Source organism: Lissotriton helveticus, chromosome 12 (assembly GCF_964261635.1).
Source record: "Lissotriton helveticus chromosome 12, aLisHel1.1, whole genome shotgun sequence".
NCBI lineage: Eukaryota > Metazoa > Chordata > Amphibia > Caudata > Salamandridae > Lissotriton > Lissotriton helveticus.
In genome coordinates this window covers 38,175,794-38,319,972 of record NC_136073.1, presented here as the reverse complement: position 1 = coordinate 38,319,972, position 144,179 = coordinate 38,175,794, and positions in this window count along the sequence as shown.

Below are 144,179 nucleotides of genomic sequence, written 5' to 3'. Positions count from 1 at the left end.
GGACTTCTAGCCCTAAATAAACTGAGTACCCTGTTCATTCAACCCTCACAGAGTCTACAGAAAAACAATACAAATTACACTTCTTAAAATGAGTGTTTTTTTTAACATGCTGGAGTCTGTAAAATATACTTGTCAGGTCCCATTCCAGTCTACATCAATCGTGACGTTTTATAACACACTGAAAAGTTTTTTTTTGCTTTGGCAATGTAACATGAAGGAAGGTCTGCAATTATTAAATGTAAGGCTTACAAGCAGCAGAAAACGTTGTGCCAGCAAAGAGAGCGCACCAATGCCTGTGTACCAGCTTCACACAACAATCAAACAACCAAGGTGTGTCACACCCAGGAGATCTCAACACCACAACTGAAATGTCTTTATTAGCACCAGGGAGTTGGATGGGCCTCATGCAGAGGATCATGCAGAAGTCAGAAAATACTTACACTAGAGTGCAAAGAAGACACATCACTTTATAGCCATGGAGACCCTCCAACAGAGCTTCATGGGTGATGGAAACAAGCAGGGGAGAGCCAGACCCCTCTGTGCCTGGGATGGCTCACAGCTGGCTTGGCATGGGGGAACAATATGTGCAAAGGACAAACCAGCAGGCAAGAGAGAAGTTAACTCATGATTAAATATTGTCCTGGCAGAAGCCTGTCAGGCCACACACTTTCCTGTAGTACACTGTTTAAAGTAGGAGGGTGCTGGTGGCCACAAATAAACCTCTCGTCTGCTGGCACACTGCCAGGGTTGGAAACAAGCCTGGGAAGTAACATTGTAAAACCTTCAACTGTGCTTTGGGCGTGACTCCATGGCAAACACAGAGCCCAGAGCAGTGTTGTGAAATAATGCACTTGATGTAGACAGCTCCATCAGCTATATTTCAGATAGATAATACAAACTTTGAATCCCTTGCTTCATAGTTACATTGAATATAAACTACCTCCCAACCTCCCTTAAAGCACATTACTATCACTCACAGTGCGCTGCCACAAGTCTCACCCAAAACACAAAGGGCAGATTTACAATAACTGGCGCATCCCTGCATATCAGCAGGGATGCGCCACATATTGTGCGCCATGCCTCTGCCACCATGGATGCGCTGCATTTACAACGCGGTGCATCATGGTGCAAAAACGGCACAGATGCATGACGCATCTGTGCCATAAAAGCGGCGCATTGCTGGAGTTGAGTCACATGCGCGACGCAGCTCCAGCAATGGGGGGCCCTATTCTCACAATGCTCCGTCAATCCTTACGCCTGCTTCAAGCAAGGGTTTTGATGCAGCGTGGGCCCAAAAGTGGCTGAGTGAAATCTTGGAAATTTCACTCATCCACTTTTAGGAGGCATTCCTGCGCCGGAACGCCCCCTCCCCCCCATCCCACCCGCTCAGGAACGCCTCCTTCTGGCGCAGGGCTTTATAACGTGACGCATCTCCCAGATACGTCATGTTGTAAGTACCCGCACCATGGCACATCTTTTGCGCCACTGCTGCGTCACAAAAGTGACGCAAGGGCGGCGTAAAAGGGGCGCAAGGGGCTTGTTAATCTGCTCCCAACACTTTTGTTCAAAACCTCCACATACTTCATGAATAGTCCCATTTATTGCACTCATCGTGTCATTTATCTGCTTGCATTCTTCTCACCCCACTTTGAAGCTGGGAATACGCCTGATCAGTGATGTCCCACCCATCCGAGACTAGTGCCTCAAAACTCCTTTACCCGCCAACAAGGAAAGCCCAAACTTGTTGCTTTTTGTCTCCCTCCCCATTTCGAACACAGGCCAGCAGAAAAATTCCACTCAAACAGCCTAGTGGATTAGATCAAACTATGACTTGACTGCAAACCTCTTAGCTAAGAACACTCTTATGTGTGACAAATAGCTTGTTCTCCACCTGCCCTAATAATATTAAAGTTTCCTTGCATTTGCTAGTGCTTCACACGGTCTACACCCTGCAATAAACATGTATCTCATGGCTAACCTGGCTCCTCGTTCTTTCTACAGCATTCGGTTTGAGGGTCCCTTGTCACACATGCTGCTGCACTAACCCCGTGCACACCAGAAACGTGTCATTCAATACCATTTGCAAATGCATTCGATCTGCCTTCATGGTTTTCAGGAGAACATGTTTGGATCATTGCACTAGATCATCCCCCCAGAAGGAGCCACACGCCTGGATGAACACTATTGTCCACCACTCAGCCAGCCACTGGAACAACAGCCCCCATCGCATTCCACTTTTGCCCCACCATCTCCTATCAAATGCATCTGCTCACATCTCTATACCTTTGGTATCGCTTTGTTCGCCCTAAGTTGGCAGGGTATGCCCAAACGTGGGTCCCTTGCTCATTTTGCCACTGTATTCAAGCTAGCCTGGCTGATGATGGCTGATTAGCCAGAAACCATCCCAGGATGCTTGTTTCTAGTCCAGGGAAGACATGGCTTGGCAGTTCGGACTGGACTGTTCCCATGAGGCACAGGGTCAAGACTGATTTGCATATGGCCATGTCTGAACTGGGGTGGTGGAGTGAGCTAAAGAATGATGATGGATTAAACCCAGATCAGTTGACTGGGGGTGAGTGTTTAATTTGCTCCAACGCTCCGTCCATCATCCCCTTTGGTATCACATCTCTAGCGACTTTCCAAATAGCCTCTTCTCCGCCCCTGCATGGCCGCCTATTTTACCCAAAAATGATAGATGAACCAGAGAATCTCCACTGCCAACCAAGGGCCCGAAACACAACCTGAAAAGCAACAAACACAAAACCACATTAAACCCCTGGTTACAAACCCACCGACTCAGGCCTAATATATGTCTCACAACACCTTCATGCTTATCTACACAACCTTCTGATCTGACCTACTCCAAAACCCCTTATGTCAGCCTCTGTAGCTACCCCAATAACGAAAGATTGCACACCATATCCACTAGACATAGCCTATACTGAGCCCAACTTAAAGTTGCCAACAGATGGTAAAGAGTCAACTTGCCCCCAACCTTTTCTACTGTCACCTCTCAGAACTTCATCCACACCTCTATCTGACACTCACTTAACAAAATACCCAAATTCCATGCTTTCTTTTCAAACCCGATAGTTCAGACTCCCTGAAGGCCCCCAAGAACAGCCAAACCATGCACATGCAAAACAGATACCATCCACACTTCCATAAGCATACCATGTGCAATATGACCAATATTCTATATAATAAGTCTGACATGATCAGCATTCTCGATGTTCTCACCTGACTCTTCTCTCTTGCCCAACCTGCAATTATTCTCTCACGCAACTCACCTGCTCAGGGCCCATGCAACCTTAAGTATTTTTCGTAAAATGCCTCGCCTGCTAATATTCCCAGTATTGTAACCACTGACACATTTCTTATAATTAAGCGAATAATCTTTACCACATCCTACCTCTACTCAACAATTCTGGGCTTTTATACCCCAGTCCTACCGCCTCACTAGTCAGAAATTCCCTCCATGTTCAGGTTGAAGAGCAATCCAAGGTTCATCAGGTCTTCTCATCACAGCATCAACGCCACCAATAGCAGAAAAAAAAAAAAAAAAGGAATACTTCTCTATTCGCCCATCCAATTCTGAGGCAACATCTCCGAATACCGCCTGCGAGCCCATTAGAGGCCAAAACTATTGCTTCTGCTGCATCAGAATAAATCTGTAACTGCCATCAACACTTCACATTGTCACACCACTGAAATTCTTCTATAAGTAGAGCAATTCAGAGCTCACACCTGCCAACTCCCTCACTCTCTGGGATGGAAAATGTGCTGATGCCATTTCTAAGCCCAATCTCTGGCAAAAGGACCTCATGCCCTCACTACTCTACAGGCAAAGTTCTGGTGCCCAACAAGACTTGCACAGGGCTCAGTGTCATTGTCCTTGACATCACAGCCTCCTCTGAGACCCAAACCCATGTGCCCTCATCCCAGAGTACTTCTTAGCACTGTTGCCCACTTCCCATGCAATTGTCTGCATGCTAGTGTGCTGTGGAAATACAAATACTGCTCCCCATATGTGTATATCGAAGGATGGAGCATGATGAGATTGAAGAGATCGATTCTTCATCTTACTAGGCTCTAATACGTGTTTCCTGCACTGAGGCAGGGAGGCCTGCTTGTTTATGTTTTGTTTTGTCTAATTACATTAACCCCTTAAGTGCTGGCGTCGGCCGTTGGACGTCGCGAGCACTACCTTCGTAGTGCTGCGCACGTCCAACGGCTGACGCGACCCACCCGTTTTGCAGACGTGCCGCATTGCCGCGAAAGAGGGCATTTACTGGTTCATAATAAACTTCATATGGGGTAAGGCATCCCGAAGAAAGCCCGGGATGCCTTGAGAGCCTTCATACTAGGGCTGAAACATGTCTACTGAATAGAGTAGGCTGTAGAGAAGAGAGGTACCATATCTAAGACACTAATAATGTATGGAAAGTGCGCATTCCTAAGGTATTTTTTGTAATCAGCACTGTCAGGCAATATCATTAAATGCTTCCTGGAATATGGTCAAGCCCACCCTGGTTTACATAGATTAGGATAAAACCTGAGCATGAAGCATGCCACTAATAGAGTGGGTGAAGGCCTTAAAAAGAAATGAACAAGGATTCCTGACAAAGAGTTTTCCTAACTCATGCTCAGTATGGAGAAAAGGGCTATAGGCTATACATGGTTCAGAATGTAAACAAAAGCATATCACGGCAAGCTAATAACACCTATTTTCAGTGGGAGACAGTGTTGCAAAAAGGCCTCTCCTAGCCATACCCACTCCAATGACTCTGGCAGGAGCTAGTTTTTCTAATTCCCATTTTGATCCTAAAGTGTCAATATTAGACAAATATGCCATTATGTAAAGAACACAATAACCCTGTTTTCGGGGGCGTAACTTAGTCACTAAGATTCAAGGGTGGAATCTCAAATTTCCCAATGAAAAAAGCAGTGGGACGTAGGGTGAATGAGTGAGAGGGCCAAGGTTCAGGATGGACTATTCCCATGATGAGCAGCAGGGTCAGTAGTGATTTGCATTAGGTAGGCCACTGGGACTGAATTAGACTTTGGCTGACAGGGTACACTAAGGTCCACCTGCCTGATTTTGTGTCATGCAGACGTTTTATGCCAGCGGAGTAAAATTTGCTCTGTTGGTGTAAAACTTCCTCTGACAGAGTAGGGGCCATCCGAGGTAAGCCATCTGAATAGTTGAAAAGCTTCTTAATAGGTGTCCATTACAGCCAGGTATTTCCTGGAAGTAAGGGACATTAAAACTGAAAATGACCCCCACAACATGGTAGATAACTCCATGTTGTAGAGGTCATAATGTCGTAATTTAGCAGCGATTAGATTAAGCATTAGCAGAAGACATCCTGTATTTAGAGACTATCTTGTCTTTTTATGGAATCCATTTTGTATTTGGCAGCCATTTTAGATGGCCATGTGCTCACCATGTACTCAGTCCTATCTTGCTGTTCTCTGCTCGGTATATTTAGCCTCTTCCTTTCTACTTTGCACATGCTCAGTTGTGCTTGCAGCTGCTAATATTCTGTAACTGTCAGGATGTGCTTGCTAGCATTGGCAAAACTGTTAGCTCCTCCTACTTGTCGACTGTGCATTTTCTGTATGACCATCTATGTGTGTAACTCTTCTTATGTGTACTTGTACTGCCCCTTTTTAGCCCCTGTGAGGGTATATAAGAGATACTGTGGCCTTCAGTCCTCAGACCACCTCATACAGAGTGCTGCGGCTTCTGTGTGACATGGCCTCACTTGTTGTAATTTAATAAATATGTTTCTCTTGATTACAGATTCTGTGCCAACTTTTTCATGCTGCTTTAAAGGATGGAGACAGACATTTACTGAGGAAGACAAGGCAGGATTCTACTAAAGGAGGTACCAATTCTGGGGGTTCTTAGTCTCTGTAGCCCAGTCTACTTCTGATCTTCCTGATTTTTGATCCTCCACATGATGGCACCCCTGACTGAGAACATTTCTGGCGTGAATATTTTAAAAGAAAAGACTGTTAGGTCATTCAAAACTTGGCAGATAGTATCTGGACGCTCGTGCTTGGTAAGAACCATTGTATGGTAATTACTGTGAGCGTATATGGTAACCAGCAGTTCGCAAGGCAGTTTTAGGATACGCTTGCTGTTACTGTGGTTTATGAGTTTGGTTATGAATATGTTTGGTAGATCGATCTTTTATGGATATGTTATGAATATATATGCGTTGCAACACATGTAGGCAGGTAATGTGGAGATGTTTCTCCATTTATGGTTATGAGCGGCGCAATGATTAAGTGCCATTTTAGATTATGATAATGCATATTTTGCATTATGTTTGTTTGCATGCCTGTTCCAAACTCACATGTAAAATGTGTAGTTTTATGAGAGGTACCATAGTGAGATATGAATTGAATTAGCCGGCTTCCCCTAGAGGGAAAACTTAAAATAGGTTTTAGGTATGAAAACATATTTCTTCCTTGGTGAAATTTTTCCCCAGGGAATTTAAATATGCCCATAATACACATGAGGATCCTTTGTTCTGTGCAATTTTTTGTATGAAGATATGCAGACCGGTTTTTGGTGTTCTGCCAGCCTAAATTAGTGAATTGAGAGTATTTCTACTTCAGTTTTTAGAATACTGTTGAGAATAGGTTTTCTCCTTGTAAATATGACTTACAACTGGTATTTACTTAGGTGGTTTGGGTGCAGTCTGTGGGCTGTGCTTTGTTTCTGGCTTTAGTGTTGACCCATGGGTTAGAAGGTGTGTTTAACTGTCTAGCTGGTTTGTGGGTTTTTCCCCATTCGTGTAACTTTTGCTTGTACATTGCGTCGTCGCTATTTACGAAACATGGCTAAAGCGCGCTCTATTGTGTGTCTTTTGTGTTTTACCCCTTTCTGTTTATGTCTGTACTGAGCTCAAATGCATTTTGTGGTTATTTTTGATGTTTTCAGTCTGTTAAACATAATGTTAGATTAATTAATATTAGGGAAAAATTCGATAGAAATTCAGGAATGACCTATGTGATGTGCTAAACATAACTATATGTTTCTCCTTAAAGTTATAGGGTAAGGAATAGCGCACATGTACAATTGTTAAATGTTTAAGGGATAAACTTAAAATTCTTATTCACTAGGAATATTAAAGGCCTACAGCAGAAAAATGAAATGGTGTGTTTTTGTAGACAACACACTCATAGCATGTTTACTTAATATACATTGCATTAAGATGCTTACAGGTAAAACAGTTTAGCTGGAGGGAGTTTTTTTTGCACTTAAAATGTGTATTCTTAAACACGCATTTCAAAGCTGGGAATGTCTGTTTTTAGTAAGGCTGCCTCCAGGAAATTTAACACTGGGTAGGGCCTGCCGTCAAGGGCACAGCTGTTATTTTCGCAGGCCTAGTTTATTTAGCCAGGACTTCTTCCTTAGTTAAACGTGCAACTTTGTATCTCAGAGTGTTATTTTGGAAACAAGGTTTACAAAAATAAGGTTAATTATTTGTATCACAGTCAGACATTTTAATTGCGGTTTCCCTTCTCTTTTAGCATTTCTGGCTCTGTTGCTAAAATCATTGTCCTTTTCAAACAAAAGTAGCACGAAGTTGACGTGTATTTAAAATTAAGCTTATGTACTTAGGCTTGTGAATAGTTGCTCTAAAAACATAAGCAAGGGGCAGATTTAGAATAGGGATGCAGCTTGGTTTTAAATATAGGATTATTACAAAAACGAAATATAGAGAGTAATTTTGAATTAAGACCTAAAAAAATATTTTGAAAAAAAATAAATAAGTGCTTTTTAAAATCGTTTTTTGATATTCATAAAGCTTAATACTCATACTGTGACCTCCTAGCATTATAATTTAATTTAAGTTGTGCAGTACTGCATAATGAGGACATTTATGTATGGGACCTTCACTTGGCGCAGGCGTAAGAACTCATTTTTTTTTTAAAGATTTACATGAGATATGTCTAAGTCCGATTTCTGCAATCTGTAAAGAACATTCTGAGGATGATTAATATGTAACACAATTATAGGTTATTTATTTCTAAGTGCCTCAGATTGTAAAGTCGATGTCGAGTTAAATAGACCATTTTAAAAGGCTTTCTTGCCATTTAAACTAGCTTTATAGTGCCTTAAGCTTCAGTGAATGCATACATTCAAGTATAATACAAATGTGCACGTTTGCTTTTTCATAGAATGTGCCCAGCGCAGAGGCTTATGTTTAATATCAGGGTTGAAGGTTTTGCCTTCAGCGGGGCCTACTGAGCCATTCATTTATTTAAGGTTGATAAAATATTGCATGGGATAGTGACACACATTTATTCTGAAGCTGGTATGGTGTGTTGTTATGTTCCATGAATTATTCACAGGCTCTGAGAATAAATAAATTGTAGTTCTCTAAAAGAAGTGATATATTTAAGATGTTATTTTTTTTTTTAAATAGGGCTGTTTTCACAGTGAGGGTCCCAGGGAAGTTACAAGAAAGCTTGGTGCTCCAGCCAAATTTTGACCTTTAAGTCAGTGTGGTGGGGTCTTAGGAGTATGTGACAACGGATGGTGAAATGATTGCTTGGAAAAGCGTCACGCAAAGGAGCCATTCACGTCGACATTTGAAGAGTGCATACCTGACATGGCTTTTTATAAACAGCAGGGCCTACACTGGGGGGTTGGTGTAAGGGACACGCAGAGGCTGTGAAAGAGTTTTTGCTTAAGATATTTTGTACATTTACAAAAGCTGGGTGGTTCCACTTGAGATTTTGCGTGTTATGTGAAGTATTGGCTGTATGATGAAACAAAGATGTGTTTTTATGACTTCTTTGAAATGAATTATCTGTGCATTTTCATGTTTTTTGCATTTCTTCTATGAATTTTCCCTGCTTTTCCTGTGTGTCTGACGCGACACAGTAAGTTATATTTGACAGCTGCTCTTCACTGACTGCTTGATCTGCTGTCAAAAGGGTGAGGATGGATTAAAAGAAGGTGTTATTTAGGTGTAAGTCTGACAAAATTAAAATGGGCCAGAATGTTTTTTTTATGTTATCGGAATGTTTATTGTGCAGAAAGTGCATGAAATGTTGTTGCATGCTATTGTGTTTTCTTTTTCTGTGCTTTGGTATACAGCAAAGTATATCTGATGGCTTGGCATGAAATGTCTTATATTATGCATGTTTGTGATCCATGTTGTTGCTTTTGTAAGTTTCGCTGTGTTGTGAAGGGATGACATGACGATGTATATCCTTTGAGCAACAGTGGTTAAAACTTGTTAAGTGGTTAAACTTGCTGATACTAAATTATACTAAATTTTTCATATATGATATCTGATATTGTTATATTGTGAGCAAGAACAGACAGCACTTCACCAGTGCATGTCTATGTGGTTATAATATATACAGCAAAATGTGTCACCTTTAGTCACGTTACGACTCTTTTTCCCTTAAGGAACAGGCAGCCTCACATTTATATTTCCTTGATTGGACCTAAGGATGCAATTATAGATATGTGACTCTTATGCAAGGTGACCTAATTCCTATATAGTATTAGTTAATGATGTTCTGTCTTAAAAGGAAACCAGGTTTCATTTTCCCCGAGAAAGGAAGGAATGGGATCACTAGCTGAGATTACCGTAGATGGGGTAGTGGCCAGCGGTAGAGTTACAATATGTGTACTATTTTTGACTTTTTTGTATCACCCATGCTCTTGGCATTATGTCACAAACTTGATTATCACCCAAGTCATTTTTTGTCCTTCCTATAGATTTTTTCTTTTGCTGCTTCTCCCCTGATAGATGTCACATTGTGCCTAGTTTTTGAGGATTTTAGCTGTGTCCTAGTCCTATTTCCCTTTTTCGTTTTTCTTTCACCATTTAGAGGTTTACATTTCCAGACTACAGTGATGTATCAGGTTCCTCTATAAAATGTGTAATTCCCTTTTTTATGACCAAATTGGTTTTCAAAAATTTCTTTAGGCCTACTCTGATGTTTTCTAGTCTGACTGTTAGGGTAGTCATAGACTGATTAACTGACTTAATATTATAGTAAGACAAGTTGTCCACAAGTTGTCCACCTCAATAGGAGATACTTTCACGTGTATTTAGTATGACAAATTTAAATGCCTATTCTAATTTGGTTTTCAGTTCTTTTTCCTGCTGCCTTAATTTTTGGTGGGATCAGATGTGTCCTAATCATGGAAATACCAGGACTCTAGTTCTTGTCTGTTGTTTCTACATTGCTATTAGCTTTTGTATTGTATAGTCCACCTGACGCACAATTAGTCTACATGTCCCTGATAATCTGTATTATGTGATTTCTCTTTTTGAGGTGTTCTAGATAAGGAATTTAGGAACACCTGCACTTAATAATTGAGGAAAGTTTGTTTACCCCCTTAGACAATGTCACTATGTGTGAAAACATCCACTCAAACAGAATTTTTTATGTAGTTGTCTACTTTTAGATGGTAGAGGGTATGCTCTCACATGGAAACCCAATTGAAGAGGCTAGAGGTGCTGTTTTACCTACTACCTTTTGTCTTTGTACTCTATGACAATGACAGTATTTTGTTTTAGATCACTATAGTCCCATGGTGTATGGCCACTCCTTTGAAGATTGCAGGCCACCTGCTTGCAAATCCCCTGCAATGAATTGTTTTTTGTATACTTGCCAATAGGTCCAGCCTGTGTTTTTCTTTACTCTCACATAGATAGATGGAAGTGGTTCTTGGGTGCCTTGCTAATATATGGGGCATCCCAAGACTAGGAAGTATTTTCTAACACTCTGTTGATAGACTGTTTCTGTGCCTTGTCTAAAGACAATTTATTCTGTCCACCAATAGATATTTGCTGCTGTACAAACCACTACCAGAGGGGCCCGGACATCAGATTCAGCCTGGGGAGTCAGCGTCAGCACCAGTGCAGCTTGAAACCAAAGTGAAGATAACCAGCACAAGCATTGCTGGCAACTAGGACCTCAGTGAAGGCGGAAGCCCTGTGATTAAGTGTGTACCCCTGCCACTGTTTTAAGCGAAAGACGGGGTCACAAATCAGAAAGGAGAAATCGTGGATAATGCCCAGCTGAGAGTCACAGACCGACCAGAATGGCAAGGAGGTTTTGCTTCAGGTGACACCTTCTGAAACAAGGGTTGCTTCAGAGATCCTAGAATGAGGCCTCTGATTTCTGGTCCTAAAGTGAATACAAGTTTGCACCTTTGTTTGTTGGTCAACAGATACCTGGGTACACTGGATGCAAATGTGTAGCCCCAACGAATGAGCAGTGCGCCAGCAGAGCAATATAGGAGACAGGGAAGGACTTGAGATTAGGGTTCAAGTTCTGTGTCTCTGGTGCCTGTTAGATTGAAGTGAAGTAAACTGGTGCACTGTTTGAGACACTGGGCAGGATCGCTAAGAGCATTTGCCTGTTGGGGGACTGCCCTATCCTGAAAGAAGAGACCTTTTTCCTTGAAACTGGATTGTGATTCTTGAGTTGCAAGTTGTGCAGCTCCACCGTGGAAGCAACAAGAGCCTGCCTGTGAGGCTCAAACGGACACAGGGAGAAGACTCCCCCTCTGGTTGGTTGTACAGCGGCTTCAATTTCCCCAAGGACTTCCTCTTTTTTGTCAATAATGTATCCCTTTAGTTGTCCCATTTTTGAAGAGCAGCCCTTTGCAGCTCTTGGTCCTAATTCCTATGGTCCTGTGTGGTCCTCCTGGTCCCAGATATGCTTGATGTTCTAGCCCTCCTAAAAGGAAAATGTAACAGTCAATTGGAAAATGTTTTTATTAGATATGAGCTGTTAGCTATTCTGAAATTTAAAATGAATAGTCACTGAAATGCATAGGAGCCCTGGAAATGTCTACTAGATAATTTTAGGATTTGCTTTAGGTTAGGCCAAGAAAAATGATAATTCTGTTTATAATAGTGGCCATTGCTTTCTCCTACTGTCTGTATGTTTATTATGATCCAATGCCCGTTTTTCTTGGATTCCTGCTGATACCCTTAGTGAAATGTTTAGACTGGAAAATGCTCCCCTAGCAATGAATTAGGATATTGATAAATTGTGAAAATGAATGTACAAATATTTTCTATGTTCTTACTGGATCATGGGAATGTCTTCAGCTAATGCTGAAAGGGTCGTCTGTCGTAATTTAGCAGCGATTAGATTAAGCATTAGCAGAAGACATCCTGTATTTAGAGACTATCTTGTCTTTTTATGGAATCCATTTTGTATTTGGTAGCCATTTTAGATGGCCATGTGCTCACCATGTACTCAGTCCTATCTTGCTGTTCTCTGCTCGGTATATTTAGCCTCTTCCTTTCTACTTTGCACATGCTCAGTTGTGCTTGCAGCTGCTAATATTCTGTAACTGTCAGGATGTGCTTGCTAGCATTGGCAAAACTGTTAGCTCCTCCTACTTGTCGACTGTGCATTTTCTGTATGACCATCTATGTGTGTAACTCTTCTTATGTGTACTTGTACTGCCCCTTTTTAGCCCCTGTGAGGGTATATAAGAGATACTGTGGCCTTCAGTCCTCAGACCACCTCATACAGAGTGCTGCGGCTTCTGTGTGACATGGCCTCACTTGTTGTAATTTAATAAATATGTTTCTCTTGATTACAGATTCTGTGCCAACTTTTTCATGCTGCTTTAAAGGATCAGGTGTTAGTGCAAACCCCTGAGATGGGATTTTTGATTTCCCTCAATAAGTTTTGTTTTCTTTTTAAAAAACAAAGTCCCAGCTTTAGGAGTTTGTTATCAAAAAATATAAAAACGTTGGAAAAGTTTGATGTCCAGCTGTCGTATTTGATGGAGCCTTCTATCAAACTATTTCTTTATTGACAGTAACTGCCATGATGTAGGTCTGGGCAAAGTACTACGCTACGCTCGCGTAGTTTGCGAAGTTTGCGCAACTTCGCACTAAGCGAACTGCACGTAGCACTAACCCTGGGTGAAGCACTACGCTACGCTCGCGGAGTTTGCGAAGTTTTTGCAATTTCGCACTACGCGAGCTGCACGTAGCACAGTGCGAACATGCGTAGTGCAGCGTAGCGTAGTGCAGCGGTCATTTTTTGCTTGTTCGCAGTCCTGAACGTCATGTTCGCGACCGCGAGCAAGCAAAATGACATCCCGGCGAGATTCTCAACACGAGGAGGTCAGGTTTCTCATTGTGAGTGGTTGCGCATGCTCGCGACCGCTCTCAATGAGAAACTACCTGTTCGCGTTGAGAAAGCTGCCGCTCGAGCAATAATCTACTCGAGCAGCAGAAAACTACAGCTCGCACTGTGCAAGATGCCGTTTTCAATACTTGCAGAGTGCTGGATGCTTGTCCGCACTGTGCAGTCATTGAAAACGCATCTTGCACAGTGCGAACATGCTACTATGCAGCTTGCGTAGTGCTACGTGAAGTTCGCGTAGTGCGAAGTGCACTTCGCGTCGCTTCGCGTAGAGCTACTTCGCGAACTACGCCCACCCATACGTAGCACAGTGCGAACACGCGTAGCGTAGTGCAGCGGTAATTTTTTGCTTGCTCGCGGTCCTCAACGCCAAGTAGGTGACCGCGAGCAATCAAAATGACATCCTGGCGAGACTTTTTCCTCGTTCGCAATCAGCAACATCAAGTTGCCGAATGCGAGCTTGGAAAATATACCTCCCTGTGAGATTCTCAACACGGGAGGTCTGGTTTCTCATTGCGAGTGGTCGTGTATACTCGCGACCGCTCAGGACCGCTCGTGATGAGAAACTACCAGTCCGCATTGAGAAAGCTACCGCTCGAGGAAAAATCTCCTCGACTGGCAGAAAACTACAACTCGCACTGTGCAAGATGCCGTTTTCAATGATTGCACAGTGCTGGATGCTTGTCCGCACTGTGCAATCTTTGAAAACGGCATCTTGCACAGTGTGAACATGCTACTACCCAGTTCGCATAGTGCTACGCGTAGCTCGCGTAGTGCAAAGTGCACTTTGCGTAGCTTCGCGAAGCGCTTCTTCGCGAACTACGCCCAGCCCTACCATGATGGCAGACATCTCTAAATTTTGTAGGTGGTATAAAGTCAGGGTGGCTGATGCAAAGTCCTCTACCACCCTGTCTGCCTTCACTCCATCCACCAAACCCTAAAACATCCACTGTTTAGAGTGGCACAGCGGGCGAAAAATGAATTTGGAAGTAAGTGAATGTGTGTGGTTAGCTTAATTGCAAGCATTCATCCCTTCCCCTTTTTTTTTTTTTTATTTGTTAGCTTTTTGCAATATAATAACAAGGCTTGCAGTACAGGCGCAATATTATTCATATTGCATTGAATACACAATACCAGAGACATTCATACAGCATTAAAGATCAATATTGAGTCTGCCCCTCCTGCCCCCTTTGCAAACATCACAGTAGTCATGAGAGTCCGAACGTTACTGTGATACATCAATGAGCGTAAATCCTCGCCCTCAGCTTCAGCTCTAAGGTGGGTTTGAAGGGTTGCTAAATGTCTGCTGGTCTAGCGCGCTCAGGCATGAGATACCCAGTATGTATTGAGCTGTTCCTGACAATATGTGGCATCTTGTAACCATGCAGGGGGCACGGGTGCTGGGCGCTGTCCCCAATGCATTGCTACTCTGCGCTTTGCTAGTAACAGTAGTATTGCCAACAGCCGGCGGCGCGCCACAGGTTCTTTCTCTACATACCCCAGCAGGCATGTCACGGGGTGTGGCACCAGATGAGCCCCCATAATGCCACAGATTGTCTCGCACACACCTTCCTCCAGAGTTCGGCCACCCTGGGACATTCCCAGGCTAAACGGAGGAACGAAACGTCCTCCGCAGCGCAGCGGGTACAGTTTGAGGTTTCTCGGAGCCCTATTTTGTGCAGTTGCAATGGTGTGCGATATAATTTGTTGAGGTACTTGAAATGGGTCAGTCACAGTCTTTAGTGGGGGGATAGCTTTTGTGTCTGCCCACAGCATTATTCCCATCTCTCTTTCAGGAGTTCATCACCCAGTTACCGCTCCCATGCCTCCCTGGCTCGGGAAACATCTTGTTGGGGGGTCCGTATTGTAATCGAGTAGAGTCTGGTGACTAATTTCCTCAGGGACGCAGTAGCATATAAGGTGCTCCAGGGCCTCCAGTGTCCGGGGGGTGGGTTCCGGGAAATTGTCATACGCCACCCAACAGGTCACTCACAATTAGTTATAAAGCAGTGTATCTAGCCCTGTGACCTCCCATGTTGCAGGACTGAGCAACGAGTCGAGGAACTTCTCCCCGGGGAACAAGTCTGCACTAGTTTTAAGTCCCATATCCATGGCCTGCCCGCCACCCCTTTATCCCGCAGTGGGGAATACAGTGAATTATCGGATAGCAAGCCTGATGGAGCGTGCAGGACCAGGAGGCCAGTCCGGCGTCAGAGTCCATCCCACGCCCACCTCACACATTCCACAGGGTCTATTTCGCTCTATGGCACATTGTATTTGCCAAGCACGGCCATCTTCAAAGCAATGGTGCCGCTCAATCTGTTTCCAACGCCATGTGAGGCTGAAAGGCGGCAGGATACAGCCTGTGATGAAGGTAGCTCATCTGTGTGCTGAGGTCATATGCCTTCAGGTCCATTCCTCCCATCCCACCTTTCGCTAATGGCTGCGTCAGCACCTCATACTGAACCCTGGGCTGATGGCCAACCCAGGCCAACGTCACCATGTTAGTCCATTGCATTTTAAAAAACCTCTCCGTGAGATGAATCAGGATGTTTATAAAGAGGTAAAGATATTTAGGGAGGACCATCATCTTCGCTATTGCGATGCAGCCAGCAAGGGACAGCGGTAGTCTATTCCAAATCTGTACGTGTAATTCGAGCCACTCAACAGCGCAACCAAAGTTTGCACTCCAGAGCACTTCCACATCTCGGCTCAGCCAGATTCCCAGGTATTTGGCTGGCCCAGTAGCCCACTTATAGGGATAATCTGTGAGGCAAGGGGCAGTCGACTCTGAGTGGAAAAAGTGTTGATTTGCTCCCATTGATTTGTATACCTTAGTACCCTCCAAAACGTATGACCTCCCGCATCATTGGAGAAATATTAGTGCAGGGGTCTCGAATATATAGTGTTATGTAGTCAGCATATAGCGACACCACCAGTCCTAAAGTAGTGAATCCGATCTCGCACTCCGTGTGGTGTTGCCACAGCCTGGCAATCAGAGGCTCCATGGCGGCAGTGAAAAAGAGATGGGGCAGCCTTGCCTGGCGCCCCTGGTGATCACAAATGTCTCAGATATTTGCCTGTTGAGACTCACCCGAGCCGCAGGTTGAGAATAAAGGAGCTGGATATTCTACATGAAGCCAGGGCTGAATCCCATTCTTGAGAAGAGAGTGAAAAGGAATGGCCACTCCAGCGTATCAAATGCCTTTGTGGCGTTGAGGAGAGCAGCTACCGCCGTCATATTGGGATGACGGTAGTGCATGACCAAGAAGATGGTTCGCAAGTTGCGCAAAGTCCCTCGTCTTGGCATGAAGCCCTACTGGTTCAAATGGGCTATGGCATAAGCGGTTTTAGACACTTAGCTAGTAGTTTTGAATATATTTTGGCATCAATATTTAGGAGGGACATGGGCCGCTATGAGTGGCACTGTTCTGGTGGTTTGCCCTAATTCAAGGTCGTTACCATTTAGGCCTCACGTAGTGACAGCGGGAGCAGCCCTACCTCCAGTGACTCGTGGTGCATCTCGATGAGGTGTAGGATAAGCAGGTCCACGTATTCTTTGTAAAAAGCGCCGGGAAGTCCGTCCAAGCCTTGAGACTTGCTAGCCGGTAGGGCAGCAACAAAGCAAGCAATCTATTCTAGGAATATTGGAGCATCTAAATATTCCCTGTGGCATGCATCAAACCACAATAGCTCTATAATGTCAAAGTATGCCTGTAATTCAGTTTTGTCAGCAGTTACACCCGCTGTATATAATTTGGCATAGAAGGAAGACATCACCTCAGGCAATGCACCCGGGGAGGTGACCATTAGGCCGTTGCAGACTTGTAAATCCGCAACGTAGGTCGCAGCATGCGGTTTGCGCAGTGACTCCGCCAGGGTCCTGCCGGGTCTGTCACACTCCCCATAGCGTCTCGCTGTCATTTCCTTCCACAGGTATTTTACCTCCCTCTCTGCTTACTCCCTGTACCCCGATATCTTCCTCCGGATATCTGCCAGAGTAGTTGGGCTAGGGTTGTCATCATGCGGAGGTTCCAATTACACAACATAGGGCTCTAACCTACTCAGCATGCCTCTTATTACTCGATAGTACCCCTGCCTGTTTCGCAATGCACTCCCCCGTATCACAACCTTAAAGGCCTCCAATAGTGTGGATGGCGATGTCACCGACCCTGTGTTGTTTGCAAAGTAGTAAGTGATAGCGGTGCGGACTTCCTCCTGAAACACAGTGTCGCATAGAGCATGCAGGGGCAGTTGCCAGTAGAACGCGCTTGGGGTGTCTGTAGTATTGTCAATGCCAGGTGGACTGGGGAATGATCAGAGAGTGTCCGGGGGAGGTGGTCTACCGATACCGTCCATGTGGCTACGTTTCTGATCACTAACCAGTAGTCAATGCGTGACCAGGTACCATAATGTGTAGAGCTACAAGTGCCTCCTCGATCCTGTGCTTGTGTGTGTCTTCATATATCCATTAGCATATTGTCCTCCACTATGGCCCTAAGAGCACCAGCTGCTTGTGGGTGATGCTGTCTGGCCCCGGAATGGTCCAATTGACTATCTGGTACAACATTGAAGTCTCCTTCCCACACCAAGGCCCCAGAGGCCATGTCCGCCACCAGCCTCCAGATCCACGGAAAATAATTTGGGTTGTCTTGGTTTGGGCCATATATGGCCCCCAGCATCAGCGGCTGCTGATACAGCCTCCCTGTTATGACCACATACCTCCCCTTCATGTCTATTAATGTTTGTGTAGTGGTCCACGGTAGCCTCTTCCTGAACAGGATGGCAACACCCCTACCATAATTGTAGAGTATATAGATGAACATGTCTCGCCACACCATCAAGCTCGGAGTCGGTGCTCGGTGATCCCTGTCAAATGCGTCTCTTGCATGAAGCACACACCCACCCTCTTTCTTGTGAGATAGGCGTGCACTAGTCAAGATTTCCAGTGGTCATTAAGACCACAGACATTCCATGTCAAGCAGGTGACTTTAGCCATACCGGCCTGTGCAGGCTATGGGCATGTAATATTCTGAGAAGGCGAAGAACTTTGCATTAACGGGGGGCGCAGGTGCACTCTCTAGTGTCTCGTGTGTCTCCAGGGATGACCCCACCTGGCAGTTCGGGCTGGACTGTTCCCATTGGCTGCAGGGTCAAGACTGATTTGCATATGGCGGGGTCCAAACTGGAATGGCATGATGAGCAAAAAAAACGATGGATTCAGGCCCAGATCTCTGTACTGGGGTGAATGTATGACATTGTTCTGCATTCTGTCCATCAATTGTTCTTTTTGCATTTGTCACCCTGAGTGGGACAGGTGTTCCCAGACATGTGTTCATGCTCTCCATGCCACTGGAGTCAAGCTACCTGGCTGATGAGGGGTGAAACCCCAAAACCGGTCCTAAGATGCTTGTATCCAGTCCAGAGAGGACCTGGCCTGGCAGTTCGGGCTGGACTGTTTCCCTTAAACGCAGGGTCAAGACTAATTTGCATACGGCTTGGTCCAAACTGGAATGGCATAGTGAGCAAAAAATCGATGGATTCAGGCCCAGATCTCTGTACTGGGGTGAATGTATGAAATTGTTCTGCATTCTGTCCATCAATTGTTCTTTTTGCATCCAACTTAATACCAAGCACATCTTTGTGGCCCTCAGGCTGCAAGCCCTGTGTACCACCCTGTGAACATTCCCCAACACCCCAACCCTTGCGCTCTTGAAATAGCACATTTCAAAACAAAACCCTGAACTCCCAAAACTTCCCTCCCCACATCAACCCTGCAATCAAGTTGTGATAGGCCTCCTATCCTCCTCCCTAGACCCAACTTATTAAAGTTAAGACTCCCTAAAGTCTTAGGGAATTATCCCATGGGGGACTGGCCTCTCCTAGCAGTCCCCCCCACCAACTGGGGCTGGGTGGGCAAGTCATTTTTGTTAGTGGACATGTTCTCTGTAGTTGTCATCCAGGATAATTAGTGCTCTTCCCCTGGGGGCTTCACCGTGTGGCTTTGCATACCAGTACACGTGTTGGCACAGTTCCAGTATGGACAGTTTCCAGTGTGGCACAGATCTGGTTTAAACATTGTCAGTAGCAGGGCCTTCTTTATTGCATTCATGGGTCTTAGAGGAATTGCGTTGTTGTTTTTCCAACTTTTTGGCGAACGCCAGTGAAGCCTTGGGGTCTGGGTCCCTCTTTTAATGCACAGTTTGGCAGGGTAAATTTAGGTGTACTGGATTTCCTGCTTCTGGAGAATTCACTTGGCTGGGAGAATTTCGCTACGAGCAGCCTGGACTGCAAGTGTGAAGTCCGGATAGAAGGACAGCACATTGCCCTGGTGTCTTACCTCCCCCATTTCTCGTGCTGTGCACAGCACAGAGTCTCGGGCGCAATAGTTTAATAGTTTAGCTACAATTGAGCGAGCTGGTGTGCCTAGGGGAGGCCTGGGCCCTAATGATCTGTGTGCTCGCTTCACGATGAAAACAACAAATAAGGACATTATCAAAGAGTTCACGCAGTAGGTCCTCAACGTAGTCTTCCATCCTTGTAATGTTGGTAGATTTTGGTATTCCTGTTATGCGGAGATTGTTCCTTCTGGAACGCGATTCCAGGTCTTCATTTTTGGCTTTAATTAAATCTAGCACCTTGTCCATCTATAACAGTTTTTTTTCTTGTCTTCCGCCATGGCATCATCATTGTCCGACACTCTTGCCTCCAGTTGTGCGATTGTTGTGTTGTGGGTGTCTACCCTGGTTTTCACGTGGTCCAGGCGGGCCGACAATTGATCCACCTCGAGTTGATTGTATTAAGGCTGGTCTTTACCTCCTGAAGCAATGGTCTCAGGAAGTCTTCATGGGCAGCATCATTGTCCGTTTGTGTGGATTGTTCTCCTGCCTCCAGGGGCGGTTCCTCTTATCGGGTTTGTCTCTGACTTTTGAAAGTCAATTTGGATTGTTTGGCATCTGCTATCCGCACGTTATGCACAGGAGAGGGCCTATAGGTAGGCCGCTATAGAGAGGGCCCCTAGATGGGCCGCTACATAAGAGAAACCTTGTGCGTTTTTTCCTTTTCAGAGGCCCCTGTTTGTAATCCTGTGTGCACAAGGAGCATTGGTGTCAGTTTGTGTGAGCCTCAGCTAGTGGATGCCCTCCTTTGCTCCCCAGGCTCCCTTCTGTAATCATTTTCCAGAGGGGTTGTCAGTCTGTCGCTGGTAGGTCCTGCCCTACTACCTAGTATATCAGCCAGTGATTTATGGGCTCCAGGTGGGAAATCTTAGCGCACTGAATGTGCAGCATCATGCAGGGGGTGTGCGAGATAAGCCACAGGTGGCTCAGTTCTGTCGCGGGAGCCAGGCCTTGCAAGTGATAAGGAGCGAAGTGGCCTGGGCGCCTCAAGCTAACCACCACCCCGCCCAGGCTTTAACTGGGTGGTACCGGGCAGTTATTTGCATGGCTAATGGTGCTGCTTGTCCCCTGTAGGATTTCCCCTCTTATGCTTAGTGCTCAGTACTGGGGGTGCAGTATGACATATCTGCATGATTTAGGCCTTAGTTGGGGGAGAGATGTTAGTGGGCCTCCATGATGCCTCAGGTCTGATGGCGCTACTCAGGGCCCCTACCCACCGTCCACGGGTCAACCCACCAAGGGGGGTTTAGCGGGAAGTCGAGTGAGCATGTCACTCCCACAGGGGAGGCTTTTCAGGGTCCCGGAAGAGGCAGTGGTCTGCTCCATCAAAGACAGGGAAAGGGACTGGTGCGCGTCGACTCCAGGCCCAGTCCTAACGCATGCCCAGGCCTCCGCAGGTTGAGCGGCCCACCCCAACGATGCCCGCACACACCAGCGGCATTCCCGACAAGCTTATCCAGGGGGTGGACTCGTGGCCATCCTCCGCCTCAGCTTGCGGCAGCTTCTCTTGGCCGCAGTGGTTCTTCCTCACCTGGCACGGTGTCACACATCAGCAGCCATCTCAGCGACAGTATCTGGGGTTTGTTCGGCTGATGCAGTCTTCCCGACCGCTATTTCACAACCTCAACAGTTTCAGGCTGCTGGCTGCATACCGCTGTTTCTTCCTCTGGGGTCATCTCAACTCCGGCATGACAGCAGCTTCAGTGCGGGCGAAAGCGGAGCGCGCAGGCCTGATGCGCAGCTGCACGCAAGTCGCTTCCCGCCGGCGTAGGTTTCCCCTCTCTCTGTGCCACACGGAGCCAGAGAAATCACGGTTTCTTGCTCCCCAGGTTTTTAGGCACTACAGCAGTTCATCAGGGGACTGAAGGGTGCCCCCCCGATCCGCAGAATTATTTCAGATGTTGGGCTTGGCCGGCAGAGCCCAATCAAGATGCGACCATCTTGCAGTCGGCGAAGCGGCACCCCTTCATCCCGTCACTTTTCAGTGTTTGATTGTCAGTAATGTTGCCTGGAAAGCTGAGACTGGCATAGCTTTCCAAGCCAAGCCAACTATTGCCAATGTTTGTGACTTCCAAAATGTAGTAATTTGCATCCATTCAATGAATACCTATATGGGTGCCGATTTACTACTCTTGGTAAACCAGTAACTATATATATTTAAGTTCCTGACCCAAAATGTTAACAAGTTAAAACTTCTTACAATTAGAAAAGCCACTACAGACATAGCAGACACGATTTTGAGCCCCCAGACGTAACTGACAAGCTAAGAATGCATGTATTTGGAGGTGTGACACCCACAAGCTACGTCCTGTCTGTCCTGTGTAAATAAGGCAATGTTCAAGCCCTTTGTAAAGTAGGCAATGCATTATTCAAAGCTGGAAATAGGTCTGCTGTATTTAACCACTTGGCTGCTAAGGGGTGTGCATGTAGGTCCATTGACTTTCCATTGAAATCAATGGGCCCTACATGACGAGTTACCCTTGTCATTAGCACTGAAGGGGTTAAAGTACACATTTCTACTCCATGCCACGTTTAGTGTAGTCCAAGACTGTGACTTTTAGGATACAAACAGATTGTAGTATCAAATTTGTAGCCTACATCTGTTGCAGTAAGGGAATTAAACCATTGTATCCTTCGTGGATGTAACGCTTTAGCATTTGGAATGCTTGACTTTGTAACAGACTCTAAGGCCGGTACTGGAGTTGCAACAATTATTAATTTCCCCAGAGCCAGTGCTCTTTCTCTCACTACGGCAGTCTGTACTGCTGTCAGATTGTTTTCTGTAGAAGAAAAACACATGTCAGTGTTTGTGTACAAGTGTGATTTGTATGCTATGGGTAAAGTTGTGCCTTAATTGAGGTTGGGTAAGTGTACCCTGATTGACCCGCAATTACAGGGATCACCAAATTTGTATGGTTAACACGTCTGTGTAAGTGTTTGGAAGGTATCATGTCAGCTTGAAAGGAATGAAGGATATCCATGTGTTCTTTTGTCCAATGTTGAACTGAAAATTCAGGTCTGATTAAATCGTGGAAAGGTTTCACTTTTTCTGCGTAATTCAAAATGTATGTTCTGCCAAAATTTAGAAATCCTAACAAGGATTGTAAGTTTTTCAGAGTTTTTGAAGGTTGAGCAGCGCACACTTTTCTTAAAAGTTAGCTGCTAGGCTGTTTCCTTCATTTGATAACTCATATCCCAAAAATAGCACATTGAGGTGGACTCTTTTCGATTTTTAAAGTTGAATTTGTAGCCCTCCGAGGCGAATCCCAAAATGATGTTGCTCAGCATGGTCAAATGATCCAATAAATCATCATCCATCAGATAAATATCATCAAACATAGGACAATGCCTCCTCATTAAAATGTTGAAGTAACTGTTACGCCAGCTGAGAACAACCCGGGGCTATTCTAATATCCTTTCGGCAGTCTACAAAATTGACGCTGGGAGCCTAAGGCTGAGAATGCTGTCAAATACCTGCTTTCAGGCGTTATATTTTGGCATAAAAAATCCATTTGAGAGATCTAGTGTTGTTTTGCATTTTTTTCCGCACAATGTTATTCATTAATGCAGCACTGTGTGCCTTCTGTACTGCAAATGTCTATGTACATGTATTCAAATGTCTGTAGTCTAAAACTAGACGGTATGAACTGACAGGCTTCATTATGGGAAACAAAGGATTATTCATTGGAGAAGTGCAATTTTCTATTACCCCCTGGTATTCAAGTTGGTGTCAGATCTCCCTGACTTGTTTGTTCGCATCTTATTTTATTGGGTACTGTCTCTGTTGAGTTGGAGTAGTTGTTATCGGGATTACATTGTGAGGTGACTCAGCAACCCAACCTACATGACGGTGATATAATGCTGGAGCAAGTGCTACCCTCCACTTCTGCGCGTATGAGTGTTTTAGTAATTGGGGAACGAGGTCAGAGAAAGCTGGTAAAATTACTGCTTGTCCCTTTGGGCAATCCATTAACGATCTCAGGCGGCCCATCTCTTTCACTCAAAAGGATGTTGTAGCCATAAGTTAGATTTACCCAAAAGATACATTTAACTTTTCTGGGTTTGTCCCCCTCCATTTGGAGTGTTACTTCCTATAACGGATGTGGGACACTTACCCTAGTATCAGGTGTTTCCACCGTGAGATATTCATTGAACGCCACTGTCACCAGAAAATCCATCAGGTTCTGGTGAGCTATTGTTACTTCTACTGCGCTGTCTAGCATCGTCAGAGCCCATTCCCCATTCCAAAGTTGTGTCCTTAGCAGCCTGGGCATTTCTTACTTTAAGGCCAGCTACTTTTTTCTTTTTAAATTGAGGTTTTGATTATTGTTTATCTTCTTTTTTGATATAAGAGGCCGAAGTACAATGTGCATCTCTGGACTTTGTTTGTTCTTCTGATCTGTGTTCTGACTGTCCTTCCCTCTCTTGATGAAGCCTGAAAGGAACAAGAGGAACGTGTATCAGTATCCTGATACCTGTCAGGTTTATTTATGTTATTACGATTCCTAAGGTTGTACCTCCTTTCAGAGGGTTCCAGTTGAGGAGACCCATCCCTTGTTTGTGATCTATTCACCCTATTCTTTTGTTTCTTCTTGGAAGAATCAGTTTCTTGCTTGACGTTATCATTTTCAGGTCCAACCATGAGTTGAGGTTTCGTTGTTCCAGCTCCCAAATTACCTCTACCTAATTTGTCATATGTATCTTCTATAATTGTAGGTAATTCACTCTCCTGTTGTATGGGAGTGTAATCCCTCAGGCATTGGCGCATAGCCACTGCTGCTGCCTCCTCTTTTATGTTTGCCAACATAATTGTGGGTACCTGGGGCAAATTTCCTAACAATTTCATCTCTAAGTTCAGAGCAGGGTCTGGTCCATACTCATTTGTATCTGTCTCAATACATCTGGTATCACTGCTTTTGAAGGGATACCAAGAGTTGTGGTATAGATGGCAGTGAAAACTGTACCCCAAGAGGTAAAATCCTCTATCGGGTGAGCTACCCCAGTGGCAAGCAGATTGTTAGAATTCTGTGTTTTTCTTGAGGGCCTGTGTGTGGGAACACAGTCTTGAACTGTGTGATTTTCTGAGCTATCCATAAGGGCATTTGCTCACACTTAGTGGGCATTTTCCCCATAACTGCGTTGAGCTTTTGTGGAGTTATTTTGGTTGCAGTGCCTTGTATTTGTCCTGCTGGTCTAACCCTTGTTGGTTGAAGTGTGAGTGTTCTCATCACAAACTGTGTTAAATTTCTGTAAAGTTTTATTACTTCTTTGTGTAGTGGATGTAAGTTTGCTACTGGCATTGTGTCAATGTCTGGATGCAGAATGTAAGCCGGCTAGGACCGGCCAAGTCACTCCGTCTCTGTTTAGCAGACCGAGTCTCACTTTATCTGTTGTGTTTGGGAGGGGCGCCTTCAAACCAGTGTATGTACTCCTGGTAGGTGAGCTGAACTTCAATGTCCTCCTATGGACAATATTCTTCCGGTTTCTTCATCCAGAGTGTAAGTATGAAATGTATTCGTGCAATCATCTGCTGGTGTAAATTTGACCCATGAATAGAATTCTTCTGTCCTGAATGATTTGTGTGCCTCAATCATGAAGGTAACAATCCCACCCAATGCTGGGACTCCATACTCTGATAATTGTAAAGTAAGTGCAGTTCTGACATGTTCTGAACTTTTTATAGCACCGTCTTGTTCCGCACGTAATGCTGCCACAGCGTCCTCTTCAACAGACATTGTTGAAAGAGTTTCAAAGAAACTGAGCAAAGGTTTATGCACAATAGGGAACTATGATCCTTCAAATTTGAATACACCCACAGCCAATACATAGGATATGCCTACTCAGCTCTGGTGAATTTTTCCCTTCCCACTCCAAACGTGTCTGAAATAATGTGAGCAGGTGTCTCTGAGAAAGCATGACTGAACTACTCAGATTTGATCATTATCCCCATCGCTGCTGCCGTCGTTCAACGGACGTTGCGTGCACTACCTCGGTAGTGCTGCGCACGTCCGTTGAACGTTGCGGCCCCGCCCATGCAATAGAACGTTCCGCACTAGCGCGGAACATTCAGCGCAGGCAAGGGGTTAACTAAGAACAAAACCAACGTTGGAGGCGCCATGTCATGTAGTTCTTATAAATCTACATAGGATCTGCACGTTTCGACAACATAAACTGTGGGACTGGTGTCCAGACTGATTCCAGACCCCCCCCACCGAATATGTTCACCTATATACCAGCTAGCTCACAGTGCCACTACGAATTCTCTTACCAAGGAGAGAATAGTTTCTGGTAACTATCGAACATGACTCCTCAGGGATCGTGGAGACAGTACAGTACCTTTTGCTCAGTCACTCATGCTCACTTTGTCTCAGAGGGATACACAGAATAAACATTGGGCATGTTTTCAATAAGAATCTATTGAGCCAGCATCATTCTAGTGTAAAATATGTGTGCTGCAACCATAAGACAGAAACAGATATAAACGGTTAAAAGCACTAAAAGAGTAAATGGATGGCAGATTTCAACCATAGTGCTAAAACAATAGATATATGCAGGTATATAGATACATGACAATAATAATGTGTACTCCCATGATGCTAATCCTAATTAGATGTACCTAAATGTATCTAGCATGTATGTAAGTGTATAGTCAAGAATCGCCCTAGGATGAAGCCAGCCCCATTACCTGAAGTGAGAAACTGTAGGAACCTGCCTTGGTCTCGAGATGGACACCCCGCGAGGGATGTCAGATCACTGCATGCTGGAGTGTCTGTGTGGAGGAGTTTCAGTGTCTTGCATCAGTGTGTCAGCATGGAAGTCTTTCTCCTCTGCCTGCCCCAGCAAAGATATGGTGTTTATATTCCCAAAAAGGTACCCTTAGGGGTTCTACTTTGATGTGTCAAGTCAGCCGAGGATGACGAAAGGGATGACCCTTATACATAGTTATTATGCAGAAGATGGTAGTCCTGCTGTGATTCTGAAAACCCTCATGCATGATAAATTAAGCTAGCTTTCGGAAAAAAACACATGACATTTATGCAGCACCTAACAGGGTAAAAGGTCATCACAAACCTGTTATGTAGGACAATGATACAGTAAATATATGTGAAAAGTTAGGTGACTACCCAAGTCTATATTGGGGTACATTACAAATCATAACATTTCTGAGGGGGCCTTCAACTGCCAGGCCAGGGACGGGAATCATGACTTATGGGGAGACCTAGATTTGCCTTTATCCTGGTGATGATGGAGTTGGAGATCCCGGTCCAAATCTCTATTCCAATTTAGTGCCTCCCCTCGTGGTATCTGTGTGGGAGCAAATAGAGCGGGATGGTGTCCATATTCTGATGTCAGTGGGTCTCAACGTCCTCTAGCCAAAGTCCAAATCTGTGGGACCCTGGAACTCCTTAACACTTCCATTAACAGTCACCAGCATGGTGGTCAGTTTCATCAGACCAAATTGGGATATAAGTTCCAAAGCATTGGCCCAGGGTTAGAAACATTTTCCCACAAAATGTGTCTTTCATATGAATAGCCTGCAGAGAAGGTGATCTTGTTGCTGTTGTATGAGTACAGACAATGTTTCAGAACTTCTGAAAGAATCATCCTGACCTACTGATGACAGAAAAGGCATGCATTGATCAGGCGTGGGCCCTGACGAGTTGTTGATGAACGGGAGATAATAATTCCAAAAGGAGTGGAAAAGACAAGCCCAGTAACTGTGGAGGAAAATACTGCAGAAACAGGGGAAATCCTTTATATCAGTGGACTCAGGGACTCCAAAGATGCAAATGTTATTTCTGCAATTATGATTTTACAAGTCATCAGTTTCTTCTGTGTCTTCCAGAGTTTGGTGCCCCATGTCATGGTTTTTGTCACCTTCATTTTGACGTCAACTACTTTGTGATCCATTGTACTCAAGCGTTCTCTCAGGTGGGTCAGGTCATGTCACCTTTCAGCAGTTTGAGTTCCCTATTTGTTTCTGTAGTAGCAAGTTCAGAAATCTCTGATACTGACATGGCAGGGGGTGTAGGCAACAACTTGGTGGCTTGAGTAGCCTCAGCAAAGGTGAGTTGACAGGTGTCCTTATTCAAAGCCATGATTGCAGGAAATGCGAGGAGGTAGGAGGGCCCGGATCCAATATAGCTAGAAGAGAAGACGGGCATTGCACTTTGTAGGAAGGAGGATATTAGTCAAGACCTGCAAGAACCCAGAAGGCAGAATATGATAAGCAATGCATTGAGTACCATTGTAACAATAAAAGGGCTAGGTCTCTCAGGGCCAGTGGGTGGGATCTGTCCACAGGAGGGAAAGCCAGGAACAAGTGTATGAAGACAACCAGCAGTGAAGGAGAGCCGTGAAAAAGTAAATCACCCCAAAGGCCAGACTCTGTAAAGCAACAGTATTAGTTAGGGAGGAATATCTGTGAGGTGGTTTACCAGTAAGGGGAGTCTGGTAGTACCAGAATCTCACAAGAATGTCCAAACTGAAAAACAGTGATGAATGCGGAAGGTGAGTGTCGTCAGAGCCCCATGATGCACAATGCCTCCCTCCAGGTTTGAGCAGGCAATAAACTGGATGAAGGTTGGTTTTGTTGTACAGGGTCCTATGCCGTGTTGGTCAGCAGTTGCATTGCAACAAGCAAGGTGGAGGCAATCCGGGGTGGCTGCTTGCCAGACAAACATCACCAGCAGCACCCTGGTCATTGAGTGTGTACTGTTGCCAGGCAGAAAGTCGCTGTCTATTGAGGCTTTGCACTGTAATCCCAGGTGGCGTCTTACCAGGTCGATATTAAGGGCAGCACCAGCACCGCCTGGGCCCTAAAGTGTAGGCCGTAATTGGGTTCGGGGTGGCCATTGATGTTTAAATATTTTTATTCTAATGTTGACTATATAACTTCTTAATCTTTCTGTCAGTACTCCTAGGCTTCAATAAATCATGTTTCCATTTCTGCAGCTAATAGATGTATAATGTGCTTAACCAGTGGTGAAAAGTAATACTAATGTTTCTTAGACTGGCGCAACAAAAATGAAAAATGTACCGCAGATGGCAGTCACATAAATTATTTTAACATTTCTGAAGGCTTAGAAGACAAACTAACAGAGACATGCAGAACATGCTCTCACCTCCCCCACCTCACCCATGGACATCTCCCATGAGCCATTCTATGTGAGTCTTGATACTAGAGTTAACGATCACATGCCTCCCCTTGCACAGATCTGTGCGTATCCTTGGTATGTCCTCATACCATGATATTGGTGCCTCCAACCCCTTGGGTCATCACCAACTTGAAGTGGTCCTGGGGCTTGTGTGTCTCAGTGATATAGAGACCAATGCGACGAGAGAGTAGTCTCTGGGCATGGTCTCCCGAATTAAACAGCTCAATGGGTGGAGCCCAGAGGAACTATGATCCACTGGTCCTCCAGGTTGGGGGTTGATCACAAGGCTGTCAACCTGGTCCCATAAAAAAGCATTTGTTACTGAAACAGGAGCAAGAACCACAGAAAGTTCATCATAATCATAAAGCTTTATTCGATTTTTACAATCATAAAAGCATGTGCGAAGACAACAATAGATCAGAGTCCCACTTTAAAACAGATGTCGGGCATAAATTCATATAAAACCCCATGAATAAAAACAACCATTAAAGCCAATAAAACCAGAGGTTAAAAGAATAAAACATTGGACATATTCACATTACAAATATACAATATAAAAATTATTAAGTCTAATCAAGGACAGTGTGCAATTTGGCGAGCCCTCAAGGTCCATGCCCAGCCTAAGAATTTCGCCATAGCTAGTACAATGGGAAAAGATGTATCTGTACGCAAAATTCGATCAGCCTCTGCCGCAACCCTGGTACCAAGAAGCCTGCAGATCAGTAACAGCCAGGCCCGGTCTTTCATTGCTGCCTTCTATGTGATTTGGCATAGCACTCAATAGTTGTAATGCCCCATTACTCAAGCCCTCCCAGTGTGTGGGCCTGTTTGACCAAGGACCTCTGCACTCGTGCCACAGGGCCCGCATTTGTAGGGGAGTCTCTGCACTCTTGGCGGAGGCTCCTCATTTGTGGGGGAGTCTCTGCACTTGTGCCAGAGAGCCTGCATTTGTGGGGGAGTCTCTGCACTCGTGCCGGAGGGCCCGCATTTGTGGGGGAGTCTCTGCACTCGTGCCAGAGGGCCCGCATTTGTGGGGGAGTCTCTGCACTCGTGCCGAAGGGCCCGCATTTGTGGGGGAGTCTCTGCACTCGTGCCAGAGGGCCCGCATTTGTGGGGGAGTCTCTGCACTCTTGGCGGAGGCCCCTCATTTGTGGGGGAGTCTCTGCACTCGTGCCGGAGGGCCCGCATTTGTGGGGGAGTCTCTGCACTCTTGGCGGAGGCCCCTCATTTGTGGGGGAGTCTCTGCACTCTTGGCGGAGCCCCCTCATTTGTGGGGGAGTCTCTGCACTCGTGCCGGAGGGCCCGCATTTGTGGGGGAGTCTCTGCACTCGTGCCAGAGGGCCTGCATTTGTGGGGGAGTCTCTGCACTCTTGGCGGAGGCCCCTCATTTGTGGGGGAGTCTCTGCACTCGTGCCAGAGGGCCCACATTTGTGGGGGAGTCTCTGCACTCTTGGTGGAGCCCCCTCATTTGTGGGGGAGTGTCTGCACTCATGCCGGAGGGCCCGCATTTGCGGGGGAGTCTCTGCACTCGGGCAGAATCTCTGCAATCACAATTCTCTTTCCGGTGATTCTGCCCCAAATGTGTAGACGCCCCCACGACTGCGGGGCCACCGCCATGAGTTCAGGGGCCATTTGTGAGTCAGGTCCTGTGTTTCTACACTCTAGCACAGGTGCTTGCCTCCACTGGTGAATGAATGACCTGGGCTGGACTTTCTCTGTTGGTTTCATCGGAAAGCCATTCAGTTTTGTAATAAGGGTTTTTAGCTTTTGCATACAATGGTCTGAGTCACTGAATGCCTAATAAAATGTGTTAAACGTGGGCCTTGGCCTGGGTGGCTTCCCTGCTAAGTCTCACTGCACTGGTGCACATGGCCCCGCCCAGCCTGCGGCTCATCTGAGCTGCTATTGAGCTGAATGACTGTTCGGGTCAGTGCCCACAGAGGTGCCAGTGTATGTTAGGAGTTGTTTCCTTGGCCTCAGCTATTCATGCCAGTTTCCTAATGCTTTTGTGTTCTTTCTCTTTGCTTTTAAATTTGGCCAGGCAAAGAAAATATTAGAGATGTTGCCAAAATGTACCACATTTTTGGAAACTTTGCAAGATGTGTAGATCTGCAGAGAAGTAAGAGGTCTGCAGCAAACTAAGGATTTGATTTCATTTGATTTATTATTAGCAGTTTGATATCATACCAAACAAGCATACACACATAACATGAAATAAACACACCACTTAAAACCACACTCCAATCATGCTGTAACGTATACATTTTACATTAAAAGAATCTATTACTATCGAGCCCTACTCACCCTCATAAAAGATATTTAAAAGTACTAGTTTTTACCTGCTATCTGATCAGTGTTTAAAACACTAAGGGGCATATTACCAACAAATAGCGATATTTATAGCTAAGTAGGGTTAGCGGCAATATTTTTATCGCCGCGCATCACCGGTTTTTATCGCTGAGATAACTTGCTATTAGCAAGGTTTATCTCAAAAGCGATAAAAATCAGGCGAAACCCGTGAATATCGCTGAGAATACAGCGATATTCACGCATTAGCGACAAAATGCTCTTAGCCATGTTATCCACCTCCCATTGGATAACATGGCTAAGAACTGGTCTGAGCAGGCGTTAGTTTTTGGCGATAGCGGGAATATTTCCATCGCTACGCCTGCCTTGCTAATAGGCGATAGCGATGTTAGCGACTGCTTTCAGTCGCTAACAGGTTGGGTACGCTCACTTTGCATGTCATTAGCGATAAATATCGCTTACATGCAAAGCGGGTCCCAAACCGCTCGCTATCGCCTAAAAGCTGTCGCTAACATCAGTTAGCGACAGTTTGATAATAGGGCTATGATATTATCGCCGCTTAGCGTCCGAAAACGGCCCCTAAAGCGGCGATAATGTCATTTCGCCAGGCTTGGTAATATGCCCCCAATATCTATCCTGCTTCCAGTCTAAGCTGGAACACTCTACCACAGACCCATTTTCGCGAAGATATGTTATTAATCATATTTTTAAATGAGGTGAACATTGTCATTGTGCAAAATGCAATTCACCTGTGTGCAAAATAGAGCAGGTGTATTGCAAAATACATTTATTATTGTAACATACACGATTGGGCAAGATAGGCATGGGGATTGTAAGTACAGTATAAAAAATATCATTGATAAAAATACAATTTCTTTTGTGCTCAAAAGAGCGGCAGTAGTGCAAAATACAGTTATAGGTAAGGTAAGGCAAGGTAGGTATTAACTTTATACAAAATACCCTCTTTTTTATTAAGGGAAAAACTGTGACAGAGCGACATACAATGCTTGTATTTATGCAAAAGAGCAATTAAAACTCGGGCACCTCAGTATACCCCTTCCATATCACTGGTGCGGTGGACCACTCTGCTCAATTAACTGTTTCTAAATAACAGACAGGAATTTCCCTATCACATAGCACAATGATATATTATTACACCTTAGAAATAATGTCATTAAATCATCTGTACGGCGGACCTGTGTCACTCTAGAAGCTGGTAACAGCAATTTTCTTCTACTAGCATCAAAACATGAGCAGGCTATGAGTAAGCGCAGAAAAATTCATGGTACACTTTGACAAAAGGGACACAACTATCCCCCAGATGCATCAACAACCCAATTTGCGATTCCTTAATAGCGAAAAATACCGATTCGCTATTAAGGAATAGCAATATAGAATGCATCAAGAAATCACTTAAAAAATAGCGATTTCTTAGAATTCCTTAATTGTGACTCACAAATTGCGAGTCGCAATTAAGGAATACTTCCCCATTCATTCCTATGGGCCTAGAGGCCCATAGGAATGAATGGGAAGACAATCTCAATTTGCGAATCGCAATTAGCGATTCTCAAATTGAGATTGCGATTTCAAGGGTGCAGGGGTGTCCAAAGGACACCCTGTTGCACCCCTGAAATTGATATGTGCACATATGTTGCGCACACACATGCCCTTAGGGCATGTGTGTGCGCAACATGAAACTTTGAAAAATGCACTTTAGTGCATTTTTCAAAGTTTTTGCAAATTACCATGAAGTTGTACTTCATGGTAATTTGCTTGCCCTATTAGCGGATTCGCTATTTTAAAAACTTTCATGCATTGCACTTAAGGAATCTCAATTTGAGATTCCTTAAATGCAAATAATCGCAATTTAGCGATTTCTAAAATTGCGATTTTTGCATTTGGGATGATGCATTCCAAATGCAAAAATACCACTCGCAAAGGGGCAGATTCTGAGAATCTGCCCCTTTGCGAGTGGATTTTTGTTTGATGAATCTGGGCCTATATCTGACCCTGTCTGCCTAGCCAGGACCTGCCCTAGCCTACCTAACTTTCAAGGCCCACCTCCTAATATAAGCACTTTGTATATCCCATGTGAAGGCTGAATATGCCCCCCCCATGACTTCATTCCTTTAAATGATACAGATTATCTCTCTGACACACATCTTCTATGTCCCTCATCCTGAAGATCTCTTTTACTAAAAGCTTTATTGTTTGTTTCTAGTGTGCAGCAGACGACCCTTGAAGTTCAACCCATACTGCATCCAGCAGATTAACAGCCCACCTGTTGGTATATTTCTCCTGCAGACAAGATTTTATGATTTGCCTTAAGAAGCCCTCATCAGTCCTAAGGAGACCACAGCAGTAATTAAGGAGCCACTGTTTGTACTTAAATAGTACACTAGTGAGGCCCAATTCTATACTCAGGGCATTATTTACTAATCCTCTGGGTAAGCCAAGCCATTTCTTCCAGACCTTCATTTCAATGGTTTGCACCCTCCTCATATTTTTTTTTACGGGAAGCACCTCACACCCATACAACAACAGGCTCATGATTTCATCACTGTATGTCTCTCTAAGCATTTCAGTGGACTTATGGCCCAATACTGAGTAAGTCCATTATAAACCACCTACAATGGCCTAGCCTGCCCCTCCTGGATGTCAATATGAGGCGTAAAGTTGAGGTTATAACTAAAGAGAAGGCCAAGATAGCAATATTCATTTCCCTCTTCCACTGGGTCGCCATTTAGCCACCACTTAATCCTTTTCTTTTGAGAAGACCATTACTTTAGTCTTAACTGTATTCATTTTCAAATTGCTGGACTTGCAATACTCAGCTAAAGCATCTAATTGTCTCTGCAGGACAAGCGACATAAGATCCAGCAAAACCGCATCATTGGCATAAAATATTACAGGAATGACCTTGTTACCTAGTTTTGGCACAAATGATTGAACTAAGTTTAATCCTACCATGGCATCCGCAATATATATGGAGAACAGAAGCGGGGGCATCATACAACCGTGCCTCAATACATTAGGGGTATATATATTTTTTTGTCAGTGCTCCATTACCTCCCAGTTCGACCCTAGGCCATGCGCTTTCATGTAGCTGAGTAATCAGTTTTGATAAGCCTGGCTATATAGCGATGCAAAGGCCAGGGTGAGTTATGGGATTAGCGGGGAGTGCACAGGTACGTTTAAAATACAGAAAGGCGTAAGACAAGGTTGCGTCCTGGCTCCCTTTTTATTCACACTATATATTAACAATCTAGGTCAAGTCCTGATCAATCAGTGTCTGGACTTGCCACAAATTGACAAATGTCCCATACCTGCCCTGCTGCATGCGGACGACACTGTATTGATGTCACACACTCAAGTGGGACATCAAAGGGTAGTGACAAGTTTTGCTTCATTTATGGAAACTTTGGGTATCAGAGTGAATACTTCAAAAACGTTTATCATGAAATGTGGGGAAGGCTGTAAACACTGTAGAGATATCTACATCAACAACAAAAATGTGGAATTTACAAAATAATTCACTTATTTGGCCATCCTTTTTGACCAGAAGGGAACATGGGCCCAGGCGGTCCAAGCCAGAAATGAATGTTTATGAAAGCCACCGCCATTTAGCTAATTTCTCTAGTAAGCTTGGTAGATGACCTCACGTAGAGCTATTACATATTTGTCAGGCAAAATTCATCTCCACTGCTCTCTACTGTGATGGCATCTGGGGATATGCAGACTCACTGACCTTACAGCTAGTTGAGAACGCCTTTTTAAAATTTTTGCTGGCAGTCCATAGCAGTACATCCTCTTATGTTTGTCATTCTGAGCTAGGGGTGCCATATATATATGATCTTACAAATACAGCACCTATCGTGTTGTGGCACAGGATTTGGACCACAACAAAAAACACTTTTAATCAGAATATTCCAACTGATAATCTCAGTTAGCACGGCTCTTCACCATACCATGGATGAAATATATCAAAAATTTAGTATATGATCTTGGGCATCCTGAATACTATCACGGCCCTAATACTATGATCACTGTCTCAATAAAAGATCTCAAAGGAAACTGTATGGCGCTTTTAGACACAATTGGACTTCCAATAGAAATAGTGAAACCAACGCTATTGGCGAATCAAATTATATTAACTTCCTAGCTGTATCTTAAGAATACCCATGGTGGATACAATAGATTCCTATTGACCTGATTCAGACTTGGGATCTTTCACAGACTAACAAGCTTCCCCAATATGAATGATTGGCCCAGAGACAAATGTAAGTGCCCATGTGATGATGTTTCCCAGCAATCAATATTACACGTTCTTTTTTTCTGTAACTTCTATCATGTACAAAGAAAAAGGTGGATCTTACTAATTCTAAAGTTAGTTGGTCTCGGACAATGTTGACCCGCACTTTTAGCATTGCAATTTTTAGAGAATGAACATTTTACAAGGTCACTGTCCGCATTTTTAAAATATGCTATCAAATGTAGGAAAACTATTTTAATATAAATTTTTCTATAATATTACATTTCTTCTTATTGATGTGTAACAGGTAGCTATAGGAAGGTGTTTTCATTTATATTTTAGATTATATTTTTAAATGATGCTCTTAAAGCTGTACAGACTGTGATAATGTGTGATATTATCTGCTTTTATGATTATCCCAAAAGTAATCGAATAAAGCTTAATTGAATTGAATTGATAAGCCTATCGGGCACTCCCATTTCCTCATCTTCTCCTAATGTAAGGTCTATTTATAGTGTCAAACGCTGTTGACAGATCAATGTATGACACCACATACAAAGGTTGCTTCTTTTTAAAGGCATATTTTTGGGGCAAAAGATTTAATATAATGCAGCCATCCATTGTTGAATAGCTTTTATGAAAATCCATTTGAACTTTTGGGAGAATGTTAGCCTCACTTACCCAATCTTCTAGCAGCCCCAGGAAATGTTTTGCATATACCTTGCTGGGAATATCTAGATAGACGGTAGGTCCCACTTTCCCTTTTTATACAGCTGGACCCTAATACTGTCTTTCCAGGCTCCTGGTATCTCCTGGCCGCTGATTATTGCTCCAAATACTGGTGCTCGGACTAGTACCCATAAGTTTGGGTTACATTTAATTAGAACATTGGAATGTTGGGAGCTCCATTGAAAACAATGGGATGTACGTCATTACGACGCACACTTTTACAACGCGTTCCATTACAACGCGGTTGTAACAACGCAAGTCGTTACAACGACTTGCGTTGGGGGGGCGCAAATTAAAAAAATGTAATTTACTATTCCAACACCAGTCCCCGTGGATAGTAGGGAAGGTGTTGGGATAGTAAATTAAATGATTTACTATCCTTGAGCGACCCCAGCGCAATTCGTTGTAACAACTTTCGTTGTTATGACCGCGTCGTAATGGAACGGCGTTGTAAAGGTTGCGTCGTAAACGTCGCATACCAAACAATGGAGTGCTCTGGGCTTATAATGGCTGGTATAAGCCTGGAGCTCCAACATGTCATGTTTCTTTGTTCACGGCTCTGGCTGTGAACAAAGGCTTCAGGGAGCCTGAGGGGATTCCAACCCCCTCACACTCCCATAAGGCTTTGTTCTTTTTTGTTAGAACATTCTGTCCTCTAGTGACAGAATGTTCTAATAGCCTTATAGCCCTTCGTAGATGGGCTATACCGCTATTAAAGTCCCTCTCCCTTGTTAAAGGCCCTCGCCTACGGCTCAGGGCCTTTAACGCTGGAGAGGGCCTTTAATAGCCGGTATAGCCCTCTACGGCGGGCTATAAGGCTATATTATATCAGAGAAGAGGCCATTAGGGCCCTTGGCCTTAGAGCTTTTTTGGTCTTTTATAATGGATTCTATACCTCCTACTGATGAAATCAAGTGCCTTTCCACCACCCTCAGTTCTGAGGCACCAACCTACTTTGTCCCCATTCCTCCATTGTCTACCTCTTTAAATTTGTACATCTCCGATAAATAACTTACCCATGTTTCCTCTGGGACCGGGTCTGCTACAATACTTTTGGTCACTAACTAAGGAACCTTGCTTTATACAGAACAACATCTGTGCTATAGGTTTGGACTTACCAAAGTTGATGAATGTGCAGAACATGCTTGGGCAATCTGGTTATCTGGCCGGAAATGGGCCTAGTGACCTTTGGGTAATACACTGTTTTCAACAACAGGTGCATTAGCCCTTTGATCTGTGCGACTGGCATTTGGACCACTGTTGCAGAAAGCACAATAGCAGTTACTATAGCACCTCCTCTATGGTGCTGAGGTTCGGGCCTATAACCTACAACTTACATATATGTGCACTAACCCAATGAGCTGCCATGCTGGCAGTATGACCATCGAATTCACACATCCCAGCTACAGGAATATACCAGCAATGTTATGTGTTTAAATATTTTCAGGGACAAATGACAGAAAAATACAGTTTGTTCAGATCTGAGCAGTGGCAATTACAATACTTATTACTCATATTCTATTTTAGTAAAAAATTAACATTGCAATGCTGATTTTTAATTGATACCTTCCTCATTTGATTGCATTTGGTTATTTTTCCCATCTCCCCTCATAAAATCAAGGCCAAATGGGTTCGCAAACGCCGAAATTCGCGAACCCATTTTCGCAAAATGGTATGTATGAAACAATTTGGGTGCAAAATAAGGAATCGCAAAATTTGCCATTCCTTATTTTGCGATTGCATTTAAGGAATTGCAAATTGTGTGATTCCTTAAAAGCAATGTAGCAAGGAATTTTTTTTTCCAAAATGCCCTTAAGGAATCGCCAAATTACCACCAACTTCTAGTTGGTGGTAAGTTGCGAATTCTCTCAAAAAAGCATTTTTTTAAAAATCCAAAGGTGCCATGTGATGCTCATACATGCCCTTAGGGCATGTATGTGCGCCATATGCGCACACATGTCATTTTCAGGGGTGCAGCAGGGTGTTCTTGAGACACCCCTGCACCCTTGATATTATTCTCAATTTGCGATTAGCAAATTGCGAATCGCAAATTGGGAATAATTTCACATTCATTCCTATGGGCCTCCTGGCCCATAGAAATGAATGGGAAATTATTCCTTAATTGCAATTAAGGAATTTTAAGAAATCGCTAAAAAGAAGCGATTTTCTACATACATACCATTTTGCGATTTCTAAATAGCGATTCCTTAAAAATCACTATTAATAAATCCCAAAAGGGTATGTTGATACATATGGCCCTAAAATCCTTTGGGTCTTCAAAGTTTTGAAATATGTCTAAGGGCAGCGTCTAATTTGCAGGGTGTGCACAATCAATTTTATATTTCACTGAAAACCTCACATGTCTACTGCCCCCGTGTTCCTAATGGGGCCTTCACCCAAGGAATGGACAGGTTCTCAAATCCATCAGTGTACAAGAGACAACATCTTCTTGTTTCATGGAAACCCTCACATGTCTACTGTGTTTTGTTACGGATGGGGCCTTCACCAAAGAAACAGACAGGTTCTCAAATCCATCAGTGTACAAGAGATAACATTTCCTTGTTTCATGGAAACCCTCGCATGTCTACTGCCCTAGGAGTCCTAATGGAGCATTCACCCAAGGAATGGACGGGCTCCCAACTCCATCAGTGTACAAGAGACAACATCTCCTTGTTTGATTGAAACATGTTCTTGTGAAGACCAGCTACATTATATTCCAGTAGAAAATATCTTTTGGCCCAGTGAAGGAAGGGCAACCACATTCAAATGGTCACAACTGGCATTATGGGCCCGATTCACAAAAGTAATCTGAGACAAAATCCTAACTTTACGACTTTCGGTATTCACAGAAGGCATTTAGAAGTACTAAAGTTCGGATTTTGTCTCAGTTAATCTTACATTTTGGGCTTAAGTTAAATTTAAGACAAACTTAAGTTTAACTGAGACAAAATCCTAACTTTAGTACTCCTAAATACATTCTGTGAATACCGAAAGTCGTAAAGTTAGGATTTTGTCTCAGATTAGTTTTGTGAATCGAGCCCCCTAACTTTACTACACCTAAATGCCTTTTGTGAATACCGAAAGTCGTAAAGTTAGGATTTTGTCTCAGAATCAGGCCCCATGTTTTTAAAGCTACTAGAATATTGCAGCACCTTTCTAGTCAGTCTTTACCAGTATTCATTTACACTTCTGGGCAGGGTTTTCAACTTTGCAGCTTTCACATGTTTCAATCTCCTCTGACTAGCACCCATCCACCCTCACAGCCATGGGGTTAATTAAATTAAAAAATGAGAATTATTGATCCTCGACCTTAAAGCAACATATGGTGCCTTTTCAAATTACCTTGCCGAGACTATCTGATGCTACACACTTTATCATAATCTGTGATCTGTAAACGGTACTCTCCTTAACACCCTAAAACCCCCATGCATCACAAGATTCAGGTCCTTTAACTTCATCAATAGAAATGACTGCTGGTTGATCTGTGAGCAGTTCAAACACTCTTAACCAATGGCGGCTGGTGCATAGGGGCGAATGGGGCATTGCCCCACTAGACTCGGGACGAGGATCTGGCAGGAAGACAAAGGAGACACCACAAGCAATGCAGCAGCCTCAAATGAAGTGCTCACTGCCCCGTGTGTCGATCACAATAGACAATACAAATTACATTCTGTCTGACTCTGTTTTGTTTTCTTCAAAGGACGGACGTTGACGAGGTCACAGTAGGTCAGAGACCTCCTGCGCCTGTGCTTGCCAGGGCGAGGAATATTGCTCGCCCTGGAAGCACATGCGGAAAGAGTGATGTCATCATGAAGGGAGTGGCCAACAAAAGCGGAAAATCCCTGCTTTCAAATGGGGCGCATATCAGCGTCGGATTGGTAACGCGGGCATTCAGGCAATGCTCGAGGGACCGGTGTCCGAGTTCTGCTGTGGGCTGCTTTTTTGAGCAGTCTGAGGGGCTATTTGGGCACTGTCTCTATTGTTCGAAAACAGGCAGCGGCCCAGTGGGTGTCTGAGTGGCCCTTCTAAAGGCAGATGGGCGCTCATTACCTCAGTTTATCAGAGGTATCACTCCCTTTGTCTCGGGGGCCGGCCCATTAATGTGTGCACATACTGAGCGGGGTCAGGGGGCCTGAGTAGAAGTGGCCTCACTTGTTTCACCAGTGTAAACTAATACGTGCATTTTTTTTACCCCCCTCCTAAAGTTTTTTTATAAGATTACACCAGTGATTTGAGACATGATTATGCAAATGTGGGCCAATTTATTTTTTTGCGCGCCCGGCCGATTTTCAATCCCAATCCAACCCTGGCGCATATGCTGCGCCCTAGGCGCCTTCAGCATCGCGCCACTGAAATCAATGGCAAGGGGCAGGGCAGTGGGTGGCCATAACCGGAGCACTCCAGGGGCGTAACACAGGCCCCTGCAGCCCCCGCGGTGTAGGGGGGCCCTCACCCTCCAGGGGGCCCCGTCAGCCCAGCACTTCTTCTGGGGAGCTCTAGATTGAGTCTGGAGGGGGGCCTTTCACGTACCCTGCAGGGGGGCCCCCCTCAAGGTTCGTTACGCCACTGGAGCACTCCCCTTGCCTTCGCGCTAGTCCCGGCCTCCTGATTGGACAATGGGAGGCGGGAGCTTGTGCACTGCTCAGGTCGACACCGGCATCCGGCCACAGTCACAGCACCGCACAACACTCTCCTTCCAGCCTCTCACGCCCACAGGCACGGATGTGTTTCTTGAGCAGAGATGGATGTCCCTTGGTAAGTGAATCGTGCAAAATAAACAGTGCAGTGGGTGGCGCTCATGAACACTCACCAACCATGCAGGTTGTGTTGAAAAATGATTCATCCATTCGGCAGCTAGGAAAGCACAAGCAGAGTGACGCCAGGTAGGCACACAATTAAATAATCATGATTTGTAAAATATTGTCTCAATAAAACATTTTTGTGCTATTTTTATTATGTTTTTATGAGCAGGAAGGAAGGTGATACAAATCTGTAGTACGAACAACAGTTGAAACTTTCTTTGAATTAGGGCTTTAGATGTAATCGCCGATACCTGTTTGGGAGCGGTAATTTACCTGCACATTATGAAACAAACGGGTCATAAATACATTGCCAGCGCAGTCTCTCTTTACCTAATCAGATTGCAGCATACATTATCCCATGAAGGCCAATATTTCTCACTGCAGTCACAGTGCAGAAATCTTAAAGTAGTGCGCGTGTACAGTACTTTCAGAAATTCCCGAATGTGGCTTGGGTGGTTTAATTTATAGGTTTGTGCGCGCGCGGAGTTGCGCTTTGGCTGCTGAAAGGAGGCATCAGGCAATGTTTCTGTTTGGCAGAAGTCAGTTGAACCCTCCCGAGCACCCCTCCCACCACCGGGCACTCAACTCGGACCTCCACGCCCCACCACCTTCAAATGTCACTGTTGTATAATGATTCTTCTTGTAATATGGCTGACAGTAGTCATTAGCCCTTCCTTAGTGTTTTCACCTTCTCAGCCTCCCAGAATACCTGTGAGTGTTCTAATTTGTACCAGAGTGTTCTATCTGTGTCAGTTGAAGGTCTGGTCAGCTGGCGAGGTTTGTACTCAGCTGTGTCTTGGAATAAATCTACATCTAATCAACTAGAAGTATTATCCTGTCATCTATTTACAACAGTCACCAGCCGCCCCTGCTCTTAACTCTTAAAACTGCGTTGAAGATTCATCTTCTACAGTCCGAGCGCTGAGGGAACAGATCACCCTCTCCTGGCATCAAATCGGCAGACGTTTATGATATATGTATACTTTTAAGTAAATACTATTCTAGCCCGCATCTGTATCTCACACAAAATGACATTTAAACATCCCAGTAGGTAATCTTTTTTATTTCCATTAAGGTATCATATGTACTATTTCCTACCATGTACATTAATTCTGGAAGAAATGCTACATTGAATCGAATAGAGAATTAATCTACATGAGTGTTTTCACAGAATATGCAGTCAACAATGTTTCAGCTTATATTTTATTAAAAAATAGTCTTCTTGAGGACACATTTCATTCCTGGCTTGTTCCACAAGGGGACAAAAATGTGATACAGAGAAATAAATCTAACACAATTAACCCAAAAGGAGAGATCAAATGTAAAAAATGTCAAATTAAGCATCTATCCAGCTAAAAATAAAAAAAAACAATACAATGTGAAAACATTGTTAATACATGTATCGAGTGAATAATAAACTTTGATAAATTATTGTTTTTTATCCCAACGAAAGAAGATCAGGCTAAACAACACGATTTAATCATGGAAACATACAAAAAAGGACAATACACAGTCAGAGCCTGAGTCACAATGTATGACATTGATCTGCATTCTGTCCATCAACTGTTTTTGCATTTGTCGCCCCGAGTGGGAAGGGTATGCTCAGACGTGAGTCCCATGCTCTCCACACCACTGAAGTCAAGCTATCCTGGCTGAAGACGGCTGATAGCCAGAAACCGGTCCTAGGATGCTTGATTCCGGTCCAGGAAAGACATGGCTTGGCAGTTCGGGTTAGACTGTTCCCATGAGGCACAGGGTCAAGGCTGATTTGCATATGGCCATGTCTGAACTGGGGTGGTGTGGAGTGCAAGAAAACGATGGATTTAGGCCCAGATCTCTGTACTGGGGTGAATGTATGACATTGTTCTGCATTCTGTCCATCAACTGTTGTTTTTGCATTTGTCGCCCCGAGTGGGATGGGTATGCTCAGACGTGAGTCCCATGCTCTCCGCACCACTGGAGTCAAGCTATCCTGGCTGAAGACGGCTGATTGCCAGAAACCGGTCCTAGGATGCTTGATTCCGGTCCAGGAAAAACATGGCTTGGCAGTTCGGGCTGGACTGTTCCCATGAGGCACAGAGTCAAGGCTGATTTGCATATGGCCATGTCTGAACTGGGGTGGTGTGGAGTTCAAGAAAACGATGGATTTAGGCACAGATCTCTGTACTGGGGTGAATGTATGACATTGTTCTGCATTCTGTCCATCAACTGTTGTTTTTGCATTTGTCGCCCCGTATGCTCAGACGTGAGTCCCATGCTCTCCACACCACTGGAGTCAAGCTATCCTGGCTGAAGACAGCTGATAGCCAGAAACCGGTCCTAGGATGCTTGATTCCGGTCCAAGAAAGACATGGCTTGGCAGTTCGGGCTGGACTGTTCCCATGAGGCACAGGGTCAAGGCTGATTTGCATATGGCCATGTCTGAACTGGGGTGGTGTGGAGTGCAAAACAACGATGGATTTAGGCCCAGATCTCTGTACTGGGGTGAATGTATGACATTGTTCTGCATTCTGTCCATCAACTGTTGTTTTTGCATTTGTCGCCCCGAGTGAGATGGGTATGCTCAGACGTGAGTCCCATGCTCTCCACACCACTGGAGTCAAGCTATCCTGGCTGAAGAGGGCTGATAGCCAGAAACCGGTCCTAGGATGCTTGATTCCGGTCCAGGAAAGACATGGCTTGGCAGTTCGGGCTGGACTGATCCCATGAGGCACAGGGTCAAGGCTGATTTGCATATGACCATGTCTGCACTGGGGTGGTGTGGAGTGCAAAGAAACGATGGATTTAGGCCCAGATCTCTGTACTGGGGTGAATGTATGACATTGTTCTGCATTATGTCCATCAACTGTTGTTTTTGCATTTAACAATGTTTCAGCTTATATTTTATTAAAAAATAGTCTTCTTAAGGACAAATTTCATTCCTGGTTTGTTCCACAAGGGGACAAAAATGTGATACAGAGAAATACATCTAACACAATTAAAGCAGTTAACCCAAAAGGAGAGATCAAATGTAAAAAATGTCAAATTAAGCATCTATCCAGCTAAAAATAAAAAAAACAATAAAATGTGAAAACATTGTTAATACATGTATCAAGCGAATAATAAACTTTGATAAATTAATATTTTTTATCCCAACGAAAGAAGATCAGGCTGAACAACACGATTTAATCATGGAAACATACAAAAAAGGACAACACACAGTCAGAGCCTGAGTCACAAAGGTAAACTTACACTTTTGTGGAAGTTTATGTTTTTTTTTGCTATTCACAAATGCCGAGTTAATAGAAAGTTTAGGAGAGCAGAGAGTCTGCAGTCGGAGTGGAGAACTCCACCCATAAAAAGATAGGCCTGTCCTAAACAGGAAATCCCACAGACTCAGGCAGCTATTAAGTGGCACAGATAGAATCGCTCACTCTCTTGCAGATAAATAGGCTATGGATTTCAATCATGTAAATAATTCCGGCTTAAGAATTCTTAATAATTGGCTCTGTTTGTGTCATGCATGTTTTCCTTAGAAATTATTATTAGTGACACTAGAATTACTATTTTTGGTTTCATCATTAATAATGACGTTAATTCCTTCTCTTTGGTTCTCTCTATCAGTCTATTCGCACATGCCTGGGGGCCACAAAAGTACTGACGCAGCCTGAAATTCTCATTCAGAGTGCTTCCCAGTGTTTCTTTAGAGACTGCCCATGGTTGTGTGAGATCACATGGAAGTGGTGGTGTCCTAGGCAGAGTAAGAAGCTTCTCAGCAGTGCAGTTTAAGACACAGAATAATATATTGTGGGATCGTGTTTAGCAAACACATTTCACAAGATAGAGTGATATCATAATCATAACTCTTCGAGAGACTGCTTCCCAGGACAGGCTCAGAGACCACATGATGTAAACTAAAATTGCAACAAAGGGAGAGACTGCTTCATTGAGCAGACTGAGGCATGGTGTGAAACAGAATAAGATGTCAACTGAAAAAGAGACTGCTCCCTACGACATGCTCTGAGATGGCACAGTACAGGGTGAAATCACAACCTAGAGACTACTCCCTGGGCCAATCTAGAAAACATGCTGAATAGAGAGGGACATTGCATACATTGCTGCCCATGACTCTGCAAGGGGCGGTACAGACCTGATCACAACACCCTTAGCCACTCTTGCCTTTTCAGTCAAAAGTACAATGCATTATAAGCTGATTTAAGTAGATCTGGGCAAAGCACTACGCTATGCTCGCGTAGTTTGTGAAGTTTGCTCTACTTCGCACTACGCGAATTGCACGTAGCACAGGCAAACACGCGTAGCGTAGTGCAGCGGTCATTTTATCCTTGCTCGCGGTTCTCAATGTCAAGTTGGCGACCGTGAGCAAGCAAAATGACATCCCGGCGAGACTTTTTCCTCATTCGCGATCAGCAACATCAAGTTGCCGATCGCGAGCGTGGAAAATAAACCTCCCGGTTGGCTTCTCAACGCGGGGAGGTCAGGTTTCTCATTGCGAGTGGTCACGTATGCTCGCGACCACTCACAAACAGAAACTACCAGTCTGCATTGAGAAAGCTGCCGCTCGAGTAGAAATCTACTCGTGCGGCAGAAAACGACCGCTTGCACTGTACAAGATGCAGTTTGCACTGATTGCACAGTGTGGACAGGCATCCGGCACTGTGCAATCAGTGCGAACAGCATCTTGCACTACGCAGTTTGCAAAGCTATGCGTAGCTCGCATAGTGCGTATCGCTACTTTGCGAACTACGCCCAGGGTTAGTTTTAAGACTGATCCAATGCCATGACTAAACGTCAATAGAATTACATTCTGAAATGTTACACCTAAGCACCCAGCCCAGAAAGCATAGAAATGTTACACATGAGCACCCAGGCCAGTAAACTTGGAAATGTCACACATAAGAAGCAAAGCCGTAATTTGTTGGAATGTCACACATAACAACCCAAGCCAGAAATCGTGGGAATGTCTCACATAACCACCCAGGCCAGAAAGCATGGAAATGGCACACATAAGTACCCAAGCCAGAAACTGTGGAAATGTCACACATACTCACCCAAGCCAAAAACCGTGGATATGTCACACATAAGCACCCAGGCCAGTAAGTGTGGGAATGTAACACAGAAGCACCCATGCCAGAAAGATTGGAGATGTCACACATAAATACCCAACCCAGAAACCGTGGAAATGTTACACATAAGCATCCAAACCAGAAACAGTGGGAATGCCATACATAATTACCCAAGCCAGAAACTGTTGAAATGTCACACATAAGCACCAAGGCCAGTAAGATTGGAAATGTCACACATAAGCACCCAGACTGGAAAGCGTGGAAATATCACACATAAGCACATAGGGCCGTAAGCGTTGGAATGTCACACAGAAGCAGCCAGGCCAGAAAGCATGGAAATGTCACACAAAAGCACCAAGGCCAGTAAGCATGGAAATGTCACACATAAGCACCAATGTCAGAAAGCAGGGAGATGTCACACATAAGCACCCAGGCCAGTAAGATTGGAAATGTCACACATAAGCACATAGGCCAGTAATCGTGGGATTGTCACGCAGAAGCACCCAAGCCAGAAAGCATGGAAATGTCACAAGTAAGCACCCAGGCCAGTGGCGCTGGAACAATTTTCAGAGTGTGGGTGTAGCCATCAGTGTTATAGCACTTAAGTCATAGGAATGTGAAAAATCCAAGCATCACACAAAGAATAAGCCTTGCAAATGAGCCGCACCCATTCTGACGGAGGTGGTGAGGGTGTGGTGTGTAGGCAGTGGAGGATTTAGAAGACCACTGTTGCAAATATTTTACTAAAGCATGTTGTGGTAGTGCTCTGTCATTTACAAACAGCACATTTTCCAGTGAAATTGCCAATAAATCTCACTGACATTTGCAGTTTTACTGCTAAAACTATGTAGCTCTCAAACAATAATGTTGGAAACTGGGCTTCAGAAAATATTTATATTCTGCACACCACCAAATAAGATGTCTTGAAATATTTTGACCCTATTAAAATCATTGTTTTCATCACACGTAAGAATTACAAAATAATGTGCTTGGTTTTTCTAAATGCTGATATGCTTTTAAATATTTATGCAGTTCCTTTACAGATAGCTAATTATACAAGATCCTCTAACTTTGCAGTTACAGAAATAAAAGTACACACGACTCTCTATTAAAAAATCATAAACAGCAAATTTTCAGACCACATAGCCTGACATTTGACCTTTCTTTGAACGGACAGCAAATGTGACAAGCCTGAACAAAAACGTTAAAGGTATCTTTTTTGCCCATTCACCTTTTGAACTTTACCCTGATTACTTTAGGGGTGCTGCAGCACCCCCGCACCTCTATAAATGACTCTATCAAAGTCTTATCCGCGTAGGCTCTCTACGCGCTTGGATCCTATTCATCGCCAACAGTTAGCCACCTTTCAACTAGAGGAGAAGATTGATATCCCCTTATCTATGTTGATGATGTCATTGTGTGGTATAATAATATTGTACAACAAGTTTTGGGTCATATCACAGAAAACATATGTGAGAAGGGTGTGCGAGCAGAACCCCGTCCCAAGGGGTTTGGGGGCCGGTTCGACTCTGACTGTCAAGAGTTGAAACGATTGGTGAGACAGAGAGCTAGGAGCGTTAGGCATCATCTAGGCCCCTTAGCATCCCAGGAGCTGGTTAAACTTAAACGTCAATATCAATCTCTTGTGCAGACAAAAAAAGCCACCTTCTACCATAGTAAGTGGGATGAGATGCAGGAAATTAACCTCCTCAAGGATCAGCAAAAGTTCTGGGCAAAGGTTAATGAGTTTAGTGGTCAAAATCGGGGCACACTTGTTTGTATGATCCTGGAAGCTCAGTGGGCTGCTTATTTGACAGACCTATATAGGGGTCCCTCCGGCTCAGATGGACTCCATAAAATTCTTGGACGAAAACTCCCTGTTACATGGTTTTCAATAAATGAAGTAAAGGCCGTTATCGAGAGAGTAAAGCTTTCCCAAGCCGCTGGCCCCGATAACATTCCAGCAGTAATAATTAAGACAAACAGTGTTTGGTGGGCCACAGTTTACTTTTCCTTGTTTAGTTCGATTGCCACGTCTGGCCTTTACCTTTTTTCCTGGAAAGGGTCCATGGTGAAACCTTTTTTAAAAAAAGGGAGTGTTACAGATCCCATACATTATAGGTTTATTAGCCTTTTTGAAATTTCACTAAACAGAACATAGATGTTTTGCCCAAAGTGCATTCTCCTTATTGCTATCCATGAAAAAAGTTTTTAATCTAACTTTCCGTAAAAACTGGAGGCACTCTGTTTTTGTGTTAACATGGTCCTTCCCAGTCAAAGGAACAAACAACAGGCCCTTCCTTAAAACCTGATGTTCTACATCAGTCAAAGGGTGTTTTGAAAGATTGTAAATCGGAATAAAGTCACTTCCAATAGTGAAATCTTTCCCTGACTTAGGACCTGTTACCTGTATGTTTTGCATCGTGTCCTGGAGATTCCCTGTTCCAGGGTCGGTGCTGGGGCTCTCCATTCCCCTCTGTATCCCCTTCCCCTGAAAGGAATATCAGGGGATTGAGAAATAAATCATCAATTTTCCCAGATTGTGCCTCCATGCCCAATGAAATTATTCTTTTTGAAGATCAAATACTAAGGGAAATTGACAAACTTAATGGGAAAAGTACTTTTTTAAAATTCAATTTCACGAAGGAAGAACAAATTGCTTTAAAAAACCTAACCAATAACCCACTTACAGTAATTAAACCAGCTGATAAGGGGGGGGGGTGGTATTGTCCAATGGGATAGTTATAAGTACGATAAAGTAATTATAAATCAGTTGAATATTCAAAACATTATCGCCCGATCACTGATAACCCCACCTAGCACTTGAATACGACAATACAAAAAACTCCTAACATCTATGTTTTGCCCAAAGTGCATAAAAACATGCAATAGCCGCCAGGCCGGCGGTTTATTTCGGCATGTGGCTCTTTGTTAGAGCCTTTGGCTAAATATATTGATGTTTTCTTGAAAACCTTTGTTCCACAGACCAAAGCTTACATTAGGGATACTATGGATTTGATTGCGAAAATTGAGAATTCCATATTCGATGGTGACCGACAGTTGTTGGTAACTTTCGATATTGAAAGTCTCTATACAAATATCCCACAAGACGATGCATTAGCAGTTTTAAGAATGGTGTTAGATAAAAGACCTAGACCACATGCAGTACCAACAGACTTCATCATAGCCTTAGCTAGGATTTGCTTAAACAATGATTTTTTTGCCTTTAAAGAAGACTTGTTTGTATCAGGTAAAAGGCGTGGCGATGGGTTGCTGTTTCGCCCCAGAAATTACGAATCTAGTGATGGACGCGTTTGAGACACAATACATATTTCAGGATGCCACCCCGTTTAAATTAAATATTCCACGGTGGGTCTGATTTATTGATGACATATTCATGATATGGAGTGGCAATCATGAATTACTTCAACAATTCGATAATTGGCTTAATTCTCTTTCACATGATCTTAAATTTACTATTACTTACAACACTAAAATAAACTTTTTAGGTGTGTGGATTTTTAATAACAATGGTTCGTTAGAGAATTTAGTCTATACACCAAGCCCACCAACCAGAATACTCTTCTGCAGTTTTCAAGTGGTCACCCGAGAAATCTGAAGGAAAGTCTGCCCTATGGTAATTGTTCAACAAAATTGACTACTTTGATAACGCTGAGATTTTACAGCACAAGCTATGTGACAGAGAGTATCCTAGGAAATTAGTGAGGACATCTCTCAAACGAGCTTGGTATACCCCGCGAGAAAGTTTATTGACACCTAAAATTAGACAAGAGTCTGACCAAATGACAGGCGTCTTGACCTATAGCCCGAAAGCCGACAAGGTGAAAAAAATTATTCTGCGGAACTGGAGACTTATAAATCATTTGAACATCCCGAAACCTTTGTTTGCATTCTGTAAAGGAAAAGAACTGTGCCAACACTTAGGGAAAACAACACGCACACAAAAACCCGGGGCGATTTGAGAAATATGTTGGGTCTCACCCCAATTGTAGGCCATTTTAAGTGTAATAATTGTATTGCATGCCCATATAGGGACAATTCCAAATTTGTGATGCTGAATAACAAAAAGCATATCCAGAACACTTTTTCGAATTGTAACACGAAAAATGTTGTGTATTCTTTGATGTGCCCATGTGGGAAAGTTTATATTGGGCAGACTACCCAAGCAGTGAAAATGAGGGTGATGCAACATCAGTCCAGAATACGTTGTAAAACACCAGCAGCACCATTAGTACAACACTTCACTGAGTTCAATCACAATGAAAGCGAGATCAAGTGGTCAGTGCAACTGGTGGTGAGACCAGGAAACAAGATGAGTCCGTATGATTGAGAAACATAATACTGGAATTTGTGGTCTGAATGACCTTGATGAAATTTGGGCTTTGATCTAGTTCATTGTTATATATTTGTCAATACTGAATGTATACCTACTTTTTGAGTACCGGTGTACGATATGTTTATCTGAGAAAATATAAAAAATATATATACAATGTATATGTATGTTTGTGACACACACTGTATGATGTTATTATTTTTATTATTATGATTTGTATTGTTTTGGGAATTGAGTTGAGGTAATGTTGCACATCTGTATATATGATGAATGTTTTTAATTGTGCTTCTAGCATGAAGGCCCTGTTCAATACCTACAGATTGTGAGATTGTCTCTGTGTGCCCTGTTGTGGGTTGATTGCGCCACTCGTTGATTGATTTTACTGTGGTAAAATTGTTGTCTCTTATATAATAATGTCTGTGGTTCATTGCTTTGTGAGTGTGGGATATTGTTGGTGTATTGATTCAGATATCTAACCTTTGTCTAACTCTCGTACGGGTGAGTTTAATGTTTAAGAAGTTGCCTTAAGGATCGGCACCCAACTGGACTGTTTTACTATCAGTCCGTTCACCAGTTCGTAAGTTAGAAGCCTTGGGATACGAGTCAGTTGTTGGTGTTCAGTGCTCCTGCACTGATCACGTGGGACCCCGCGTATGGCTCTTGAGTTTTTAAATGTACCTGCTGTTTGAGCGTTCTGTGTGAATGGATCTTCTTGTGAATAGGACCCCACGCGCCCATTTAAACGAAATAGGTAAGGATTGCTGTGACACGGCGCGGAGGCGATATTTTAGAATACTGGAATTTTAGCCTCCGATATAAATTTATCATGTTTATATTTGCAGCGTAATAATCTGCAACTATCCGTGTGAGAGCACCTGTATTTTGAGTGACGCCCAGTTGATTGTTGACATAATGAAGTAACGAAGGTAAGCGTCATGGTATATGAAACCCTATGAACGCACTAGGTTTACTTTTTTGGCTACTTATACGGATAGTTGCTCTCTATATTTTGCAGTGGGCGTCCGGGTGATTTTGAGACCGTCGGTGGACGGAGCCCTGTTTGCAGGGCACTTGGATTGGATATGAGAATTGAGTGTTTATGAGGATTTTATTTGGCTCATAGAGTTGAACCATTGACACTAGACACCAAGATAATTATGCATGGGCTTGTTCAACACTTTGGTACCACACGGAAGTTTGCACAGTGGCACAATCCTTTGCTAATACCTGTTTAATCATTTTTTTAGTTACTGGGCCCTTGGTGGGTGAGAGTCTTTTGATTCAGATCCTTTGGTTATCTTTCACGAGTGGTGGGGTGGTCTGGGGTAGGGCATATAGAGTGATTGGACAGTAGTATTTTGATATTTGGGTATGTTTTGTGGTAATTATGTTAGGACTACATGTCATTTTGTGTTCATGTAGGTTTCCTTACCCTTGTCCTGCAGAGGCCAAGAAGGAGTACGAGGCCGAAACGTGCACGCGTCGACAGTCTTTTACTAGAGGAGTCTGAACATAATTGAGATTATTTTCTTATTAGTGAATGCACACTTATGATTTGTTATTTGGAGAGGGATCATTACCTCGTGTGCTGAGTTGACTACTTCATGGGTGGATCTCCTTTATTTAAGAGGCGCCCATTGTGTTTTCTATTTGTGTAGGGGGTGTAGGAATGTAAGAAAATATTTTTGTGATGTGTATCTATTTGTATTTATGTTTAGCTGTTTGAAAATAAAAAATAAAAAAAATTGTTGAAATATTGATGACTAAGAATCAGTATAACTAATAACGCAAACAAATGAAGATAACTATAATATTTTTATATTAAAAAAATGTGCTTGTGGCATGTGACTCTGTTTAATTAAGATAAAGGAATTGACAACAGGACTGTGTACTGTTCCTAAGGAAATATAGAGTTCCTAAGACGTTAAGAGATAGATATATTTATTCATCCTTGCCAACTTGCTTCTATGTTGTTCATCATCCCATTCGACTGGATCTTTTGATCGTTTCTTTGTTAGCTGAATCAAGGGTTTTGCTAGTACTGCAAATACCACAATCCAATGCCTGCAATACCCTACAACTCCGAGGAACATCCTTATTGTTTTCTATGTTTGGGGTGGTTTCATATTTCTGATTATTTTGATTCTTTCTGAAGTCACTCTACTGACCCCTCTTTCTATTTGGTGTCCCAAATATTTGACCGAATTGGTACAGAATTGCAATTTTTCAGGTGACACCTTATGTCCACCTTCTGCCAAATGATTCAGTAATGCAATGGAATCAACAATGCAGTCATTACGAGTTTTAGACACGACTAATAAGTTGTCAATGTACTGCACCAAGACAGACTGTCTGGGCAGCACCAGAGATTCAAGACTTTTTTTCAAAATCTGATTAAAGATCTATGGACTTTCTGTGTACCCTTGAGGAACACGATTCCACACTTAAACATGTTCGTCAAATTCAAACAAAAATACAAATTGACTGTCTGGATGTAATGGAATGGAAAAGAACGCATGACACAAATCAATCACAGTGAACCATCCTGCACTCCATGGTATCTGATATACTATCACAGCTGGATTTGGCACTACTGGACAACAATTTAATTTATTTTTCTCAGATCCTGTACTACCCCTATTTGCCATTTGGTTTCTGTATACCAATTATAGGGGAATTACATGGACTACTAATTATTTCTTTTAATATGCCTTGTTCAACCAAACGTTCAATTTCTGCGGCAACACCTGCTTTTATTTCTGGGCTCATTTTGTATTGTCATGTGTTTGGGTAGACTGCACCTTCTTTTACAGTTAATTTTACCGGGTCTACATTTATCATTAAACCTACATCTTTTTCCGTACAATCCCACATTTCAGGATTTACAGTATTTCGGATTTCTTCAGGTAATTAATTTAGGATCATCTTTTTAGTTGTCTCGTTTACTGCAGTTTCCTGTGTGGCTAACATGATTTTGTACACTCCATCTTCATTAGCCCCTTCGACGCTGATGACGAGCTGGGCTCGTCATGAGGTAGCCTCCTCGCACGCTCATGACGAGCCCAGCTCGTCACGTAACATGCGTTTTTTAAAAACTCAGCGTACGGGCGGAATTCCGCCCGCACGCATGCAGTTAGGAGTTTGAATTGTGACACCATCCGGTGTGCAAAAGATTGTGCTGTTCATTTTGCACAATAAATCTCTCACTAGCAAGTTTACAGGACTCAAGTCACACACAACAACCTTGTGCATTTCTTTGAAGTTGCCAATACATACTTCCATTGGTTCGGTAATAGGGGTCCTAATCTGTTTATTAGAAACGCCCACTACTTGGATCACTTGTCCCAAGAGGGGTAGGTTTGGGACGTCTCCTGTTCTCACAGTAGAATGGGTAGCACCAGTGTCTAGCAAGAAGGTGATGTTGTTTCCTTCAACCTTGCCTTCAATGAAAGGCCTGACTGATCTACTGGTAAGGATGCGCCAAGTACGCATTACTTTTTTACCCCTCTCAAGCACCGCCAATAATCACCCTCCTCAAAAAATGTGTCCTGTAAAAGAAACTGTGGGGTTACCGAGTTTTTCTTACCACTTTCCTGTCGGAATCCGGTGTCCACACTGTACTTGGCTTGACTCACAAAATCTGGCATAGGGGCAGGTGGCAATTGATTCTGTTTTACCTGTTGCGGCTGTCTCATTGGCACCTCATTCTGCGTCTGTGGATTTAAATTTTGAGTTTGGACATTATTATTCTGTATAAGTTTACAAGTGTTTTTCCAATGCCCCAATTTTCCGCACCCGTGACAAGGAAACTTTTTCTTAGCTTCTTCTTTGCTCATTTTGCTTCTAGGTTTGCCCCCACTGTTCTCACCTTGACCTTCCCCCTTTCCTTGATTATTTGCCAGTTGATTTAACTGAAGTTCCTGTCGTTCTGCTAATTTAACTTGAGCCCACATTACTTTTTCTTCTAATCTCTTTCGCCTGTCATCATTTTCATCCCCACAGTATTTTGCATACTTGAGGATTTCATCTGTAGGCTTTGCCTGCCAGTATAACGTATGCTCCTTAATCATTTGGGATATTTCTGGTTTTAGTCTAGACACAAAACGATATATAAAATGTGGCATGTCCTTATTATTAATGTTTTCTAACCCACTGTATTGTTTAAATACCTACAAAAGACATTCATAATATGCATGTACAGATTCATCTTTATTTTGGGTAGTTCTGTCTATTTTTGTCCAATCTTTTTCTTTTGGGGGGACCTCTCTCTTCAAATAAGTTATTAGCTGATAATAATTTTCCATCACATCATCTGATGAGGCTCCTGTCTTTGCATCTCTTGGGTACTCATCATTAGGCCAATCTACTGTAATTTTACATTCGGTCCATAAGTCAGCAGGAACAAGTATGTCAAATAAACCATCTAAATCTTTTAACAGTACTTTTGAAACTTTCACAAACCTTTCGACTTGCCTGTACCACTCTACTGGTTTTTCTCTAATCTTCTGGAAGTCATTTGTAAATGATAAAATATCCTGTCGGGACCATGGGACATGTTCATAACCTCCTCCTGGAACTTCTCTCATTGGGCACAACCTTTCAACTTTCATTACATATTCAGATGTCATTCAATTTGCCTGTGCTTCTTCCTTTTTTTTGTCCATCTAGCTTTCCATCTATCTTAATCTCCCCACTTCTGTAGCAATGTCAATATTTCTGTTACCTGCAGTTTTCTACCTGACACATTCATGTTCTCTAAATCTTTGTCGGAAAACTCTGCTCTGTACGGTTTTTGCAATGCTTTTGATTTGCCTATATCAATTACATTTCTGAAGCCAAATTCATTAATTTCTCATGAAATATTTTTGTATTTTGGGTAATGCTTCTACATATGAATAATAACTCTTCTTCACTGAAAGAATTCAATCTTTCTAGCTCTACATTTCCAGCTACCATTTCTTCAAATTCTACCCTCAATTAAAAAATGTCTAATACTTTTGGCTAAGATTTTGGCTTTTCTATGTCTCGTGACCATATTTCTATTTCTTCAGGGGTTACTACAGTGGCCCTTCTTGTTCCGGTAGATGTTTCAATCTGTACCTCTCTTGAGCTTCCAGGGGTAACTTTTCTAAACAAATCATTTGTTGGCTCTCTTATGGGTAAATCCATTAATTAAATTACTGACTCACACTCACTTGACTGGTCATCAACTATTATGTTTTCTTTTCTGGGTTGTATAATTGGTGTAGTCAGTACGGGAGTTTTCGGACTGGTTTGTTTATCTCCATCCAAAGGAACAACTGGACCTATTGTTACGGGTATTGTTAGTGCTTCAGGACTTGTATTTATTTGGGTTATTTTCTGAATTAACTCACTTCTCTGTTTATTTATTGCTTCTCTTTCTTTTTCTTGCAACAATTTTTGTATAGTAGTCTCATGTACAATCTGTGGAACCAAGGGTGGTTTTAAGACTGGAGCACTAGGGGTAATGCTGTTTGTCTCTTCCTGATAAGGTGGCAGATTTTTCATTAATAGGTCTTCAAGGTAATCGTCTTCAAAATCCCCATTTCCAGTACCTAAATGCTTTGTTTTCTCTGTACATTTACATCCTGTTGGTTCTTCTGTGGAAAATACAGGATATAATCCTTCCACTATTATAGACTGTCTCCATTGTTTCATCTGCTTATCTCGGGTCTCTCTGGGAAATCAAGGATAAAATGTACTTAGGTTCCTGTCACACCGAGATCTGTCTTGCTCAAAATCCTCAGTCTTCCACTCTTCTAAAGCTTCATACTGTGTTAATCTAGTTCTGGGTTCTAATTCATTCATGCGAGTTCGTACATTGTACAAAATTCTTCCATTACATTTTCCGTACTCTGGGAATGCTAATATTCCATCATCTTTTGTGTACTCTGTCCAATTTTCTAGCCACACACAAGTATGGTAACCTCTTTCTATCGTGATGTATGATGCGGGCGTTTTCGGAGGTGGAATAATAATACCTTCTCTTGTTTTAACAGTCTTATCCTTTTTTAAATAATTTTTTAATTTTCTATATAAATGACATTTTTCTTTTCTCTTCTTACATGTTTGGTCTTCCTCTAATGTACTGTTCGTGGGCAAAACCTAGGTATCTTCTATCTGGGCAAGTACCTATAATGGTTGGATCAAAGCTCCACATATAATCACCACTATCTATTAACACTGAAAATTTTATTTTTGCAATTTAATCAATTGTTTATTTTTCAGAAATGCTTCTCCAATAACAGTCGTCTTTTATTTTAATGATCAATCACCATTTGACTTACAGAACTGCGTTAACCAATGCTTATGCAGCTTTTCTATGATGAGAGTTTTTACTCTTTGCACTCACCCCTCCTTTACAAAATTACCTCAGCTACACACCTGCTGTCTCAACCTATACCAGCGCGTCTCTCTGTGACGTCAGTACAGCACCCGCAACTGACCCCTCCATTGCAAGGTAATACGCGGCAGCTCAATTTTATTGCAATTTTCAAATACACATTTCATTAATTAACAACATAAAAACATGCTCTACTGCGCCTGATTGACTAAATTCAAAGAAAAGAGATTTTATTTCACGACAAGTAAAACTTTTCCGTTTACCCTTCACACACTACGAGTAAAATCTCTTCTGCTTACTCTTCACTCAAGCATCAAGGAACCTGCTACTCCTTCAGACTTACCCTTTCTAGGTGATAAGACCAGCGAACTCATTTACTATCAATCTCTCTCACTTTTACATGAAAAATAATCCCTAACTAGTGCTTCAAGTTTTACCTAACTATCAGCACTTACTGCATCAAGGCCAGTAACCTCACTGCAGTGTGGCTTCCAGTTGCCACCCGCTATTCAATATCCCCGGGGATTTCCAGACAACGAATTACAATACAAATGGGTTTTGGTTAATACATAAATCAATATAAATTCAATACACAACTAACTACCTATCTTAACTAAACCCTAACCATTGCACTGCTACCAAAGAAATACTGATGGCGCGAGATTACCAGTTCAGGACTAACATACTCACCTGGGCCCATAAAGCATTCACACCTCTAAACCGGTAATCAATTCCCCTGCCTATCAGGATTTTAATTCTTTATTACGATATGTACCTGTACACCATGACATACCAAAATCCGCCATCACTGGGGAGGCATAACTTTTTAATGCATTCGCAGGTTTCATCAACAAACAAAGACCTTGTTGCACATTACGCCTGAATATCAAAATATTTTGGAATGACCAAAGTTTTTTCTTTCAGTTGGACAGCCAGAAACCGGTACTAGAATGCTTGATTCCGGTCCAGGGAAGACATGGCTTGGCAGTTCGGTCTGGACTGTTCCCATGAGGCACAGGGTCAAGACTGATTTGCATATGGCCATGTCTGAACTGGGGTGGCTTGGTGAGCAAAATAACGATGGATTAAACCCAGATCTGTGACTGGGGGTGAATGTGTTGCCATTGTGCAACATCCCGTCCATCATCTTGCGTGTTTTGTTGCTCAGCCTATGTGGAAAGGGTATGCCCAGACGTGGGTCCTGTGCTCACTACGCCACTGGAGTCAAGCTATCCTGCCTGATGAAGGCTGATAGCCAGAAACCGGTCCTAGGATGCTTGATTCCGGTCCAGGGAATACATGGCTTGGCAGTTCGGTCTGGACTGTTCCCATGAGGCACAGGGTCAAGACTGATTTGCTTTTGGCCATGTCTGAACTGGGGTGGCTTGGTGTGCAAAATAACGATGGATTAAGCCCAGATCTGTTACTGGGAGTGAATGTTTTGCCATTGTGCAAAATTCCATCCATCATCTTGTGTTTTACTCCTCAGTTTCTACCGGCGCACCATGAACCTTGCCTTATAAATAGGAACGACAAACCAAGATCATCCTGACTAAATCGCTACACTAAAGATTTTAGGGGCATATAATCATGGTCTGGCGATAATTATCGCTCATCGCGCTTAGCGTGAGGCTAATTATCGCCGGCTATCTCAGGGATTTATCGCTGAGATAGCGCACTATCAGCGACGCTTATCTCAAAAGCGATAAATAACCCAGAGTTAGCTGAAAATTGTGGGATTGTCACTGGTAAACCAGCGATAATCAATAAGGGAATGGCGATACCTTGATAATAGGGCATGCCAAATATAGCCGTAATATCCACCTTCCATTGGATATTATGGCTAAGTCAGGTCGTCAGCAGGCGTAAAGAAACCTACTTAAAGCGCGGTTAGTGCTACTTTTATGATGCTAAGACTGTTAGCGTTCACATTGATAATAGGAGATATGTCGGTTAGCGACATTCTCCACGATACTTTGACAGGGTACGCCCACTTTGCATCTCATTAGTGATGCAAAACTGGGCTTTCATGGACAGGGCGCTAAAGCAAGGATTCACGCCATAGCGTGAACTTGCGATAAAATTTCTAGCGTTAGCGGCGAAATGCAATAACATCGCTAGTAATCCAGCGATATTCACGCATGATCGCCAGTGGAGACTTAGCCAGAATATCCACCTCCCATTGGATATAATGGCTAAGAACTGGTCTGAGCAGGCGTTCGTTTTCAGCGATATTCGCGCTTAGAGCAAATTATTTTATCGCTACGCCTGCCTTGCTAATAGGTGATAGCGCTGTTAGCGACTGCTTTCAGTCGCTAACAGGTTGGGTATGCCCACTTTGCATGTCATTAGCGATAAATATCGCTGACATGCAAAGCGGGCCCCAAACCACTCGCTATTGCCTACAAACTGTCGCTAACTGCTATTATCGACAGCTTGCTAATAGAGCGATGAAATTATCACCGCTTAGTGGCCGGAAACGGTCGCTAAAGCGGTGATAATTTCATATCGCCCGCCTTGATAATATGCCCCGAGTTTCTTTATGGAGTTTCTCTTACTGATGGCACGGATCTTGACATGAGACAGTGTGTGATTCTAGGTGGTTCCCAATCTGTGCGTTGTGGCACCCCAGTGCGCTATAAAATCTAGCCAGGGGCGCCGCGCAACAAGCACACAGTTTCAAATCCACACATTCTCGTCCGCTAAATTCTTCTGCATTTTATAATAAATTGCATTTCCAGTCGAGTGTCTACACGTCGTTTGTCATTAAATTCTTGGCGTGTGCTGCCATCTAGTGGCTACTTCCCAAATAACAGTCCTCCAGCAGAGAATCTGCCATTAACTGGCAGCAGTCAAGAAATGAGCAAAAAGTTCTGGCTTCTGTAGGAGAGATAGTGGAACAGATAAACCGAGCTGCAGGTACATGTTCAAGTTCATAATGGCATCCAGCCCTCCTTTCCAAGGCTCACTTATTCATGAGCGATTCTCCGCATATTATTCTGGCCTAGGTTGTTCAGAGGGCTTAAACCCCAGCTGCCTCTGCTGGACTCTAATACCATGTGCCAAATCATTCGGAGTTGGACTCTTAGTATTGCAGTCTCCTTATTCTTCCCCAGGGGTAGTTATTTATAAAGTCCAGCTCAAAGTCTGTTCACCATTTTCCAATATATAATTTGCAACATAATATCACAGGTGCTAACATCCAGAGCAGATATACTTTTTATTCCCTCCTGCAAAATAAATCCACACGTTTCATGTTTCACTTTTTTGACCAGATGAGAGTGGTGCCCTGGTAACCAATGCATGTCCTTTTTCTGCCTTTAACAGACCCTGCCAGGGTGTAGTATATCCAAGTATTGTATTAAAGATTGTTCTGTGCGATAGTGTCCAAACTGTTAACGCGGGATTTCTGGTCTGTTGTTACCTTACCAGATCCCAGCTCAGGTCGACTGGATCGTTGGTACCTGTCATTGAGTAAAAGGCAACCCACTACTAGATCAATCAAATAAGAACTTAAACCACTCCAAGAACCACTTACTAAAAATAAGGTTTAAAAGTTTATTGTAAAGCCAAAAACAGCTGAAGATACAATATTCTCAGCATAAGATTCAAAAGATACACAGGTACTAATATATACAAATATTCTCTAAATGCTCTTAATCTTCCAAAGAATATTACTAAAGCAAATTCAAATGTTATCAGAGTTGCAAGAAAAGCTATGATCTGCAACTTGAGAGTCATTTACAGAAAGGAAAAGTTCTGGTTAGACTGTCCCTTCACTAGACTAAGTGACATCCCTACTTAACAGATCTTAACCTATAAAGGTGTCAGCAGTGGTGACTTCCAAAGAATATCACACACTTCCCTTAGTCTCTGAGTCAAGTTGATTTCTTGCAGTCTACCTATCTGCCTACCCATCTGCTCTCTTAGGTTCCTCAAACCCTCTGTTCTAACTCCACCCCGGGGTGCTGTCCCTAATATAAAATCACATTTCCCATTGTAACGCCCCTCGGGACGCCCCTCACGTGGTGTCGGTTCAGGCGGCAAATTCCATTCTCGTCCTCCTCTGGACCCTTCGTTAAAGTTGACCTTGCTTCCCAGGCTTCTCTCCGGCGAGACAGTACCCCCAGGAAATTCCTGAAACCTCCTACAGGCCTGTGCATGGCTCCTCTGAACAAGAGCCTATTCATCACCATACTGATTAGGGCTCCTTGCACCTGCAGATAGACACTTCTGCTATGGGCCCCAAATTCCGACCTCCATCATATCTTTAGGTCGTAAAACATGTACCAGAAATCACAGTTAGTGCCTAGCACGACTTTCTTTTAACGAGCACATACAGATCTAAAGAAATGACTTTTTCCTTTCAGGACTGTCAGGATCACATGAAACGGGCCTATACATTCTGCAGACATTAATTTCTTTGTTTAAACAGTATTCTAACTACCACACTAATATAAGTAAAACTCTTCTATAAAATATATTTCAGTTCTATGTTTAGTAATACATCTGATTATACCAATATTAAAGTCCATAGCTCGTGACAGTGTAGCAGCACTATTCATTCTCTGTGAATTGCCATGTGGCCTACACATTTCATGGTTTACCGAATTACATTTCTTATTCATACTGCCACATAACATGAGACTTTAGCATCATTCTAACATCACTACACACTTCTATATTAGTTTTTCACACAGATGTATGTCTTATTATTCAAATTAGACACTCTTATATATTTGCACTCTATATGTTCTACACTCTTATATGTACCTTTACTAAAATAATGCAACGTGCTTGTAAATATGGTACACTTCTACATTTTTTCTCAATTTTCGCTCTCTCAAAACCAATACTTTGTATTTCATGGGCACTGTCTATTTGCAAAGCAAACACAAGGAGATGATGGGCGGAGCGCTGAGACTTTTCAGACACACACCCCCAGTCACAGTAATCAGCACACGGGCAGGATGGTGAAAGGTTGAGCATACTTTAGAACTTGTTTCACATTGGTGCACCTCAGTGTGCATGCAGTTTAGTGGCACTCACCTCAGAGTATTCAGTGGGCCTCAGGTCAAAGGTAGGTAAGTGAAAAAACACCTGCACTTTAGTGCATCACAAAATATATGCAAATGTGTGTACTTAGACCCATACTTACATGATTGTACCTTAGGACACAAGGACACGGGTGAGTAACACCGGTCCCTGCTGCCCTGCAGGGCTCGGGGGACGTGGTGGGGGCAGTGAGAAGGCTTCCACAGGGCCCCCATTCAGGCTGCGCCATTGCATATCTGTGAGATCTTGGAACCTCGGGGGCCCTCGTCACATACCGCAGTGGGGCCCCATCATTTTGTGCTAAGCCACTGAATGAGCAATAATGCAGATCTGCAAATATGAAACTGAAGACGCCTCGGACAGTCACCTTTCAAATTACAGCTAACGAGCATGCGCACAGCAAAGACTCACAATGCACATTGTGTACAATGCTAAGTCACACCAGTTCTCTCGTACTCACTCAAGAGCAATGTACACAAAATCATAAATATACAGCTACGTGCATTTTAGAAAACTGGCAATTAGATGATTCCCAACACACGTGAGTCATTCAAGATCTTTGGATGCACTCAGCAAACATGCTTGTCAACACAGTTACAAAGCAAAACATGTATTTCAATGCTACTGAGCAATTACATGCCAAGTCACTAACAAATATTAATACCTGCTTGAGTTCCCATTTGCATCACGACTTTGTTTTCATGATTGCACGCGTGTATGGTGAAAACTGACTGCATCTGCTCCTCTATAAATAAAAATACCATTTGTGCCATGTTGGGTGCCTTAGACTGGCCAAGCTGTACAACCTGGACGCCATGCAGCGTGGTAAACAGCCTTTAGTGCGCATATCATTACATCACAAGCGTTACTACGCTTGCGATGTTACAACGCGTACCATTAGTACGCAGGTTGTTACATCGCAAGTGATGTTGCAACGCATGCGTTGTAATGGTATACGCTATCCACATCGTTCTTTGGAAGGTGCTTTCGTTTCCAAACAACGCCATGCAGATCTGAGGTCGCTTGCATACCATTACATCGCGAGCGCTACTACGCTTGCGATATTACAACACGTACCCTTAGTATGCAAGTTGTTACATCGCAAGTGTTGTTACAATGCATGCGTTGTAATGGTATGCACTATCCACATCGTTGTTTGGAAGGCGCTTCCGTTTCCAAACGACGTGCAGATCTGATGTTGCTGGAAGCCACGGGAAGCCAGAGAAGAGAGGAACCACGGAGGAGAGAGAGGTAAGTGTAGTTTTTTTTGGGGTCGTGCACGGGTAGTTTTTTAGGTTGTAGGGTTGTGTTTGAGTAATGTAGAGTAGTGTATTTGAGTTGGGGGTAGTGTCTAGGGTCGTGAAGGGTAGTGTTGGGGAGTAATGATGTGGTGTTTGTGTAGTGTAGGGTAGTGTTTTAGGGTTTAGGGTAGTGTTGGGGGGTCGTGCAGGGTAGTGTTTTAGTGTAGGGAATAGACCAGGGGTAGGGGCATGGTCGTGCTGGGGTAGTGTTTTTGGGATTATGGTAGTGTTGTGGTGTTAGTGTAGTGTAGTGTTTTAGGATTTAGGCTAGTGTTTGGGTGTAGGGACAGGACTGGGGGTCAGGGAAGAGTTGTGCAGGGGGTAGTGTTTTAGGGTTTAGGGTAGTGTTGGGGTGTCGTGCAGGGTAGTGTTGTAGTATAGGGAGTGGACTGGGGAAGAGCGAGGGTCGTGCAGGGGGGTAGTGTTTTAGGGTTTAGGGTAGTGGTGTGGTGTTTGTGTAGTTTAGGGTAGTGTTTTAGGGTTTAGAGTAGTGTGGGGGGGGGTCGTGAAGTGTAGTGTTAGAGTTAGGGTCCAGGCAGGGGAAGGGGGGAAGGTTGTGTGGGAGGTAGTGTATTAGTTTTTAGGGTAGTGTAGTGGTGTTTAAGTAGTGTAAGGTAGTGTAGTGTAAGCATGATTTTAGTGCAATGTTTTTAATTAGCATAAACCATAGTACATTTATAACCATTTGCATTATAAATGCATGCGCAGTTAAAACTTGCAAAGTAATGGTTTATACTAAGTAAAAACATCACACTAAAATCATGCGAAGTAATGGTATGCGAAGTATCGACATACATTCGCGTGCATACATGTGGGCGTGCGTGTCCCTCTACCACACTTGCCATTTCCTCTCTGCCACTGTCATTTCCTGTCCCTCGTGACCTCCCAGCGGCAGCAGCCAATGTAGGGAGGGGAATGGGTGACCTTTTTCCGTCAGGGTCCTAGCTCAACCAACAGATTGAAAACGTAAGTCTCACAATTGAGGGCTGACTGAACTGCAGCCCCAGTTGTGCATGCTTAAACAAAAAAAATCTGGTGGTTGGGAGAAGGCAAAATTCAGCGTTCAAAAAGAGGCCATGGTGGAGGCCCTGTCCAATGCTCCGAAGAGGCTACGGAGGTTGAGCGCCGTGTTTTTAGTCGGCATCAAACCGGATTGGTCCAGGTATATTTAATTTATGGAGATGGGATGATAGGCTCACCTCAGATCAATTTTTCGTCCTTACTGTAATTCACGTTCCTTACGCTCTAATTCCAAAGGCCTATTGGTCATTCCGAGATTCAAAAAATCTCGCTCTGGAGGAAGAACTTTTGAACTAGGCGGTGGAACAGGCTGCCTTTTAAACTACGCATGAGCAAAACCGAGCAAGAATTTTGCCGCGCTCTGAAAACCTTCCTGTTTTGCCGTTAACCACCCATCTCTGGTACCTTTTTGAGATCCGCAATCATTCAGCGCCGGGACACCCCGTTGGGGTAGCTGCGCGCTTTATAAAAGACACAAAATAAATAAATAAAATAAAATAGGCGAAGGACCAGAAGTTTAGCTAGGATTTTGACCTCTGGGTCAAGGAAGGAAATTGGTTGATAGGAACTGCATTGGTCTTGGCGTTTCCCTTCTTTGTATATAACTGCAATGTTAGCCAGACGCTGTGTCTCGCGCAAACTCCCATGTTCTGCGCTTTCATCATACATTTGAACTAGGTACGGAGCCAGAACCGATGATATCGCTTTTTAGAGCTCGATTGGAAGGCCACTAGGACCCATGGCCTTCCCAGAGCGCAGTGCCCCAGTAGCCTTAGACCCCCCCTCAGGATCAAGTGGCGCGTCAAGGTCTGCTGCATCATGAGAGTCTAACCTTGGTAGGGGGAGGGTAGAGAATAAGTCTGCGGCCTCTTCCTGTGCAAGTGAAATGAATATGCGTATCAATAACCACCTTACAGGTGTGCATGCTCATCATAGACAGATTGCTCAAAAAATGAAACAATAAACGAAAGAAAACCTTAACAAAACACCCTGGAAACCCTCCCCACCCTGCGTCCCTGCAACGTGGACTCAGGGCTGCCCACCACCCCAATTTGCAGAGTGCTTGGATACCCATAAAGAAAACCAGTCAGAGGGGAACGCAACACAACCAACGTATTCCAAGATTCAACCCTCTCCCCTCCCCCAAAGGAAGCATTGTGGTTGCCCAAAGTAGAGCTTAGACTGCAGTGGTTCCCAAACTTTTTCAACCCATGGCTCCCTTGACCTATGGGCTGTTAGCTGCGGCTCCCCGTTATGTCACTTTTCTTGGCGTGTGGGGGAAGGTAAGCCTGGCCTCAGGTGTACTTCAGTTTTTCATCCTGAAAATAATTGGGATGATGCTATTATAATCACAGATGTAATCCTATCTTATCCACTGTAGAGCCCCATGGAGTGTCATTGACTTATTCGAGGGATACTTTGGGGCAGATTTATGTTGGGAATGCGCCACGTTTGCGTCACGCAACTGCGGCGTAAACGTGGCGCATCCCTACGACCCATTTACAACGTGACGCATCTAGGCAGATGCGTCACGTTGTAAAGCCCTGCGCCACTTGTGGGCGTTCCGGCGCAGGGTGGACGTTCCGGGACAGGTGCGCCTCGCAAAAGTGGCTGAGTGAAATCTATAAGATTTCACTCAGTCACTTTCAGGCCAATACTGCGTCAAAACCCTGCGCCTGCTTGAAGCAGGCGTAGGTCTTGACGCGGCTTTGTAAAGATGGGGCACCCCCGAGTCTTGCTGGAGTTGCGTCGCGCTTGCGACACAACTCCAGCAATGCGCCACCTTTACGGGACAGATGCGTCACGCATCTGTGCCGTTTTTGCCCCATGGTGTGCCGCATTGTAAATGCGGCGCACCATGGGTGGCGGAGCAGCGGCGCAAAATAACTGCCGCATCCCTGGGGATGCGCCAGTTATCATAAATCTGCCCCCAGGTTCTTAGATAAGGGAACTGTGAAGGAATGCTTGATGCTAGGCCCCACCCCTAACAATACATAATTCTAAAAGGTAAATGCATGGGTGCTACATGGTATGGCTGCTGGTAAACTGTTTTGTGTGCCAGATGCTGTAATCATGGAAGGAGGTTTATGCAAATGTTTTTGAGTGAAATTATCGAGTCTGCCTTTCCATATGAGTGGTTTTAGAGCTGATCTCCTTTAAAGAGTTCGTTTTCACTCCTCCCAAGCCCCTCTTGTGGCTTATCCTGTCACTGTGCCCTGTCACTGTGCAATACACTCAGACAACCCACCCATGCAAAGTCACTGTCACTTTCATCCCATTAGATCCCAATACAACAGCTAAGGAAATAGCTTGCAGCCAATGCGTTTAAACATGCTACTTATTTACCATGATATGTAGGAAGGCCAGCCACAAAAAACATAAATGCCAAATACCTTTAAATGCCCTGTGTAACATTTATTGTGTCAACGTACTGGTGCCGTAATCAAGCGGTTTCAGCAGATTCAAAAACCTGCATGCCCCTCTACCCTGCACACCATAGCACACCTCGGCACGAGAATGGGGAAATTGTCTATTATTTGCCATGTATGGCATATCTGGCTCAAAAGACAGCCTGTGGCATTACACCGTCAATCCTACATTCGTGCGTATTAAACAGCTCTGGCAGACAGAGAGAGGATAAACATACTGCATACCTCAGTGAGGAGTGTAGTGAACGTGGACTTGGCGCTGGTTATGCACATCACGCTGGAAGATGGTTTGTAAACGCTTCTTGGTTCAGCAAGTGTCTGAAGTGAAGTTGAAGCTGCCTGAGCTTTGTTCAAAAGCATTGCCTTCTTGAGCAAAACCTTTTTTTCCACAGCTAAGCTTTTATTTTTTGCATTGAGCTCCATGGATGTCCTCCAACTGCCTTCAGTGCAACGTCAGTGAGACTGAAGTTATGTTGTTTGGAGAAGCCAAAATGTTATGGACCCCAGAATGGTGGCCGCCCGACTTGGGAGCAGTTCCCGAACCCAAGCAGGTCGTGAAAAACCTAGGGATCCGCCTGGATAAAGAACTATCACTAAGACAACATATCATAAGTCGGATTGACTATTGTAATGGCCTCTTGCTCTCTGCCAATGAAGGTGTGCTGGCTAAGCTCCAGGTTATTCAGAACACGGCGGCCCGCCTTGTCCTTAATGTTCCGCCGAGAACTCCATCTAAGCCCCTCCTTGAGCAACTGCACTGGCTTTCAATCCGGCAAAGAATCAAATTTAAATATGCTGCCTGATCCATAAATGTCTAAATAAACAAGGGCCCGCCTATTTCAAAAACAAATTTGTTCCTTATATTCCAACCCGATCACTAAGGTCCAGCAACAATCTTCTCCTAGTGGTGCCCCATGCTAGAAAAGCGAGGCATGGGAGCAAAGCATTATCAATAACAGGACCCACATTATGGAACAGACTTCCCCTGTCTCTAAGACAGTGTACAGAACATCTCAAATTTAGGAGGCAACTGAAAACCGTACTGTTCAGAAATGAGATCTAGCTCTCATTCTATCCACACCCTCTGTCCGACCGGCTCCAAAAGCGCAGAGATACTCCACTGGAGTCGATTCCAGCGCTATACAAACCAACAAATAAATAAATAAATAAATGAAGTGGTTCACAAACTGTGTGCTTGGTGCACGGCGCCCCAGGCTAGTTTTGATGTCTCACAGGGGTGCCGCGGTGCACAGATTGGGAACTCCTGGCTTAGAGGATCTGATAGCCCCAAGTCGGAAGTCTGTAACCCCGATCACTCCAGATAACATGACCCCTCATTCCCTTTCCCCCAAAGAGCCAGTTCCCAATTAAACAAGTGACTTGGAATGTTCATCTATAGAAGAACATATATTCGTTGACCAATAATCGGTTAGAAAAGGGTCCTCATCCTCCACAACCAAGGAGTGTGGCCAGGGGAATCACAGTCAATATCGTAGCCAGTTACCAAACACAAGGAATGAGCCCCAGTTCATGTTGAGTTTGTCAATACCTGCACCGTATGAGCTAAGCCAATCTTTCCTCAAGGACGTTCGGATTCATGAGGGCGATCCCGGGAAGCACCGTCCCGGTCTGTGGATGAGCACCACCCCTCCAGCCAGTCCCAGGCCTCCTCCGGGGACTGGAAGAAGAGCGACTTGTCGTCTGTCTGCACACGTAACTTCGCAGGGAAGAGCATGTCGTATTTCAGATTGTGTCCCCTGAGAGCATGCTTTATTTCCATAAAGGAGCGGCATCGCTGCTGCACCTTGTAGGTAAAATCTGAAAACAAGGTGAACCTTGAATTCTCGAATTTCAGGGGTGGTCCACTCCTCGCGGCCTGGAGAATGATATCTCGGTCACCAAAATTGAAGACCTGCTCCAGGATCGGACAAGGTGGAGCACCCGGTTTCGGAGGGCCTCCAGGCATTCTGTGGGCGTGTTTGACAGAGAAGTATTTGGAGAGGGACCACGGTTGCAGATGATTTTGGATCAAGTCCTCAATGAACATGTTGGTGGCCTGCCCTTCTGCCTGTTCAGGAACTCCCAAGATGCACACGTTGTTTCGTCTTGCGCGCCATTCATAATCTTCCAATCGGGCTTCAAGATCAGTCGCCTGGGCCTGCAATTGCTTGACCACCGAATCCAGACGTTGTGGAGGTTGTAAGTGTGGCGATGGAGCCTTCATTTGCCTTGACCCGTTCCCCCATGTTCCGTAGATCAGCACGAATCAGGTTGACATCAGTGGAGACGTGTCAATTTTAATTTCCAGCTCCGTGCAGACCCCCTGGACCGCTTCCATTATGTCCGCTAGTGTCGGGCCCCCATCATCAGATTGCTGCTTTGCCTCTGCATCAACCTGCTTCCCCTCGGTTTCGTCAGATTTGGAATGGGCAAACTTCAACAGTTTGTGTAGAGTAGATGGTTTGGGGCCCCTTGCTGCGGCCATTGTGTCTCGTTTCTCCTCCCCGATCCTGAAATGCCGGGTCCTGGGGGCGCCGGGGGCCGAGTGAACAAGGCAGTGAGCAGGTTAGGGCCGATCTGTTGGGCCCCTGCTCCTTCAGCCAAGGATCGTGCATGGCCCAAAATAGCGCCCGCTGAGGCTTAGGCAGGCGCAGCCCGGGCCCCAAAGGTCTCCCTCAAGGAGTTGGTGTCACAAAAACTCAGGCGTGTAAAAGAAAAAATAGTTTTGCTCAAAAAGGCAATGCCTTTGAACAAAGCGCAGGCAGCTTCGACTTTACTTCAGACACTTGCTGAACCAAGAAGCGTTTACAAACCATCTTCCAGCGTGATGTGCATAACCAACGCCAAGTCCACGTTCAGTACACTCCTCACTGAGGTATGCAGTATGTTTATCCTCTCCATGTGGTTACTGGTAAACCCGGGTAAAGTTAAACAGAGTCCTAGCCTCACAAAATGGATGCTGCTGCCACAGACACAAGTCTGCACTCCTGCTGCTGGACGAAACTCCGGCAGGGGAGGCCTGGACAGTAGGTTTCCCGCCCAGGGAGGTGCTAGCACCTCCCCAGCCAGGCTTTTAGTGTATTGGGGCAGGGAGGGCTGCATTCAGTGAATGTTTTCCAGACACTGCCTGGGGCACAGAAGGTGCTCCATGCATTTCCCAGTTGAAACCGGTTGTTGGGGTGCTCAGCCCCAGCTCTGGCACGAAACTGGACAAAGGGGAAGGGGTGTAACCACCCCCTCCCCAGGTCCACCCATAGGAGGGACTTTAGACTTAGTCCAACCCCTAAACTTACTATAAGTAATAAACCTCAGTCCCTAAGACTTTAGACTACCCTGGACGAAACTCTACAACATATATCTAGGACCTTCGACATTACATATCGACTGGAAGATGGAAGAAATCTCCCTTGTGGTCAAGGATTGACCACCCTGTTCAAACAGGCACCAACTGCATCTTTGCCTGTCTGCATTTTCGAGGCTCCCACCAGATCCCGAAGAATCTGCGACTCAAGACATAGACTTCCAGACATATCTGACGCTGACCTGAGCTCCCAGCAAAGCTGAGACCTGTGGCGGACACAAGAGATGTGGGACTGGAACTCCTGGACATCCTGCATTTTGCAAGCTGCACCTACTTCCCGAGGTATCCCGAAGTTGTTCATTAGTGTGCTTGAAGCCCCAGCCCCGAGCAGCTTTTGTACCAAAGCTGAGATGCTTTGTGCATTTCAGCTTGGAGAGTCTTTGCGGTTCGTAGTCCATTGGCTAGTGAGCCCCCAAGAAGACCAATCCTTGAATTACTTTTCTTTCCTGATTGCTCCAGGTTTGCGCCAACTTCTCCCCAAAAGAGAAGTTCCCCAAACCTTGCTGGTCTGCACTGAAGCCAATCTTGACATCCTAGGTGGGTTGCGTTTGCCAAGGCTTGTTGGGTCCAATCTGTATACCGACACCGCAGTCAACTAGATCCTTTATGGGACAGCTCGAATCCAGCTTCTGGTTGTCGTCGACACCTCCTGGACCTCGTGGCTGAAGAGACAAACTTCACCTTTTCACCTGAAATCACCCGACATCAGCTGGCATCTTCCTGTCGCCATCCTAGTCACTGGCTAGTGACCCAGACTCTTTTCTGCTTTCAGATTATTCACATCTCCAATCCACCCTTGGATCCACCGAACACTTGTCCTTCGGTCGCCTGTAGCACTTCTTCACAGTTCTCCATTGGAATCGACGAAGAAACCCGACACCGAAAGACACCTATGCACCCAGCTTCCCTGGTAGAGGTAACACGAGTACTCCGGTGCTCCCGTGGGTCTTGACTCTCGAAGTGTCCTAGTCTAAAAGGGTTCCATCGTAGTTCACCTAGAAGTGCCTTTAATCGTTAAAAATTGTAACTTGTTTGTTCTCCATAGAAAGTCAATGGCAACCCGCGGTTGTGTTTAGACACTGCACGTATCTCCCGTGGACCTCCTACATCCTAACCTTTGGTTGTTCTAGATAGCGCCAGCGATTCCCACATGGTATACACTCAAAATATCGAGTTTTTAATATCGATTTGCATTAATATCGATTAAAAAATATAGAATGGACACAATATCGAATGGACAGAATATAGACTACAAAAATATCGAATAGGATAGCATTAATATCGAATCAAAAATATGAAATGGACATAATATCGAATGGACAGAATATAGACAACAAAAATCTAAAATGGACAGAATATAGACAACAAAAATATAGAATGGACAGAGTATAGACTACAAAAATATCGATTTTGAGGTAAGTAAGTTAATATCAATTTTTAAAGTGTTTTTTATGTTAGTATATGTTTGAAAAGTGTATATTTATTTTATTATTTATATTAATTAATTATTTTTATGGTATTTAATTTTTGCGTAATATAATTCTGTAGCGGGTTGTGGGTTTATAGGGGAATAGGGTGGGAAGTAATTTAATTATATTTAATTAAATATGTTAATTTATTTATTGATATTTATTTTGAATTAATTGTTAATTAATTATTACTTGGTAATTAATTAAAATATAATTGATAACCTAGAAGTGCCTTTAATCGTTAAAAATTGTAACTGGTTTGTTCTCCATAGAAAGTCAATGGCAACCCGCGGTTGTGTTTAGACACTGCACGTATCTCCCGTGGACCTCCTACATCCTAACCTTTGGTTGTTCTAGATAGCGCCAGCGATTCCCACATGGTATACACTCAAAATATCGAGTTTTTAATATCGATTTGCATTAATATCCATTAAAAAATATAGAATGGACACAATATCGAATGGACAGAATATAGACTACAAAAATATCGAATAGGATAGCATTAATATCGAATCAAAAATATGAAATGGACATAATATCGAATGGACACTCACTGGAGTGGGAATAGTCATTTTTACCCCTACGCTATCCTACGCTTTCCCTAGTGTTGCACTCTCTGGAGTGGGAATAGTAATTTTTACCTTCCCGGTATCCAATGCTTTCTCTACTCTTGCACTCACTGGAGTGGGAATAGTAAATATTATGCCTACGCTACCCAACGCTTTCCCCACTCTTCCACTCTCTGAATTGGGAATAGTAATTTTTACCCCTACGCTATCCAACGCTTTCCCTACTGTTGCACTCTCTGGAGTTGGAATAGTAATTTTTACCCTCCCGCTATCCATGCTTTACCTACTGTTGCACTCATTGGAGTGGGAATAGTCATTTTTACCCCTTTGCTATCCAACGCTTTCCCTACTGTTGCACTCACTGGAGCGGGAATAGTAATTTTTACCCCTACGCTATCCAACGCTTTCCCTACTGTCGCACTTTCTGGAGTGGGAATAGAAATTTTAACCCTCCTGCTATCCAACACTTTCCCTACTGTTGCACTCACTGGAGTGGGAATAGTAATTTTTACCCTCCTGCTATCCAACGTTTTCCCTACTGTTGCACTCTTTGGAGTGGGAATAGTACTTTTTACCCCTACACTATCCAGCGCTTTCCCTCCTGTTACACTCACTGGAGTGGGAATAGTCATTTTTACCCCTACGCTATCCTACGCTTTCCCTACTGTTGCACTCTCTGGAGTGGGAATAGTAATTTTTACCTTCCCGGTATCCAATGCTTTCCCTACTGTTGCACTCACTGGAGTGGGAATAGTAAATATTATGCCTACGCTATCCAACGCTTTCCCTACTGTTCCACTCTCTGGATTGGGAATAGTAATTTTTACCCCTACGCTATCCAACGCTTTCCCTACTGTTGCACTCTCTGGAGTTGGAATAGTAATTTTTACCCTCCCGCTATCCATGCTTTACCTACTGTTGCACTCATGGAGTGGGAATAGTAATTTTTACCCCTTTGCTATCCAACGCTTTCCCTACTGTTGCACTCACTGGAGTGGGAATAGTAATTTTTACCCCTACGCTATCCAACGCTTTCCCTACTGTCGCACTTTCTGGAGTGGGAATAGTAATTTTAACCCTCCTGCTATCCAACGCTTTCCCTACTGTTGCACTCACTGGAGTGGAAATAGTAATTTTTACCCCTACGCTATCCAACGCTTTCCCTACTGTCGCACTTTCTGGAGTGGGAATAGTAATTTTAACCCTCCTGCTATCCAACGCTTTCCCTACTGTTGCACTCACTGGAGTGGAAATAGTAATTTTTACCCCTACGCTATCCAACGCTTTCCCTACTGTTGCACTCACTGGAATGGGAATAGTAATTTTTACCCCTACGCTATCCAACGCTTTCCCTACTGTTGCACTCTTTGGAGTGGGAATAGTAATTTTTACCTTCCCGGTATCCAATGCTTTCCCTACTGTTGCACTCACTGGAGTGGGAATAGTACATTTTATGCCTACGCTATCCAACATTTTCCCTACTGTTGCACTCACTTGAGTTGGAATAGTAATTTTTACCCCTACGCTATCCAACGCTTTCCCTACTGTTGCACTTTCTGGAGTGGGAATAGTAATATTTACCCTCCTGCTATCCAACGCTTTCCCTACTGTTGCACTCACTGGAGTGGGAACAAAATTTTTTACCCCTACGCTATTCAACGCTTTCCCTACTGTTGCACTCACTGGAGTGGGAATAGTAATTTTTAACCCTACGCTATCCAACGCTTTCTCTACTGTTGCACTCTCTGGAGTGGGAATAGTATTTTTTACCCCTACGCTATCCAACGCTTTCCTTACTGTTGCACTCACTGGAGTGGGAATAGTAATTTTTACCGCTACGCTATCCAACGCTTTCCCTACTGTTGCACTCTCTTGAGTTGGAATAGTAATTTTTACCCTCCCGCTATCCAGGCTTTACCTACTGTTGCACTCATGGAGTGGGAATAGTAATTTCTACCCCTTTGCTATCCAACGCTTTCCCTACTGTTGCACTCACTGGAGTGGGAATAGTAATTTTTACCCCTACGCTATCCAACGCTTTCCCTACTGTCGCACTTTCTGGAGTGGGAATAGTAATTTTAACCCTCCTGCTATCCAACGCTTTCCCTACTGTTGCACTCACTGGAGTGGAAATAGTAATTTTTACCCCTACGCTATCCAACGCTTTCCCTACTGTTGCACTCACTGGAGTGGGAATAGTAATTTTTACCCCTACGCTATCCAACGCTTTCCTTACTGTTGCACTCTCTGGAGTGGGAATAGTAATTTTTACCTCTACGCTATCCAACGCTTTTCCTACTGTTGCACTCTTTGGAGTGGGAATAGTAATTTTTACCTTCCCGGTATCCAATGCTTTCCCTACTGTTGCACTCACTGGAGTGGGAACAGTAATTTTTACCCCTACGCTATTCAACGCTTTCCCTACTGTTGCACTCACTGGAGTGGGAATAGTAATTTTTAACCCTACGCTATCCAACGCTTTCTCTACTGTTGCACTCTCTGGAGTGGGAATAGTATTTTTTACCCCTACGCTATCCAACGCTTTCCTTACTGTTGCACTCACTGGAGTGGGAATAGTAATTTTTACCGCTACGCTATCCAACGCTTTCCCTACTGTTGCACTCTCTGGAGTGGGAATAGTACTTTTTACCCTCCCGCTATCCAACGCTTTCCCTATTGTTTCACTCACTGGAGTGGGAATAGTAATTTTTACTGCTGTGCTATCCAATGTTTTTTCTACTGTTGCACTCACTGGAGTGGTAATAGTAAATTTAACCCGCTCGCTATCCTATGGTAAATATACTATATATTTTTTTATTAATACTATGTTTATATATTATATATATATATATATATATATATATATATATATATATATATATATATATATATATATATATATATATATACATATATTTGTGTGTGTATTAAAATAGTTTTTTTAATTTATAATCATTATTCAATAATTTTAATGTTATTTAAGTATTTTAAGTATGTTTAAGTTAGTTATATTTATTATTTCATTGATTAAAAATTACTTTTAACTATTTAAAAAATTCGATATTTTGACTATCTATATTTTTTACTCAATATTTTTGTAGGTCTATATTTTTGCCATCGATATTGTTTTAGTGATCCATTCCACATACCCTAGGCCTGCTTTCTATTCCTCACGTGGTTCTTATACCACTATTTTAGTATATGGTTTGTGAGGCCCCAGGGCATAACGTATACTGTGCAACTTATCATATGCTAATTAAGTTCCTTGTATTGTACTTCTGACCTCATAAAGAGTGCAGAGGGGTTGTGTTTAGAATAAATGCATATATATTTGATATATACCTTGTGTGGTGTGCTTTCATTTGGTACTCAAAAGATTATAAATGGTAAAACAACTTGCTTAACTCGTCTCCAAGTCTTAGCCTGAAGGCTGCTCTCCACAGATACCACTAGGATAGCTTTCTATAAGGTTGACTTTATAACCTACCATCAATAAGGGTCGTTTGGACTGGTGCAAGGTGCCCACTAGAATAGTGGGCATCATATACCAGGCCAACTTCTCACAATGTTCAGTTTTATAGTAACTTTCCGTTCCAACTGGCCCCATCCTCAGCTTCTATCCCATTTTCCTACACACCTTCAGGTGCTCCCTTAAGTATGCTGAGCCCCTCCTTTTGAATTCGCTTGTTACTGCAGGAAGCAAGCACTACCTTTTAGTTTGCCTTGTCTTGCTCTCAATAAGATCCCTGACATATAATGACTGCTGCTGCCCCTCTTAAGATCAGTTGTCGCACAATGAGCCCCCCCAGTATAAATAACCCACTTAATTTCTGGCAATCTTCATTACTCAGGATCCAGGCCTTACTCGTCACAGTCCTTAACTGAACGAGTGAGTGCTCCCACCACCGAAAGATAAAGGCTACACAAGCTTAAAGAGACATCTACTGTCATGGCTGCTTCAAACTTCCTGTTGAATGTCACAAAAGAAGGACAAACATGGCGCAGCTTATGAAAACTTAAAACTGTGAAAACATGCTTGTGCTTGACTTTTATCCCTATAGAGAGGAGAGTTGATAACTAAGGACTGTGACGAGGAAGACATGGGCTCCAAGCAATGAAGGTTACCAGTAAGTAACTGGTTCAATACAGTGAGCAAAGTCTGAAGCAACACCTCCACAAACATGAATAATATAATGAGTCATGAAGGTGTGGGGTATAGCTCAGGTGTTGGACCTGACAGACACCCTTGGGTGGTAGTCCCCCAAATGTTTTACTTCACCTCTCCTTTTTGCTGAAATTTATTTTTGTTAACTTTGGGACTCTGTCCACTTTACCACTGCTAACCAGTGCTAAAGTGATTGTGCCCTTTAATTAAAGCATGGTAACATTGGCCTACACCTAATTGGCATATTTAATTTACTTGTAAATCCCTGATAAATGGTACTGCATGTATTCAGAGTCTGTATAGTAAATGCTACTAGTGGGCCTGCAGCACTTTTTGTGCCTTCACTAAAACAGCACTTCAAAACATGCAAGGCATGCTACGCAGCCAGTAGTGCAGTTTTAAACTACCATTTAGACCTGGCCAAATAAAGATTTTGGCATGCCTAAACCTTCCCCTTTAATACTTAAAAGTCTCCCCTAAGGGAGGCACTAACAGCTTCTATGGGAGGGTGCATTGTATTGGAAAAGTAAGACATGTGTGCTTATGTTTTTCATGTCCTGGCAATGAAAAACTCCCAAAGTTATTTTTATGGTCTGGCTTGGCAGAACAGCTGTCGTCAGACAATTATGTGAGTTGGATCCCCAGGAAAGGGTCTTTGGCTCTGCCCATGTGTTGGAAGTCAGGAGAACATGTGTTGATTGGGTAGAAGTTGGGTCCTTCCACAAAAGGTTGCTCTCCCTCCACACAGCTGTGAACATGTTGCTTACTTAGCCTGCGGTCTGAGCTTGAACTCTCAGTGGAACACAAATGACATTGTAAAGCTAATAACATGTCTTAGATAATTTAGTTATTTAACTGGTCTCCTTGGAGAAAGCGTAAGCCTCAACTTCCTTGGCGAAGTTCAAAAAACCATCAATGGATTGGTTTTATATAGAGTCAGATCACATTTATTTGCTATGAAAACATCTTAAGAACATGCATGAGAACACATTGTATCACAATGAAGGTACTCCAAGAAACACACAGTGAAGTGTTTTTGCCTAGGGTTGGTGAATCATTTTTGAGCCAAAACTTTGTTTTCCAATACTTGTTAATCGTGTTTTCCACGTCCTATAGTTATTTTTGTCCTGCATTCTTGTTAGGGAGTACACTAGCAATACAACTATCTAGAGCATTGCAGAAGAATTATGCAAAAGCTTTAAGAGATTAAAAACTCACAAATCTGGATATATCACCTTTTGTTGGTATATTATAAACCTCTTCTCAATTTAGTACTTGAACACATTGTGATAAGGGAAATGCTATTGTCATATTTTCTCATTCTAGGTGCTGCCTTGATCTTTGGTCCTGAAGAAATCCCTTATGTAATAATCTTTATTAGATTGAAACATTGACAAATGTTCCAGAGGGCTGCTTTTACTGATGATCTACTACACTATACTCTGATTCAGAGTGATGTGCTTGAAACTTGTACTCTTATCAGCCCCTAGTTTTGTACATATTCATTGTATATTTGTACATATGTTTATTCACCTTCACTGGGTTGTTTTAGGAACTCCTTTATTGTGATACAACGTGTTTTCATGCATATCCTTAAGATTTTTTTTGGCAAATAAATGTTATACGACTCCATATAAAACAAATCTATTGGCCTTTTTTAAAATTCACCAAGTAGGTTAAAGCTTACATTTCCCCTGAGGGACCAGTGTTTTGCTTTATTTCTGATTTGCCCAGGTTCCCAAGATTATTGGGCTGCGCCTCTTATTACTTGGATTGGGAGAAGATAGAGATATGCTGTTTACAACCACATGAATTGTAATTTAAAATCCTCTTTAATGGAAAAGTTGAATTGTAAGTCACAATTTTGAAAATGTTACTTTCAGAAAGTTGACATTTTCTTCTGTCGGCCATGTGTGCCTTCAGCAAGTATCCTGGGTCTTATGACTGTGGATGGCTCTGCTGTGGGGTTTGTCTATTCCTCTAAGACAGAGTAACAAAGGGACTAGGTATGGGCAGGATAGGCCATTCCATGAGGATGGATGGGGGGAACTGTACTCTGTTATTCTTAAACATCAAAGGGCTTTGCCTCCAGCACATATAAAGGGACCTGATACCAGCCTTTTGTCACCCCAGACAGCTTGGAGCCTTGACAGGGGAAGAACTTTCCAGAACCAGAAGTGGGGAGAGAACAGGGTGTTTCTCCACACAAAAAAAATAGCATCAGGAATATTGGTCCTCCAGAATAACTCTTCAGATCAGTTCTGGACTTACGAAAGTCTCTGATGAAGGACTGCTATACTGCCCTGCAGCTGGAAGGGCTGCCTTGCTGCCTGAGGAAGGAAGATCTGGCCTGCTCCTTGAACCCAGGATCGCCAAAGTGACTCCAAGATCTAGCTGGCCTCCTGCGTGATGTATGGGGACACAACAAGCTCCAGAGTCCTTGAACCCTGCTGTTGGCCTCTGCAGAAATGAGTCCTAACCGTCCAAGTGGTGCCCCCAAGGTTTTGGACCCTTGTGTCAGTTGTGCTGCTCCTGCCTAACCCTAAAAGCTGCGACTTAGAACATTTTTCAATCAAAACTGCATGGAGAACCGACAGAAAACCAGGATCTGCCTGCCAACCAACCCGTCCAAGGTGCATCACCAGTTAGCCTGACGTTGATGTAGCTCCTGCTAAGTTCTTCACCACAGAAGCAAATGCTCCTCAGCAGTACTTCCCGACTGCAGTATTGATCCAGCAGGTTACCAACCTCAGATATTCATACAAAATATACTCACCTGGGCCCATAAACACTCACACTTTCACATAGGCTAGTAAATACCGCTGGGGGTCAATTTTATAAATGCCTTTTTATGAGATTAGATACCTGACTCTATTAACTAATATTTCACTGACCAAAAAGTTAGTTCCTCTGGCCAATGGACCTCTTAGTTGGAACTAGATGATGATGAAATGCCATAGATTTATATTTCTTATCATTTGGAATAACCACAGACTCGGAAAAAGTTTTAAATATTTTATCTAGTTAATTCATGTGAGCCAAACAAGAAATACAGTACGAACTCCATTTTTCAAGGAAGGAAGAATCAAATATTTCATTAATCAGTCACCTAATTTAAAATAGTTTTCGCAATGAAAATACTTGGAAAAGGGAGGCTAGAGAGAACAGTACAATGACATACTACACAGAACTATATTTACCTAGAATGGTGTGGAAACCAACCCCTTGGCCAAGTAACTGGAAGGGCCCCCTGAGATAGGATCGGGTGACAAAGACTCCAGGACAGGTTTCAGGACAGGATTCTGGACAGGATAGGTGACCTCTTCTAGATCCGATGCCTGCGTCGCACCCCTCTCTGACACTGGACGATTCTTCAGCGATCTTCTTCTAATCAATTACCTCCTCGATTATTCTGCGATCTTCTTCTAATTATTTGCTAAAATTCTAAGTCTGCAAACTGATTCTTCTTCAGCATTCGCTCAGCTCTCGGACAGCATCCCGGTCTCTCAGCATCTCAGCATTACTTCATGTGCCATGCTAACTAAACAGCCCGGTTTCAAGTACTACATCATGTTTTCTCGGCTTGTTATTACTGTGCCTGTGCGAAAGTCACGTGTGACATGGACTTCTGTTTCAGTCGGAGACCCAAATACAAACTAATAGAGGGGTCAAATAGAAACATATTAATTTCAAAATAAAATGAATTCACTGTATACCACCTATCTCTATTGTAATCCCTTTTACTTATAAAAGCTCTCCCAGCATTAGCAATTAGTAATTAGCTCGTTTTAGTTTCTGTAATGCAGATGCTTAGTATGTGAGCTTTCAAGCGGCCATTTTTAGAGCGATTACGCAGGTGCAGAAATTTCCCTTCAAGCGAAAGAGCGTCATTCTGTGTAATTGACGCATGTGCAATACAGTTTCCCACGTTTAGCAGCCATTTTAATTTCCACTTGGGTTACTTGTTAGTAAAACACATAGGCAAGCTTAGTCTTGCTAAAAATATGGAATGTGGTAAATATTAGTTTGCACAACTACATTATTAATACGGCGTTACAGGTTATATGAGAGCATTGCATCCGAGCAAGTCTCTTTTACACGAGTCCTTGCTCCATCAGTATCCAGTGCCCAGGAGCCGTCTTCAGCTACAGCCTGAAGCCTCTTCCTGCTGGGTGAATCCAAAGTCCAGAAAAACGTCTATGTCTGAAGGTAGAAATCATCACTGAGCTCGATGACGACCAGCAACCCATCAATGATGACGACCTCCTCAGCCTGGTAATCTAACTTTTCACATTTGCAGTTTTTTCGTGTTGTCTTCGGCGGCTTAGCTGAGACCTCACACAGCAGTACCTCGTTGTCGACGATGTGTCCTCAGATACAGCCTGCTGCCTTACTCTGCTATGACTCTACCTTGTCAAGCACTGTTTCAGACATTTCAGTCCAAAGATAAGCTGAGACAGAATCCAATCCATGCCTTGTTTTCGACGACCCACGCTCCGTCGTGGTTGGCCTTGACTTTGGACCCTGTCTCTTGCGATCAGATGCCCGTGGTTGGCACTTTGATCTTTTAGACGCTATTTTTCATGAAAACATTTTCAAAATCATATCTCTGGTTCTACTAATTGGATTTAAATTGCTCTTGTGCTACTTTATTAAAATGGACTCTATTTTTCTAAATTGGTGTGTGATTTTTCTTGTGTTGTGTTTAAATGTATTACTGGGTGTGTGCTGCACAAATGCTTTATACATTGCCTCGAATTAAGTGGATTTTTGTGGTTCACCCTGACAAGGATTCTGTTGATTATTTCAGTGGAGCTTCCATCCCCTCACCTAATAACCTAGTTCGTACACGAGACAGCTGCCTCACAACTGCCCTTCATGGATGCTCCTTTTTAAAAAAAAACATAATGATGCTTTCAACAAGTTGATCTACCCTGTGCCAACACTGTCAGATCTTTGCCCTCCTTGTCATAGGATAGAATAATAGTGTTTTGTAACTAGCTGTCTAGCACGGATGCAGAAGGCTTCAGTCGGGAAACATCCTTTACAACGCAACTAACGCAACGCACTACCATTACAACAAAACTTTTACAACGCAGGATCCATTACAACGCATGCCATTACAACGCATTCCATTACAACGCAGCTGCTATTACAACGCATGCCATTACAACGTAAGTATGGGTAAGTATTTAATTTAATTTTAACCCCTACACCATCCAACACTTACCCTACTATTACGCCCCCCTGGAGTTAGAATAGTAATTTTAACCCCTACACTATCCAACACTTACACTATAAATTACTTACCCATACTTACGTTGTAATGGCATGCGTTGTAATAGCAGCTACGTTGTAATGGCATGCGTTGTAATGGCATGCATTGTAATGGATCCTTCGTTGTAAAATTTTCATTGTAATGGCATGCGTTGTAATGACATACATCCTTTCAGTCTCACATGCCAAAAGTTACAAACCAGGAATCGGCTTTCCTTAAAGATGCTGTCCAGTCAGTATCAAGAGATATTGCATAATGATCATCTGGGGTTTGCAAGCGCTCCGACACCTTCTGGTAAAGTCTGCGCTATATAAAAACACATAAAAAATAAATAAATAAATCCTAAGGAGAACTTGGGGATGGATGGGAGATGGGCAAACCAGATGCTGGGACACATGAAAAGTGGATGGACCTTTAGGCAAAAATGAAGGGTCAGGGCTTACGACTACTTCATCTAAAAAGACATGTAAAAAGGGGGTCAGAGCAAACCAAAGCACCCAGCTCCTCAATTCTTCTCCGGAACAAATTGCAAGTATAAAAAAAAACCTTCTAAGAAAGGAATTTTAAATCTACATCTACTGAAAGGAATAGCTGAAAAGGAGGAAACTGGAGAACCTGTAAATGTAAATGTAGTAGAGCTTATATAGCGCACAGCTACCCGCAGTGGGTTTCCCGGCGCTTGCTTAGGGAACCCTTCCTGATATTCCCCTGTGAGATAGCAGGGTATCCACAAGGTGAAAGTCAGGCATCCCGCCGCGAGGGGCCGTTGTGGAGATTAAGCAAGCTGTTGCCCAGAGTCGCAGAGTGTGAACCCGTGAGTCGAGGAGGCACCGGGGTGAGAATTATCGAGTCCGTGGAATTTTTAGCCCTAGACCCGCCGGGGCGGGGAATTGAACCCTGGTCCAGGACCGATCTCAGATTCCGGGTCTGCCGCCTCTAACCCCTGAGCCACACTTCTCCACACTTCACCTGTAATGAAGTAATTATCACCAAACATTGATACTTCAAGATGCAGATTTATTGACCACAGCTGAAGCAGATCCTCCAAGTAACTGTGTGACATGGAATGCCTCAGACAGGCAAAACATAATACATTCTAGATTCTCATGACATAGATAATGATGAAAAGCAGCCAGATCACCACACCATCTCCCTTCTTTACATGAAAGTGACACAACTCCAGCAATGCATCTTTTCACATGGGGCAAGTCCTATGTGAAAGGGCCTGTATCAGTCTTACGCCTGCTGTGAGACAGGTGCAAGATTTTGACACAACGGCGTCCTAAAAGTGACGTAGTGAAATCTTTTAGATTTCACTGCGTCACCTCTACGACCCTTTCTTGCGTCAATAAGCCCCTTTTGCATACATTACACCTGATGTAGGTATTATGTGGCGCAGGGGTTTACAAAGTGACACATCTACCTAGATGCGTCACTTTGTAAATATGACTCAACAAGGTGCATTTTTTACAGCACTGGTGCGTCACAAAAAGTGACGCACCGGTGGCGTAAAAGTCACGCATGGCCTCATAAATGAGACCTTCAGTCTTCTACTCATGCGTCATATTTAATGTATGACACATTATGTCGAAAGAAGTTACAGATACGTCAGTATTTCTGACGTATCTGTAAGTGCAAAAGTGATGCATTGCTGGAGTGTGTTACAAAAGTGACACAACTCCAGCAATGCATCCTTTAACATGGGGCCAGGCCCATGTTAAAGGACCTGCGTCAGTGTTACGCCTGCTGTGAGGCGGGTGCAAAAATGAGGCCTTCAGTCTTCTACTCTTATTTTATTTTCACTTTCTCTGTTTCTTCACTGCCTTACTTACCTGGTCTCACACTTACTTGTCTTTATCCAGTCTGTATCTCTAGTCTTTCCAAAACATCACTGCTCTCTTCTTACCCTTCCACACCCCCGTTCCTTTACTACATTTTCTTCGCATATCCACATTCTCCATGTTCACTCTCCTTCTCCTCACTCTCCTTCCCCACACTCACCTTCTTTCAGTCCCCCTACTTCACTTCCCTTCTCCTCTCGTCCCTTTCTGTGCTTTCTCATTAATTTTCTTCTCGTTTATCAATGCACTCCACTTCACTTACTCTTTTTCATTTTTTTAAGAACACAGCTCTTTGATGAGAATTGGAGGTAGTTCTGAAAATAACTTTTTTTTTCTTCTTTTTTCTTTTTTTTAGAACAAAAACAAAAACAGGGAATGGGAAACTGCTCAACAGGAGCAAAAAAACAAAACAGAATTAGGGCTGGGAACGGCAGCGATGGTTCTCCAATGCTCGAGCCATGAGCTGAACACTTTGTTCCCCATAGCAAAGTAGCAGATCGCTATATCTGCATTTAATAACGCCTTTATTAAAAGCAGGCTGAATGTTAGGGATCATCTCTTGTGATTGCTCCCTTCCTGATGCAGTTTGTCCTCCGGTTGAAGTAGAGGCCCCATCACTGGGAACCTCTCGTGCCAGAGCCCTAACACTTTCCCGGACAAAATTCTGGGGGTGCCTCCTCTCCACATGGCGAATCATTGTGGAGTTACCAAAAGAATATTTCTTAGTGGGGTCACCCTGTGACAGGACAGTGTGACAAATCCTGCACTCCACTTTTGGAGCATTTACTTTCTTCTGGTCATCAGGAATAGAATTTTTTTTCCAAATAAAGTGATCTTTTATTTTCGGCTGAGGAGGCTCTTCATCAAGAAATTCATTGGAGTCATCTTCACTGCTGGATGGTCTGGCAGCCATGATAATCCAAGATTTTATTCCCACAAAGATCCAACACCTAACTATAACGATTGTGAAACCTATGTTTTTTTTAGTGAATTTCAAAGGTTTTTTAATTGCTAATTCCTAACTATAACGAGTGTGAAACCTATGGTTTTTTCAGTGAATTTCAAAGGTTTTTTAAATGCTAATTCCTAACTATAACGATTGTGAAACATATGTTTTTTTTAGTGAATATATATATATATATATATATATATATATATATATATATATATATATATATATATATATATATATATATGAATGACAACCAAGTCCTTGAGAAGCACGAAGAAGGGCAAAAACTCCACCCAGTGCTCGAAAACAGGAACGGACCGCAACAAAAGGTAAATTACTAAAGTGCAATTTTATTTTCCTCCAACATGACGCGTTTCAACCAGGTTGCCCCGGCCTTGCTCACATGACTTGCTTACAGAGACCACGCCCTTAAATACCACATGGCTCCATTGAAATCACTCCCAAATAATTCATAGAAATAGAAAACAGACTGTTATAAAGTGCAAGTAAAATAATACACAATATTAAATACTATTTGCGCTCGTAAGTACAATGTACAATCCAGGGCTAGTGCCTATATTAACAATAATAGCAGCAAATATCTTTCTCATACTTCTAAAAAAAAATCTGAATTTTTTCAGGGGAGAAAAAGAGCCAAAATTAAGGTACACCCAAGTGTGAATGACTAAGTATAGAAAATAATTCAAGTACTAGTCAAAATTTCAAGGTAAAATCAATTATGCGGATGCGTATATACAGCAAAGCAGCAAAACACGATGCCAAAGCATTATTCAGTAATTTTTGGAGAGTATTAGAGCAGTTCTCGAGTAGCATTTTCAGAATCTAAGATGCAACTACCCAATATATATGCAATATATGTGAAAAACACACTCAGATATTAAAAACACCAAAATTCATCAATTCTGCAACGGAAACATGGACAAATATAGGATATCATCAAAACAGCAAAAAACCTTTCCTAGTTGATATTGAAATAACAAATTATGTATAGCAGTTTAAAGAAAATTAACCAAATCCTCCCCAGTATTGAGACCATTCGGCATTTTAGTATTCAAACATATAATGTATTGACTTTCAAGCTGACGCAGTTTCCTCTCTCGATTCCCTCCCTTTATGGATTTGGGAACGGAGTCAATAACATACTATGTCAGATCTTGGAGATTATTTTGATGCACTAGTTTAAAATGTCGGGCAACTGGATAAGAAGGATCCGAATTGACTATTGCCCGCAAGTGCGGCAAAATGCGATTGAATAAAGGGAGTTTGGTACTTCCAACATAGGAGAGCTGGCAATTGCATTCAAGAATGTACACTGCAAAGTCCGTTTTGCATGTAAAATAGCCTGTAATTTGATTAGCCATGTTAGAAAAAGGATCCACAAAAGTCTGTTTGTTAATTCCAAATTTGCATGCACTTTATGAACTGCATTTGAAAAAGCCTTTCTTGTTCGTTAGCCAATTTACAGGGCTAACTGTCTCAGGGCTTGTTCTAACCAATGCATCCCTCATAGAGGGTGCTCTTCTAAAAGTAATTGTTGGTTGTGCTGCAAGTTCGGAAGCTAATGTCAAGTCCGTTTTTAAAATAGGCCAATGTTTACTGACATTTTTATTTCTTTATCTTGGCTGCTGAACGTAGTAATAAGTCTCACCACAGGTTTAATTGGAACACCTGGAGGTAAAGTTGTATCATCTATGTTGAGCGCATCGTCCGATACTACCCCTTTCCTCATTTTAGCCAGTGCAATTTGTAAATCTTTAGGGTCATACCCCCTGGCAAGAAACCTGTCCATAGACTCAGTGAGACAAGTGTCCAAATCACCTTTTCTGCTGCAGATTCTCTGAATTCTTAAAAACTACCCATAGGGGATACTTTTAATAAGGTGCTTAGGATGGGCACTGCTGGCATGGAGTATGGAATTTCCAGATGTGATTTTCCTGTGTAGTTTAGTGCAAATTTTATTCTCTTCCACAAAGATTTCAACATCTAGAAATTCAACCTTCATGTTACTAATTTGTGCCGTGAACTCAAGATTTAATGTGTTCACATTGATCTTATTTACAAACTCCAAAGCAGATTCTTTGGAGCCCTTCCATATAACACACACATCATCGATGAATCTCCACCATCCAATGACGTGATCAGAGACTTCATTTTTAAAAATCTGGGCAAGGACGTGCTTCTTCCACCAGCCAACGTGCAAGTACGCATAGCTAGGGGAGAAGCACGCCCCCATTGCAACACCTCGTAGCTGCTGATATAGTTCCTTATTAAAAATAAAGAAGTTATTGGTTAGACAGAGTTCTGTCATACGTAGCAGCATTTTGGTGTGTTCATTAAAGCAAACATTCCTGTCAGATAAGAAGTAATTGATAGCATTCAAACCAGCCTGATGATCAATGCTGGTATATAATGAACAGATGTCCATCACTAAAAAGTGATAATCATCCTCCCATTGGACCTCTTTTAGTCTTTCCAGAAAATGGCCTGTGTCCCTGATAAACGAAGGAAGGTTAGTAACATAATCATGAAGGAAAAAATCTACATACTTAGACATAGCCTCCAATAAACTACCTTGGGCAGAAATTATTGGACGCCCTGGTACTGGAGTGGCTTGTTTATGTACTTTTGGCAAGAGGTATAATGTAGGAGTGATAGGGAACTCAGTTCTCAAGAAATTGAATTCATCTTTGTTAATTAAACACTCCCTTTTCCACTGTGAGAGTTCATTTAGAACCTGATCCTTAATTTTAAGCAAAATGGGGAAGGCTACCAACTTATAACAATTAGCATCATTCAGCTGTTTCATGGCCTCCTCCATATATGCTGCACGCGGCCAGAGCACAATATTACCGCCCTTATCGGCTTTATTAACAATAATATTCTTATTACTGCCTATTTTATCCATAAGGCGTAAATATTGTTACTCTCTATATTGTCTATGTTTGTTTTTAGACAAGCATGTTCTATGAAGGTTCTTAAGATCATCAACAACACAATCACCAAATACATCAATTGCATCCCTAACCAAAGTGGGCATAAAATTTGATGGTGGACGGAAGTGGGTCAAAGCAGCCTTAGCAGTAGTGATGCCATACCCATTAAATCCTCCTGAGTGCTAAGAGGTCTGGTATCATTTACTTCAACCAATTCATTCACAGTTCTTAATAAAGGTACATCAGAAATCTGAAACACAGCACTAGGTTGACTTGCTGCATCAACACAGGAGATTCTAGTATTAGCGTTCTTCAATTTATGAAATTTAACCAGCTTCAACTTTCTAATAAATTTAAAGACGTCAATTCGTGATTGAACATATTTAAAATCATTTTTTGGACAAAAAGAAGGCCCTAAAGCCAGTAATTGAAGTTCTGCAGTGTTTAATTCTAGTTCAGTCATATTGATACCAGTATTAACAGTTTATGTGTTAACCGCTTCGGTGACCTCCTCCTTGGCTTTTAGTTTCTTTTGTTGAAACTGCCGGGCTTTCCTCCTTTCTTTGCATTGTTTGTTCCTCCGGCGGCATTTTGAAATTGGGGTTGTACTCGGGGTATTCTCGGCCTGAGTGTTTGCCAACGGTCCTCTATCATAAACCCCAATTCTTCAGAGGGACTAAAGCTTGGAGGCTCATGAACCATTGTGAGTGGCTGAACAATAGGAATGGACTCCACACTGCTTGAAAGACAACTTTCTCCAGAAATTGATGCTACTTCTGTACCTTGATTAATAGACATAAGAGGTGGCTGGTTCTTATTTATCGCCAATTTTTTCACTGTATCGAATCGTTTCGCGAATGTGAAAATGCGACCAGTCTCATAGTCGCGCTTATTGCGCGCAAATTTAGTGATCTTTCTATTCATTATCACATTCTCATGTTTGTCCAAACGTTTTTGAATCTCGTCTCTGCCCTTTTTAACAAGATCCTTTTGGTCCAGAGCATCCAACTCTGCGATCAATACATCAATTTGAGCCACAATCTCATTGCGATCTATTTCTGCATATTTCACTAACATGCAAACCATGTTCATAGAAGCTTACAGGTTGTTCGTGGCCCATTCCTTAGCATAAGGGGGTTAGGATTTTCAAAGGAAGGAGCTATGAGTACTCGAAGGCCTCTTGGCACTCTCCCCGCCTCTTTGTATTTTTCAAGAGATTTACACTCCCACCATTTTGTTAACTCATTACGCTGCAGTTTTTCCAATTTTTTAAGTAAACTTTTAACATCTCTTTGCTCATTTGTTTGCACCTTGTTCTGTTGAGCGGTGCTAGTTACCACCGGCTTGTCGGCAAACATCGCATCCGCACGCTTGTCGCGGCTTCTCAGCACGTCTGTTGCTGACGCCATAGCGTAGTTTCAGGAATTAAATGATGCACAATTTATGAATGTCAATTTGGCTGAAAAGAATCCCTCTTCGTTTCAAACAACGTCTGAGCCCAGACGTGCCACTTCGTCAGGGATTCACAGCGACCTTTAAATCTCCGCACCCGCTATTTCTAGCTTACAAGACCAATGCTCCTTTAAAACACGGGCAGTAGGCGGCTCACCTGTAAACAGGACCAAACGGATCACGGGGTCCTCCGACGCCGAAAAACCGCCTCGGACCTAGTACGGTTCACCGCTTTTCCACACCGTATCTTGAGCCTCTTGATTTCCAATGTGCGGGGAGCCAGGAATTCGTACCACTTCCGGGTCAAATGCAAAAACCGCCAAACGCGGTGTCAGCTGCCACAATCCCGTCTCTGAATGCGAAGAGGGTCCGTCAAAACGCCGACAGCAAAGGCGTTTGAATCAATGACAACCAAGTCCTTGAGAAGCACGAAGAAGGGCAAAAACTCCACCCAGTGCTCGAAAACAGGAACGGACCGCAACAAAAGGTAAATTACTAAAGTGCAATTTTATTTTCCTCCAACATGACGCGTTTCAACCAGGTTGCCCCGGCCTTGATCAGATGACATGCTTAGAGAGCCCACGCCCTTAAATACCACATGGCTCCATTGAAATCACTCCCAAATAATTCATAGAAATAGAAAACAGACTGTTATAAATAAAGTGCAAGTAAAATAATACACAATATTAAATACTATTTGCGCTCGTAAGTACAATGTACACCTATAAAATACATAAATTATATATAACAGTGTTGGATAGCATAGGGGAATAATTTAATATACCCACTCCTGCAATTTAATTAACATTAATAAACAAATAATAATTTAAAAAATGTTTTACCTCCCACCATTTTACCCTATAAACACTACCTACAATATTCTAACATATTAATAAAATAATATAACTAATTAGCAATTAATTAATTCTCTAATTACAATTACAATATAATTAATAACAATCAAATCTCAATTAATTCACACAATTAATGCTATAAAATAACATAAAAAATTATAATATAACAAATAATAAAAATTACATTAAATATAAATTACTTCCTACCTACTCCCCTATCAACCCCCAACCTACTGATAAAAAAGTACAGAATTAACATATTTACAAATAAATTGTTAATAATTAATTACTCATTAATAAAAAAGCAAACAATTAATATAGTTACCAATTAATTATGAATTGTTATTAATCAATGTTTAATGAATTCGTAATTAGATAATCAACTTAATATTAATGATTAAATATTAAATTATTAATGAATACAATAATACATTAATAATTTTCAATTAATTTACTTCCCACCCTATACCCCTATAAACCCACAACCCGCTACTCCAAAAATATTTACCATATAATTAATTAATTCTAAGGGGCCGATTACGATGGCGGGAAGTCCACCACCGCCGGCCCGGCGGTGGCGAACTTCCAGCCATCACCCTGAATATTCCCACCGCCAAATTAGGATGGCGGTGGGAATGGGAAAGGTACCTCGGCGGACAGAAAGACCGTCCGCCGTGGTCCCGCAAAAGGCGGGCCTTTTCTGCCCGCCTTGCGGGACAAGGTATAATGGGACTATGACGACCGTGCCGTGCAGGCACCGCGTGGGCATTAGGATGCATGTCTTTTTTGGCGGCGATGCCGCCGCAAAAAGACAGGCGGTGAATGCCTTTGGGGGCCCATTGCGGGCCTCCAGGGGGGTGGGGTGCTGCATGTGGGGGGTACCTATGGTATGCATATGCAAGGTGGCAGGCACCGCACAGTGCCTATCACGTTGCACCACCATATGCACAACATGTCTTTTTACATTGTGGTGGGTTTGCAATTTGCATTGTGGGACCGCCGTCGTAATTTGCATTGCGGGACCGCCACACCTATGGCAGGCGGTCCCTTTTGACTATGCGATGGCGGGCGGACATATTCAACCCCTAAATAATAATGCTAAAATATATATTAGAATGAAATTACTTCCCACCTATTCCCCTAGAAACCCACAACCCGCTACAGAATTAAATGACACAAAAATTAATTAACATAAAATTCATTACTTTTGGAAAAATCAAACAATCATTACAAAAATAATACAAACTTTTAACACATATATTAACACCTAAAATAAAAAAAAATTATATTACTAACTTCGATATTGTGGAAATCGATAATTCTTACCTGCATTTTGATATTCTGCAACACCATATTTTTGCAATTCGATATTCAGTCCATTCTGTATAAAAAACTCGATATTCTGTCCAGTCGATATATTTTTCCGATATTATGACTAGTTACCGATAGAGAGACATACATCAACAGTGAGGTTGTACATTTGGGTGCGAGTGGACACAGTGCATGCATGAACGCGCGCACACACACACACACATATATCCATTAGAATCAAATATAATATTATGCAGGTGGCTTCGCCCCGAGGCATCTATGGTCTAGTTAAACCATTGCGTTGGAAGCTGGGGAGCCTAGAGTCTGAAGGTGGTTGCACACATCTGCTTGGTTGCAGAGTTGCCTATGTCTGCCACCTGATTTTTGCTGCACACAGAGGTTGATGAGGTATGATTGGCTACATATAGCAGAGGGTTGGGTTGATTCTTGTTAGTGCAGGCACTCACAAACATTTGGGCTATATCACATACATATACTTGATGGAAAACCTGTACCTTTGGCCTGCCAGACTTAGGATCCTGCTTGCTCTGATCCCATGTGTACATTGGAGGGCAGGCTCTCACCTTAGAGGTGGCTGCACATAGTAGATTGTGACCTTGTGTCTAGTCGCATGCATGCAACAGTGTAGTGTAGTTCCTATTATCCCAATAGGCTCTGCGCATTGGAATAATACCTTCAATAGTATAGGCCTAGACCAGACGTTAACTAGGTCTACTACTGTCGATATTAGACTTAAAGTTTTGGGTTTGCCAGCTAGCTCAGAGTTCACTAGAAACTTTCTCGAATAGGCAAGGAGGAGTTGAACCTCCCTGGATAGACAAGAAGGGATTTAGTTTCTGACAACCATAGAACATGACAACTTTGCTCTCCCCTAATCAAGAGTGTATCTCGAGAGTCGTGTGAACAAAAGGCAATTTATTTTACTCAGTCAGTACGTGCATTCTTAGTCTCATCAGATTGTAGAGAAAAGGAAGAGACGGGCGTGTTCAATAAAAGATGTTATTTATTGATCAGTCTCTTTTCTCATACAAGAGAAATGGATCGATATTATTGCAATACTTATGGTTAAGTAAAGTGCATACATTAAAAGCAGAAGTATAAAATAATACTGTAAAAACATTGATATGGTTTCTAAGCCATATGAAGGTTTAAAATGAATAAGATATATTACATACACATATACATTTGACTACTCGTACTCAACTGGTGTTTCTAGCTACGCCTACCCCGTGTACCTGACCTAAGTCTAATGCGTGGGCGGGAATAGAAAGTTACAGTTTAAGTTAAGTTTGTTTTGCCAAGTGACTGACTAAAGAATTCTCTGTGAGGGGTTATTCAGTTCTGTACCTGGAATCTAGGATGGGTGAGGGATGGTATCTCTCGTCTCTGGTCTCGATATTCCAGGCTGCCTGCGAGGGCTACCCGGAAGCGCCGGAGCTGGATTTCTCGGCAGGAGAATAGACAGCTTCTCGTTCTCAGCGCGTCAGGAAGGCGGGGCTGCGCCAGCGGGGTCTGCTCTGCTCTGGGCTTCGGCAAGTCTGGCTGCTCCGATCTCGTCACCACCGCGTGTGTTTGCATAGGGCAATATCGGTAATATTTATACCTTTAAGGTGCCGAGATTGACGTAAGGATGGACATAGATACGTCAATAAGGATGTCATACGACCAGGTCGTTAGCACATTCTTTTGCTGAAGTTCTCGGTGAAATCAAAACAATGGCCGCAGGGTTTTACCCAGGTTGTCATAGGTTTGATTTGTTTTGAGAACTCCGTATGCCTTATCAGGGGCTGGAGGAATATCGCTTGTCTAATTAGATGGCAAGCGTTATGACCTAATCAGATAACACGTTCCTGTGCCGTAGTGTGGCTTTATCAGATAACGGTTCCTGCATCATGGGGGTTTTCTGCCTCATGGGATGGCTGCTAGTTAACTTGTTAGTTTGTTAACCAGAATAGGGTCAGGAATAGGGGGATCGATACAGAACCTATAGGAATACATCACACCCACTCCACGCTAACTATGGACATATTTACTAATCTATGCATAGTAAAACATACTGTAGAGTATCGTGTATACCTTACCACCCCAAAATACATAAATGCATTTTGAAATTATCAAATATACGGAAAAAAAAGCATTTACATGTATTGTATGCACTCAAGCTGTAGAATAATGCTAAAGTAATCACGCATATCTATACATTATCACTAATTTGTATATGAGAATTTACACATGAAATGGCTCTTAATACAGAAAAAAGTTTCGAGACCACTCCATCACAGAATAAAATAATTATGAACATACCAGCGGGCAGCTAATGTCTATAAGCTATCTAAAAGTAGAAATCTTAGTTCTCTAAGAATAGTCCTTACTTTAAGCAGAAGATAGTGTCCCGAAAAATATGCAAAAATATTTTGGGGCTGCTGAAAAAATTGCTGTCCGTGAACTGGAGGGAAAAATTTTCATGGTATTTTGCTTTTCTAGTTGAAGGCCAAATTCAGGGAACGCCGTGTACGAGCTTGCTCAAAAGTCTCTATTTCTGCTCTGGTGAGAACATCATATCATTTAGACTCTCGAAAAAGTTGTCAACAGCTTCCTGGGAGAGTTCCACTAACTCGGAAATAGGTGTAACCATGCATTCGTGCGCATGATTGTCTCCATTGACATTCTGATTTGGATTGCTGACAGAAGGTCGTACCTGATCGATGCTGCTTTCATTTTGAACTTCACTACCCCCTAATCGTAGTGGTGAAGCTTCCACGAATGCCGTCATCAGGATTGGTAGCCGTTGAGGGCAGCACAAAGCATGAGCCTTTGTTGGACTCAACAATGTTTCTGCATCCATTGGCGCATCCGATTGTAGCGTCAGACAAGTGTCTAACACGCATTCTTCTCCGCATAGCAGGCACCTTAATACAGGTAAAACACATCGATGCCACATTGGTCGAAATGAAAGAAACCAAGTCATGTTCAGGTCTCTAAGCCGGGATAGTCCCAGGATTTTTGATATCCGGTCCCGGTATCCCATGGCTAGGATTGTTTCTTCCCTTGTCGCAGGTGTTTTGTCTGTGACATGGTTTGCCATAACGAAATATAAGGACCAAGAATAGGATTCCTGCAATTAGTCCTAAAATGAGGGGAAGTCCGCCAAAAATCGAATGGACGAAATCTGGAAAAATACCCAGTATGGCTTTGAATGGTGTTAATGCCATCGAAAATACTGTCTTAAATACTTTTGAGACTCCACTGGTATCAGAAATATTTAAGATTTCATTCAGGATTTCTGCGAAATGTATGGGGGAATTAGTCGATAACAATGAATGTATCTCTGCAGTCGGCCTTGCGACTAGGAGATCATACGTTTCTTTTGATGACGTGAGCCTGGTCGGCGTCTGAAAGCACTGTTTTCAATCTGCTTAAAGTATCTATTCGAATAGAAGTAATTTTCAAGTTGGGCCATGCCCTTGCCTCCCTGTATGGAAAGGAGCTGGGGAACAATAAGCGTCCACAGCACTTGACCTTCGCAGTCGTAGTTACGAGATAAGGAGTCCCGGGCATAAGACTACAGCATCTGCGGTCCACAATTAGGATGTAACTCCCATTATAGAGTCTTTGAAAGAATGGTTCTATCTCTGTAGCAGGTGTGCCTAGCTGGTGACATGAAAGGTTATTTGAGTTCCCTTCACAGGCTCCATGCAAACTAATTCCGTTACACAGAAGTGTACCGCTTAGTGACATCGCACAATTATTGCCACTAAGAAACACTTTCTGTCCTTTATTACTGACACATGCATGTGAATAGGGCAGGTTCCATGTTGTTTTAATGTACCCTTTTCCCAATTTTTCGTACATGCCAGCCTGTATATATTTTTGGCAGTATTGAAACCTGAAGGTTGATATTGGAATATTAATTATCCCATGTATTATCCATTCACTGACAGGTCGTTCTGACATTGTCACTGGTAATCTTTCGAGTTTCTCAATGCTCAGGATTGTATAATCAGCACCCTTCTGGGCCATACTGATTTGTTTATCAGTAAGGTTAAAGATATTGAAAAGTGACGTTGTGTTGATTAAACGCCAAGGCACATAGCCTGAACGCAGATTTTGTAACGTCCAGCCAAGCTGTACAATAGAACGCAATTGAGACTGACCGTGTTGTAACAACAGTAAGTCTTGCGATATTATGTCGATTGCTGAAGACACAATGCTGTCCAGAGAAAAAATTCTGGAGGACAGAGTCATTAACCCATTGTCCACTACAGAAAGTGATTTTTCCAAATTAATACGGTCAATTTCCCGTATCCTTTCTGCTGTCTCAATTTGAGTAACCTTCCAGGCCTCATTGTATGCTGCATATACAGAGGCTGCTATGAAACGTTTCTGACGCTGTTTGCGCGGTCCCATAATGAAATCACGCAAGTCAGCACCATCAGTAAGTAAAGTTAGGTGTTGCTTAATTTCTGCCAGTGTGGAAGTTTGTAGCCACTGAAGGCATAATTTGCCCACACTGTAGGTGGTTATTATCCCTGGGTGATGTCTTTGGGGATATCTAGGGTCTGGCCTGGTCATTTTGAACCCCTGTGTTTTGTTCAGGAATCTGTCTTGACAGTTATTAGTATCTGTGGGCCAGATCAACCACTGTTTCCAATCTGGATGTGTTCTGTTTTGGTTTAATACATAGTTTATGTCTATCTCCTCATCTGTAGAGCTATTGCTGTTCATTGTTGGTTTTGGAATAGACGGTTTATTTAAGTCTTTGATTTTGGCTAAGCCAAGACAGGTAGTTTGTTGAACAGTGTCATTTAAAAATATAATTTGTTCTGGGATCATGCAGGCTCTAAACAAAGATTCTATACCCTGTACTTGCCATTCTTTTGTGCCCCAAACACTTTTCAATTCAACATTTTTGTCCCAATAATCAAAACCAAAAGTATTCATTTGTTCAAAGAATGAGTCTGAATATATCAATTTTGTGTTGGTTATCATGGTCTTTGTCCCTGTCTTATTTGACAATTTGAAATAAAATGTTTCAGCATTACTTATGTTAAAACCTGAAAAGTATGAATATTTGTTATAAACGGTTCTTGAGCTTCCTTTTGGAGGGGTTGCACAATGTTCCCATTGATTATAATTTAAAACATTTCTAGGTTGTGCAGATCTATGTAAAAAATGGTTACCATAGTGGTTGTAGCAATACATACTATCATAATTTGTAGAACCCTGCAAATAATCATGTTTGGTAAATTTAGCAGACATCACTAAGTCAGACATCATATTGTTTATACTTTCAAAGTCCCAATCATCAGCAAATGTGCTTGGTTTTACGAAGTCACTCAATGAGATTTTAATTTGGTGTGGATATTTCAGGATTTCAACCGGACCATAGATTTCGTAGTCAGTGTTGTCCCATGCTACCCCACCCGGTATAGGATTGGCTGTGAAGTTGACTGAAGAAAGTTCTCTTTTCTCGACGTGTGAAGATGTGTGTGGTTTGAGGATCAAGTTGATTTTCTGACTTGCTGTGTCCATTTTAGCATATTTTCCCTCAATGAAGCGTCCCAAAGTTAGTATCATGATGAGCCAAAGTATGAGGATAAATGCACCAAAACCCACCCAAAATTCAATCCATGGAGAAATCAGATATGTTTCTTTCAGTTGTTTCAAAAGTTCTTTAGCTTTATCTTTAAAGGTTTTTGATGATGGCTGTGTTTTTGATTCAGTGAAGCCTTCAGAGGAATCATCGAAGTTTATGAAGTAGCCGGATGCAGTTCTGTCAATTGTTCCAATTGCTTCAGGATTACTGTTTCTTGCATAGTCGTTTGTTACTTCATTATAGGTTGGTGTGTCTCTGCTAAATGTTTTTATTTGGGTGTTCAGAGGTCTAAGTTCCATTGCATTGTTGCATAGTCCTTGTCGTTCTTCTGTAGGCGTTTCGAATGTGATTAGCCTCTTTGTTAGGACCTCTGTACTGGTAGCGAACCTTGGTGTTATGCTACTTATGGGGAGTCCACTTGGCCTACTATTTGTTATCGGCCACATGATTGTGGTTTTACCAGGTCGATGGATACAACTCGGTTCTCCTTTTTACCAGCAAGCGGCGGTAGTACTACTGATCTTGTCCCGTTGACAGACAAGACAGGAACTGCTTTTCTGTAAGAAGGCCCAAATTCCTTCTTTACCGCGATCTTTTCTCTGACTAGATCCCCGACTTTTGGAATCCAGACAGCTCTTGCTGGGACAGGTGGTGGTTCTTCAGTGGTCGTTGGCTGCTGTTTCAACTTTATGTTGCTCAGGTCTTTTCTTGTTTCGTTTAAGTCCTGCAAAATAGCCAAACAATCTTTGATATCAAAGATTTTTTCCTTTACCACTGAAGTCTGACTGTCAAGGTCAGAGATTAACATCCTAGTTCCAAATAATAATTCGTACGGACTGAATCCCTTCAGAGAATTTCTTGGCAGGTTATTTAGACTACGTTGGACACTTATTAGATGTTTGACCCACCCAGCTCCCGAACCTAATATCCTTTCCGTTATAGATTGCTTTATGCCTTGGTTTTTTCTTTACACCATCCCGTATCCCTCAGGAAGGAAGTGAGAAGATTCCCGCTGTGCTATGCTCATTTGACCATGTTTCCCCTCAGGCTGGAGGGCTAGAGTGAAAACAATGGTCAAACGTAGCATGCTCTTAGCGTATATGCCATTTAGACTCGCAAATCTTTGTATAACAGTCCAGACGTCAGCCGAGGGCTGGTGATCTATATTATAAGTGGAAACTAGCCTGTATATGTTAATCGCAAGCCTTGCTTTTTACTGTTGATTTTTTCTGGAGTGAAATGACACGGTATTACACCGTTTCTCTCACCACTGCGATTCCTGTTGCAGTTGGGGCACTTTTTTACAAACATGGTATGATGCAGGCTCATGCCTGGCCACCAGTACCTTGATTGTAATTCTTCCAGAGAATCTTTCAGTTTGAGGTGTCTGAGACCCTCGCCCATATGTGCGTCTGCGATTAACAAGTTTCTCCTGTCCATGTTTGGAATCACTCTATCCCCCACTCCAGGGATTCGAGCAAAAGGGACGGAGTTTGCATCGATTATGTATGTATAATTGAGTGGATAGTTGATCGGTAGCGCTGAGCAGTCACCTTTTGATGAAGTTTTTACTGCCAGCATTGTTTCACCGTCAATATACTTCACTGTACGCTTTTTTCGAACTACGGAAGCCGATTTAGTTGCTACCGCTGTGGCTGTCTCAGCCAATGAATTCCCTGCAACGTGAACGCCATCACGCTGATGACTCAGTGAGTGTGTCACGTGAGTCTTTGGTAGTTCTTTTTGTAAAAGAGCTATTTGTTCCCAAAGCAGTTTTTGCTTTATTGTTGCACCTGTGTCATCTTTGTAACCGTTTTGAATCCATGTCTGCAAATCGTTGTTGTATGATTTGACGCAGTAATATGAATCGGACACTATAAGTGTCGGGAATTCGCGATCCGCATTATCTAGCGCCATTTTCAATGCTATTATTTCAGTCTGTTGTTCTGAATTAGTTTCTACTGAGTGTGTTTTTGTTAATAGAGGTCTTAGTTTACCTCCGCGCCACACTTCTTTTGTAATCTCACATGTTAGGTTGTATGCTTGTTCTCCCCAAACGGAGGGTTGAGCATGTCCGTCTGTATAGATTACACAAGCGTATTGTCGTAAGGGCAGAATGTCGATTGGCAGAGGGAATGTTCTTTCATATTCTAGATTTTTGAGTTCCTCTAGTTCTGGATCAAAGTAGTAGTATACTTTGTCCGTTGTAATGGAATTCACCCATTGTATCCATTCCGGATCCAATGTTGTTGTTGGTAAATTACACGGTGTTGTTAATGCTTCAAAGGCTGATTCTGCTGTTCTGACTGTGATACGTCTACCGTCAGCTTGATCTTTTTCTCTAGCTATTGCGGTTTGAACTGCATGAACAATTTTTTCTTTAATGCTGAATTTCTGTTCAGCTTCTGTGTACAAGTGTGATTTGAATGCAATTGGTACCTTTTCTCCCTCATTAGAGGTCAGGTATGTGAATCCGCATCTTCCTGGGATGACTCGAATCACAAGATTGCGTGTGTTATCACGTGTTTCTAATTTTGTTTTAATTAGCATGTCTGTTTGTAAGGATCTCAGAATTTCTGTGTGTATTTGAGTCCAATTGGTTCTTTTAAAATCTGGTTTTATTAGATCATAAAGGGGTTTGACCCTTTCTGCGTAATTTGCAATGTATGTTCTTCCGAAATTTAGGAAGCCTAGAATTGACTGTAGGTTTTTTAGTGTTCTAGGTGCTTGTAGTACGGCACATTTCTCTAGAAAATTGTCAGCCAGGCTTTTGCCTTCACTTGATAATTCGTATCCTAAGAACAGGACTGTTAGATGGGTAATTCTGGATTTTTTAAAGTTGAATTTGTAACCCTCTGCTGTGAACCCAAGTATTATGGTGTTCACTCTCTTCAAGTGAGTCTCCAAGTCATCATCTGTTAAGTATATGTCGTCGACATAAGATAATGCTTCGTCATCATATGTTTGTAGTAATTCTGTTACTCTCGCTGAGAATACCCCTGGGCTATTCTTGTACCCCTGGGCTAACCGACAGAATTGTTTTTGAGTGCCATTTATTGAGAATGCAGACAAGTATCTGCTCTGTGGTGCTATGTTTTGTCAAAAGAATCCATTAGAGATGTCTAATGTTGTTTTGTATTTTTTGCGCACTATGTTATTCATTAGTGCAGCACTATGCGAGTTTTGCACTGCAAAAGTTTTGCAACATGAGTTAAGGTGTCGGTAATCCAAAACTAGACGATATGAATTGTCTGGTTTGGAGACCGGAAACAAAGGGTTGTTCATTTGTGAGGTGCAATTTCAATCACCCCCTGGTATTCTAGCTGATCTAGGATTTCTTATACCTGTTTTTTAGCTTCTTGCTTAATTGGGTACTGCCTCTGTGCAGTAGGTTGTGATTTTAACTGGATTTTGTGAGGAGGAGAGTCCTCATCCCATCCTACGTGATTTTTATATAAAGCAGGAGCTAGGGCTACTGCCCACTTTCTAGCAAGTGTGTATTTTTTATGAATTGGGATATGATTTGAGAAGGCAGGCATAATTATTTCTTCGCCATGAGGGCAATCCCTGACAAACTCTGGTGGCCAGTCTTTTTCAGCTAGAAGGATGTCATAGCCCTTGGAGAGATTATCCCAAAATAGTCCCCTTATTTTTCTAGTCTTATCCCCCTCTATACGTAAAGTTATTTCATATATTTTGTGAGGTTTGCTAACTCTGGTGTCTGCAGTTTCCACTTGAAGATATTCATTCGTGTCCACTGTCTCCAGATGATTCATAAGGACTTTGCGAGCTATGCTCACTTCTGCTGCGCTGTCTAGCATTGTCTGAGCCCATTCTCCGTTTTTCAGTTGTGTCCTCAGTATTCTCGGCATTGTTAACTACCTTGATACTGGCTACCTTCTTTTTTGGAAATTGTAATTTCTTTTTTAGCTGAGCAGGTTCCTTGTCTTTGGACTTGGCGTGCTCTTCTCTTTGTTCTGATCGTCCTCTTCTTTCCGATTTCTGCGAGGAAGTCTGAAAAGATTGAGAGGGACGTGTATCAATGTCTTGATATCTATCAGGCTTCTTTATATTATCCCTATTTCTAAGGTTATATCTTTTCCCAGAGGGGTCACTCTGGGGTGACCTGTGTCTTTGGTTTGGAGATTTTTCTCTTCGCCTAGGAGACCTTCCTCTGGACTGGAATTTCTTTTCTTTAGGATTGGATTGTTTGTTTCCATCCCAGCTCTTTTTTTGTGATGTTGAGTTATTATTAAAAAATATTTTTTCAGGACTTTCAATCAGTTGTGGTTTTACTGGTATTCCACCTAAACTATCTCTACCTAGTTCCTCATATGATTTTTCTATGATTCTGGCAATTTCAGCTGGTTGGTCTGCTATATCTGTCTCTTTTAGCCTCTGGCGGATCGCCACGTTTGCTGCTTCTCCCTTTATGTTGGCTAATAATATAGCCGAGACCTGCTTGAAGTCTTTTAGTAATTTCATACCAAGAGTTAAAGCGGGTTCTGGACCGTATTCGTCTTGAATTTGTTTTAGCACATCTGGTATTATCGAAATGGATGGAACACCGTGCGTTTTTGTGTAGATGTAAGCAAAGACTGTACCCCAAGTGTCACAGTCCTCAATGTGTGGTGCGATTCCCATTGGAAGACAGATAGTCAGAATCCTGTGTTTTTCTAACAGGGTCGTGTCTGGAAACACAGCCTCTAATTGGGTGATTTTTTGTGCTAACCAGAATGGTATTTGTTCCCGTTTAGCTGGTACTTTACCTAGGCAGGATTGTATGTTCTGTGGTGTAATGTTATTTGTGTTCCCCTGGTGAGGGGTCAGCTGTGGAATTTTAATTGCTGGCTGAATTGTTGAAGTCCGCATCACATATTGGACTAATTGTCTATGTATCTTTATTAATTGTTTCAGTTGTATTAAAAGATCTGCTGCAGGCATTCTTTCGAACTCTGGATGTGGTGTGTATCCGGCTAGGACCGGCCACGTTGCTCCTGGTCTACCTAAAGGACCGAGCCTGGTGATGTGATTATTGTGTTTTAGGGCGCCATTAAATAAGAGCAGGTGCTCTTGAAATTTAAGTGGTACTTCCACCTCCTCGAAAGGAGTGTACTCATTAGGAGGTTCCTCTGTTTTGTAATAGTGGAAGTACTTTGTTACAGCATTTGCTGCTGGAAAATGTATCCATGAATAGTATACCTCTGTCTGCCGATATTCGTGTGCCTCAATTACGAATATGACTGTACCACCTCTAGGTGTCAGTCCATTTTCTATAAGTTTTAAGGTTATAGATTTCCTTTTGATGACCGGGATGAGTATTATATCCTGGTCTGCTTCTTGCAGTGCAGTATCATCTGCTGCCAGTTCAATTGCTAATCTAACTGCCTCTCTTTCATCATCACTGTCTACCATTTTACCGACAGGATGGTTACTTTGTTTGTTTGCAGATCAGGTTTCTTATGGAAACAAAGATTAGATGCACAATATTTTGGAACGGTTTATCCTTCAACGTTGACTAAACCAAGTACCATACATAGGAGTTTCCTCCTGCGAGGTTTGGCGGATATTACCTTTCACCCACTCCAGACGTCTTTGGAGTATTATGGGAAAAGGGGTCTGAGTGAGAAAGCACGACTGAGTTTCTCTAAATGTCTTACGTTAGTTTTATCGCCCTTCCAAACGCGTTGGGCGCCATGTAGTGTAGTTCCTATTATCCCAATAGGCTCTGCGCATTGGAATAATACCTTCAATAGTATAGGCCTAGACCAGACGTTAACTAGGTCTACTACTGTCGATATTAGACTTAAAGTTTTGGGTTTGTCAGCTAGCTCAGAGTTCACTAGAAACTTTCTCGAATAGGCAAGGAGGAGTTGAACCTCCCTGGATAGACAAGAAGGGATTTAGTTTCTGACAACCATAGAACATGACAACTTTGCTCTCCCCTAATCAAGAGTGTATCTCGAGAGTCGTGTGAACAAAAGGCAATTTATTTTACTCAGTCAGTACGTGCATTCTTAGTCTCATCAGATTGTAGAGAAAAGGAAGAGACGGGCGTGTTCAATAAAAGATGTTATTTATTGACCAGTCTCTTTTCTCATACAAGAGAAATGGATCGATATTATTGCAATACTTATGGTTAAGTAAAGTGCATACATTAAAAGCAGAAGTATAAAATAATACTGTAAAAACATTGATATGGTTTCTAAGCCATATGAAGGTTTAAAATGAATAAGATATATTACATACACATATACATTTGACTACTCGTACTCAACTGGTGTTTCTAGCTACGCCTACCCCGTATACCTGACCTAAGTCTAATGCGTGGGCGGGAATAGAAAGTTACAGTTTAAGTTAAGTTTGTTTTGCCAAGTGACTGACTAAAGAATTCTCTGTGAGGGGTTATTCAGTTCTGTACCTGGAATCTAGGATGGGTGAGGGATGGTATCTCTCGTCTCTGGTCTCGATATTCCAGGCTGCCTGCGAGGGCTACCCGGAAGCGCCGGAGCTGGATTTCTCGGCAGGAGAATAGACAGCTTCTCGTTCTCAGCGTGTCAGGAAGGCGGGGCTGCGCCAGCGGGGTCTGCTCTGCTCTGGGCTTCGGCAAGTCTGGCTGCTCCGATCTCGTCACCACCGCGTGTGTTTGCATAGGGCAATATCGGTAATATTTATACCTTTAAGGTGCCGAGATTGACGTAAGGATGGACATAGATACGTCAATAAGGATGTCATACGACCAGGTCGTTAGCACATTCTTTTGCTGAAGTTCTCGGTGAAATCAAAACAATGGCCGCAGGGTTTTACCCAGGTTGTCATAGGTTTGATTTGTTTTGAGAACTCCGTATGCCTTATCAGTGGCTGGAGGAATATCGCTTGTCTAATTAGATGGCAAGCGTTATGACCTAATCAGATAACACGTTCCTGTGCCGTAGTGTGGCTTTATCAGATAACGGTTCCTGCATCATGGGGGTTTTCTGCCTCATGGGATGGCTGCTAGTTAACTTGTTAGTTTGTTAACCAGAATAGGGTCAGGAATAGGGGGATCGATACAGAACCTATAGGAATACATCACAACAGAGAGTGAACCTGCACTGTGGAGGCGGCTGTGCATGGGAGGCTGTGAGCGCATTTCTAGTCACATGCATGCACCAGAGGTGGCTGAGCATGGGAAGCTGTGAGCGCATGTCTAATCATATTCATGCACCAGAGGGTGAATCTGCATAGTGGAGGTGGCTGTGCATGGGAGGCTGGTGCATGTCTAGTCACATGCATACATTAGAAGGTGAAGCTACACTCTGGAAGTGGCTGTACATGGGAGGCTGTGAGTGCATGTCTAGTCACATGCATGCACCCGAGGTTGAACCTGCACCATGGAGGTGGCTGTGCATTGGAGGCTGTGAGCACATGTCTAATCATATTCATGCACCAGAGGGTGAATCTGCATAGTGGAGGTGGCTGTGCATGGGAGGCTGGTGAGTGTCTAGTCACATACATACATTAGAAGGTGATGCTACACTCCGGAGATGGTTGTGTATGGGAGGCTGGCAGCCTATGTCTTGTCACGTATATGCACTGGAGCTTGTACCTGCAGTTCAGAGATGGCTATGCATTTGCTTAGCGGTCTAGTCTGCATATAAAAACAGATGCAGACCGACGCGTGCAGGGCACACGCGTAGCGGGCGCCAACGAAGTCGAGTCTAAGGCAAGCCCACCTGCGCCCGTCAGTGTCCCAGAGGCATCTGCCGCTGGCCATAAGGTCAGTTGTACTACCGGTAAGGTCTCACCTATACAATATAATAGGGAGTCTGCATTGAATTATACTCAAATACCTGCAGGTTAGTGCGATGTTGCTGATCTCTGCTTACTGTCAGATTTTTGTTGCAAGAATTGTAGGTGGTCCCTTCCTCTTGCCAAATTCACCGCCTCTCAAGATCTTCTAAGGTGACAAAGTTGGCAGAAATATTTTTAGAGCTCAGGGTATTAATGTTGCCCTGATTAATTTTCGTTCCTTGCAAAAACACACCACCATATATATGACTTACTTGCTGATGAAAAACTGGATTTGTTGTTTCTTACTGAAGCCTGGCTTTCCAATACCTCTAACCCCACTATTGCTATGGCCGTCCCGACGGGCTATAAGATTCTTAGGGAAGACAGATCGTTGGGGAAAGGGCGTAGCAATTATTTTCAGGCATATCTTAGATTGTTCCCAAATCTCTACTGAAACTATTGAGTCTACAGAGTTTCTATGTTTTCGCTGTATCATTTCCCCTCACCAGAGCATCGCTGGGTTTCTGATCTATAGGCCCCCGGGTGCCATCAGTAATTTCATTCCTTCACTTAATTCAGCCACCTCTTCGTTGGCCCTAAAATAGAATAACTGTCTTATTTTAGGGGACTTTAAAATACACATGGATCACAATAAAGATCCCCATGCTAACTTTTTAATGGAAACGTTGCATACTTTTAAGTTGCTCCCAGTTATTTCCTTGGCTACTCATATGAATGTACAACGCAGTAAGTCCATGTGTGATGGAATATAGGAAACTAGCCGGCAAGTGATTATAGGACCACCCAATACGGGTGTGCCTATGAAAGATGAAAATAACAATTTCTTTTCCTGAGTCCCCTCACTCACCCCGGGTTGCCCCTAGGTGACATGCTTCATCATTGGGGCCATCCCAGGCATCTACTGCTTGGGGCGTGCTGCGACTTGCGAAGGATACGTAGGAGCACTGGATTGTAAGTCTATGTGTAGTGCAGTGTTAGGGTGGGAGTGGTGTATTGTGCTAGTTTTTAAAAATACCTAACCAGTAAGCCTATAATTTATTCCTGCTTCTAGTTGGTAGGATAAAATAAAAGGAAAAAATAACTGTTAATTGGTTAAATGTCCCTAGTACTCCGTCGACATGTTTCAAGGTGTCCCCTATACCTTTTCTTTAGGCATTTAGGGTTTTGAAGTTTGGCACTACTAAGCCCATTGTTTATGCTGTTTCTTGCTTTCTAAACTCAATCCCCCACATGCATCAAGCATTTTTGTAGTCGCAAACGGTGCGATTCCTTAAAATCGGCCGTTTGCGAATGCAAAAGTGCTTTTTGGGATGCATGAAGCAATTTTAGAATTCGTAACATGTGTGCGAATTCTAAAATTGCGGGTGCTTTTAAGAAGTCGCAGATGTGCGATTTCTTAAAAGCAATGCATCATTTTTTTAAAAAGTGAAAATTCACAAATAGGGTGCCAAATTTACCGAGTGGTTGAACCACTCGGTAAATTTGGAAAAAGTGTGTAAAATGTGTAAAATGTTTTTTTTTCAACATTCATGTTACGGACACACATGTCCTTAGGACATGTGTGTGTGCAAGATGATGCGAAAAATACATTTCAGGGGTGCATGGGGGGGTCCTTTGGACCCCCCCCTGCACCCATGAAATTTTCTAAGTGCCACTCACAATTTCCATTGACTCCTATGGGCCTTTTGGCCCATAGGAATCAATGGGAATTGCGAAAATTAAGTTAAGAAATCGGTATTTCTTTGGGATTCGGTAAAAATTGCGATTTTTACCGAATCCCAAAAGAATACCGAAAATATTGATGCATATCATTTTGCATTTCTTAATTTGCGATTCCTTATTTTTCGCAAATTAAGAAATGCAAAAAGACACAATGATGCATGTGGGGGAATGTGGCGTATTTAAAAAAAAATCTACACCAGATGCAAATGTTTAAACTTCTTTTACTCCCTAACAGTTCCCTCGTTAGAGACCATAAAAGTATGCATGCAATACAGTAAATATCTTAACAACTTAAAATTGATCAAAAAGATCCTTCCAGCATACAAAAATACATGTACATCATCTTTAAGTACCAGGCCAACAATCTGCTGTAACATCTGCGCAAGGTCAATACCCTCAAGAAGAGCATGTGCATTTATAGGGAAATAACATTGAAAGGAAAACATAACATAAATCCAAAAAGTCTGACTAGTTCTGAGAGGCCGAAGCGTATTTGGCTGAAATCATGGAATTAATGGATCGAATTAAAACACTACTATTCACATTATGAATAAGAATACATGCAGTAGGAAATTTTAAACACATTACATATACATAATACGAATTTGGAACAATAAAAACGGTTTTGTTTTGTTTTTTGAACTGTTAGGGAGTAAAAGAAGTTTAAACATTTGCATCTGGTGTAGATTTTAAAAAAAAGATCCTGCGCCTACGCCACATTGAGTTTAGAAAGCGAGAAACAGCATAAACAATGGGCTTAGTAGCGCCAAACTTAAAAAACCCTAAATGCCTCCTGGCAATGCACAAACCCTAGGTTCCTGCACAACTGTATGAGCCAGCGCTGTCTTGCAAGTTTGTAACCTGGGCAAAAAAATATAACCTGAAGCTCTGAATCCTCCTGGTAGTTACAAGCTGGTCACCCACGCAGTGCAGTTTCAGACCATTTACAAGTAAAAGCACAGAGTGGAAGGCTACCAAATGTGAACTGGACATTTACAGGCATATGCATCATTGTCTTTTGCAATTCCTTAATCGCGATTTTTAAGGAATCGCAATTAAGGAATTGCAAAAGCCTATGCATGTAGAAATCGCTTAAAAAATAGCGATTTCTAAACATTCCTTAATTGAGATTCGCAAATTGTGAGTCGCAATTAAGGAATACCTCCCCATTCAATTAGAGAATCGCAAATTGAGAATGCAATTTCAAGGGTGCCAGGGTGTCAAAAGGACACCCTATTGCACCCCCTGAAATTGATCTGTGCACATATGTTGCGCACACATATGCCCCAAGGGCATGTGTTTGCGCAACATGAAACTTTGAAAAATGCACAAAAGTACATTTTTTAAAGTTTTTGCAAATTACCATGAAGTTCAACTTCATGGTAATTTGCTTCCCCTATTAGCGAAATCGCAATTTTTTTTACTTTGATGCATTGCATTTAAGGAATCTCAATTTGGGATTCCTTAAATGCAATCTCAATTTAAGGAATCTCAATTTAGAGATTCCTTAAATTGCGATTTTTGCCTTTGGGATGATGCATCCCAAATGCAAAAATACAGGTCGCAAAGGGGCAGATTCTGAGAATCTGCCCGTTTGCAACCAGTTTTTAGCTTGATGCATGTGGCTGATAGTCTTCTTGCTGAGAAAGGTAAAATGTCATCCAGGAAAGGCTGAAATTTATACTCGTCTTTTATTAGAAGGAATTCGGCTGTTCGATGACCCCATTAGCGAGCTCCCCTGGATGAATGCCAATTTATATATTCGATAGGTTTTCACCAATTCAGCACGTGAGATTACAGAGCATGCTTCCTCTGGGTTACACCAAAGACTTGATTTTCCTAGCCTACTACACTCTTCCCTTATGTATGCAAGCCAAGGGATGTTTTCCACCGCCGGAAAACCCAGTAACTCTTTTGTTTTTGACCGATATTCTGTCAGTTCCGGGGTCACCCATAATCTGTGCCAGAAGGTTAGAGGTCTTAGACTAATCTCATCTCCAATTGGTCTAATACCTAAGTCTAGCCTCAGTGGGATTAAAGGGGTGCTAGAAGGCCGTCCTAGGATCTGTCTCAGGAAGCTGTTCTCAACTTTACTCACTTGACTACAGAAGCAATGACCCCAGAGTTCAGCCCCATACATTGTTGCCTCCCTGGCTTGCGCCTTGTACATCTATACAATCGGCCCAGCAGGTTTAGAGGAGGAATTTCTAAGTAATTTTGTAATTCCTCTGGAAGTCTGACCTAACTTAAGCTTAGCTATAGCGATTTGTGGCTCCCACTCAGAGTGACACCCAAATAGTCAAATACGGAGACCCTTTTGTATTACAATGCCATCTAAGCTGGGATTAGGTCGTGTTGTCTTGGCTGGGTTAAAGACCATACATTTTGTCTTCAAGGTATTTATCTCCAGGCCCCTTTTTTTACAAAATATGACAAAGCTGTCCAGGACCCTTTGTATCCCCATCGGCGACTTGGACATTAAGAGGGTGTTATCTGTGAACACCAATGCCGGGACCTTTAAATTTGCTAACTTAAGGGCATCATTATCCTTAACCTCAATAAGGTGGGCAATCAGAGCTTAGACAAAGAGGCAGAACAGGGTAGGTGCGAGCACGCACCCCTGCCTCACTCCTCTGTCAACTGTGAATCGTGAAGTTAATTCTTCGCCTTTCTAAGAGGTAGGAAGGGATCCCCATATCTCGAAGTACCCCCCATAATTTGCCTCTGGGTACCAGATCAAAAGCTGTCTTCAGGTCCACAAAAATAAATAGAGGCTTCCACCCTCCATTCTCACAGTCTTCCAAAATATACGTTGAAGTCTATATATTTGGTCTACTGTGGAGATGTTCTTCCTGAAACGGCTTGGTATGGGCTCAGAATTTCATTGTCTTCCATCCAGCCCTGAAGGCGGTCAAGGAGTACCCGTGCAAACAATTTTTGTGTAACACCGATCAAGCTGAGGAGAAGTGGGGAGCCCTTTTTGAAAAAGGGAACAATTTCTGCTCCCGCCCAGGTTTCAGGGATCGGCATACCTTTCATTACGGCATTAAACAATACCCATAGGTAAGGGGCCCAAATGATTGGTTCTTCCCGATAGAGATCCACAGGGAGCTTGTCTAGACCAGGTGGTTTGCTGGTGGGTCGTTTCTTTATTGCAATTGAGATTTCTAGAAGGGTGATCTCAGCACCTTCTTCATGAATAGTCCTTAATAGGATAGTAATTGTCTCGTCTGCTGAACTGACATCCGCACATGTGGTCCTTGGGGAGATTATAGGTGTGTCATTGTGGGAGCCAAATACTGCCTTCGTACTATATAACGCCTGGAAATGATCTACCCACTTTTCTGCTGCTATATTCAGCTTCATGGCTGAGTTGCCTTCCCTACTTTCTGTTCTAACTATAGCCCAGAATTCCTTCATGTCTTTATTCAGTAGGGCAGCTTTTATGTTGTGCCATTTGTTTGATTCCCAGGACTGTTCTGCTAAACAAATGGCCTCTTTATACAACACCCTCTTACATTTAATCAATAACATATCTTCGATTTTAATGGCTACTAAGAGATTAGAGGACAGGTGTCCCCCACTGATTTCATCAGAACACTGCCTTGTGCTTAAAATACCCTCCTTGCTTTTACTTCTACGTGTTAAGACTCTCGCCCATTCAAGTTCCCCAGCAGGATAGCTTTTTATTTTTTTTTATTTTCAAAAACCTTTTTTGACAAAATAGCATAGAGCCCAGCAGGATAGCTTTACCAACTGTACACAGACGCCTTCAAAACAGTATATGCAAGGCCACCAGATGTTGGTCAAATCATGCCAATAATAACCACACTGGAGATGTCAAAAGTGATCAGATACAACAATTGTAAACTGTTCTCTGAGACCGCATGTCTACTCTTCTTTGCGTTCTTGGGGGTAGCACAGCTCCACATAAGTAAAACTGTGGGGCATTTACACTGAAGAAGCTTTTGGTGTTACTGTCTTTATTATGAATTGTATACTGAATATTATAACACTGTGCTAAGCTATGTAAACCTGCACACTGAACACCTCTTCCCCATTTCCCCGGTATGTGCACCGTCTGCAACACCTACACCACATGGAGGGGTGCTGTCTGAAATGGAATATTAATTGATCCCCTGTTCATGAAGAATCAATTATGATACAAGTCAGATGATAAGCTAAGAGATGTTACCCTCTGCAACACAATGAGCTGAATATATGTGGAAATACAGCCCCTTTCTTCGAGACCCAAAGATATCTGGGACCCACTATGTATCTTTTTATTCCATGCTGCTGAAGACGAGGGTGTTGAGCCATCCACCTCCCCTAGCCCAACCCATATATGAGAGTAAGCATTCTATGCCTGTGATATATATGCTGCCAGTAGAGGGGGCGCTCACAGAGTGCAATACACAATCTAACTACTGTGAGGGTCAAACTGTACTTTGCTATGTAGGGCATTTTGCATCCGCTCTTATCAGCATAGACTGCACTCACTGCATTTACCTGTAACATTGTGAGATTTGTGCAGATTTATGCAGATACATTGATACGAACACTGCATTGCGGATGCCTTGCTCGACTAGCAACAATGCACCCTGACGTGTAACGATTAGTCGATTCCTTTTCTGCTTACACTGATAAAACTTGAAAATGAAACACATTATGGTAAAAGTCAAACGAGAATATTAAAAACAGAAAATATCATGATATGCTTCAACATGCTCAAGTATGTAACAAAAACAATACAAATAATAGCACTAGGTAATACTACCCAAATTAAGACGCAACTTCTCCCTGTCTCCCACGCTGTAATCTAATCATTTATTATTATTTTAAAAATCATTGGGCATAGAAGTTGAAATTGTGCCGAATTGTGCAGTGTGAAAAGGAAAAATGCGGGCATTCCTGTTTCACCAAATGGTGTGATCCTAAGCAAATATTGGAGAGAGGATGTGGCGTTACTGCCAGAGCTACCAACTTTGGATTTGGGGATCTCGGTTCAAGTCTCGGCGTCAGCTCAACATGCTGTAATTCTGGACAAACCATATAATCTCCTGTGCCTTTTAAAAATTATTGTATCCTCGTGTAATGTAGCTGATGCTCTTGTGAAGTGCTGCAATACCTCTGGTGCCAGTTTGCGCTATGTAAAACTGCAAAGCAAATTAAAAAAAATGCTGTGTTTCACGAAGCTTCCTTTTTAGCCTGTAGGCGTCAGACTGAGTGGGACTCTGTTCCCTCTTTAGGTCTTCCTCATTGCCCTGCAAAGCTCATCTTCAAAGAGGGGTCTGGGGGGGTAGCCGACCGCAGGGTGGTCCCCCCCAGGCAGTTTGAGTGGGGGGGGGGGGGGGGGGGGGGGGAGAAGGTTTTAAGCCATCCATTTTGTTTTGGGCTCTAAATTTTGTAGCCCAAATGGAGCCCAATTTATAAAGTCTATGGGCTCCTGCTCCGGGCCACCATTTTATGTTTGGTGACCTGGTGGCTGGGAGCTTAGGCTTAGCGTAGTTTTTGCCCTCCCTCCCTCCCCGTTTTCTGATTTTAGGCGGTTTCTGTTGGGACAGGTGAGCAAGTGTTTGTCTATGTACTGCTTGGAACAGGTGCTGTGCGGGGCTATTGGAAGTTTGCCAGGGTTGGCAGAGGTTTTTTGGTTATTGTTGGAGTTGGGTTATCGACAGGGAAAGGGTAGGCAGGTTAATTTCTAGTTCGGTTACACATGTTCGGTGATTGACAGTTGTAAAGAGGCAGGCAGGGGAGATTATTTAATGGATGGGTTGAATTGATGGGGTTATACTTTTATGCATTGCTTTGTATTGTTTGTAATGTTGTAATGTACGAGTGGGGCGGGTTCAGGGAAATTTTAGGGGTGGGGTCAAAGGTCAGGTATCTGGTTGATTAGTGAGGTTTAGTTTTGTAAGGCGTTTGCCGAGGATTGATAATGTTATGTGCATCTGTTTCAATAAAGCGGCCTTTTACACACTATCCTGAGTGTATGGTCTGCTCCCCCCCACCCCTCCCTCCCAAGTGCCAGGTATGGGTAGGGCCGAGAATTGCAGTATGAAGACAGCATCAGCAAACACTGCTTTTTCATCCTCTCTCCCTTTGTCCTCTCACATCCAGTGTGTGGGCAGCTGTAAACAGCACAAACAAAAGGCCAGAAGGTCTAGGTGGCCTTCTGACTCAGATTAGTCACAGATAACTGAAAGAAGGTCAACAGTTCAAGCTCGGGCCATGATAGGTAGCGCTTTTGCACACTAATGGCCCTGTGCATCATTGAAGTGAGAGGGAAATTAATTGTATCGCCTCATCTCCCTCACTTTTTCCCCTGTTATCCCCATTTCAAATTGGGAGGATACACCCCCCACAATCCCCCATACTTCCTACGCCCATGGCTGCACATTCAACACTGTTTTATGAGTTTTGCTTCCACACTTAAGATGTTTACATTACACGCCTTATTGTCTATTTTTACGAAATTTTAACAAAAAATTATTTTATCAAGTTATTTGTTGTTTATTGAATTGGATTTAAATGTTTTAAGCGTGCAGAGGAAACCTGCTGATGATCTATGGGTTATCTGTCGAATCACCAAAATTTTCGAAAAATTGTGTCATTGTCTATCATTTTAATTCTACTTGGCACTAACCCACTTTGACAGACTTCATTGTCTAAATAAAGTGAATAAAGTATTTTGTATTGTATTGTCTATTTGTACAGAGAACCTTGTAGTCTGTGGCTGTGTGCATGTTTCACAGGAATGCCCTGGTTACTTACCGGTAATCTTCATTACGCCGAGTCCTAGTCTTCCTCGCCACAGTATAGTTTCCCTTCCCTCTCGGCCCTCTGTTGTGGCTTTATGTATACAACTTTGGTTTACAGGTCGTGATGTGGATCTTGTATCCTTTTATGTGATTAGTGGTAGCCACTGGTGGCCATTTTGGAGGGATAGGGAGACTAGTATGTTAACTTTTGCTTGGAGTTTCTGTAGGAGCAGAATGCTCATTAGTAATTACTGGCAAGGAAGACGGACGAGGAGGTAATGGTGTGAACATGCAGTTGCCCCTACATTGCAGCTGCAAAATGCTGTGGGACCACTTTGTTTATTTCAATCAGACTTTTAAAAGTAGGTATATGGTTCTAAACATTCAACAGTCTCCATCTTCTAACTTATTTCCTAAAAAATACCCCTGCTCATCATTAGGGCCAAAGTGTATGCTACATCATTTCCTGTGATGTAACTGGGTTGAAAGGGCATGCACTGTCTCTTTATCGAATTTTGGGGTTTTGCTGAAGTGGCACCACTGGTTGGATGTATATGGCCAACAGAGCTGTCTCTTTGTGCTGAATAGTAATGTGGTGCCGCTCAGGCAAGTTGAGCCCCATTTTGTTTAACAGGTAAATATTTGGGGTAGGTGAAAGTAGGAGTGAAAGTAGGAGTGCTGGTGTGTTAAAATAACACACACATTTTGAATTCTTAAAACTATGAACTTGGTGTGGATGTATTTCTTAAAGTTAGAAATTCCTTTTGACTAATTAGTAGGTTGTGCAGATTTCTGTGCAGAATAATTGCCATTGGGCTAGGGAGTAGCCAGAAAAATAAAATACCCCCCACTTTGACCGAGATATATATCAATAAATGCACAAGTAAAGAGAGCAATCCCAACCCTTCCTATGAAGCGTCATGAGAATTGTATCCCTTGGGAAAATTTGCAGAAAATTATGAATATTAAAGCATCATTTTAAAGTATTTTGCCAAAAAATACATATTTACCTTTATTGAGATATTTCATTCACCCTTTCCATCTTCTTATTTTACTTCTTTCCATGATATTTTTTTTATGTGTATTTCATTCTTTCTTTCAATCTTCCTTCCCTTCTATCTATTCTTCTCTCATTCCAACATGCCTTCTCTCTAGCTTTCTTTCCTTCTTTCTATCTGTGTATTCCTTTGTTGCCAATGGCATTCTTTCACATATTCTTTGCATCTTTTCTTTGGTGTATTCCTTCCATTCATTAATTCTTTCTTCCTCATCTTTCCTTTAATTGTCCACCCTTTCATCTCACATTTCTTCATTACATTTTCTGCTTTCCTTCCTTCTTTCCTTTCATATGTCTTTTTAATTTCTTTGATCTTTCATTTTCTTCTTCCCACCCTTTCTTCTTTCCTTTCTTCCTCCATTTTCTTCTTTTACACGTTTTCCTTACTCCCCATCTTTATTTATACCCTTGTACCTTCATGCTTCCTTTTTCCTTCCTTCATTATTTGCATTTTACATTTTACTTGCTTTCTTGTCTTAATCCAATGACCTCTAACATCTTTTTCTTTGTCATTTTAATAGTTTGTCTTTCTCTCTGTCACCATTTTAGGCAGCTTGTAAAAAGGTTTTCATTCAGTCCCCATCCCACAGCTGTGTTGTTATAGCTTTTTCTTGCAGTTTATTAGTTCTAACTTGTGACGTGCGATGACTGGCAAGCCATAGATAAATGTTAGGAAGGGCCATAAAACAATTTAATCTGCTTCAGTAGCACCCACGCTTAAGCTGGTATAGCGAATGTTTCATCACACCATTGCCACTGGGAATGAACAGTTAGACTATTCAGTGTTTCCAGCTCTCTAACTGCAATATTGCATTAAATGTAAACACCTTTATGGAATTATAGAGAATTGGGAACCTTGTCCCAGATTTACAAAGATTTTGTGCAGAGTTTGTAACATTTGAAGGAAACTAAATCTTGTTATTACAAAGCGACAACAAATGTTGATTTGTGTTGTTGTTTTGTTAAAAAATAAAAAAGCAAACAATATGCATTGGGCTGCCTTGCATTACTTTGCACAAGGTAGGTGTTCAGTGGGTGGTGCATGGGTTTTCCCATGCATTCATCCATGGATTTTGACTCAAACTCATATTTACAAAGAGTTGTAGACATGGGTTGGCCCCGAAATTGTCTGCCTGAGGCTCGTGTAACAAGAAGAAATATCTTTATTTCTCCTAGTTATTCACCCGTTACAAGGGTGCTGCATTCTGAGGCACACAAAGAGTAAAGAATCTCCAAGTATAGTTTTTGTGCAGGAAGGTATCCCTTCTTGCAAGAAAACTATCCTGACTATAACAACGACTCCCCGGCACTATGATGCTATGGTGCCGGCGTTGGGACTAAGTAGCAAAAAGTGCGCCAGCACTCTGGAGCCCGCCGAAATACCTGCAGTGGGGCCTCACTCGGGAGTCCGTGAGGCCCCACTGCAGGTATTCCGGCGAGCTACAGAGTTATATGACAATGCATCTATAACCAGCCCCCCCACGGTCTCCATGGGGCGAAACCTGAATTAGTTTTCCAAAAATTATTTTGCTTACACAGAAGGTTGTAAGTGTGCCGAACCGTAAGTACACGGTCTGGCGATCTGTTGAATCAGGGAAGGGTGCGCCTTAGCGTTCGTAGACCTCCTGGTTCATACACTTAGTCCTGTCAAAAACCTTACACTGTCATTTTCCAAAGGTTGAAACATGTTGACCACATTTTCACAAAAACACTGATACTTCCTGGCCAATCAAGCCAGTATAAGTATCTCACTTGGTTTTAACTTTGTCTTGTGACTCCAAATGTAACATTTTTAGGGAGTACAGCAAAGACATTTTTAACTCACCCACTCACAACACCGTCACACTTTAAAAAAAACAGTTCCGCTGTAGTTACAGGCGTCGAAGCACACCTAAGTGGCACTCGGTCACTTGGGTGGACCCCGATGATGAAGCATGTCACCAACTAGGTTGGTGAGTGAGGAGTTTCTTAAATAAAGAAATAATTCTTTCTGTATAATATCTCTCTCCACTTCTGTGAATCACTAGGACACTGTGTCCTGGGGATACTCCCTCTTTTGTTTCTGATACATAACCCTAGGAGACTGGGAGTCTTATCCCGACAAACCCTTACTCTCTAGGGTTTAAACACGAGAGCAGACATGTACCATTTCTTTGATAATATGGACCAGTTCTGCTTTCTCCCTTTCATGCAATGCACAGGGCAGCAACTTCACTTTCTGTGCTGAGCTGTGGGAAATGTTTGAAAATCCAGGCTCAAACTGGGAATTCAGCCACTTTTGTTAAGTGGTTTCCAGTGTTGAGGCTGAAGACAGTTGTAAGGAAGACTGGAGATATCCAAGTGGTGGAGGAAACCCAGAGATGGCAAAGGGCAGGCATGGTGAGACGGAAACCAATACAGGGGGAGGAATGAATTGTGACGATGAGGCAAACTAAGAGAGGGGGAGGGGTGGACTAGGATGATGAGGCAAACCAAGAAGAGGGTGGGGATGGAACGAGATGATGAGGCAAACTAAGAAAGGGGGAGGGATGGACTGGGGTGATGAGGCAAATTAAGAGAGGGTACAGGCTAGACTGGGATGATGAGAAAAACCGAGAGAGGGGGCACGATGGAATGGGACGATGAGGCAAACCAAGAGAGGGGGATGGCTGGACTGAGATGGTGAGGCTAACCAAGAAAGTGGGAGGGATGGACTGCGATGATGAGGCATACCAAGAGAGGGGGAGGGATGGACTGGGATGATGAAACAAACCAAGAGAGGTGGAGGAATAGACTGGGATGCTAAGGCAAACCAGGAAAGTGGTAGGGATGGACTAGGACTATGAGGCAAACCAAGAAAGGAAATGGGATGGACTAGGACGAGTATGCAAACCAAGAGAGGGGATGGAATGGACTGTGACGATGAGGAAAACTAAGAGAGGGGACATGATGGACTAAGATGATGAGGCAAACCAAGAGAAGGGACAGGATGGACTTCAACGGTGAGTCACATTAAAAGAGGAAACACGATGGACTGGGACAATGAAGCAAACAAAAAGAGGGGACAGGATGGAAAGGGAGGATGAGGCAAACCAAGAGAGGGGACGAAATGGATTGGTATGCTGAGGCTAACCAAAGAGGGTTTGGGATGGACTAGGGCGATGAGGCAAACCAAGAGAGGGAGATGGATGGACTGAGATGATGAGACAAATCAAGAGAGCGAGAGGGATGAAGTGGGATGATGAGCCAAGTCAAGTGAGGGGGAGGGATGGGCTGGGACGATGAAGGAAACAAGGAGAGGGGACATGATGGACTGAGATGATGAGGCAAAACAAGAGAAGGGACGGGATGGACTGGGACAATGAGGCAAACAAAACGGGGGGACAGGATGGGAAGGGAGGATGAGGCAAACCAAGAGAGGGGACTGGATGGACTGGGAGGATGAGGCTAACCAAGAGAGGGAGAGGGATGGACTGAGATGATGAGGCAAGTCAAGAGAGGGGACTGGACGGACTGAGATGATGAGGCAAGCCAAGAGTGGGGACAGGATGGACTGGGACGATGAGGCAAACCAAGAGATGGGGCAGGATGGACTGCGGCGATGAGGCAAATCAAGAGATGGGGAGGGTTGGGCTGGGACGATGAAGGAAACAAAGAGAGGGGATTTAATGGACTGGGATGACAAAGCAAATCAATAGAGGGGAGAGATGGACTAGGATGATGAAGCAAGTCAAGAGTGTGGGAGGGATGGGCTGGAATGATGAGGCAAATCAAGAGAGGGGGAGGGATGGGCTGGAATGATTAGGCAAATCAAGAGAGGGTGAGGGATGGACTGGGACGATGAGACAAGTCAAGAGAGGGGACAGCAAAGACTGGGACAATGAGGCAAATCAAGAAAGGGGACAGACTGGAATGGGAGGATGAGGCAAGCCACGAGAGGGGACAGGATGGACTCGGATGATGAGGCAAACTAAGAGAGGGGGAGGCATGGACTGGGACAATGAGGCAAACTAAGAGAGGGGGAGGGATGGACTGGGACAGTGCCTTGAATGGGTACTAATGAGTTTCAAACCACTGAGCACTTCTACTTTCTTTACCTCACCCTTTCAGGTTCTTTTTCATCAATTTTCTTTCATCACTGTTTTCTTCTTCCACCTTTTTTCTCCATTTTCTATTATTCTCACTCTTTCTCTCAGTCAAGTGTGATGATTTCCTTTCCAAATAGCGATTCATTATGGTACTTTGCCACTGTAATGCTGTTGCAAAATATTGAAGAGTTACTGACTCTCGAGTTGGGGTGGTAACACATTCAAAAAAGGGAAAAGGTCTCTTCATGAATATCAAAAAGAAAGTTCGCAAGAGGTAGGGAGAGGTCAAGGACAAACTTTTAAAAAAGTTTTTCTTTTTAAATACAGCCCTGTTTCCTATAAGAAAAATATATGGAAATGTATTAAAATGTGATCACAAACACAATCATAGCGTGTTACAATTAGTGCCATACTTCATGATTATTGATGAGGTAGATTGGATTGCAACGGATCACGGACATAATATCGAGGGACATAATATCGACTAGCAAAAATATCGTTGACAAAATATCGACAGACAGAATATCGAGTTTGTATCTACAAACAGGTAAGTACAAAAATATTGAGTAAAAAATATCGTTTACAAAAATATAGTTTATAAAAATATCGACTTTATTAAAAACAGTGTTAAATTAAATTAATATAAAAAATTATTTACTAAAATATACCTAAAAATACTTAAATTAACTTATAATAATTAAATAATTAATGAAAGTTATAAAAAAATTTTTTACAATCATATTTGTTAAAACATATATATATAGTAACATAATATAATTAAATAATATCCAATATTATTACCATACGATAGCAGAAGTGCAAAAATTACTATTCCCACTCCAGAGAGTGCAACAGTAGGGAAAGCATTGGATAGCGTAGGGATCAAAATTACTATTCCCACTCCAGTGAGTACAACAGTAGGGAAAGCGTTGGATAGCGTAGGGGTAAAAATTACTAATCCCACTCCAGTGGGTGCAACAGTAGGGAAAGCGTTGGATAGTGTAGGGGTAAAAATTACTATTGCAACTCCAAAGAGTGCAACAGTAGGGAAAGCGTTTGATAGCGTAGGGGTTAAAATTACTATTCCCACTCCAAAGAGTGCAACAGTAGGGAAAGCGTTGGATAGCGTAGGGGTAAAAAATACTATTCCCACTCCAGTGAGTGCAACAGCAGGGAAAGCGTTGGATAGCGTAGAGGTAAAAATTACTATTTCCACTCCAGTGGGTGCAACAGTGGGGAAAGCGTTGGATAGAGTAGGGGTAAAAATTACTATTCCAACTCCAAAGAGTGCAACAGTAGGGAAAGCGCTGGATAGCGTAGGGGTAAAAATTACTATTCCCACTCCAAATAGTGCAACAGTAGGGAAAGCGTTGGATAGCGTAGGGGTTAAAATTACTATTCCCACTCCAGTGGGTGCAAGAGTAGGGAAAGCGTTGGATAGCGTAGAGTTAAAAATTACTATTCCCACTCCAGTGGGTGCAACAGTGAGGAAAGCGTTGGATAGCGCAGGGGTAAAAATTACTATTCCCCACCAGTGAGTGCAACAGTAGGGAAAGCGTTGGATAACGTAGAGGTAAAAATTACCATTCCCAATCCAGTGGGTGCAACAGTGGGGAAAGCGATGGATAGCGTAGGGGTAAAAATTACTATTCCCACTCCAGTGAGTGCAACAGTAGGGAAAGCGTTGGATAGCGTAGAGGTACAAATTACTATTCCCACTCCAAAGAGTGCAACAGTAGGGAACACGTTGGATAGCGTAGGGGTTAAAATTACTATTCCCACTCCAAAGATTGCAACAGTAGGGAAAGCGTTGGATAGCATAGTGGTAAAAATTATTATTCCCACTCCAGAGAGTGCAACAGTAGGGAAAGTAAATACTTCATATATTATTTAAAAAAATATAAATTAATATCTATAAAAAAATATTAAAAGTAATTACCAATTTAATATAATATAATAATTAAGCAATTAAAATCACAAATTAAAATTAATTATTACAATTAATTACCTATTAATACAAATTATTTACAAATTAACAATGAATAATTTAACATTTAAAAATTAATTAACAATTCATTCAAATTAAATACAATTAAATAAATTGATTTATTTAATTAATTATAAATAAATTACTTCCCACCCAATTCCCCTATAAACCCCCAACCCGCTACAGAAAATAAATTAGTAAAATTAACATCTTTAGCAATTAATCAATTAATTAAAATTAATTGCCTATTAAAATTTAATTAATGACCAAATATAAATTAATTAACAATTAATTAAAAATGAATACCAATAAATAAATGTACATATTTAATTAATTATAATTAAATTACTTCCCACCCTATTCCCCTATAAACGCACAACCCACTACAGTATTAAATTACGCAAAAATTAAAAAAACAAAATTCATTAATTAAAATAAATTATAACATAAATACACACTTTTCACACATATAATAACATAAAAAACACTATAAAAAATTCGTTATTATTAAAAATTCGATAATTTTAATTACCTATATTATTTACTTTGATATTTTAACTTTCTATATTCTTAACATTCGATATTACATTACTTACCTTAAAAACAATATTTTTGATGTCTATATTATGTCCATTTGATATTTTGTAGTCGATATTTTGACTGTTTACCGATTGCAATCCACGATGATTCTGAATTTTGGGAACTGACCTATTTATTACATAGGTCAGTTCTCAAAATTTGTTCCCATTCACAGAAAGTCAGCACACAAGTTGCAACCACATTTTGCAAATGAAAATGTCATAAATTAGGCCCCTAGTTCCCAAATGATATGACCTGCATCATAGATGAATTGCACCAGTGTGTGGGTTGCACGTGACCATTACATTGCATTGCCTTGATGCTGGAGGGCCTGACCTCTCTTGCACACAGAATAGGGAATTCACTGGATTCAAGTTATCAGTTTCTGTGTTCTGGCAGCCATGACCCTGTTCTTGAGAAAGTTTGCCCCATCTTGCCATGGAGACCCATGTTCCGGACCCAGTCAGGAGCCCTCAGGCCAGGGGCCTGCAGGCTGTGTCTAGTGCAGGAAGGGCCCCCTGGAGCTTGGGCACCCACTGCTCTGCAGTGGCTGCAGGGGCAGTGTTTATGCCACTGAGGGCAAAGGCCTTGAATAGACTCACCCAGAATTTACTAGCATATGATCTTGCTTGGCAGAGTGACTTTGTGGAGCTTCCCTGTGGGTAACTGAGAGAGGAGGGCAGCTGGTATGACTTTGGTTGTGTTAGAGCATTTTTTAACTGATAGAAAAAACGCTTAATTTAAATGTGTTTTACTTATCTGATCATAACCAGTCTTCAGATGACAGGACTAGGCCAAAGTCAGCCTGCATTCACATGAGGGCAACCTCAAACTCAGAGTCTTACGAATAACCACTATTCCTAAAATTAGATCCTTGGACAAACTTCAAAAACACATGGCTTTCCTTTATACCCATTTTTTCTTTAGATGTTACCCTATAACTTGATGCATGTTTGATAATCAATGAACAATGATTAAACACTGCAGCTCAGTTGATAGCTCTGGATATTGTGAGTTTGGTCAAGCAACTAACACAAAGGGCCTGATTCTGATGCGGGTTGGAAAGCTTCCCGACTGAATCGGTTTGGAAAAGGTTTCTGACCCACTCGGATCGGGAGAGTACGACCGACGGAGTACAATGCATCCGGATGCTTCCCGATACGATTTGGTTGGACTCCCATTGACTTCAATGGCAGCATATGTTCCTAACCGCATCATAATTGGGCCCTCGGTCGGAAAGACACGTTCCCGATCCGATTTGGAAGGAGCAAATGCCATTAGGAGGCCTTCCTAACCGCATCAGAATCAGGTCCTAGGTGGGAATGCTTTCCTAACTGCATCAGAATAAGGCCCATATATTACAGTGAGCAGAAGAGTCTGATAGATGTAACAGTATATTCCTCTTGAATATCATCCATTGCAGCAAGAAATTATAGATTAAAACATTATCATGTAGTTCTGTTTTTTTCCTACTTACTTTAATTCGTTTTCGATTTCAACAAGCAGGTGCTTAGGGAAAATCATGAACACACCTAAACCAGTGACCCACTTACTGTATTCGGAATTGTATGTACTTCTCAGAACTGTACAGCTTTCCAAATTCACACTTTGGTGTGACGCATATTTCCACCACAAACTGCAATTACGTAGAAACCACAAACTTAGAAAATATTGACTACCACTTAGGAAATTGCAAAAAATAAGGTGAAAAAAACCTCACATTTTTACAACTCTGCCCGTTCCTGAAAACTGAAAAAAGGGTGATTGTAGCTCAGCAAACCTTTTTGGTAATTCAGTATCGTGTGAAAAGCACCAACACTTTCTTGCACAACACATTTATTGAATTTTTATCCCAACAAAATCCATACTTTGCTACATTTTGGATATTTTCTTGATTTCTTGCATGGGAACCTAGAAACCATGTGTACCTTTAGAATCTCCAGTATGCGAGAAAAGAGACCATACATTTGGCCAAGATATCTTTAGTGGGAAAAAATTTCATAAAGACTTCAGCAAGACATGTGCCATATGTCAAAAAAGGATTAGCACTTTATGGGAAATAGGGCTAGCCGCAAAGTTGTTATGTAGGGTGTGGTTATTTCATGTTCCAAGGGGTCCAGCTTAGAAAAGAAGCATTCATCGTGTTGAAAACGCACAGAGTGGGAAACCTTTCTTCATGACTGTCGCTGGGCAAGGTTGCGCAGGGAGATGGAGGCATTGGTTGTCCTGGCCTGACCTGCCACTTTTTCTTTTGGCATGGGGCAAAGGAGGAAAAGGAAGGCTGGATAGATGGGGGGTTGGTAGTTGATAGGGTGATAAGGTGTGTTGCTTATGATGGATTCACAGATTTTGGTGATCTTTGTCTGAATAAGTCGATCAATTCTTCACAGTGTCTCTGAGAGGGACTGGGTGAGTTTTTCAGAACTTCAAGATTGGAATTTATTTAAAATATATTAAATATGTTCTTTGAATGGTTTGGTCCCATATTTCTGGATCCTTTTTGCAGCTGAGTGTGAATTGATGAGGCCAAGCTTCCAATTTTTATTTTTTATTTATTTAGAGTTTTATAGAGCGCAAACCAGACCTGTGAGGGTATCAGAGCGCTTTACAGGATAGATAGGAGGTAAACAAAGGACTTTGGGGGGGAGGATACAAACCGGGAGATACATTGTACAAAGAGGCAGGCAGCTTCAATCCCAGGATACCTGTGGGAAAAAAAACCAGGAGGAAACATTTAAAACAACTGTCTCAGTGTGGGTGAGTATAATCCAGGAGACCATGGATAATGCCGATATAGTGGGTGGAGCAGAGACACTATGGTGCATGTAATGCCAGTGTTAGGGGAGGAATTTGCCCATTAGGAAAGTTTTGGTCTCTTTTTTGAAGCGAGCTAGAGAGAGAAGTCTTTTGATGGTGGGCAGGAGTAAGCTCCAGATTCTAGGTGCGGCCCTGAAGAAAGCCCTATTGTATGTTTTTTTTGTCCGCAGGCATGCTGGTTGGAGCAAAAGGTCTCTGGCGGATCGAGAATTTCTGGCTCCTCCGGATGTCACGAGTTTCAGATATGCCGGGGTATTGGAGTATAGAGCCTTGTGAGTGATGCAACTCAGCTTAAGTTGGATCCTGGCCTTGAGAGGAAGCCATTTTAGAGCTTTCAAGTGGGGAGAGATGTGGTCGAATTTCTATGAACCAGTTAGGAGTCTGGTGACGGCATTAAGGCAAGCTTTCAGTGGGGCCAACAATCTCTTGGGTAGACCTGTGGGGGTGAAGCATCCATATTCTAGTCTGGAAATGACTAGCGCCTGGATTGCCATTTTAAAGTCGGGAGTGTCGAGGAAGGATTTCAAGTTTCTTAGATAGCTCAGGTGAAATCTGACGGGTTTGGCCATCAAATTGATATGGCCACGCATATTCAAGCTGCTGTCAAGGGTTATTCCAAGTGATTTGGCAGAGTCTACAATAATAGGGGTGCAGTTTAACGCTGTGATAGCCTTGAACCATTCTTGAATGTCTTGGTTGTTTTTGTTTGGTGAGATGAGGAGAAATTGCAGTTTTTTTGCGTTACGTTTGAGCTGGTTAGAGGTGAGCCAGTGGCCAGTCAGCTTCAAGGCCTCATTCAGGGAGAAAATGTCCTCAGGAGAAGAAATTTTAATGTAGATCTGTGTGTCGTCTGCATACATGTGGTAGGCGATATTGGCGGTAAAAAGCACCTCTGTGAGCGGTTCAAGGTAAAGGTTGAAGAGGGTTGAGGACAGGGTTGATCCTTGGAGAACTCCAACCCTGATCGGAGTGGGAGTGGATAAGGTGCAGTTGATCAGGATTCTCTGTGAACAATTCTGGTGGAAGGACCTGAATCATTCTAGAACGGTGCCATCGAGTCCCATCCAGAGTTTGAGGCATTTGAGAAGTGTTTTGTGGTTAACCGTATCGAAAGCCGAGGATAGGTCAAGGAGGATTAGGCGACATGTTTTGCCTTGGTCAAGGGTTTGTAAGGCATCAGCCACGATGTGTAGGATGGTGGCTTCAGTGCTGTGACCAGGTCTGAAACCGAATTGGAAGTCATCTAGTAGGTGGAAGTTGGTGATGTGTTGGCTCAGCTGCTGCTGTACGCATTTCTCAAGAACGATCTCGAAGAGTGGGATGTTTGATATAGGTCTATAGTTGCCAGGGGAAGTAGGATCCAGCATAGGTTTTTTTAAGATAGGGACGACTTGGCCGGTTTTAGGAGAGTCAGGTATTGTTCCCTGTAGGAGGAAAGCGTTGATTATTGCAGTCCAAGAGGGGATGATGGCTTGGGAGGTGGTGGTTAGGCAGTTAGAGGGGAGAGGATCGTTGTAGTGATTGCTCGGATTTAAGGCAGACAGAATTTTTGAGACAGAATGTTCCTTGTAGACTTTGAAATGGGACCAGTGAGCTAGGTTTTTGGGTGAGGTCTGGAAAGGCAGCGCGGAGAGTAGAGGTGGAGCCAGTGAGGTTTGGGAGAGCGTTGCAGATTTAAGATCATTTCCTAGGGCACATATTTTGTCACAGGAGAAGGAGGAAAATACCTCGCAAGTTATTGGTGCATTTGAAGATGAGCATAGGGAAGAAAATGTTGTTACATTAGTTGCATTTTGTCTTATTCTCTATTGTGGAGGTTTGTGGTATCTGGCTGGTGGATGAGGTGCTGGCTGATTCTCAATGGTGGGTCTCTCTTATCCCCTTGGAGGATTGTAAGTGGAGGAGGGTACCATGAGGGTTGCCTTCTTGTGGGCCTTTGTGAATGCACTTGTGTTTGGGAAATGATGGCCATCAATATCTTTAGTCTTGAGCAAAACATGGAAGATCTCTGCAAACAAGTTCAAGGTCCTAGAATGGTATGCTTGAGACACTGGAATGGGTGGGAGGATCTCGCGCAGTTGCACTACCCAGAATTCCTGCCGAGTTGCATAAAAACTCCATGTAATTCTGCGGAATTCTGCTCCGCCCCAAAACTTGTCACTATGTTGAAAATGCTACTTTAGCCACCCACCGGTATGTCAGTGTAAATGAGCTAAACTGTAAAGCCATTAGATTTTGTGCATCTCTACCCTCATGGCTGCTTGCAGCTGTTGTAACTGCAACCCACAACAGACTCGGCAGAAGCACAAGCAAGTACTTTACACCCTGCCCTCACCAGAAACACAAACAGTCTGTAAATCATTTCTGGGCTGCGAAAGTCAGTGGGGGCACAGAAGGCTGGCAAACATTTGCATAATGTGGGAATCACAGTCCTCAAATGGCCTTAAATTGGTAGGGCTTTCACTGTCAAGCAAGAAGGACCTGCCTTTGTAAGTCTGAAGGACCCCTGAGACCCAACAACTCAGCAGGAGCGCCCGATGTAAGTACCTGCAGCGTCCACCTCCATCCCACTGTCACCATTAGCACTGGCAGTTGCACGTGCAGCAGCATCCTCTGCACCTGGCCGCCAAAGCGCCACCGCTGCCACCTTGCTGTGTTATGACCCAAACGCGAGCAACAAAACTGCAGCAAGGGAGTGTCATAACTAAGGTAGCTACACGCTACCATTGTGCCAGATATTCTCACTGCGCATCAGGGCTTTAAGTGGGCCGGGTCTCAATGGATTTAAGCACCCGCAGTTTTTTAAAGGGGGCCTCGAAACGGGTCTCTATTGGGTTCTGTTTTGAGCCCTGGCACAGGTGGGCCATGTTTTTTTCCGGACTGCAGTTCGGAAAAAAAGTGCCAGGGCGCAAAACAGCCCGATAGAGACGCTGACCCGTTTCGAGATAGCAGGCACATGAAGTGCGAGTGCTCACACTGCTCACTTCTCACAAGTGGAGAAGTTATGCCATGACATCTGCCATGTGAGTGTTGTGGAAGAAGGGAAATCCTTTAAAGAGTCATTTTCTTTCTGGATTTCCCTTCACTTTCTGAAGAGCAACATTGTGGTAGGGTCACCAGGGCTGTAATTGAATGAATGAATGAAGTGGGATTTGTAGATGCGCGACTTAGCCCCATGGGCGTCAAGGCGCCTAACTCAAAACTAGCTGAGGACACCAGGTAGATAGAGGCTTACTGATACGCTTTAATAAAGCACCAGGTTTTCAGATCTTTCCTAAAAAGTTCCAGTGAAGGTTGTGCTTTAATCTCGAGGGGAAGTGAGTTCCATAATTGGGGTGCCAAGATGGAAAAGGCCTTACTTCCCCATCTAACCTTCCTGGAGCGTGGAACTACCAGTTGGTTAAGCTCTGAGGAGCGTAGGCATCTCCTTGGAACATATCGAGTAAGCAGGGATCCAAGCGCATCCGCCGGGCCAGCCATGAGGGCACGGTATGTAAGACAGAGAAGTTTAAAAGATACTCTCGAGGTGATGGGGAGCCAATGAAGACTCTTCCTTGCCATGGTCGCTGAGGACAGCCACGGCAGGGCCAAAACAAATCGCGCTGCCGCATTCTGTACTACCTGTAAGCGCTGCAAACAGCCCTTGTTGGCCCCGGCATACAGTGAGTTACAATAATCAAGCCTTGAGCCAACAAGGGCGATCACAGCCTGTTTGCGTGCCTGTGGGGAAAGATAGTGAAGGATTCTTTTCAGAGTCCTAATGACACCCCAGCAGGTGGCCACAGTCTTATTGACCTGGAATTCCATGGACAGCCGAGTGTCGAAAATGATGCCTAGATTCCTGGCAGATTGTGTGGGAGTGGGGCAATTGCCTAAGGATGGAGGCCACCATTCACTAGACCATATGTCCTGGTCTTTGCCAAAGACCAGGACCTCTGTTTTGTCACCGTTCAACCTCAGAGAATTGAAGATCATCCACTCTGCAACAAGTTGCATGCAGGACCTAAAGTTAGAAGCGGTGACATTCACAGACTGGGTCAGTGACACCATAATCTGCGTGTCATCAGCGTACGACACTACCTCCATCCCTTGAGATCTTACAAGTCTAGCAAGGGGGGCCACGTAGATATTAAACAGGGTCGGACTCAATGCCGACCCCTGTGGCACCCCACATTGCAAAGACTTAGCAGGGGAGAGGAGATTTCCAAGCATCACACGCTGCTCTCTTTGTTGTAGAAAAGAGTTCAGGATACTAAGAGCCGGTCCTGTTACCCCTGCCTCCCTTAACCTGGATGTTAAAGTGAGGGGAGACAGGGTTTCGAATGCTGCTGTGAGGTCTAGGAGTACTAGCACGGTGGTTTGGCCCAGATCTACTTTGCGCCGTATGTTGTCCGCGACCTTAGTCAAAGCAGACTCCGTGCTGTGAAGCTTTCTAAAGCCATGTTGGGACCCATCCAAGAACATCGAGGCATCCAGGAAGTGAGAGAGATGACAGTTCAGGTGGGCTTCCAACATCTTAGCAGGGGCCGGCAGAAGAGATATACGCCTAAAATTCTGCAGGATCCCTGGATCCAGAGTAGGCTTTTTAAGCAAAGGTTTCACAATGGCTTTCTTCCATGCCGTAGGAAAAATACCCTGTTCCATCGCTCCATTCATTATTTCCAACATGGGAGGAAGAATAATGTCCCTACAGTCCTTTAGTACTTTAAGCGGGACCGGGTCCAAAGGAGAGGCAGACTTCATTCTATCCAGAAGAAGATTTAGTCCATCCATGGAGAGGGCAGGAAAGTGATTTAGAACCTGGGGAGAATCACCATCACAAGATTCCAAATGTTTGACTCGAAAGGAGTCCTCTTCACTCAGGAAACTCCTCTGAGATTGTAGAGCCAGGTAGATGTCCTCTATTTTTTTATAGAAGAAGTCCGAGATGTTGTTACATAGCTCCTGTGAGACTACCACGGGGTCAGGGGCCTGAAGAGAGCAGAGGGAGCCCACGATCTTAAAGAGCTCTTTAGATGATGTAAGAGAACTAGTCAGGTTGGTGAAATAGTCCTGTTTCTCCTTAATGATTCTGCTTTTATACTCTCGTATCTGGCACCTGTAAGATTCCCGGTCAGTCGGATCCCAAGATTTCCGCCAACATCTTTCCTTCCTTCTGCATTTTTGTCTAAGAAGCCGCAGGGTTTCTGTGAACCAAGGGGCTGTCGGTTTTTGTCGGGCCACATATTTAGATGAGACTGGGGTTAGTTCATCCACTGCTTTAGTGATGGAGTCGGCAAGTTCTTGTGCTGCCTCATCTACCACCAACTGAGGTGAGATATTAACATTCTGAATAAAAGGGGCCAGCGTCTCATTAGTAATATTTCTGAAACTTCTTTTGATACAGTTCTTAATGGGAGCCGAGTTACCCTCCATACTGGGCATATTTAAGTATAGCGGTACTGCTAAATGATCAGACCATACTATCGGTAAAGGAACGCCGACTGTTAGCCTGGGGTCGTTAGAAAACACCCCATCAAGGGTATGACCAGCCTTGTGAGTTGGGTAAGGTACCCTTTGGGCAAGGTCACATGCGTCCAAGGCGTTAACCAGGGAGGATGTATCTGTAGAAGCCGGATCATCTAAATGAAAATTCATATCCCCAAGGATAGTAAAAAGGGATCTCCCAAAGTAGGGTTCCATAATTCTAAAGAGCTCAGGGCAGAAGTTGGCTCTAGGTCCCGGAGGTCTATATACAAGAATTCCAGTGAAGGAGATCGAGGGGGCACACAGAATGCAGAAGTATAGAGCCTCAAATGGATCCGAGGGGACTGATAAAGATTTTACCGTACAGGAGAGTGTGGTCTTATAAAGGACTGCCAATCCACCTCCCCTGCGTCGCACTCTATCCAACCTGTGAAGTGCGTATCCTTCAGGTATGGCCAAAAGCAGATCATGGCCAGAGGATTCAGAGGCCCATGTCTCGGTCACAAAGACCCAATCAGGTTGCCTCGCACTTACAAAGTCGTGAAACTCTATATTATGTTTAATGAGGGATCGTGCATTGATCAGAAAGCCCTGTCTGGATTGAGAGGTCCGCCGTCCTCCGAGGGAAGGGGCGGCAAATCTCCTACCAGCCTGTGTAATCAATTTAAAGGAAGATTTACACGAAAGACATACCGGTGCTTGGAGCAGAGCCTCAGGAAGGAACCAATGATGGCATGGAAGCACAGGGGGTCTCAAAGACAGTAGGTCACGTAACAGATACTCCCGGGGCAATGAGATGGACCCGTCAGAAGTCCCAGGGTCCAGCCCGTCCTGCAGCACGTCCTCAGCGCGGACGGGCGCAGACGGGCTGAACTCTGGCGTAACTCCGGCGTCAATTAGGCGTCCCCGCTGCGCGTAACCGCTGCGCGTCAGCATGACTCCCTCTTGTCTACGTCTAGCGTCTTCTGAGGACTAGAACGTAGTATCTGCCCAAATGGTGCCGAAAAGCGGCACAATCTACCCCCAAAATGGCGCAAGTAGAAGAAAAAAGCGCTAGGAAGCGGACCCGCCCAACAGCGGTGGCTACTTCAATTTTACAGTGCAAGTGTGGGCCAGCACAATTTAAAAGCAAGGTTATGGTAAAACCAAAAAATAAACGAAATACAAAACGAGGTGGAAGATTGGAAGATTTTTCAATATAATATGTAACAATCCATTGTTGCAGCTTATTTATCTTATGCAACTAATAACCATTGACAAAGCCAATAGTCCTTACTTGTTGTAAGTATGATGTTACTTGTTGTATCACATATCTGGATGCAATGACAGAAACAGCAAAATACAAGTTGGGCGGCACACTATGCTAAACACAGATTTTTAGCTTTAGTGTTTCAAGCCACGCCCCTAATTACACTGGCCATGCCTCTTTGAGAGACCCCCCAGTTTTTTCATCCCACTTAAAGCCCTGCTGCGCATAGACAATAGGTGGCGGCTATTGGAGAGTCAGGCAGCAGGGTTGCTTACTATACACACCACCCCGGGGCCACTTTTTTAATACACGGCTCAGATATTTTATTTTACTACTTTTTTATTTAATTTGGCTTGCTCTATATATACACATCTCTCAGAGTGTATCGTACTTAATACTGAATTTTATTTACAAATTGTTTATTTGTGTTTGCAGCCCTGAACAAGTCTATGTTGCTTGATACAGCAGGTCGAAACATGTGTTGGCTGCTAAAGATATGGGGGCATATTACCAACAAAGTGGCAAAGAGAGGTGTTAGCCGCCATGGCTTAACGCCTTTCTTTGCCACCTCGGAAACGCTAGGCTGCACCATATTACCAAGGATATGGTGCTGCCTAGCGTTTCCCCCTGCGATGGCGATACGTTTTACAACTTAAGACCAGCGCAGGCAGGGAAGGTTTGTTTATGTACAGGAAGGTGTTCCTTCCTGCACATAACCAAAGCTTAAATGCCATTATGTAACTTACATGTGTGCTGCTTCATTCAGCACACCTGTACGTTACAAATTGGCATTTTTAAAAATAGGTTTGGTTATGTACATGAAGGGACACCTTCCTGTACATATACAAACCTTGTAGTTAATCAAAAAGAGACTAGCTCGAAATAAGTAAAGATAGCAAAAATTAATTTAATTTTTAAGGACTCAAGTATGCTTTGTCACGGGTTAGTGGCACCTGGTAGGTGTGCTCATGAAGCCCTCACCCACCAACCTAGTTGGTGGCATGCTTCATCATCGGGCCCACCCAGTGACACCTAGCGTGTCCCAGGTGTGCTTCGACGCCTGATTACAGCGGAGCAGGTATGTCGCTGAGTGTGCGGTGAAGAGTGTTATGGAAAGTGAGTTTTAAAACGGCTTGGCGGGGATCCCAGTGCCCGAAGGCAAATTATACTTTAATAGCTGGGTCACCGTCAGCGGTTAAAAATAAGGCTGTTGGATGTTAGAGGCGGGTTACGACCTCCCACATCCTGGGATATGTCAACATGTTTCAGCCAGTGCCTTATGACTATGCTGGCTTTCTTCAGGACAGATAATATACGTGTGTGTGATTAAAACTAGTGGGTGTATATTTCAGACTATGTGTATACACGCCCTAAAGTGTAACCCGTGACAAAGCATACTTGAGTCCTTAAAAATTAAATTAATTTTTGCTATCTTTACTTATTTCGAGCTAGTCTCTTTTTGATTAACTACATATAAACCGGGGGATATGGACTAGCTTTCTGATCCTCTCTCTCTCTCTTGATACACGCATATACAAACCTTGGCATTTTGCTTTTTCCATGTGTGCTGCACAAGGCAGCACACATGGAAAAAGCAAAAAAGAGGAGAAATGAAGCATTTCTCCTCGTTTAGCCACCTTAAGAACAGGTCTTTCCTGTTCTTAAACTCGGCGCTGCCACCTATTATCGCCTCTCTTGATAATAGGTGGCAGTGTCGAAGTGAATAGGTGACACCCACTGCACGCCCCCTTTCACAATGAGTTAATCGTGAAAGGGGCCCTATTACCAAGGAAGCGTTAAGTCAATTAATGTGGCTTTAAGCCACGTTAATTGACTTAACGCTGCCTTGATAATAGGGCGATGCAAATATCTCCGCGTTATCAGCAGAAAAGTCCCGATGAGGCGGCGATCAGGGGCTTGATAATATGCCCCATGATTTTTTGTTGGATGAATACATTATACTATATGATCTGGATATACGGACTTGAGTGCTGTACCAATTGAAGGAAATACGATTTGGCCAGAAGAACTACTTATTTGTGTGCTCGGGGAGGTTTGCTTTTTTTAATAGTACAGATCGCCAATACTACTAGACTACGATCAACTCCCCTTTTTTTAAACCATTCTTTATTGCAGAAAATGTTCTTAACATTTTATATCACCACCCCCCCACCCACCCCAATGCAGGCAATTTTCCACGAAGCTGATAACCAAAGCATCATACACTACATATACTAGACATAAAAATAGACCGATTATATGAACACAAAACTACTGAAGTTTTCAGTAAAATAATTAAAGTCGTTACAGTTCTAGACATTCGATCCAATGCGCGAGTGGGAACCAGATATCTAGTCCCTTCTTTTTCTTTTTCATACCCTTCCTGCTGTATATTACTTTTTCCAGACTATATGTCGATAATAATCATGCCCGCCATTGTTGCAAATATGGAGGAACAGTGTCCAGCCAAGCCAAAGCCAGACAGATTCTAAGCACGGCCATAGAGACGAACAGAAGTCCCTTTCTATTGTCCGCTCGGATGTCACTGTCTACCCCCAATATTATTTCTGACGAAGTAATCTCCATTTTAGTCGCAAATATTTCCGAAAGAAAATTAGAAATCTCGCATCTAATGGTGCGGAGTGCCCCACATGTAGCAAACATGTGTATTAGATCAGCTTCTGGCATCGCGCATCTGGGGCATGAAGTCCCTTTACCAGTGCTCCATTTTGCAAGCCTATAGGGGGTGTAATATAAGTGGAAAAAAGTTTTATAGAATTGAGCTTGCAATTTAGAGGACATTAAAAGTGACTGAGAAAATTGAAGTGCTTTCTGTATGGAGCTAACTGAAGTTCCAAGTTTAATCTGCCAGTTCTGAGTATGTTTATCCAGGTCATCGGGAAGATCAATAATTAAATTGTTATATATTTCCCCAATTTTCACTCTATTACACTGAATAACAGTTTCGATTAACTCAATTTTCTTGAATCCAACCCGACCACCCTCCTTCTTCATAATGAAATCCCTAACCTGTAAGTATTTAAAAAAGTCCCGATGTACTAGGCCAAATTTATGTTTTAAAGATTCAAATGAAGTAAAGCCATTTGGCTCATACAAGGAGCCAATTTGGTATATACCTAATCTGGTCCGCCTGGTCATACAAGAATCCGAAAAAATCTCTGGGAGGTTTTTATTACTGATAAGAGTCGTGTAATACGAGAACCTACCTAACCCCAAATGTTTCTGAACATAATTCCAGGCGGCATTCCAGATCAACTCCCAACTGCCCTCGTTCCTTTCCAACCCTTTTGAACCATAACTCACGGAACATTGCATTTCAAGATGACATATACATTCCTTTCCTAGTAACAAGACATAACACATCTTCCCCCTTTAATATTCACAATAAAATAAATCAGAACAAAACAAACTTAATACATATCATCATACTAATATTTGACTAAAATACACTGTCAATTGACAATGCATAAGGAAAAGAAAATCATTTTATGATACTCATACTCGGCTTAGAGAAAATATAAACATGTAAATAACATGAATAGAAACATCTTAAAGCAAAACGTTCCTTATGGCAGACATATCAGAACATAGCACCCATATACATAATGTATAATCTCTGAATCTTAGTTGAACAACCAAACATCACACAGTCTTCATGACACTTAGGCTCAACTTTTGATCTTTTTGCAGTTGACAAATCAGAACACTTTAACTCCACACTGTTATGATTCATAGTCTGTACATCTTGAGAAGCAAATCCTCCTGCAACTACTAACTTCAACATGCTCCAAATATTTCCTGATTCTAGTGTAACAACATGTTTCTTCAAAGCTTTATTCACTAAAGGCCCCATACATTTTGATCTTCCCTTCTTTATCATTCCTCTTCTCTTTACCAACACGCTATCACCCACTTTCCATCTGTATTCATGCACACAATTCATCACCATCATAATGTGCCTTATATTTATTTTAGTGTTCTAACCTTTGCAAATCTAAGTCATTACTAGAGTGTTGTTTAACCATTTCACTGTTCAATTTTACCGCTCTGGATTCAATTTACCATGAGGCTTTCTACCTCGAAGAACCGCAAGTGTGATATCAAAGTTACCCCATCAGGTGTGACCGGATATGCCCACCAAGTTTCCCTAGACAGATCTTTCAATGCTTTCTTATTTAGAAGTGCATGCTGTGCACAGCTCTTTACGGTTTTATTCATACTCTCAGCCAGGCCATTAGTCTGAGGTGAATAAAGAGCTGTCTTAAAATGAACCACAAACAGTTCCTTCAAGAAACTTTCCATTTCCTGTGACACAAACTGTACCCCATAATCAGCAACAAGACACTTAGGAATTCCTTCTCTCGAGAACTCATTTTTGAAGAACTCAATAACAGTTCTAGAATGTGCAGCAGGCACACATTTAGTAACTACCCACTAAATGTGTAATCCACCAGTAGCATGGCATGGTTCGTCATGAGCCATTAGGTCCAGTGGACCCACAAAGTCCAAAACCAGTTTGGTTCATGGTTCTACCAGAATCTCAACTGGAGATAAAGGAACAGCATGAGTTTTCTGTGACATGTCATTATTTGCACATTGCCAAAACGTCTTCACCACTTATTCCATCTCCTAATCCATACCTGGCCACCAATACCACTCACACAATCTAGCCTTTGTCTGATTCCTTTCCAAATTTCCCTCATGGGCTAAATTAATCAACTATCCTCTCAAAACTCTGGCATCCACCACACATTCTCCCCTGTATATCTTACCTCCAACAATGCTAAAATCATAATTTTTACACAAAAAAATAATTCCATTGTGGATGGAATTTATTTTTCTTCTGGCCAACTTTACACAATAAAATCCTTCAACATCACTAGATCCAAATCACTCTAGTTGGCATCCTCTCACTCTTCATTCTTCAAAGCTAGTTCACATACCAAATTCACTAATGTACTTTCACAATTTTTCCATCACCATCAAATGGCAACCGTGATAACAATCCTCCATACTGTATTTTGAATGAGGTCCATACTCTACCATGAATTTATATGATTAAACCCTCAGACCACAAACTTAAATGCAAAACAAATACACACGAAATGCAAATTAATTCAAAGCAGTATGTTTTAAAACACTATACTTTTAAGAAAAATTATTAACAAATGTGTCTGTCATCACTGGGAAACAGGAAGGTAATTCAGCCTCACCACACGCACACCATCACCTAAAAGTGCTACAGAAACAAAGCAAGAGGTAGTCTCAACCTGGGAAAACCTACTCAGGTCCAAAAATATTTTACACTTTTCCAGCACATAAGCTACAACTTGTATTATTTCCTAAATTAGTACACACTCATACCTAAACCGTTAAAGAAATCATGAACTTAAATTTTGGAAACCTGGCATGCCACACCTTAATCCACCACAAATACTATACCTGACTCCTTAACTTGTGCATCTGCCAGAATATCAACATAGAAAATACGTCTACAATCAACATTTAATAAATAACAATGATGTTATATAAAACATTTTTTCAGCAATAACTCAGCAAATACAAGGAGATGATGGATGGAGCGCTGAAACTTTTCAGACACTCAGCCCCAGTCACAGATCTGGATTGAATCCATCATTGTTCTTTAACTCACTTCACCACCCCAGTTCAAACCCAGCCATATGCAAATCAGCCTAGACCTTGGACCGGAAACAAGCATACTGGGACCTGTTTCCGAGTAACACCCCGCACCAGCCAGGCTAGCTTGAATCCAGTGTCAATGTGAGCAAGGGATCCATGTCTGGGCATTCCCAGCCAACTTACGTCGATCAAAGCAAACACAAGGCGATGACGGACAGAGTGATTAACCTTTTCAGACAGTCACACCCAGTCACAGATCTAGGTTGAATCCATCATCGTTCTTTAGCTCACTTCGCCACCTCAGTTCAAGGCCAGCTATATCCAAATCAATCGCGACCTGGGTTATTCATAAAAATGCCACCCCGAGTGTGGTTGGCTGTATGAGTTGGGTGATTCAATAATTGATCCAGATCAAAGCTCTTTAACCCCTTTCATTCTGCCGTCGGCCATTGGCTGACGGCAATGCTACCTCGCTGGTGCTGCCGTCGGCCAATGTCCGACGCGGTCCCGCCCATTTTGCGGAAGTGCCGCAGTTCCGCAAAATCACGGGCGCAGTGGAGGGGTTAAACAATCGAGTAGCTGAGCTGTGTCTGTGCACTCAAACCTTTCTAAATGGAAGTTAAAGTCTCCTAATAGAGTAAAGTTAGCAAACGCAATACTAGATTCCATATATTCCTCACAGCTGAAATAAAACACCAGCGAGAACTAGGCGGGTGATAGACCAGTGCCGAATAAATAGTAGAGACCTCATTGATGCTAAAGGAGAACAGCAAGGCTTCATCGCATAGAGGAAAATTTAGAGTGACTGTGATAAACCATGCCATTCCCCCATGCCCTCTGTCTTGTCTATCTACTCAGGCTGTTTTGTATCCTTCTGGTGTAGCAATTATCAGATCCTGGTCAGATGAAGTATCCAACCAAGTTCCAGTAAGAAATAACAGATTGGGTGAATGAGAGCACACAAAATCAGGGAATTCCTGTTTATTCTTTTCCAATGATCTGACATTCAAAGTATACAGCTGAGGGGGTTACTACAAGTCAACAAAACACTGGGGGTGGAGGGTCCTAGGGGAAAGTTTACCGACCTAAACTGCTATGACCCCTAATTACTTAACTACACCAACAAAAGATAGCAGTAAGTCAAACAAATTATATATATAACTTAAGTATGTATCTGTGTGTAAACCTTAATATATAGAGAGGTAATAAGTGAGATCTTGCCTGTGGAACATCATCTAAATGTGCGAGTTCCCATCAGTCAACTCACGAGACCGCCCTTCATCATTTGGGGACCATCACGTTTAGAAGGTCGAATATCCACAATAGATTGGCAGATGTTATAAGCCTAATCTAAATCCAACGTGTCAAGAGGAAAGCGTGTCTGTGGATGACTGAGTAGCAGTGCAAAAGAAATAAGTGGGAGTGAATCAGTGAACAGTAAAGCAAAAGTGCAAAATAAATTTAAGATTGGGTAGTGACAGGGGAAAAAAACATTTATTCTGGACCCCTTCAGTCCCAAAATCTAAAAAACAGTGCAATAGTAGTGTAACAAAATAACTACTAGGGAGTATCTTAGGTCGACATGTTTCTGCAGACTACCGGAGCCAGGTGGTCTCCCGCTGCTTCTTCAGGACCATTGAATGCTACTGCTAGAAAAGAGAAATTAATATCACCTTAAACGTGATCTGTCCCTTTGGACAGCCCAGAGGGACGTCCGGGGTACCGACGGAGAGAGCGGTGCTCCAGGTACCTGAGCTGAAGCCAGGTGAGGTGGGGTTATTCCTTCCTGCTAATAAGTCAGGAAGATGGTAACAGATCACGTTTAAGGTGATATTAATTTCTCTTTTCTAGCAGTAGCATTCAATTTTTCAGTTTTATAGAGGTAAAAACTTATGCCCATTTATTTTTCACTGAAGATGTAAGACCACATTTTTTTAGGTCTGTTATTTGGCTTTCTCAATATTAATCCCTGTACTGTAAAGACAGTGACCTTGGCACAAGTGGCACGGAGAGGGGTACATTGACCCTATCATCACTGTATGTAGATCGGAAGCTTGGGCTAGTGGTATTATCAGAAGGAAAACATGGTGCTGGAGTCAGTGTGACAGGAAGAGCTGGAAGGGCAGGTGCTGCTGATACTGTAAGTCGAAGCTTACTGCGAGGACCCTCTGCAGAAGTACTTAATTTGAGACAGTCATTTCCGGTGCTCGACACCGTCACTTGTCAACATCTGTGCTTGTGACGGTCTGCCACGAGTTGGCACTGTCTGGCTAATTTAGAGATAACCAAAGCAACAGGCAATTATTTATTTAATATAGCCTTATAGCCCGAAGTAGCGGGCTATACCGGCTATTAAATGTCCGCTCCATCGTTAAAGGCCCGAGCCAAAGGCGAGGGACTTCAACAAGGGAGCAGGACTTAAATAGCCCGTATAGCCCAGCTACAAAGGGCTATAAGGCTATTGGAGCATTCTGCACCTAAAGGGCAGAATGTTCCGACAAATAAAACAAAGGCCTCTCAGAGTTCGAGGAGTTTAAATTCCCCTCGGGCTCCGAGAGGCCTTGGAAAACAACATTGGAATGTTACTTTGTGGTCCTTTACCGGCCCGTAAAAGCATGGAGCACTCCATTGTCTTCAATGGAGCTCCCAGCATTCCAGTGTTCTTATATATGCATTTAAAATGAGTCCAATAGGTCTCTGTCTTGTTTTGAGGCTAGGTCTGCAGTTAGGAATGCGGTTGTGAGGGAGGCGAATTCTGGTTTGAGTGTACATCCTAGTGTTTTGTTTATGAAGGTGAAGATCCTATCCCAGAATTTTTTAATCCTGGGACAGTGGTATATTAGGTGTGCCAAGTCGCCAACCTCCTTGTCACAGTTCCAGCAGCGGTCGTTTTCTCTGAGCCCTAAGGTCGCCAGACGAGCTGGTGTCCAGTAGCTCTTGTGTAGAAGCCAAAATGTTGTCTGTGCTAATACTTGGGAGATTTTGTTTTGTGTGGGGGAAGACCATAAAAGGTGTAGTTCTGTTAGGAGAAGGGCCAACTTCCACGGGAGCGAAGAGGAATCCCCACACCTCCAAGACACAGCAGCAGGAATGCGCTAACAAGTTATACGACACTCCTATCTGCTGTCTCCTAAAAGTATGAGGGAATTTACCCAAGGAGTGTCCACCACTCTCCTCATACGAGGGGTAACAGAATAGTAGAAAAGGCGTCTCCGGGGATGGTCCAGGCTAGGAAACAAAGAGCAGGTTATGAATAGACACAATCCCTATGCTTACTGTAGACACCATACAACATTGACAAGTGTGATCAATCATGGATCTTACCCCAATTGTAGATCGGGCAAGCGTCAACGATGAGTCCAGGAGCCAGGGAGGGATCCAAGGAAGGACTCACGAAGGACTCAACACCCTTCGGACGCACTCCAAGGGGCAAGGGTAGGTGAGGTGAACCGGCCGGCTAATTTAAAGGGGGCCCAGACCAGCGGAGCAGTTACACCAAACACCAAACAAAAAACTAACAACAAACAGAACAGGAGTGAGGGGCACCAACCGGCTGCACAGGGGGCGAGTACAGCGGAGCAGCACCCACTCAGGAGGTGAGACACCCGGCCCCTAGGAGGATAGGGCGGAGCGCTCACTCTCAAGAGGAAGCCCAATAAAGAAAGGAAAAACCAAAGGAGGTACCAGTGGCTGTAACACCAGGTTATAGCAGAGAGTGAACCGAAATACGCCCGCAAAATGCGTGAGGAATAGCAGGGCGTCGCGTTCACTGAAAAGAGAAGCGGCGAAGAATACCGCTTTACATTCAGACTCCACACGCACACTCACAGAGTAGAAAACAAGTGGCAGAGGGTCAGGAATCAGGTAGCAGAGCGTCAAGAAGACAGAGCTCCAGCAGAGCCCTCAGACGCCAGCAAACAACTCGAACAGGAACCAGGAAGTGGGAAGGGGGCGTGGTCACCGGAAAGTAAGCCAAGCAAAGATGGGAGGGCTCTGCTCCTCCTTATTCCACTCAGGGAGCGTCAGGAAAGTACGGGTTTTGACGCTAAGGGGTCACATTAAAGTGCAAGAACCAGAATGAAGCACACAAGTCAATGCTAATTCCTAACAAGTTCTTTCTCGCTGAGTGTGGCCCCTAGTTCTTTCTCCCAGTATGTGGTTGCCTTTTTTTTTAGCTTTTTGGCGCCGGGTCGTAGTAGCAGGTATATGTGTGACACATGGTGTCCCGTTCTGTTGATGTTATTCATGTACTGGATGATTGAGGGTTTGTGTTTGTTTAGCTTTGCTTTCGATAGGGCGGTTCTAATCTTAAGGAAGTTATAAAACTCTATGTCAGGGAGGTTAAGTCTTGTTTTTAGCATGTTAAAGGTGGACAGGTTATCTTCTTCGTCTAGCTGTCTTGGGTAGGAGATGCCCATTTTATTCCATGCCTCTATTGATAATGGTTTCCCCCTGTACTTTAGCTTCCTGTTCCCCCATAGTGACTCCCATCTCGTCTTCTTTATGCTGATGTCCATTTTCTGGTCTACCTTGAGCAGGGCGTTACGTGAGTTTTTGAGTATTGGGTTTGTCGGTTGTGTGCGTTTGTTAGCTGTGAGGAGGGCTATGGGCTCAAGGTTATCTAGCAAGCTCCTCTCAATCTTGAGCCAGACTGGCGTATAGCCTTGTTCAGGTAGAATCCAGTATTCCCCTTGTTTTGCAAGGAAGGCAATTTGGAACGTTTTGAAGTCTGCTAGGTTAAGCCCTCCCAATTTCTTCTGAATCCTTGGTTTCTTCAGGCTTATCCTCGCTTTTTTATCTTTCCACAAGAATTTGTTAATGAGCGTGTCTATCTTTTGGTGGAAATCGTCTGTTAATGTTAGTGGAAGCATGTTAGCTAAGTAGTTGACCATTGGTGTGATCATCATTTTTATTGTCTCAATCCTCCCCCACCATGTTATGTATCTGGGTGACCATGCTTCCAGGAGCCCCTTTATTTTAGCAAGTAGCTGGCTCTCATTCTGGTCTAGCATACTCTTAAGGTCCCTGCCGAATTGTATCCCTAGGTATTTAATAAACCCGGTCTGCCAGGCAAGGCGCGAATTCCCCAGCCTTTCTTTGGTGGTGTGAATGTTAAGGGGCTTACATTCCGATTTTTCCTTGTTTAGTTTGTATCCTGAGTGGTTGGAATAATTTCGTATCGTTTCCATTAGGGCATAGATAGATGTTTGGGGGCTATTCGTGAGTATGAGGATGCCGTCCGCGTATGCGGCTAGTTTCACCGTCACCTTGTTGATGGTAAAACCCATCATCTCGTCGTTGGCGCCAACATCTCTGATCAATGGTTCCAGTGCTAGCAGGAACAGTGAGGGTGACAGCGGACAGCCCTATCTTGTCCCCGGCTGCAGGTTGAAGGGTTCTGATACGCTCCGTTGATTACTATCCTTGCACTTGGGTTTTTGTATAGGGCCATTACTTTATTTGTGAATGCCTCCCCCAGGTAATACACTGCTCCAGGAAGTGCCAGGATACCCTATCAAACGCTTTCTCGGGTTCTAGTGTTATTGCCACCGCTGGCTCCTCACTTGTCGCAGCTTGCTCCAGTATGTGGCACAGGAGTCTGGTGTTGTCATGCGACATGCGCGTCTTTAGGAAGCCTACTTGTGCGTTGCTTATTAATTTTGGCAGTACTTTGTTCAATCTTGATGCAAGTATTTTTGCATATATTTTGCAATCGACATTGATCAGCGATTAACCCTGGGCGAAGCACTACGCTCCGCTCGCGGAGTTTGCGAAGTTTTTGCAACTTCGCACTACGCGAGCGGCACGTAGCACAGTGCGAACATGCGTAGTGCAGCGTAGCGTAGTGCAGCGCTCATTTTTTGCTTGTTCGCGGTCCTGAACGTCATGTTCGCGACCGCGAGCAAGCAAAATGACATCCCGGCGAGATTCTCAACGCGAGGAGGTCAGGTTTCTCATTGTGAGTGGTTGCGCATGCTCGCGACCGCTCTCAATGAGAAACTACCTGTTCGCGTTGAGAAAGCTGCCGCTCGAGTAATAATCTCCTCGAGCAGCAGAAAACTACAGCTCGCACTGTGCAAGATGCCGTTTTCAATGCTTGCACAGTGCCGGATGCTTGTTCGCACTGTGCAATCATTGAAAACGCATCTTGCACAGTGCGAACATGCTACTACGCAGCTCGCGTAGTGCTACGTGAAGTTCGCGAAGTGCACTTCGCGTAGCTTCGCGTAGCGCTACTCCGCGAACTACGCCCACCCTTATCAGCGATATAGGCCTATAGTTTTGGGGTAATTGTGTGTTTTTGCCTTCCTTTGGGATGACTACTATGTTTGCTTCCGACATGGATTGTGTCACCACTCCTGCTTGGTGGTTGAACACCTTCTTCATGGTAGGGCTCAAAAGTTTTAGGAATGTTTTATAAAATGTGGCCATGTAGCCATCCGGGCCCGGGGCCTTGTTGTCCTTAAGAGACTTCACTGCTTCCTCAATCTCTGCTACGCTTATCTCCTGCCCTAGGGTGCATGCTTCCTTGTCTGTTATCTTTTGGTAGGTTTAGTCTTCATAGGTATCCTGTGCAACCTTCCTCGTCTAGGGACTGGTCTTTTTTGTATAGGTCCCGATCAAATTCACTGAAGGTTCTTAGTATCTCCTTATGCCTCGTGTGTGTGTTGTTTTTTGAGTCGAGGATATGGTGTGTTGTGTTTGCTTATGCTTTAGGTAAGAGGCTAGCATCTTCTCTGCTTTGTTGGCTTCGCAGAGGTTGATTGCCTTATACTTGTTATGCACAGTCCTGCCCTTTCACTCAAGATTTTGTTATACTCGTATTTCTTCTTTGTGAGTACCGCTAGGGTGGAATTGTTCTTTGGGTCTGTGATATGCGCTATTTCTAGCCTTTTTTTTTCTTCTTCCAGTTGGTCTAGCTGCCTTTTTGCTCTCTTGTTCATTGTTCCTTTAATCTCTATTATTGTTCCCCTGATTGTTGACTTCAGTGCGTCCCATACCGACCTAGGGTCCATGTTCGGTGTGTCGTTAAGTTTAACGTATTCCTTAATGTCCTCTTCTATTTTACTTTTGTTGCAATGGTCTGTCAGGATGTCTCTATTAAACCTCCATCTACGTGGTAGGTCCTCGTTATGGCAACCGGTCATCGATAGGCTGATGCACGAGTGGTCTGAGATAGTCCTAGCCGCAATTTCTGTGTGATCTATTAAGTGCGTGTGCGTGCCTGAGATTAGGATGTAATCTATCCTGCTGTAAGAGTTGTGTGGGTTGGAGTAGAATGCGTAGTCTCTGGTGACTGGATGTTGTAATCGCCAGGTGTGTTTGAGAGATTGTATTTGCTGCAAATGTTCCTTAAGTTGCCTTGAGCTTTGGGCGGAATTGAATAGCAGTGTGATTGTCTGTCTAGTGTATGGTCTATATTGAAATCACCGGCCACTACTAGTAACTCATTTTGGGGGGTTACCTCCAGTCTCTTCGAGATTCCCTCCCAAAATTCTGGGTCATCTTTGTTCGGCCCGTATATATTAGCAAGATGTATGGATTCTTCCCCTCTTTTCAGCTGCGTGATTAGTATCCTACCTGTCTCATCATTTTGTTGGTCCACTATCTTAATGTTGGAGTTCCTAGATACCAGCAGGCCATCTGGGCGATCCACCTTGCTCTTAGCCTTTCTGCATCTTCTTGTGAGAGTCTGGTTTCTTGCAGCAGGAGGACGTCTCCCATTGTCTTTGCCAGGTAGTCTAGGGTCTTTTTCCTTTTTACTGGGTGGTTGAGACCCTTAACATTTAGGGACACTATTTTTAGATTCGTCACTAGTGAATTACTGTTACACTGTGTCATTGGTAGGTGCGGATGCTCGCCTTTTCCCCGTGAGATATGAATGTGTTTAGTTTGTGTTTCTTGCCTCCTCTCAGTGTGTGGTGTCTCTGTTTTCTTGTGCACTGTCCACTCCTCCCCCCCTCCCGGGTCCTGTTCTATGTTCCTCCTTGTAGTTGTAGATAAAGTGGGTAAAGTGGGTAGTAAAGATATAGAATAGAGGGCAATGGATGACACATATGGATATAGACAAGACAGACAGTACAAACCCCCCTGAAACCCTTCCCCCTCTCCCCCCTCTCCTCACATCCTCCCCTAGTCAACCATCATACAATGGACGCGCGACGGCAATGTCCCCTCTCTGTCTCCCCTGGGATATTTTACTCCTGGCGTCTATTGATGCTTCCCCCCTTCCCTGTTTCTTTGGGGACCATCCCATTGGTGGTAGTATATCAGGTCCCTCTGTGTTTGCCTTCCACCCCCCCTTTGCCTTTTGGTTACGATAATTCGATTATACATCCATATAGTGTTCAACATATCTTGACTGCATAAGCGTCTCTGGGTGAGCAGGATCTTCCTGAGTCCTACTTTTTTAGCGGCCTAATGTTAGATCTTTTATATTCCGCCAGACTCCCCCCTCCCACGCTTCCCACACTTACCCCACTTCCCGCCATTGGTTTACCTGTTAAGTCTCTGTCTATATAAGGAAAAGGATATGTTGTTCGGTGTGATTCGTGTCCTTGATCGCGTCTGGGTGGGTTGTTCTGCTGTGGTCTTATTTGTCGGGTTGTACTGGTTCCCCCTGAGGTAGATTTTCTTTTTTTTCCCCTTTTTTTCTTTCCTGGTCTGTCTGAGGTAGATGTGTTGCTTCTTCTTTTGGTGCGAGGTAGTTGGTTGGTGGTTTTCCTGAGGTAGATGCGGTTGTGTCATGCGTTTCTCGTAGCTTTGTATTGACCCCGTTGTTATTCCACTCTTAGCT